Here is a 144,179-nt window from a genome sequence, read left to right as displayed (position 1 = left end):
GCTCTGGTTACGGATAGTATTTCCTTGCACATAGTGATGAGAGAATGGCATAAAACCTGATAAATTTCCTCTCAAGATGGCGCTTAAAATGTTTTTTACAAGTAACGACTGAAAGTAACTAGATGCAACACACTATGTCTCAGTAACTTAGCCATTATTTATTTGTAACAGCCAAGGTACCAGTGATAAAGTAATTTGGAACTATTACAGTAGTTGCATTGCATCTAAACAAAGTAACTAGTTACAAGTCATGGTATTACATGTGCATTGCTCGCAACTAACTGCTTCCAGGCACTTTAAATAACACACAAAGTATTATGGGTTGGACTTCTGTGAATGGAAGGGAGTTTGATGAAGCACAGGCAGTAAAGACTTTCACAACGGATGTTGGATCATTTTAGTCAATTCCCTTTCCACCTACAAGACTACGTGTCACTTCTCAATCTTCGACCCTGTTCTGGAGGGTGTCGGTCTCTAAACTGGGCAGCTACATCTAAGATTGCTCCTCTCTTTAAATAGGGCCCCATTCATTGGACTCAGGATCTCGCCAAAACCTGCAAATTGATAGCATACCCATTCTTCAAGTACAGTTGCTTATGTAGATAAAATACCACCATCTAAATGTTTGCAGAAAAAAAGAGCAGATATTCTCTTAAAACTCTAAAATGGTGGTGGTTAGGCCTCAGGATACGATAATGAGACCTGAGTAAGTTTTGTGGGCACAGAATACTGACTGACAGTGAAGAAGGGGAAATGGGAGGTAAAAGGGCGGGGGGCGGCGGAGAGAGAACAGAATGGAGTATACTAGCAAAAGTCTGGATGCCCAAACATGAGCAGTCCCCACTACAAAAATTTCGTTGAAGGTCTCATTGATCTATTTTCTATATTGTACATTTTACTTGTTTACAGACATAAAATGATTATTTCATTTATAGAATACATTTCTTGTTCTATATCGTGCCACTGCAGGGGTGGCCGATTGTAGAACTCCAAGGGCCGATTCTAAAACTCTAGAACACACTCACCTCTGGTCACTAGAGGGCGTGAGGGTGCTTTTCCAGGAAATATTTTTTAAAAAGCTGTATCCTGCCCTCTAGTGGTCACATTATTGTTATTTTTTTAAAAGGTAGTTATAATTCAAGAAGGCATAGATACATGCGGGGAGGCAAAGACATGGCAAACTGGCCTCACATTCCACAGGGAATATTATCAGTCTTATTTTTTTTAAAATGCAATTAGAGGGATGTTGAGGGGCGGGTGTGCTGGGATCTGCTTCAAGGCCCTGTGGCAAATGTCACACCCCTCGTTCTTTGTTCCTCATTCTCTCATGCAGTGTCTTCAGCTTTAATTATGAAGGTGAAGCCATAAAACTAAAGGTGGTTCTTTTGACTTCCAGGAAGTCCCTCCATCAATTATAAAGCAGAATTCCTGCTGTAAAGCTGGCGAAGGTCCCAGTTTTTTGCATCTGTAATAAGACAGCTGAATGTTCCCAAGGGACTACAGAGGAAAGAAATAAAAGTTAACCTTCAGGCAATGATAGCAGTTGCCCCCACCAAAAACTGTTGAAAAAAATTAAAATTAAATAAATATACCACTAGAAAATGGACTGAACCAACTCTGGAACTACAGTGCCCATGGGGATGTTTCAAAGGGTGGAAAGTTGCATTGCACTATGGTAGTGTAACTGACATGGCTATTGCGCATAACTATCACACATGGAAATCACTAGATGGGCAATACCGAAATCAGATTGATTATATTCTCTGCAGTCAAAGATGGAGAAGCTCTGTACAGTCAGCAAAAACAAGACCTGGAGTTTGGACTGCAAGGAGAACAAACCTATCAGTTCTGAAGGAAATCAACCCTGAGTGCTCACTGGGAGGAGGGATCCCTGAAACTGAGGCTCCAGTACTTTGGTCATTTCATGAGAAAAGAAATCTCCCTGGAAAAAAACCCTGATGTTGGGAAAGTGTGAGGGCAAGAGGAGAAGGGGACAACAGAGGACGGGATGGATGGACAGGGTCACCGAAGCCACCAACATGAATTTGACCCAACTCTAGGAGGCAGTGGAAGACAGGAGGGTCTGGCATGCTCTGGTCCATGGGGTCACAAAGAGTCGGACACAACTAAATGACTAAACAACAACAACAATCACACAATAGCTGAAATCCAGTAATAGGTTCCAACTAGAGTAGGCCCTTTGAATCCATTGGGATTTGGTGAGTCAGCTCATCCAGTAGTCCCATTTATTCAATGGGCTTACTCTACTTGTGAATTCCTTCTGAATTTCAACCAAGGAGTTTGCCTGTGTGCATTTTTTAAAAAAGCAACCAAAGTTTGGTTATATATTCTGCCCCATAGTGCTTTAAGCACCTTCTAAGAAGGATGGAAGGTTGAGTCAACCTCAAGCCGGCTGCCAGGATCCACTGGGATCGGACACTATCCATGAGCGGAGTTTTGACTGCAATACTGTAGTTTAACCACTGTGCCAAATCCGTGGCCCTGATCCTTTGGGCTGTGTGGTCACACAAGCCATTTTCCAGATTTTCATTTGCTTTTCCAGACACGCCCTGATTGTGTGGCCAGTCACATGACTGAGAGCAGGACAGACGGCTAGCAAAATGAGAGAGAGAGAGAGAAAGACCTTGCCGGATTCCCCTTCCATGTGTTTAAACCCAACTGGATTTGGGGCAAATACATTTAGGGTTCTGGGGTGGATGTTCCCTTCCCAGTTGCCAGCCCTGATCTGGAAATGTCAGATATTTGAAATGAAATTGTCACATTATGTTAGGGATATGTGTTGGCTTGCTTTGTCATTATGATTGACGAGCGATTTCATGTGGGTTAATGTGAAGCCATTCTTCTCCTTTATACAACACTAGATAGTAGAGCAGTTATAATAAAGGATGATTGCTATATTTCATTCCTTTACTTCATCCAAATAATGCAGAAACCAACATACGGAATTTCAAAACAAAATAAATCAATATTTCCTTTTCATTGCGGTCTAATAGTTTCCTTGAACTATTCAAACAGTAATAAAAATGGAAAATAGCTGCAGCAGACAAAAAAACACCCCAAAAGCAACGGAATCAGACATGGATCAAACATCTGCTTGTACAAAACAAAAGCCTGTCTAACTCTTTAAAACATCTTGATTAGAGATGGGAGCAGAAATTCTGGGGAACCCCCAATTTAAGACTGCTTCTCCATTGCAAAATCCAAGACGGTATCCAACACAAATTTTAAAATAATCACATCTAAAAGCCCAACATAAATTACAACGTACAAAACTTTAGTAGCTCAGTTATCACATTAATACCAACACAGAATTAAAACACTTTAACAGCCACAAAAGGGAATAAGAAAACACCTACCACTAAAAACAGAAATTATACAGTCACCTTCCTCCACAGAAAATCAGTGGCCAAAGGTCTATCTAAATAAACATGTAGTTTTTTGCCTGCTGGTGGAAGGAAGGGGGCGGCTGAGTTTCCCTTGGAAGAGAGTTTCATAGTTGTTGTAGGTTTTTTGGGCTCTTTGGCTGGGTTCTGAAGGTTGTTCTTCCTAACGTTTTGCCAGTCTCTGTGGCCGGCATCTTCAGAGGACTGGAGTCAGAACTCTGTCTGTTCTCTGGTGCAGTCTGTGGGATTATGGGATCAGCTTTTTGTCCTTTTCAGGAGATTGGGTGATTATGGTGATCAGCGTGTTTTTTTTGTTGTGGGTATATTGTTGTGATAAGGGGAGGAGATGATATGTCACTGTGATTGATGGGTGTCGTTAGCTTTTATGTGTAGTGATCACCGGTCCTTGTGGCAGGCTGTATTTTTCAGTGCTGGGAGTCAGGCTTTCAGGGCTGGGACCCAGTGACAAGGACCAGTATAGCTTGGGAGCAGCCACTAAGAAGGAGGCCCTGTCTCGTTCACCAAACTAGCATGTGAGTTGGTGGGAGGCAAAGTAAAGCCCCTCCTAAGGATTTTGTGACCTGGGCAATCTTTCAAGCTAAATATGTTGAGAAAGTGGAATTTCTGATGAATTCTTAAAAATCAGCTTGAAATAAAATTCTCCTTCCTTCGTAGCGGACAAGGAGAGAACCATCTTGTATTTTATTAACATAAAAGATGAGAAATCTGGAGAAGGTAGATTTTATTCAACATGGTTGAATATGCAGGGTTTCAAACCCAGACTCCTAAGAGCCAAACTCCCAAAATCCCTTGTCCTGAAAGGATGGATCTCTTATTTTTGGTTTACCCCATACTCAATTTGTAAAATCTCACATTATTTTCATATTCAAGATATTTACAAATTTTGTTAAATTCTTACAGAGGAAAACTGAAATGAAATTTCTCACCCATCCATGATCTGTAAAACAAACTGTTGGGTTCAAAAGTAGAGACAGGAAAGTTAGCCTTATTTTGGGTTTAGTTATTGATGCCTCTTCTAGACCAATGCTGACACCTTGGACTACTAGCAATAGCAACAGAGGCTGGATTCTCTCCTAGCCCCGCCTGGAGGATCTTGGGCTTCTTTCGTGATCTTGCCTCCCAATACTGACCAGGCCTGATCCTGCTTAGCTTCTGAAGTCAGGCAAAATCAAGAGTACAGTAGGAACCCCATATCCATGGAGGATCAGATCTAAGCCCTGCCCATGGATGCTGAAAAATGCAGATTATTGCAAACAGTATTATAATAGTGAACACCATTCATAACATAGACTCTGGCTCCCTCTAGTGCCCAGTTCTGTTAATGTCACAATTAAAATTTATGTACAGTGGTGCCACACATAGCGAGGTTAATCCGTTCCGGATTAACCTTCGCTATGGGGAAACATCGCTAAATGGAATGGAAAAGCCCATTGGAACGCATTAAACATCATTTAATGCGTTCCAAATGGGCCCAAAACTCACCGTTCTGCGATGTTTCCCCATGTTCTGGTGGCCATTTTGGGTGTTCCGGTGGCCATTTTGGGTGTTCCAGTGGCCATTTTGGGTGTTCCGGTGGCCATTTTGGAACCGCCAAACAGCTGTTTCCCCATCCAATGCGATAAAACATCGGCATGCGATCGCATTAGTGATCGCAAAATCCGCATCGCTATGCGGATTCATCGTTAAACGGTGCGCTCGTTATGCGAGGCACCACTGTACTTGGGGGATTTTTCTTTTAATACTTTTAATATTTTCAGACCTTGGATAAGTGAATCAGTGGATACTGATCCCGTGGATAAGGTGATCCTACTGCATTCAGCATGGTTTAATAACAAGAAAAGTAACATGATCACTCTTGAGGATCTCCCATCTGCAGTAGGCAGTAAACATCCACCTTCAATCCTATCCCTGTCTCTAAGGAGAAAAATGGGACACTATGTTATCCTTTATCTCAGGCAGCAAAATATCTTAGGCAGATCTACACACATCTAAGTTGGAAGCTTTGCAATATCCCTTGGAGAAATATATTTTTCTCTGTTCCCTCTCAATTTTATTAAACAAACTGTTCCTGCAAATGTGTTTATAGTTGTCTTTGGGAAACAAATTGGTGGTGATTTAAGGAATTATGGCTCACCTTTTTCATGTAGTTCAATTGTTTGCCGGTCTCAAGAGCCCAGACATTGTTCAACAGAACTATCATGAATGGTATTGATCGGTAACTCCCTATAACGAGCTTTGCCCCTCTTGGTAATTTGTACATTAACTCATTGCCCATAAATGGGGAAAGGGGGAGGGAGAGATAAGAGGTTATTAAAAACAAAGTTGTCAGAAAAACATTGGCTGATGTGCAATTTCTTAGCAAAACCCTATGTTTAACCACCGATCAAGATGAAAGGGCAGAAAACTTATATATATTTTTGTGAGTGCTTTTTCCATTCCAGACAGACAATTCTATTACCTCAGAAAATGGCTTCTACTTCGACATTATTGGACGGTGTGACACTTGAAATAAACAGTTCATCTTTGTTAGTAGTGGGAGAAGGAAACAATGCTTAATGGGGGAGGGGCTTTTGAAACTAGTATAAAGGTAAGGTAAAGGTTCCCCTTGACATTTAGTCCAGTCGTGTCCGACTTGAGGGCGCGGTGCTCATTCCTGTTTCCAAGCCGTAGAGCCAGCGTTTGTCCGAAGACAGTTTCCGTGGTCACGTGGCCAGTGCAACTTAGACACAGAACGCTGTATAAAGGAGCAAATGTTAATTCTTCTCCCATTTAGAGGAGTTATTATTGTGGACTACAATTCCAAGTCTCCCCACAGCCCGGTGTGCCAGTATTAAAAGAGCTGGTCTTTGAGTTGGTGACACTGGCGTGTGCTGGTTTATTTGTTTGGGAACGTCCCCCTTCTGAGGTCTAAACAGCATTTTCGAACATTACAACAGCTTGCAGGAGTTGTCCTCCCCCCCAAATTACTTTTTACACCCAAGATATGGGATCAGTTCAAAGCCCATCCCTCATGGAGGGTTCCCTCTAGTGGCCAGTTATGCTAATGCCTCTTGGAAACACATATTTCAGGGGGATGATATTTAATATTTTTCAGGCAGTAGATAAGTGAAACGGTGCGTAAAGATCCCACGGATACAGCAGTCCTACTATACTCTTAAGAAACAGGCCTGGCAGAGACATCTGCTATGATTTGGGGGATTTTTCTCCCCCTGTATTATCCACAATATATTGGTGCACAACCTAGTGGTCTAAGAAAAGGATGCCTGCCTTTCCTTTCATATAAAGACCACATGCCTGTCTTTCTTTCTTTGTCCATTATCTGTATTCCGATCTAATCATGAAGGCCCTGTAGGAATACAACAGTTGTATAATCTCACTCTTATGTCTGAGGAAGTGGGCAATCCATAAAAGCGCTATTAAGGTAAAGGTAAAGGTAAAGATTCCCCTTGACCATTTTTGTTCAGTCGTGTTCGACTCTAGGGGGCGGTGCTCATCCCCATTTCCAAGCCATAGAGCCAGCGTTTTGTCTGAAGACAATCTTCCGTGGTCACATGGCCAGTGCGATTTAGACACGGAACGCTGTTACCTTCCCACCGAGGTGGTCCCTATTTATCTACTCGCATTTGCATGCTTTTGCACTGCTAGGTTGGCAGGAGCTGGGACAAGCAACGGGTGCTCACTCCGTTGTGTGGATTCGATCTTACAACTGCTTGGTCTTCTGACCCTGCAGCACAGGCTTCTGCGGTTTAGCCCGCAGTGCCACCACGTCCCTTTTAAAGAATAACATTTAGTCTTTAATGTGTCACAACCTATTTGTCTCTTGTTTTTGTTTTGTCTTGTCTGAAATGCTTGCACAGACTAACACCGGGTCTTCCCCCAAAAGCACGACCAGTCAATTCAGCCATATATTGAGACACACTGTTTCATTTTCAGTGTGGATAGAAGCACACGGAAATAGGGCCAACTTCGTATCAGAGAAGTTGGGATAAAATTCACTTCGACACGCTAGTTAAGTCAATTGCATCCAAATTAACAATACAGTAGGACCGCGATATCTTCAACGGATCGGTTCCAAGCCTCCCACAGATGCTGAAAAATGCAGAAGTATTAAACCCCTAAAATTTACATGGTCTGTGGTTACCACTATTGGCAAATTCTGGTAAATATACCCCGGATATACTCATCAACATATACTGTATTTCTGGGATTTTTATTTAGTCGTTTCAGGCCGCGGATAAGTGAATCAGCAGATACTGTTCCTGCAAATGGGGGGGGGGGTTCCTGCTGTATTACCTACTGGCTTGGGGGTGCATTCTCACTTGGGTGATATTAAAAGTCCATATTTGATTCAGGCCATGATTTTGGCTTTTTTTCTCTGCAGTGCCGAGCCTGATAAAGAGTCAAAAGGTAGCCGAAATTTGTGATTTTCAGAAGTGGTCTAAGAAAGGTATCACTCCACCTTGTTTTTTTGGATTCTGTATAAGGACCATAATGTTTTTTTCCTTTTTCTTCTTATTTCTGCCTCCCAACTCTTGATCTATATGAATTAATGCTTGTAGAATTTCATTGTTGTTTAGTCATTGAGCCGTGTCCGACTCTTCGTGAACCCATGGACCAGAGCACCCCAGGCCCTCCTTGTCCTCCACTGCCTCCCGGAGTTTGGTCAAATTCATGTTGGTCGCTTCAATGACACTGTCCAACCATCTCATTCTCTGTCGTCCCCTTCTCCTCTTGCCCTCACACTTTCCCAACATCAGGGTCTTTTCCAGGGAGTCTTCTCTTCTCATGAGATGGCCAAAGGATTGGAGCCTCAGCTTCAGGATCTGTCCTTCCAGTGAGCACTCGGGGTTGATTTCCTGCAAGATGGATAGGTTTGTTCTCCTTGCAGTCCAGGGAGACTCTCAAGAGTCTCATCTAGAACCACAATTCTAGAGCATCAATTCTTCAGCGTTCAGCCTTCTTTGGTCCAGCTCATGGTGGACATCAAAGCATCAAAAATCACACCGAAGAGACCTTTGGGTAGTGTGGGCGGCATATAAGTTAAATAAATAAATAAGTGCCACAGATTATACCTTGATCCACACACCAGGCCATATCCTGATGTGCAGCTCCTCCAACACAAGAGGACTAAGGACACTGGCCACAGAGAAGATCTTACCTCTTCATCCTGAAATTGTGCAAGTGACTCATCATTGCTTCCACACTGCTTTGCTTCCAGGAAATGTGCTTCCTTTTGGACTGGCAGTGCAGATGGAACGCTTGGCACATTCCCATTGACTACAAAGGGATCTGACACAACAGATTGTAAAATGTGCTCGAGATGTATTGTTTACCATCACTTTTTCCTGTTCAGGCACACATTACAGCTCTTCTAAATGTGCATGCTGGCATAGTTTTGAGTGCACCTTTAGGTGACAGAACGAACTAGGCTTGCACTATCACACCCAGAAATGTGCTAAGAGTTCCTATCTTGATGATTCTTCAGTGATGCACACTCCATCTGGTGACGCTTAGGCAGAGCAGTATACACTAGGATTGCCCTCAGGAGGCCGAGGCTAAAGACTCTAAACCCAGCCTAAGATGACTGCATAGCTTGTTAAATTTGCTTTTCTTCAAGATCAGATTAGAAATTGGCAGATTGAACAAGCCCCTTTCCACAAACTTCCTTCCAGGGCTTTTCAGTGTTCTGAATTACACACCCAGAATCCCCCAGTCAAATATTTGAAAGGCTGTCATACAAAGGAGGGGCAAGATCTGTTCTCGATCATCCCAAAGTGCAGGACACACAACAATGGGCTCAAGTTAAATGAAGCCAGATTTCAGTTGAATATCAAGAAAAAAATTCCTAACTGTACGACAGTGGAATCGATTACCTCAGGAGCTGGTGAGTGGTCCGACACTGGAGGCATTCAAGAAAACCTTAAGAACATGGCCAAACAGCCCAGAAAACCTACAACAACCATTGGATCCTGTCCGTGAAAGCCTTCGAGAATACATTCAAGAAAAACTTAGATAATCACCTGGCAGACATGCTTTGATTGTATTCCTGCATTGAACTGTGGGTTGGACTTGATGGCCTTGTAGGGCCCTTCCAACTTCACTTTTATATGATTCTATGATTCTACGTGGTTTACCATTTCCTTCTTCTGGGGGCGCCCTGGGACTGCGCAACCTGTCCAAGGCTACACTGGCTCTATTTTCCAGGAGGCACATTCTCCAGTTTTTCTGATTGATGGTGACTCTTTTCAGGGTTTCCTAGGTAGAGAGGGCTCATTCCCTTCTTCTGAGGGCATCATGGAACCATGTAGCTTGCCCAAGGCCACACAAGTTGACTCTTCCAGAAATGCACAGTGGGGGAATCGAACTCCCATCCTCTGGCTCCGCAGCCAGATACCCAAACCACTGAGCTGTCCAGTCTAGCTATGACGTGTCTATTAATCCTCATGATAATACATTGATCATCTCATGACACACCTTGCCATTGTGTACTGCCAGAGGCTATTTGGAGAAGAGAATAACGGTTCATCCAAGAAACCAGCTGGAAATGATGAGGGGTGAGAAAGCCAATGCTGGGTGAGGATATGACACCAACACAAAGGATGACAAATGTTCTGTTGTGTTATTAACTGCAGAATCATGAATAAAACAGATGCAATTAGCCGCTCTCCTTGGTGCTGAATCCGATCAGCCTGGGATGTTAAGTGCTGTTCTCCGTTTGTGCACTTGGCTTTATCTAAGGGAAAAAGGGGAGTGCAGAAGTTTGAGAAATAAATTAGTGAATAAAAACTAATCTAAAGCATGGACATCATTTACAGGAGAGGAAAAGCACATTTCCACTGAGCTGCAGACCAGCGAGAGAAGCAGGAGAGTTTTTTTTTTTTTTAAAAAAAACAAAGCCAGTGATTTATGGAGAACAAAAAGCAATTATTTCTCTCAGGGGAACAGTAGTAAGATTTGTCACCTCTGGGGCTAAAGTGCTTTTCCCCTGAATGTAGAGCAGCAGGAATTCTAACTATAATAATAAAAATGCATGGGAAGTTCCTTTTATGGAATATAAAGATCCAAATCCCCAGGCCAGGATGGGTCATGGCTGGCAGAATCTGGGAGTTGTGGTCTAAGATCAGGATCCACTGTAGCCACTTCACATACACAACAGCTACAGTGGGGTCTTGACTTGAGAACTTAATCCGTATTGGAAGGCGGTTCTCAAGTCAAAAAGTTCTCAGGTCAAATCTGCATTTCCCATAGGAATGCATTGAGAACCATTTGATCCGTATCTGCTCTTTTCCGTCCATAGAAACTAATGGGAAGCTGCTATTCCGTCTTCGACCACTAGAGGGAGATATTTTGTTTCTTTTTTTCTTAGGTCAAGAAAGGTTCAGGGAAGGCAGGGAAAATACAGTCCAGGCAGTACAGTACCAGGCAGGCCGAAGACTGTCTCCCAATCCACTCTCTAAATGCTGGGAGGAGTGAGGAAGCAGACAGGCACCCTTTTCACTGGCCAACAGTTAACTGAAAGTTCACATTTTGCACTTTCCCTGCCTCCCACGTGGTTTTTTTTCAGTTCTTAACTCAAATCTAAGTATGTAAGTCAAGTCAATATTTTCCTATGAGAGTGGTTCTTAAGTCAAAATGTTCTTAACTCAAGACGTTCTTAAGTCAAGACCCCACTGTACCTGTTCAGTTGAAGGTTTTGCAAGGAGATATTCAGTTCCATCTTGCACAAGAAGCCACACTTTATGAAGAACGACACAAGTGGGTTGTTCCACTGTGCTACTGCAAATACAGTAGGGTTCCAAGCCCTCCCTGCGAATTTTGAAAAATATGGATTATAGTGAATGCTATTTTAACAGTGAATGCTATACATAGCATTGTCTCCAGCTTCCTCTAGTGGCCAGTTCTTGTACTGACATCATGGAAATATATTTCTCTAGGTAAAGGTAAAGGTTCCCCTTGACATTTAGTCCAGTCATGTCTGACTCTAGGGCGCGGTGCTCATCCCCATTTTCAAGCCGTAGAGCCAGCGTTTGTCCATAGAGAGTTTCCATGGTCATGTGGCCAGCATGACTATACACAGAATGCTGTTACCTTTCCACCATGGTGGTACCTATTTATCTACTCACATTTTTACATGTTTTCGAACGGCTAGGTTGGCAGGAGCTGGGACAAGCGACGGGAGCTCCCTCCGTCGCGTGGATTCAATCTTATGATGGCTGGTCGTCTGACCTTGCAGCACAGAGATTTCTGTGGTTTAACCGACAATGCCACCAATGTTATACATAGCATGGTCTCTGGCTCCCACTAGACGCCAGTTCTGGTAGTTTCATCTTTAAAAATCTATATTTCTACGATTTTTCTTTTAATATTTTCAGACTGTGGATAAATGAATCAGTAGATACTGTTCTCGTAGATATGGAAGGGTCCTACTGTGCAACACTAGGCCATATAAGTAATATTCCCAAGCATAATCAGTAGTAGTAGTAGTAGTAGTAGAAGCAGCAGCAGCAGTGGTAGTGGTGGTGGTGGTGGTGGTAGTAGTAGTAGTAGTAGTAGTAGTAGCAACAGCAACAGCAACAGCAACAGCAACAGCAACAACAACAACAACAACAACAACAACAACAACAACAACAACAACAACAACAACAATAATAATAATAATAATAATAATAATAATAATAATAATAATAATAATAATAATAATAATAATAATAATAATAATAGGAGGAGGAGGAGGAGGAGGAGGAGGAGGAGGAGGAAAAGGAAAAATAAGAGGTAAATGGGAAAGGGAAATAAAAATATAATACGCTGCATTTAGAAAGCTAGAATGCTAGGGAAAAGGCTGGGCTGGGATTCATCTAGATTACACAATAGCTCTCTATGTGCAGGGTTTATTTTTAAATGGAGAAGCCACCATGTGGTTCTTTTTCTGCATTCTGAAATAGTGCATGACAGGCTGAGATTTACCAGCTGGTAGCTGGGCCTAAGGCTACCCCGTGCCAACGAGATGAGCATTTTTTCAACATCATGTCCTCCTTGTAGAAATCCCCTGTCTAGAGTGGACTGCTTGGTTAGATCCTTGGGCAATCGGTGAGACCTGACTATAGTCAAACTGCACTCTGCTCAGTTCCAAAGGAACTCAGTATTTCTAAGTTTCTTCCAAGTCAGAAAAGCTTGTGTTTTTTTTTTCTCTCCAAAGTTATTAGGGGTTGTGGGCTGAGGAACATTTTCACAATCACTCCAGCCCAGCCACAAATGGTAGCATTCATTTGGTCTCTTCCTAAAACAACATTCCTGGAAAGAGGTCCAGCCCCACCATCAGGTAGAGTGAGGCAGGGAGCAAGAATGAGCTACTGGAAGACAGAGCTTTGTATGTTTGCCCTGTACCCTCGATCCTGGTTGGCTGCCTTCAGGTACAATGGAGGGTGCTATCCTCTCACCATTGCTGAAATAACATTCATAGAATCATAGAGCAATTGAGTTGGAAGGGGCCTATAAGACCATTGAGTCCAACCCCCTGCTCAAGGCAGGGAATCCAAATTAAAGCAAATCTGACAGAGGGTTGCCCCATTTTCTCTTAAATGCCTTCAGCGTTGGAGCACTCACCACCTCCCAAGGTCATGGCTTCCATTGTTGTGCTGCTCTAACAGTTCCCCCCACTTGATTTTTAACCAAAAGCTGGCTTCTTGTTAATTGAGCCTATTACAGAATCATAAAATCATAGACTAATTGAGTTGGAATGCCTCGAACACTGGGGTGCTCACCACCTCCTGAGGTAATTGGTTCCATTGTCATACTGCTCTAACAGTTATGACATTTTCAGCCTAAATCTGGCTTCGTATAGCTTCATCCCATTATTATGTATCTTGTGCTCTGGGTTGATCGAGAACTGATTTATTTTTATTTTATTTATTTATTTATTTGATTTATACCCTGCCTATCTGGACCGATGTACCACTCTAGGCGGCTGATCCAGTCCCTGCTCTGTATGATTATCTTTCAAGTATTTGAAAAGTGTTATCGCATCTCCCCTCAGTCTTCTTTTCTCAAGGTGACACATGCCGGTTCTTTCTTCTGTCAGTCTGGTCTACTTGCATTTGTGGAATATTGAGGAGTGTGGATCCTTTGTTGTCTCATCCCTCTTGGAACAAAAAAGTTGGGGTGGCTCCATACCAGAAAATAGAGGTTAGATCTCAAGCGAGGGAAGAAAAAAAAAACCTGCAGAAAATACAGCCTGCAGAAGGTCAACGAACTCTACCCAGCCACAAGGACCAGGGATCATCGCACAAAAGAGACCAGCTAAAGACGCCCATCAACCACAATGACAGATAATCTCTCCCCCTTATCACAACAATACATCCACAACCAAAACACACGGATCACTCTATCTCCTGAAAAGGACAAAAGCTGTTCCCACAGCTATAAATACTCAACTATCCAACAAACAGCAACGGAGCATGGACAGAGTTCCGACTCCAGTCCTCTGATGATGCCGGCCACAGAGACTGGCGAAACATCAGGAAGAACAACTTTCAGGACACGGCCAAAGAGCCCGAAAAACCCACAACAACCATCAGATCCCAGCCTTGAAAGCCTTTGAGAATACAAAACACAAAACAAAACACAATTGCAATCCAGAAGCAATCAATGCAAAAAAAGACAATTCATCAACCAATGGGTGACTTGATCCTGTAGTTTCCCAGCAACCAATGAGTTTCAACAAACAGCTCGGACTCATTACCTACAAAGCATCCTGAACATTTAGCACGCATGTGCAAAATTTTGTTTCTCGCTGCAAGCCAAAGGGGAAAAAATCTTGGGAAATAAAGTTTCGGTTGATAACACATCCGAGCCTTGCAGGCTGTGCTTCATTTATATTCTGAATAGGCTAATTACCATGTGCAGCAACACTTAGAGAAAACAACTCTTTTTTAGAAGATGCCTTTTATCCAGTGGTACTGACGTTTATTTTACCCTGGCTTTTTAGATACTGTTCAACTGCGAAGACTTGCTGCCGGGCTTTTTGTTTGCATCTTTATTTCTTAAAAATCGTGGCATCCTGCTATTTTGCGCTGCCAAGGGAACCCATAATAAGTAGATACGGCACCTGAATGGAAAGCAAGAAATGCCAGATTCAATTAGAGGAGTGCTTTTCTCCAAGAAGCCCAGCTACTGAAAATTCGCTGACCGGCAGGTCGTTAAATATGAAATAACCTCTTAGATCAGATGGTAATGCGTTGTTTAACCTGAGTGATCAGGAATGATGGAAACCCCCTTGGGTCGGGTTGCTCATACAAGATCGAGCTGTCTCAGAATACTGTGCATTACGACAGCGTCAGACTGCAACAGAATACAGAGTCATAAAATCATAGACTAATTGAGTTCAAATGCCTCCAGTGTTGGAGCGCTCAGCACCTCCTGAGGTAATTGGTTCCCTTGCTCTAACAGTTATATTTTCAGCCTAAATCTGGCTTCTTATAACTTGAGCCCATTATGACGTGTCCTGTACTCTGGGACGATCCAAAACAGATCCTGCCCCTCCTTTTTATGACTACCTTTCAGGTATTTCAAACATGCTATCAGATCTCCCCTCAGTTTTCTTTTCAAAGGCTAAACATGCCCAGTTCTTTCAGCCTGTCCTCATAGGGCTTAGTTTCCAGTCCCCTGATCATCCATGTTACCCTCCTCTGAACTTGCTCCAGTTTGTTAGCATCCTTCTTAAAGTGTGGTGTCCAGAACTGGACAAGAGTACTCTAGAGTACTCTAGATGAGGTATAAGCAATAGAGGGGGACTAGTTCCTTGTAGGATCAGGAGACTATACTTCTGTTCATCCTTAAATTGCATCTGCCTTTTCTGCAGCTACATCACACTGTTGGCTCATCATCTGGTCATGATCTACACCAGGCTTGTCCAACCTGCAGCGCGAGGGCTGCATGCGGCCCAGGTCAGCTCGTAATGCGGCCCAGTGCAATTTTTTATTTTTAAAGAAATTCCAAAGTTTTAAGTTACACTGCCAGCGCTTGCGGCCAGAATGTGGCCGGGGCATGTCAAAACAGTAGAGGGGGAGAGAGGGAAGGAAGGAAGGAGTGGGAGGGGAGCGGACAGGGGGACTGCGTGACTGTATTGTGCCATCCCTGTCAATAGGTGGACCCCCTCCTGGCCCCATAAAGCCACCGGAGTCGAAGCTGGCAGCCTCTGCTGTCTGCCAGTAAGCGCGCTTGGAGCGGGGCTGCGGAGGCTGGCTAGGGCTGCCCCCCCATGTGGCCCAAACCAAATTTTCATCTTCTAATATGGTCCAGGGAAGGTGAAAGGTTGGACACCCCTGATCTACATCAATTCCAAGGTCCTGCTCACTCATAGTGTTACTGAGCCAAGTATCCCCCCATCTTGTAACTGTGCATTTAGATTTTTTTGCTTTGTCTTGTTATTGTTACGAAAGCCCCTTCTACTCCTCAGGGAGGATCACAGCCACATTCAGAGGGAATGTGAAAGCTGGAGGAGAGGGTATGTCGTCATCCTCATGCTAATGAAAAAAAGTGGCCCAGTATTTGACCCTGCTTGTAGCTTGGTTGTGCTCCAGCTCTGTTTTTCACACTCCAATGGAACATCAGTGTAGAAATATCTATAGAGACAAACCACTCACGCCCAAGAAGCCTGTGTTTCATATGAGGCTCGATACAGATGTAGAGGGACGTTCCCATGGAATCTTCCCAGTGGACGTTTGTAGGGCACCCAAAGTTGACATGTTTGAGGTTGCCGCTTGTAGTTTCGGGGAATTCCTCTGCCTCCAGGTTTCTAGGCAGGGAGGCAAATCTCAGGCTGAGCAGTACTGGAAGAGGAGGGATTCTAATTTTTGTGTGTGAGGGGGCTTTAAAGGCTAGGGAACCCTTCTCCAACCATCATCAACTCGTGGCAGGACCCACGGGTTCAGCACAAGGATGTGCTTGGGCAAAGATGGCTCGTCAAGACACCAGGGGGTGGGGAAGAGATCATGGAGAGAGGGAAATCATGGACATAGAGACTTGGGAACATTTAGTGCTCACTGGAAGGACAGATTGTGAAGTGGAGGCTCCAATACGTTGGCCATCTCATGAGAAGAGAAGACTCCCTGGAAAAGACCTTGATGTTGAGAAAGTGTGAAGGCAGGAGGAGAAGGGGACAACAGAGGATGAGATGGCTGGACAGGTTCACTGAAGCGACTAACATGAATTTGACCCAACTCCAGGAGGCAATGGAAGACAGGAGGGCCTGACCTGCTCTGGTCCATGGGGTCACAAAGAGTCGGGCACGACTTAACGAGTAAACAACAACAACAATATTAATGGGATGGAACATAAAATAAAATAAAATGAAATGAAATGAAATAACTAACAAATATTTTGCACTGCCAAGGGAACCTATAATAAGCAGATACGGTACCTGCATGGAAAGCAAGAAATGCCAGATTCAATTAGAGGAGTGCTTTTCCCCTGGCCAAATTTTGAGGGGACTTCAGTCCTTTTTCTCCTCCCTTGTAGCTTCTGGGCTAACAACGAGTTCTGACAGAAAGACTGCATCATTTGTGAATTTGCAGTTGATCTTAATAAAGGTGCTGCCCATTTGAGCGTTCTCATTTTGTACATATTTCTTGAAGGAAGATAAATGATCGGCCGAAGGCAGACCCAGGAGTTGCTGCTTGCTAATTTCCTCTCTGTGAGTTCCTAGCAACGTGCTCACTCTTCTCTTCTGGAAAGCCTCCAGGAACAATGGGTTTGGAATAAAAAGAGGAGTTGCAGGCTTACGAAAATAAATAAATAAGGAAGGAAGTAAATAAATAAATAAATAAATAAATAAATAGCACAGCACTAGCAGAAAATAGACACTTGAGTTCATCTGGAGTTCAGAGGAAAGCCAAAGGAAATATACAGTGGCATTTCACTCTAATTCAGCTTCCAGAATATGAAACAAATGCATGAATTTTGCCCAGTTCTTTTGCTGCTAAAAATGGGGCTGCTTTCAGGTTCGTTTTATAAATGGCAATGACTGTGCAGCCTGGAGGGATCCAAAATGTTTATGTAAAGCCTTGCATTTTAAAACAGGCCATTTTTTTTAAAAAAGCCAGCACTATAAGTTACAATTCCTATTTGGATTAACATACAAACTTTATAGAACCTGTTCAAGAGGTGAGACTCTGTCCACCCAAGAGGCTCAACATCTTGCTTTAGCTCCTTTAAAGTTTGGACAAAAAACCTGAGGGGATTCATTGCATTGCCCGCCTGCTCCCATTCCACTGGTAACATTAATCTACACATAAGTGTGCTCTGTGTGTCTGATGAAGTGGATTTAATTCACAAAACTCCTGCTATTATAAATGTTAGTCCTGAAAATACAACAACATTCTTTCGTGTTTTGCTGCAGCAGAATAACACAGTTGCCCCTTTGAAAGGCACTTATCGTGATTTCAGGACGAGTTCTTCAGCGTTTTTAAGAGGGCCACCCCATGTGTGCATCATAATGTCAGGATTTGTTCCTTTAAGTGAACGAAGGGTTAAATGTAATATTGTAGTAAAGAATGCAACGTCATGCCTGTAACGTCAAGTCAGTGGATGACTGATAGAATACAGATGGGACAAGCTTAGGTAATACTTGTCAACCACGTTGAGCTGCTATGTGTGCAGTGATAGGCTGCTCTCACTATTTAAGCAAGAGAGTGAGAGCAGCACTTTGCCACTCATTTGTGAGTCTGGTGGCCATTACTTCTGTGAATGTCATGTTGCTCTGAGATATCTATGCCTATGTATATATTGCCAGGTATATATGTCTGACCAAGTCTAATATAAGTCTTATGAGAACTCTCTCCTTGTATATTTTCTTATATGTCCGCGTCTTTGCTCTGCTTATTAAGGGGAGGATTTGAAGCTACCAGATAAGAGACTCTGTGTAACTTGTTATCTTGGGCTCCAAGGTTTGTTTTTCCCTACCAGAGTGCTCTTATCAAGCCTCTGGAGTTGGACCCACGCTAACACATAATGCCACCAGGCAATATAAGATTCCATTGATCACAAACACATTTCTAATTCCAAATACTTTACTTTTCATGGCAGTAGTAAAAAAAATATAATAACAACTTTAAAACTTGTGGCGCTATAGGTGCAGAGCATATGTTTTTTTTAAAATTCCCCCTGGCAGTTGTTAAATTGCAGTAATGCAGTTAAACCTCTTCTCATGAGTTCAATCCCAACGGGTTCAAGCTATCGTCTTGTGGAGGTGGCAGTTGCTGGTTTCAAGGAAGTCTCCATTGTGAACAGGACAGGAAACCTTGACCTTTGGCAAGACTGGGCCAGGGCCCCCTCTCAACCATGCACGGACATCAAAGAAACAGGGAGTGCTTCACTTATTCGCTATTTTCGGCATCCGCAGGGGGCTTGGAAACAATCTGTGGATAGCGCAATCCTGCTGTATTTTCCTAACATTACAGCACCTGTAATTGCGGTGTGGTGCTGGAGAAGACTCTTGAGAGTCCCCTGGACTGCAAGGAGAACAAACCTATCCGTTCTCAAGGAAATCAACCCTGAATGCTCACTGGAAGGACAGATCCTGAAGCTGAGGCTCCAATACTTTGGCCATCTCATGAGAAGATTCCCTAGAAAAGACCCTCATGTTGGGAAAATGTGAAGGCAAGAGGAGAAGGGGACGACAGAGGATGAGATGGATGGACAGTGTCATCGAAGCGACCAGCATGAATTTGACTCAACTCCAGGAGGCAGTGGAAGACAGGAGGGCCTGGCGTGCTCTGGTCCATGGAGCCACGAAGAGTCGAACATGACTAAACAACAACAACTCCCCTCCCTCCCCCATACTACAGCCACACTCCAGACTGAAGCCTGTTGCTTCCTTCCGAGTAAATAGCACAAAGCAGGAAATTATGTGCTGTCATGATATGCAAGCAAGTGGATCGGCTGCTTACCAGGAGTCTGCCCTTCCTTTGCCTGCAGTCTCACAAAACCTTAGGCCTACCTTTCACATTTATGTGTCTCAGCCTTCTGCAGATTTTTGACAGGGTCATGTGAACTTCCGAGTTAAACTGTCTCATAAATGTTGGCATATTCTGTGCTTTTATCAGATGTTTACATTCTCCAAGGTTTTCAAAAATCACAAATTGTGGGGGTTTTTTTAATGCAGCATTTTACAGTTTCTAACTCTCCCGATGTTTTAAACACCAAGATTCAAAATTCCGACTACTGACTGTGCAGAGTCTTTTAGATGTTTAAGCCCACATTATGTCAAACCAAAGGTTTCATTGGTCTTGGTAGCTATCAGAACACTTCACTCTCAAATCTGGCACACATCCCACCCACACCTTCCACAAAAACTGCCCTCCCTCAAAAATGGTTTCTCCATTTCATGCTTCTGTCAGAGACATCAGGCCACCAGTGCATTTCCATTAAGCTACCTGTATATAACATTTTGACCCAACTCCGGAAGGCAGTGGAAGACAGGAGGGCCTGGCGTGCTCTGGTCCATGGGGTCACGAAGAGTTGGACACGACTAAATGACTAAACAACATATAGCATAGTCTCTGGTTCCATCTAGTGGTTAGTTCTGGTATTACATATTGGGAATGTGTAATTCTGGTTTTTTGTTTTTCCTCCACTAGCGGATAAGTGAAACCACAAGTACTGATCCCATGGATATGGCAGTTCTACTGTATACAGCAAAGCTTCCCAGTCTTGTTCATACTTTCTTTTTATGTGAAAACAGTTACTTTCTCCTTCTTCTGTGATCTTCTGTCCCACCTTCTTGGTGGAGCGGCTGTACCGATGTCTCAAGAAAGAACGGGTGGAACTTGGTTCCATTTGGTCCCCAGTACCAACATTTCTAGTTACAGCTCTGCTGGAAAGGGAATGCCAAATTAATTTTATAGTCATTATCTGCCTTTTGGAGAGGTGTGGGTGATGCCACATGAAAGACAATTTGAAAATCCAGACTGTGTGTGTCTGCACAGGCAGGCATTTCTCTTTAAACAAAATCCCAGGTCTTATTTCATTAAGAAAGAGATGTGAGTCCCACCTGCCAGCATATAGGTTTGTAAACATGAGCATAACAATACCAAAGTAGATCAAGTCCACTGTAAATGCCTCTAGGCTACAAAGTTGTGGCAGAGAGAATGGAGAGTGCCTTCAAGGCACTGTAGTGTTGTTATACCCAGTGTTGTTATACCCATAACAGCGTTGAAAGAACAAGGGTAAATGTATTCGCGAATGCTTTCATGGTCCAGATCTATTGTTTGTTGTGGGGTTTTCAGGCTCTTTGGCCGTGTTCTGAAGGCTGTTCTTCCTGACATTTCGCCAGTCTCTGTGGCCGGCATCTTCAGAGGACAGCACTCTGTGCTCCGGTGTAGTTTGCTTGAGAGTGGCGTATTTATGGCTGTGAGACAGGCTTTTGTCCTTTTCACACTAATCACCCATCTCCTGAAAAGGACAAAAGCCTATCTCACAGCCATAAATACGCCACTCCCAAGCAAACTACACCAGAGCACAGAGTGCTGTCCTGTGAAGATGCCGGCCACAAAGACTGGCGAAACATTAGGAAGAACAACCTTCAGAACACGGCCAAAGAGCCCGAAAAAACCACAACAACCAACAAGGGTAAAGCTACGTGGGTCTCCAAATAGGTCCCATTTAAAATGCCTGAAGGGAGAAGGAGGAAGAGATAGAACAGAACTAGAAATGTTGGTACTCAGGACCAAATGGAACCAAGTACAACAATACTACAGTGTAGCCCAGTGCTACAGTGTAGTTGAGGATAATGGTAAGATAGCTGGCTGGATAGCTCAGTGGTTTATGCATCTGGCTGCAGAGCCAGAAGTTGGGAGTTTGATGCCTCTCAGGAGAAGAGCCAGCCTGTGTGGCCTTGGGCAGGCTGCACCGTCCCAGGGCACCCCAGGAAGAAGGGAATCGCAAACCATCTGTGAAACTTCTCTCTCTGGAAAACCTGAAGAGAGTCACCATAACTTGGAATTGACTTAGTAGCATATGATTATTATTAGGGCCCGTCTCCTGTGACATCAATCAAGGAAAAGGAAAACGTTGACTTGGCAACTGTAAGTGGGCCTCGTGACATTGTGGCCGGGGCCAGGCAGTAGGCTGACAATGAAATCATCAAGGGCTACTTGGAAAAAACTAATAGAGAAAAGACTATTATTCATCCATCCTCCAAACATTCCCTTGCGAAATAAGGCTTCAGTTTCTGAAAACAGAGTTCTTTATTGGTTGGATGGTTAGCAAGAAACAATCATAAATACCATAAATTATACATTTCAAGCATTTCTGAATTAAACAAACCAGTGAATCTGCCTTTTCTAGTTGTTGTGCATTAGGCAAAAAAATGAGATCCCGCAATAAAACTATAAAACATAGATCTATTAGTCTCCTTTGACCATTAGAAACTGTGCATAACAAATCGGATATGAATAGTTTATGATGGGGATAAGGAACATATGGCCTTCTGGATGATGTTGAGCTGCCAATTCCATCAGCCCTCATGAGTGGAGTCAATGATGAGGGATGATGGGGTTTTGTAGTCCCCCAAATAGCCAAAGGAACACTTTGGCTAATGTCAATATGCCTCCAAAATATCATGAATAACACGAGCGACAGCACCTTTTTACCTGGCTCAAGACACTCTAAGCTCTTTGTTTAATGAGGGGTTGGTTTTTATATAGTTCTGTTTGTATATTCATGTCATTTTTGGGGAAGCTGCCCAGAGTAGTAGCTTGTCCACTAAATGAGCGGGGGTCTAAGTTTAAACAAACAAACAAACAAAATACACATTATTTCAACTAAGGAAAGGTGATTGTTAAAAGTGAATGGTACCCTATGTAGAAATGAATGGAAAGAAGGAACATTTCATGGAAAGGATGGGAAAATACTTGTAAACTCAAATATCTGTGACAGTTTAAATCATCTGCTGGTGGGCTCATGTCAAGCACTTTTATACTCTGCTGAACAAAATGGAGAATTAAGGCTCTATTGATATGCACATTTTAATGGTGAAACTCAAACCATGTTTTAGGGGCAAGCAACAGGGACGTGGTGGCGCTGTGGGCTAAACCGCAGAAGCCTGTGCTGCAGGGTCAGAAGACCAAGCAGTCATAAGATCGAATCCACGTGACGGAGTGAGCGCCCATCGCTTGTCCCAGCTCCTGCCAACCTAGCAGTTCGAAAGCATGCAAATGCGAGTAGATTACCTTTACCTTTACCTAACCATAGAGCCCCACAGACATGTCTGTCAGGTGGCACAAACCCAGAAATGACAGCAAAAGTCCTGCATGAAAAGGGGAAAAAATTACAAGATCCTTTTGTCCTGTTCAGAATTCTTTCCTCAAATATTCCTTTTGTTCTTGACGTCTGCTAAATTGCAGTCTGGGGTTGAAGAAGAGTTCCAGGGAGGGATTGTCAACTGGGGAATAGCCTAGTTGGTGAAACCGCTGGCGGTCTGGATGGAGGAAGGGGGGGGCTCATAGCCCTCTTCCATGAAAGAAAAACGCTGTGGGAAATCTCAGAGGTGGGACTGAAAAAAGGCCCATGAGGCCAGGAGATGCCCGAACCTCCCAAACAATTTATTTTGTGTTATTCGCCAAAAGAAGCAGGAGAGCTATTGTTGCGTGCCAAAAGCGCTGCTGAATCACGGACGGTATCCCTTCAAGAATTCACGTCAGCTTGACATTACATCCAGCTACATACATTATACATGAGAAGATAAATATTGAGTGGAAGAGGACTGCAGGCTTCAAAACTACCCTGTCTCTCAAAGGCAGAACGGATATCAAGCAACTGAAGACTTCAAAATAAACAACCACAAATATTCAGACTCGGCTGGTGACTCAGAACCTACGCACCCCTCCATTTTTTTTCTGGGAGGAAAAAGCTTGCTTTTAATAGGGACTCAGGCTCAAGACTTGGATCAAAGAATTTCCAACATCCTTGGATATTATATCTTCTTAATGTATTTCAATGGCTCAGAATACACACCATATTTTCAGGGATCACAACTGTGTGGGTCAAAATGGGTGCTCTTGAACCAGGATGACCTTGGTCTGAAAATTCCTGCTGCTAGCTAGAAGATTTGAGAGGTCTTAAAAAGTAACTGCGTCAAACTCTCTTTGTGTAGGAATTGCACAAATTTTATGTTGATTGTTTTTTTACATTTTGATGCTTTCTTTATTAATATTATTTTTAAATGTTTGGTATCATGATTTTATGTTAGCTACTTTCATCCACAATCCAGATTTCTTTATTTATTTGAGGGGCGGCATTAAAAAGCTGTAAATAATAAATAATTGGGGAGAACACAATTTGGGTAAAACTCTCTCCCGTTTTATTTTCATCCTGGATTTGCTAATGTAGGCCTATGGACATAAATGGGATTTAAGTGTTCTCTCTCCCCTCCCTCCCCAATACAACAGCCACAATCCAGATTGAAGGCTGTTAGTTCCTTCTGGAGTAAAAAGCACAATGGAGGCAATTATGTGCTGTGATTATTTGCAAGCAAGTGGATCAGCTTTTTACTGCCCTTCCTTTGCCTGCAGTCTCACAAAACCTTAACCCTACCTTTCACATTCATGCGTCTCAGCCTTCTGCAGATTTTTGACAGGGTCATGTGAACTTCTGAGTTAAATTGTCTCATAAATGTTGGCGAATTCTGTGCTTTTATCAGATGTTCTTGTTCTCCAAGGTTTTTGCAAATCACAAATTGTGGGTTATTTTTTTTAATGCAGTGTTTTACAGCTTCTAGCTCTCCCGATGTTTTAAACACCAAGATTCAGAAATTCCGACTACTGACTGTCCGGAGTCCTTTAGACGTTTAAGCCCACATTATGTCGAACCAGAGGTTTCATTGGTCTTGGTACCTGTCCGAGCACGTCTCTCTCAGATCTGGCACACATCTCACCCACACCTTCCAATCTCTGGTACTGCGGGTGGCTACCCCAAGGGAGTGTCTTGAGTCCTCTAAGAACTGGGCCTTCTCAATGCTGGCCACCTTGTTATGGAATACATTACAGGTGGAGGTGAATCTGTCCACCACCCTCCTAATGCTTAAACATTGCTCTTTGGGCAGGCTTTTCAGAATCTTTCCCCTATTTAATGGTTTGATTGTTTAATTTTTAGTTCCCCTAGTTTATGTTATTGTCATTATCACCTTGGGATGTGTGTATGTTTGTTTATATGAGCGGGTTTCAATGCAGGAATCCAAATCGAAGCAGATCTGATGTTCTAAGCCAGTGAACGTTTTTGAGCCCGAGTACCCAAACTGCAACACAAAATCAGGTCATTATTTCAAAGTCTGAACACTGCAATTAAAACCCAAATACTCAGGTTTTAAGTTTAGAAAAAAACACAACTGCTCCTGCACTGCAAGGGTTAAATGCTTGTGTTTCGCCTCCCCCCCATGGGTGGTAAAAAGGTAAAGGTAAAGGTTCCCCTTGACAATTTTTGTCCAGTCGTGTTTGACTCTAGGGGGTGGTGCTCATCCCTGTTTCCAAGCCATAGAGCCAGCGTTTTGTCCGAAGACAATCTTCCGTGGTCACATGGCCAGTACGACTTAGACACGGAACGCTGTTACCTTCCCACCGAGGTGGTACCTATTTATCTACTCGCATATGCATGCTTTCGAACCGCTAGGTTGGCGGGTGCTGGGACAAGTGATGGGAGCTCACTCCGTCGCATGGATTCGATCTTACGACTGCTGGTCTTCTGACCCTGCAGCACAGGCTTCTGCGTTTTAGCCCACAGCGCCGCCACGTCCCTGCCATGGGTGGTGTTAACAAATACTCACCAGTCCTCCAATCCCCCATTGGGCTAGACCAGTAATGGTCACCATTGCACCCCTCTGCTGGACCACTGCACCAGCGGAGGGGAGTGACAAAATCCAGGATCAGAGGACGGGTAAGTATTTCTCGATGACGATGTATGGCTCGTGTGCCCACAGAAAAGGCTCTGTGTGCCAGCTGCGGCACGCATGCCATAGGTTCGCCATTGCTGTTCTAAGCTGTCTGGAAGGCTCATTCATTCCCACAGATAATCCCCATTATCTGTGGCTCCTGAGAGTTCTCAGTTTGCCCCCCTCTGGCTTCTGCATGTTTGGTAAAGTCTGGAGCATCTAACCTTCCTGAAATACAGTTTCTGTAAAAAAAAAACTGTTGAGAAATTGTAATATTTTGCTATGGAGCTGCAGTGGATTTGGAGGAACATGGTTTACCAGTGGAACTCCCACCATGATGGCGTACGGCAGTGGTTCCCAACCTTGGGTCCCATGGATGTTCTTGGACTAAAACTTCCAAAAGCTTTCCCCACTTGCTGTGCTGGCCAGTATTTCTGGGAGTTGCCATCAAAATGACAAGAAACTATCTTTAGGGGAATTACATTTGAACTTCAGACTCCAGGAATCATTGGGAGGGAGCCATGCTACTTAAAGCTGGGTCAGAGTGCCGTAACGGTGTAATGAAGATGCTCAAAAGAGTGTGTGTAACAGAGGCATTGTTAAAATTTCATATAACACTGTAGCAAATTTAGGATTCCTCTTTCAAGTGACATTTGAAGGCGTTTCAGGAGCAGCCACCCCGACAACGACACACCAAAATTTGGATGGAGGGGAACATATGGCCCTTCCAGGGATCAGCCCCCCCCCCGTAAGACAGTGGTTCCCCACTTTGGTTAACCCAGGTGTTCCTGAACTGCAATTCCCAGAAGCTTTCAGCACTACCTGTGCTGACCAGGGCTTCTGGGAATTGCACTCCAAGGACACCTGGGTTACTTAAGGTTGGGAACAACTGCTGTAAATCATAGCCTGCTTGATAAACCATAAGATACAATGCTGGTAGAGCATGGAAGAGCTAGTTTTTTGGACAACGGCTTCCAGAAACCCCTATTGGTCTGGCTGTCTGGGGGATTCTTGGTGCTGGAGTCCAAAAAATAACTTTCTCAAGGCGTTTGCTCATGCGGAAGTGAAGGGCTGAAGGTTTCCTACCTCCCCCCTTGAGCTTAAACAGGAGGCAAGTTCCTGCTGGGATAAGCCGTCCGAGAAATTCTAAGAGCAGCCAACAGAAATGACATTTGTATGCAGCCATAACTGCATACAAATGTCAAATTGAGGGATGTGTTGGCGCTGCGGGTTATACCGCAGAAGCCTCTGTGTTACAAGGTCAAAAGACCAGCAGTCGTAAGATTGAATCCACACGATGGAGTGAGCTCCCGGCGCTTTGTCCCAGCTCCTGCCAACCTAGCAGTTCGAAAGCATGCAAATGAGAGTAGATAAATAGGTACCACCTCGGTGGGAAGGTAACAGCGTTCCGTGCCTAAGTTGCACTGGCCACGTGACCATGGAAGATTGTCTTCGGACAACTGCTGGCTCTGCGGCTTGGAAACGGGGATGAGCACTGCCCCCTAGAGTCGAACACGACTGGACAAAAATTGTCAAGGGGAACCTTTACCTTTACCTATAACTGCACAGAAACCCAGATTTTGGCAAGGAAATCCCATCTGTCTGTGATATTTTTGTGGATGGAAGTAAGAAGGAAGATGGACAGGCATTTAATGAAAACAGAATGATAGGAAAAGAGGTTCACATTTTCTAAGCTTGCCCTCTCCTTTGTTACCGTCATAAAGTCCAGAGAACAACACTCACAACTTGAATGCAATAACATTATAATTGCATGCAATTTTATACATTAGTCATTCACATGCTATATTCAGCAGCCTTTGTACTCTGACTTTTTCTCTCATATTGTGTCATCCTTTGGCACTTTTTATAATGTTTATCCATTTATTTCTATCAGGGCCAATTCTAACACAGTTGATTCCTCACAGTTCTTAGGAGTTTGGGAAAGTGGGTTCCCCCCCCCCCAATAACTTCCCCCATATCCTCTAGCCACCAGGACTGCACAGGGTATATCCGCAGGGGAAATCTGGCGGTCAGAATCAATCCACTAGCAATGTGGGATTATGCAAAACTGATGCTACAATACGTGATCCTGAGGGCAGACAAAGCAGATTCAGTCCACGTTCCCAAGTTTATTAAAGGTTCAGTAGGATTCTCTAACACTTAATTAGTTAATACTTTAGCTAAAAAAAGTAATTAATACCTATGGGGGAAATCTAGCCAGGGAGATATCTCAGAGTAACTTCTAATTATTAATGCTGACAGCCAAGAATTCAAATCAAATCAGCACAGCCTCCATTTTTGTTTCTGAAATTCCTTATGCGCCATCTCCAGAGAAGAGACAGCAATGAAATTTCCTGCAACATCTTGCTCTTCTGTATATTTTAAAAAAATTAAATCCTTTATTTTATCGGATAATTCACATTTAAATCACTCATAAGATTTTCTGTTCCATTTGCAACATCTACTGATTCAGCTTATACCGTAGGACCCTCGTATCTATGGGGGACTGGTTCTAAGCCCTCCTCCGACAGATGCTGGAAAATGCAGATTATGGTGAAGGCCATTTTAATAACAAGCCCTATACAGTGGTGACTCGCATAACGAGCGCATCGTTTAACGACGAATCTGCATAGCGATCTATTTTTTATCGCTAATGCGATCGCATTGCAATGTTTTAATAGCCTAAACATCGCATTGCAATGATCGGTAAGCATTTCGCGATGTTTGCGGAACAGCTGATCGGCAGTTCCAAAATGGCCGCTGGGTGCCCAAAAGGGTCACCGCAACCATTTTCGCGCAATTTCGCTTACCGACGCGGCGAAAATGGCTGCGCTATGGAGGAACTTTGCATAACGGTGAGTTTTCACCCCATAGGAACACATTAAACAAAGTTTAATGCGTTTCTATAGGATTTCCCCCCCCCGCATTGCGATGTTTCCGGATAGCGACGATTAATCCAGAATGGATTAACGTCGCTATGTGGGGCACCACTGTACATAGCATGGTCTCTGGCTTCCTCTAGTGGCCAGTTCTGTTAACTTCATCTTTAGAAATATATATATATATATATTTTCTAGGAATTTTAAGAAAATATTTTTCATATTTTCAGACTGTGGATAAGTGAATCAGCGGATACTGATTCTACAGATGCGGGGGTCCTACTGTATCACAATTCTGCCTACACTAGGAAGAGTTGTATTTGGCCTGATTCTGGAGTAGTGATGCAAATCTATGCACGGTCCTGGACTTCTGGAACAATCTTAATCAATTGATCTTACTGCTTCCCCATCTGTTAGATGGAGGCACTCATCATTCATATCATAAAAGTGTTGTCAGTAGAAAAAAGGACAAGCAATAAAAAAAGAAATACTATATTATTAATATTAATGTAATGCAACCTTTTGGGAAGTTTTTTTTACAAGGCCCATTGAATAAGTTCACATTTAATAAAGGTCAGGCACATCCAAACATTATGAAATTGACTCAGAAAAAAAGACCCTTACACTAAAAGCAAGTTGGCTCAGTAAAAGTTAATAATAATAATAATAAAAATAAAAAATTTAAATTTAGGCTACAGTCTGGTACAGTTCCTTGGAGGAACAGAATTTCTGATGCAAGTATGGAGTCATGTTTGCAGTGGCTGTCCCATTAATTTCTATGGGAGGGAGCTGTATGTTAAGACCCGTACAAACACATATAATCTCTGGCTTTGCTCCAGGATTCTTTGAATTTCAGTTTCTTTTCCTGAAGGTACAGAGTGCCTTGATGTTATGAGAAGCATGAGTTGAGTGTATTAATAAATGCACTTTTTTCACACCGAATTGAATGGGCATGGCTGCAAAACTAGAAACTCAACCTGTGTGTAACAGTGAGCATGGAAACTTGAAGTATGAAAGCAGGAACACAATAGTTGTAGGCCAGAAGTATAACAGAACTGTAATTTCATTTAGTCCTGATTTTGCTACAGTACCCCTGGATGTACCTCCATTAACTCTTCCTCCTTTGGTCAAGAAAGTGGTCATCAAAATTTCCATAATGGGTTGATTCTAGGCCAGCTCTGCTACTAGTGGGGATGACTGAAATCAGCTTTCCAGGCCCAGTTGGACTAGGCCTTTGAAGTCAATGGGAACTTGGCCAGTCAACCAAATGGCCAATTACAGTGGTGCCTCGCTAGACGATTGCCTCGCGGGACGAAAAACCTGCAGGACGATTGTTTTTTGTGATCACTATGGTGCCTCGCAAGACTTTTTTTCCATGACCGTGCTTCGCAAGATGGTTTTTTAAGACCGATGCTTCACAAGACATTTTTTTAGACCAATGCTTCACAAGACTTTTTTTTTGAGACCGATGCATAGAGAACCTTGCAAGATGATTTTTTTCACAAGATGACGATTTTCGTGGAATGAATTAAAATCGTCTTGCGAGGCACCACTGTACAATTGGAGTTCCAGCCCAAGGCAACAAGAACTTGTCTGGTTGCAAAAGACACCCATAACTGTTACATCCTTTAGGAGAGAGAGTGGAAAAGACGAAGGCTTTGATCCATGGGTGTTCTAGAGCAGCAGTTTCCAACCCAGAAACCCTGGACAGCATTGCCAGTGGTGGAAGCTTCCGGAAATTGCAGTCGAAGAACCCCTGGATTACCCGAAGTTGGCAATCACTGTTCGAGAGAGATCCAATTACTGATTCAGCACAGAAAATGAAATAATAATTTCATCACTAACAGCACCACTTCAAGGCAAATTCTTATGTAATTTGTTGATTTCGAAGAGAGTAGAGACATTATGTACGCCTCTAACATTTTTCTCTCCCTCCCACTCACAATTTTAATATTTCTCTTGCTTTGTAATATTTAAGAGCAATCCTCAACGATTTTGTTAGTGGTTTTTTAAAGAATGTACTGGGCTCAGGAGATTCAAGAAAGAAGGGTGGCAATTGAGAAAGAAAGAATATTGAAAACTCCGATGAAAAATACAGATTCTCAAGGAAAGGGAAGATGGCAAAAACTTCCTAAAAGCAATGATTTTGGCTAACTGTGGGGCATTATCCAATACATAATCCATGTCCCAGTCTGTGCTGCATTATGGAATAATCTACACCACAGAAAATGGCTACCAGTTTCACACAACACTTTAAAAATCTGATGATGACTTCCCTTCCATATTTTAAATCATTTCTACTGTTCTGTGGCACTGTGACATCATCTTGATTTGTGACGTAAAACTATGATGTCCCATCATCTCCCATTTTCTCCATCCTGGGCCAGTAAAATCTGAAAAGATCAAGGGTATGTGGAAATTATGGATTAGATCATAAGATTCCTTTCCCACAAATTTCTTTTAACAAAAGGAGTCTTCTGTCCTCGAAATGATTCCCTTCACTAAAGGAAGCTTGTCTCTTCATGCAAGAAAGTGGGATGTAAATCTTTGCTGCCGTTCTTCTGACATGTGATAGCGAGCAATTTCAACAGTTAAATCCCCACTGTGAAAGATTACAATAATTTATGTGCATATTTTGCATTTCAAGATTTTTTTTCACAAAAATTGCACAAATGGAGGGATTGCACAAAACTTTGCATTTTATGCAAAAAGTATTTTCTACAAAAACTTTGCACACAAGGACATATTTTGCACAAAACAGGGTGTGATTTTGTTTTGCTAACACTACCCTTGGGGGGGGGGAAAGGGAGCAGAGCTTTTCATTCTGTTTAGGAGTAAATAATTAAACAGCATTCGTCAATTTTCCATTTGGAATACCTCAATGTGTCAAGACACCATTTGTTTCTTTGACAACGGGAAAATTTTTCAAATGTTGACCACATCCTTAGTCTACAGCCTCCATTTCTATACCCTTCTTATGTGTGGCTATCAGTCAGGTTCACTTAGTATTAGGTCAAGATGGATTTTCACTGTACTCGAGTATGCCTACTCAAAGATGAAACTCATCTGGATGCAGGGGGACATGGAAGGACCCCCCCCCAAAGAATGCAAGGATGGTGAACACATTTGGGGATCTCCTGGCACTTTTGGTTGATCCTTCCACACCAGGAGCACTTCCTGGGTTGATTCCGATATGTACAACGAAGAAGAAGAATCCGGATGCACTAGCAAATGTGAAAATCCCGAAGTGTTTACTTCATTTTTAAAAACCTGGAAAAATTTAAAAGACCTTGCAACATTGTTATCTATTTTTTATATTTATATGCTGCTTACCTGATTTTGACAGCCCTTTTTATGTGCCCTTCCAGCATAGCTATGCCCCTCTAACTGCATGTTCTTACGCAGACTATGCACATTATGATATCTTGATGTCATATTATAAACCAATCACAAAGCCGATTCAGAATGAGGATGTGGCTTCTTGCCGTCATTCTGAAATGGCTTTGTGATGGCGTCACAAGATTTCTAGATATAGCCATGTGATGATGTCAAGAAGTCAAAGGAAAAAAAACAGAAAGTGCCGGTGAGACATCCATACTGTAAGCACCTTTGGACATGTTTTCTGGAGGCAAAAAATGGGAGGAGTTAAGTCCATCATCTTTTGGACAGATACTAGGAAAAAGATGACAAGGAGCTTAGAGGTAAAAAAGTGACTGCAGATATTTTAAACCCAACCAGCAGTATCCTGCTGTGAAATGCATATCATAACTGCTCTGTGGAGCTACCTGCCTGTCGGCGCTGCTCCATCTGCACATGGGCAAGCTAAACATCACACTACTACTTATAGCAACAAGGTTTCTGCATGCATGATGATATCAGGAATGCCTCCTTGTAGGAAAGGAGGACACCTGCAGCAGACACATGTGGGGGAAACCAACAGGATTCTCCTCTATATTTCCTATTAAGAGTCAAAATCCTTCTGGGACGATTCATTGCAATCTATCTCAGCCAGTGGTAAAAACTCCCATTGGCACAGTAAAAAGCTACACAACAGGATACCGGTCACTCTAAAAACACACACTCACTTTCTGAACCTACCAGCAGCCAACTACTGCAAACTCTCAGACATAAAAAAAACAAATCTCAATGGATATCAAGCACAAATAAACTTTGAAGTGCAATATTTAATTAACAGGTCAGACTAAACTAATTTTTAATTGACTAAGAAGGCATCCCTGAATAAACTGGTCAACACACTGTAAAAACACATAGAATGTTCATTATTTCATTAATATAAGTACTTATAAAAATTGAAGCTAGATTGCCTCCAAGTAGACTCATTTTCCCTAAACGTCGGAGTTTCCTTAAACACATCGGAGGCAACATTGCTTCCAAGATGGCACTTCCAAGATGGCACATTAGTGCCATAAAACAACAACTTTTGGGAGAATTGGTTATTTATAAGCAAACTTGCATGATTTAATCAATTAATCAAATAAAGCTCCAGAAATCAGAGCAATTAACCCAGTTAGGTTTAATTGGTTAAATCTGCAAACATCTGCATATAAATAAAACAGCCAGTTACAAAAAAGATGGAAATGTATTTGTTTTTATTTAGGAGGAGTAACCACCGTAAGAGAATATTCATCAAATATTTAAACATCCAAAGAATATGTGGGGACTTTTCAAATATCCAAGGAGAAACTGGAGAACAATTTTCAGCAGATTTTTCTCTCTCTTTAGTTTGATGCTTATGTCATTGTGGGGAAAAACTCTTGGCACTGCTTTGTCCTTGGCTGAATAATTTTTCCTGCCCAAGCTCTGCTGAAAACTCCTTAACCAGGCCTCATAAGCAAACACTGCACATGGTCTTACTGGCAAGCTTCTTTCCCCAAACTCTGTTCCAGCTGCTCTTTCCTGCAATTCACAGGGCAGCCCGTGGTCTTGTGAGGGAGACACTTCACCTCAAAGTGGACAGGGGAGCCCCTCCAGGCTGCAAATATCACCACAAGTAAATCGTCACTCTTGCCCTAGAGCATCTCAGCAAATTGACTATGTTCAGACCTCTTGTTTAAAATGAATGGATAATCCCTGTGCTCTCGGCAGAGGGAGAGATAGGACAAATGGATCATGTTAGATTTCAGCAGAAATGGCTCAAAATCAGACTGCGGTGACCTGGACCAAGGACAATTACAATGATAAATGGAGGTTTGGGGAGATGAAGCTGTTTTACATTAAGCCAACGGACTAATCCATCTAGCCCAGTGTAGCCTAATTTTCTTGGCAGATGCTTTTCAGGGACTGAAACAAAGAGGTCTTTCCCAGCCTTTTAACAGGAGATACCAGGAACAGAATACGGAGCCATGCACATGCAAAACATGCTCTCTACCACTGACCTACAGCTCCACATGCACTCTACCACTGACATATATCTCCTTCCCCAAAATAAGAGTATCAGCTTTCACCAGAGCTTGGAAGTAACTCGTTCCAATATAAATAACAAGTTACTTGTAGTTAAACTCTTTTTTTCAATCACTATGAACATCTAAGTTCTAACTATAGGGCAATGGCCAGAATCCTGTTAGTTAGATGGTGTACATTCCAGCAGTGGGTTGCCATTAGTTTCTTGTTCCCTTCATTGCACGTTAGCAGATGCAACTGCCAGGAGTTGAGGATACACATAGTGATTCATTAACTAGCAGTAATTTAATGTTGCTGTTTCCACCACTACACTTACACCAGCACAACTAAGTCATCGGATTCTGGCCATAAAAGTTAACCTAACCTCTTTTGTGGCGTAAGCGAAATAGTTTTAGTTAATTCTACAGTTACAGGGAACGTGGTCTGACTACTTACATGAGTTTTCTATCACAAGTTAGCAGTTAGTATCATTCTGAAGTTTAAAACTACTAAACAGTGTGTATTTCGGTAACTTCGGAAAGCAAGAAAGATCCTTGATTCTAGTGGCAATTACGTTTTTGGCTACCCTGGAATGGCACCTTTAACTAGTTCGTTTTAAAAAGTAACTTTCCAAGTTCAACTGTAAGTACAATGCATGGCCTTTGCGGTGTGTACCCTGGAATGTAAAAAAAAAATGTAGGATGAAACAGAAACAAACCTTCCAAAACATCACAAAACTGGCTCAGGTTAGCTCTACAAAACGCAGGACTGATCCTCTATCTTGTTTTAGGATCGAGCGAGGACGTGTCATTTTGATATCGTGAGACCAGCTCAGAACTGTGGTTAGTTCAATACAAGCACGAGAGGGTGGGGCCAGTTTTACGACCAGGAGCAAGCTTGATGACCCCAACAGTCACTGTTCTTTACCTCAATCAACCTACATGGAAACAAAACGGGCAACTTATTTTTTTTCTTGTAAAAAATAAATATTTTGCTAAAAAAACATTCACATCTCTTTTTTTAAAAAAACACATTCCCCAATTTCTGACTACAAGCACTGCTACTTGTTTGGTTTTGTTTCCTTTGAAGGACAGAAAATTGGCACAGTTTGACTATTTTTTCAATGCTTCTTGGGAAAAAATAATAATAATAAAAGAAAAGAATGGTTACTTGAGGCACCTTACAAGATCCAGCTTTGGAAACGAACGAACAAACACACAGTCCAAAGAAATAAATTTCCAGTTGCGTGGATGTCAGTCTTAAATCTGAACAACATGGAATATTCAGTACGATCACTGAAAGCCCTTTAGAACCCCAACCCTGTAATGCCCTGGAATGACACCCTTGGCAACGCCTGGCTGAGTTTTGCCATTTCGCTGAACAGCCTTCGCCAAGGACCACACAGAATGCTGCGCATAAGGACTTCCATTCTCCCATCCACCTCCAAGTTGTCAATGGTGCCTTTATTACTGGAGCAGTCCATGCAAATCCGTTAACAGATTGGATATGGGCCTTTGTTCTTCCCGTCTGTTCATTCTGCGGAACGTGAAATGGGGTCACCTCTCTTCAGACCTTTCCCAAGGTCTTTCCTCAAACAGCAGAGTGAAACATGGAGTCCTCACAATGTTCCAGCTGCATCCGCAACACGCCTCTTTTGTGAAGAAACCACAGCTGCAGGAATTCCTCCGGCATGGCATGGAATCCGGAATCTGGCAAGACGTTGTCATAATAATGATGACTGATGAACTTTCCATGCAGGTCCACGGAAAAAGGCCAGAAGCCATAAATCGTGACTTCTTCACACAAACCTAGGGCTGCGCTGACCAAGAAGAGGCCGGTTGACAGTCGCTTCCCATGAATCCCTTTGCTTTTCCAGAACTTTCCAATGTCACGCAGGAAGTTTGGGTTGGCAAAGATCACTGTCTGCCTAGCACCGACATCCGCTAGGGTGTAGTAAACCCGAAGAGAGGGTTCTGTCCCTGCTTTCATGGAGAAGGCTGGCATGTAGATGTAGCTCTGGTTGTAGACTTTGACACTATCCACAAAGGCTTTTCGAGACCAAAGAAGGTTCTGGAATCTGTTCAGGAACAGGAGAGGACAAGAAAACAAGTTAATGACTTGCCATCAATTCACCAATACTGGCAGCCATGGCATTTCAAGATCAAAGAATCTACAGCCTGTTCAAAGCTAGAATAAAAACAAGCAAATGTACTGCCTTAAATTTGAAACCTTCATTTAGAAGCTTCAACATATTGATAATTACAGCTATATCATTCCTGTTTCACCGATTTTGTTCTCTTGCTCTCTTTTTCTTCCTTCCTCCCTCCCTTCCTCAGTGTTCTTCTTTTGATTGCTAGTTTGGTTTTAGCTTCCTCTTCTCCTTTCTCTGACTTTGTCTGACCTCATTTCACAAGAAAGGGAGTGCTCAGGTTTTCACAAATTTTTGTATTTTTATTAATAAACTCGAGTAACAGTTTTCATCAAATTGGAAATATGTCTTGTTTTCTGCAAAGTGTGTGGAGAGCTGATCCTCCTAATTCCCTTGTCTTTCTGTTGATTCTGGTAAGCTGAGTGACTGCCAATGGACTGCCATGGATCCCTGGCCTCTACCTCTTTAATTCCTTTGTCAACCTGGTGACTGAATCTCCACAGATACCACGGAAACAAAAGGAGCTAGAAGTGCCAATGTGTCAGTAAATTCTGACATGCTGGTAAACAAATTCCAAGAAAACAGTTTTTCAGCAAGCACTAACCTCAGTTCAACAGAAGGGCATAAGAATAAGAAGTTAAGAAGTGAGAAAATGATGGCCCATAAGCAGCTAAGAACCTACATTGCACCTACGTGGTTTTAGACAAAAAATGTAGAAGTGAGTAAGAAAAATTACTTCACTCTTCCCAACTACAGTGGACCCTCTACTTAAGGAATTAATCCGTATTGGAATGGTGGCTGCAAGTCGAAAAGTCTGTAAGTCGAATCTCCATTGACCTACAATGCACTGAAAACCGATTAATCCCATAACCAGTGGTTTTTATTCTATTTTTATTCCATTTTGGTTTTTTTTCTGGTCTGTAAGTCGATTCTCTGGCTGCAAGTCGAATCTAAATTTTGCAGCCAGAGAAAGTCTGTAACTCGAAAAGTCTGTAAGTCGAGGGTCCACTGTACAGTAAAGACCACAGGGTCAATGATTTGAAGATCAACTTAGTAACCTTAACTGTTACCATAAAAATGGAGTGCATACGTGAATGGAAATTTCCAAGGATCCAGAAATAACGATTCACAAAGAGACACCAAGAAGGGGAAAGCCCCAGAAGCCTGATTCCTTTTTTCATCAGTTAACCACTTTTCACCTAAACACAAATGAATTGTTAAGGCTGTATTTCAACTAGAGAACATGCTAGTAAGTATAAGAGGGTATCTTGTGTAGACCATTTTGACTGCTGGCATCAGTGTCACCAAGATCCCGGTTGCCCTTTCCCTATATAAAGTTTTGGCATCCTTTTTCCTGGTAGCACAACATTCAATACCAGCTCCACATCTCTGAACCTATCAATCAGGACTCAAATGAATATTTAATTCTTTCCAGGCCAAACAAGGTTTTGTGCTTGCAAAGGAATTCTGTATCTGGCGGTAAAAAAAATACTTTAAAAGATGTTTAAAAGAGAAAAGAGAACAAATGTTCAGAATCTCACTTTTTAAAGCTGCGACATTACTGTTCTTTTGCTTTGTGACTGGGGATACTCTTACTCAATGTTGCAGAACTTGGGTGCATATCCTACCATAGTCTCAACCATTCCACCTCAACCATTGTCACTATACAGTTGTTTGTTAATTTTTTTAAAAAAAGCCAAAGATGTTACATGCTGTCGAGTCACTTCTGATGTGTGGTGCCTATATGAGTTACTGACTTCCAAAAAGTCCTGTCATTAGCAGCTCTGCTTAGATCTTGCAAGCCAAAACCTGGCTTTCTTTATTGAGTCTCATGTTAAGTTATACTGTCTTCCTACTAACCCTCTCCCATCAATATTGCCTTCTTCAGTAAGTTCTGCTCTGCTCTTGCAAATTAACAGCTGTGGCTATCTTTATTGAGACAATCTATTTCATGTTAGGTCTTCCTCTCTTCCTACTCTCCTTCCCCTACTTTCCCCAGCACTATTGTCTTTTCTGGTCAGTTCTCTATTCTCATTATATGTACATGGTAGAATAACCTCAAGTTTAGGCAGCCATAGTTTGCTTCCAGATTCTTTCCCATCACCCTATTTGTCCTGCATTAACATCTCCTTAACAATCTGGAATGCTGAACCTGTGACTTTCTGATCATGCAAAATCAAGAAGTGTCATAAGCAAAGGATAAGAATTTTCCAGGAAGAGATTAGTGAAGCAGCATTGCTGTTATGAATCAAATTTAGAAACACAGCTGGTTGGATGGTATGACTAAGAATGAATCTGTATAATGACTGGAAGTAACAAATGGATAATAAGAGGATTTGTGTGCAGGTGGGTGTGATGCATGGCTTCTTTGAAGCAATGTGCTTTTATACTTAAACTGTCTTCTATTTAAATGCAAATATTTACTGTGAGTTTTGTATCCATCCAGAGATTGGAGATGTTACACTTTGGGATTATATCCCCCCCTAAATCTACAACCAGTATGGCTGTACTGCAGATTCCTAGGAATTGTAGTTCATTTTTTTTGAGCTCTGGATCAGACAAAAAGCTCATCAAATGCAGAATGGTACCTGGCCCATCTGACAGACTGTCGTTTTGCTATTGCTTTCTTCTTCTTCAGAAACGGAAGAAGAAAGCAACAGCAAAATTCGGCGTAGTGGTTTTGAACGAGGAGATTCTCTTCTGCTGCCATACGATAGACTCTTCTCCCTTTAAAAGAATGAGAAGACAACTGAGATTTGGAGCGACATATATGGAGGACCTAGAAGAGATCCTTAAGAGTAAGAATGTGACAGTGGAGAGTAACAAGACCACCATCATGGCATTCTTGATGACTAGGTTAGAGCCGGACAATAAAGAAAGCTGAAACATCACTTGAAATGTGGTGTTGGAGGTCTTTACAGGCTGCTGGAAAGACAAGTAAGTGGACTGTAGATCAAATCAACCCTAGAAGCAAAAATCACTAAACTGAGCTATCGTACTTTGGACACATTATAAGAGTCAAGACTCAGTGGAGAAGACAACAGTGCTACAAAAACTTTGCAAGCAACAGAAAATGAGGAAGAACTAATATGAGATGGTTTGACTCAATAAACGAAGCCACTGCCTTTAGTTTGCAAGAGTTGTGCAGGCCTGTTAATGATAGGACCTTTGGAAGGTCACTAATTTTTAGAGTCACCGTAAATCGGATGCAGCTTCAGTGCTTAGCAACAACAGAACCTTCATCCAGTCCAATTCATAGGATCAATTTCAGGAGGTACCCAGTCTATGCTCATGGAAAAAAATAGACTGCTATGCCTGTCCCTATTGTAGTCAATCTTTGCTTGTAGATTAGCTGATTCAAAAGCAGTTGGATTGTTTCTTCATTTTTAGGATTCAAGGGAAACAGCACTTGTCCAGGCGACCCAAATTAAAGTAAGTTAGGAAACTATCAAAATATTGCACGTGGATGCTAAAGTTTCTACCGCATGGGGACTATGATTCTTACAAATTTTCCTACCCTAGGATTTTCCACTGACACCACCTTTTCCTGCAGACTCTGAACATGTTAAGCGTATGCAGTGCAGAAGCCAGACTGACTGGAGAGTCATCACAGAGTACAATCCATTTTGGAGTGCTCAGCAATTCTTTTCTTTTGAAAAGGTGACCTCAAACCGTTTGGGCCAGGGGAAAAAAGAACAACGAGCTATTAAGCTGCAGCGATCAGCATCCACCAGACAAAGTTGCCAGAACGGTGACGGAGTTTAAACTCCATTCTGTTTTCTCTGTAGGCCTCCATCCTTTTACATTATTCCCACACCGCTAAGCTGATTCCTCAGACTTGCACTCAGGAAAGGCGACTGATTTTTAAGGAAATATGTGATATATTTGGAAAAGAGCGTGAATTCAATTCTAAAATTGCTTTGTTGTCAATTTTTGAGAAGACAGAATTGATTATTGCTCAAAGGAATTGATTTTCAGTTTTATGACAAGTGCTAGAATATTAATAGCTAGATTCTGGGAAGATAAAAATGGTATTAAATTAGAAGATTGGTATAATGAAGTATGGGACATTAATCAGCGGTCCCCAACCTTGGGCCTCCAGATGTTCTTAGACTTCAACTCCCAGAAATCCTGGCCACCAGAGGTGGTGGTGAGGGCTTCTGGGAGTTGTATTCCAAGAACATCTGGAGGCCCAAGGTTGGGGACCACTGCATTAAATGATAAATTGACTGCTGAACTGAAGATGAAAAGAGGGGAAATAAGTTCAAATATTATTTTATAATATTTGGGGTAGATTTATTGGATTTGTACGAGTGAAAGGAAAGGGGAAAACCTCTAAACAATAATCAATACAATTTTGGAAAAGGGGTTCGTATTAAAAGTATTGTTCCAAAGGGTCCCATGGGTATGGGGGTGCACTCTGGTTTAGATTGTATTAGCAAGTATTTTGTATTCTTGTATTTGTTTTTGAAATTTAAACATAAATTTAAAAAAGGAAAGGTGACAATTCAATCATTGTAGTATGTGAGGTTCTGGGAAACCAGGAAGTTAGAATCTTGGTATTTTGGGTACACCAGGGAGGTATCCTGGTGACAGAAAAATTCTGGCGTGTAAAATACTGTCGCTCCCTGATATCTCCCCACAGAGCTCAGCAAAGCTCCTGCTTTAAACCAAGAGAATCACAGCCAATCAATATAAATAATATTCCTCTGGATGGTGAGATTGTCTATCTTGGGATAACGCAGCTTTCTGTGACGGTGCTACGACGATAACTGGCTTATCTGCCATCAAATGGGACTTCCCACCAAGCTTCTATTCTGTTACCATGGCTGTACGTGGTTTCTTTCATGCCTGTTGGCTTCCTTGCAGGTTAAATAGCTTCGAAAGGGGAAATAACTTATTGACTTAATGAAGCTGTGGACTCCTAGAAGTTTGCTTCTTAAGAAGGCATTTCTGAAGCCTCATAGCAACTGTAACGGTCATTAGTCCTCAAAACCAAAACAGGAAGCATTACCTAATGGTTTAGGACCTCGATATCTGGCAGAGCGCCTTCTCCCACCCAGTTCTGCCAGAGTTGCTCGTTCCAGCCAGGCTGGGTGGCTGAAAGGGTCTAACGTCGAGGGAGGTCCAGAAGGAAAGAACGAGGAACAGGGCCTTCACGGCAGTGGCCCCTCACCTTTGGAACAACTTGCCAGTGGAGATTCGCCTGGCTCCCTCTCTGGGTGTTTTCAAGAATAAACTTAAAACCTGGCTATTTGGGTAGGCTTTCCCTCCTGCCCTATCTTAATTTCTTACGCTTTGCCATCTTGGACCTATAATATATGTTTTGGTGTTATTGTTTTTAAATTTGTAAACCACCCAGAGTAGACCTTTGGTCTAGATGGGCGGGATAGAAAACCAATCAATCAATCAATACCTGAAGATTTTCTGTCCAGCTCTTTTCTTGTTCTGTGCTTTAGATTTAGTTCCCAACTTGGAAACCCAAGTGTTCACGGACTGCAATTTCCAGACACCTTCAGCACCAGCCGTGCTGGCCAAAGTTTCTGGGAGCTGCAGTCAACACCTGGGTTAACCAAGGTTGGGAACCACTGCTTTAGAGATGAGAACTATGCTGGTACTTCTGCTCTTCCATGTGGCACTACATTCATTCGCTGGCTGCAGAGAGGGCCAAGGAAATCCCTTAGCTAGCTCAATTTTCTCCAGCAAAATTAGAGAGGAGAGTTTCTGTGATTCTCTCTTTATTTTGACACACAGTCGTATGACGACCACAGCCACCTAGAGTGGTCGTTCGACTAGATACAGTGGTGCCCCGCATAATGACGATAATTCGTTCCCCTGAAATCGCTGTACAGCGAAATCATTGTCATGCGAAAACAGTTTCCCCATTGGAATGCATTGAAAACCGGTTAATGTGTTCCAATGGGGAAAATACCTCGTCGTCCAGCGAAGATCCTGCATAGGGCAGCCATTTTGCGAGCACCTATCATCTGTTTTTAATTGCTGTCTTCCGAAGCATGGATCTGGAAAACAGCGGGAAGCCATTTTGTGAAGCCAACGATCAGCTGTAAATATCGTTGTCATGCGAATAAACGGTCCGCAAAGCACAGACCAAATCGTCGTGAAGCGGAATTCCCCCATTGAAATGCCTGTTTTGCGAATTACTATAGTGATCGCAAAAAGTCATCGTCCTGTGGTTTCATCGTTTAGCGGGGTCGTCGTCATGCGGGGCACCACTGTACAATAAATAAATATGTTTTCCTCCAGTGAGCTGAAGGTAATGTATGCTTGTCTCCCCATTTTATTTTTATAACACAACAAGTGGTCCCAGACCACGCAGGAAATTTCACTGGCCCAGTGGAAACTGTCCAGCAACTCCACTTTGGATATTAGTCCCACTTTCTCACTACAATGCCATGCTAGCTCTCTAAGTGCAAAAGCAGAGAAGGAAAAATCTTGATAGAGAAGGAGTTTCAAGGCATGGCCATTTCATCCTGTCATGAAAATTGGTAGAAACTGACAATGAATGAGATTTGCCTCTCCAGCATGAACTGGAGCATAGAGTGATCTTCCCTCTATAAAACAGCAGAGTTAACCTTGAATCCATGCTACATCTTCTGTGGACCTCTCTCTCCCCCTTCTTCCTTCCCTCCTTCTATTTTCAGCCATTTTGGAACCTGAATAAGGTAAATCTATGAGGAAGGGAATGCTGATTGGGTAGCTCAGTGACTCAGGTATCTGGTGCAGAACCAGAAGTTGGGAGTTCAATTCCCCACTCTTCCCAGAAGAGCCAACCTATGTGGCCTTGGGCAAGCTGCACAGTCCCAGGTTGCCCCCAGAAGAAGGGAATGGTCAACCACTTCTATGTATTCTCTACTTGGAACACTTTGAAAAGGGTCACCATGAGTCAGAATGGAGTCGACACATGATTATAATTATTGCAAGGAAGGGAACGGTTAGCCCCACTTCCTTTACCATAATTCCCATCGCTCTTCACAGATTAGCAAGTCATGGTCTGAGCAAGGCGAGTACCTCACCTCTCCAATTTCATGACAAGCTGCCCCCCACATCTATCTGTAGACTTTCCAGCATTCTTAAGCACACAGAGAACCTCTAACAACACAGGGGGCTCTCCATATGTAGGGGATGATGGGACAGGGAACAGAGGGCGATGGTACTATGACACACACCTCCTGCTTATATACCTACATTCTTCCATTTTCAAAACATCTGAATAGCGATTCCATGTGTCCCTCTGTACCATTTATTCAGTGCCTTTCGAGTGAATACTCTCACAGCTGTTTATGTAAATAAATTAAGAAACACACTTAAGCAACGCGAAGCATAAATGCTGACCAATCAAAAACTAATTGGGATAAAACCAATAATTTCACAAGAAGCAAGAGCCTCACTGCATAATCAGTGGCTGAGAGATTTTTGGAAACCAATTCATAAATGTTCGAAAGAGTAAAGCCATGAGTGAAAAGTAAAGTTTAAAATGCAGTAGAACAGACTAGTGAATTTTAAATGCTAAGCAAACAAAAAAATGCTAAGCAAACAAAAAAATGCTAAGCAAACAAAAAAAAGAGCTCAAAATTAGGTAGGTAAAAGTAAATTAAGTAAAAGTAATGTAGTTACCTGCAATTAGTTCTTTCTTTCTTTATATCACAGTGTTGCACAATTTAAAATTAATAACTTGCGGTTTACAGAGGTATATCTCTAATAATTACAAATCTACATTCAGCTATAATGAGTAACCCAGTTACTTTCAAATGTTACTTTTTAATGGGATCCTGTCGGATATTTTGTTATTCGTACAGAGATTTTTCAGGGTTTGTGCTAGAGATGAGCACAACTTAATTTGTGCCACTTTGTACAAATCTGTGCCACTTTGTACAAAGTCTGGCCCATTCAACAACCATCGCATTCCCCAGGGTTCCCGTTCTCTGGCGGTGCTCCAGTCCAGGCAGTCGAAGCTCAGACGGCCCATCCCTGCCTCCTCTGGCAGCTGACAACTCCGACAAGGAGGTGGGACAGAGATTCTCTCTGTGCAGCCAATGAGTGGTCGGCTGCCAGAGGAGGTGGGGAAGGTCAGTTCGAGCTCCTGCCCGGACTGGAGTGCCGCCGGAGAAGGAGGATCTTGGCGGCATGCAATGGATGGTGAAGGGTCCACTTCATATGAAGTGGCACGAATTAATCTGTGCCCATCTCTAGTTAGTGCCATTTCCATACCCCTCTGTAATGGCAAGGGAAATATTCTTCGGTTTTGCCTTTTTATAAAATCTTCAAACATAACAATATCATTATCAGCCAGTGTAAATCAAAAAGATTTACTTATATTTTTTCCACCTTATTGGCAACATAGAGGTGATAACGATTAACACGATGCTTTACTTTTGCCATCAGAGAGCAGTAACCACGAAGTAATACGTAGCTCCAAATGTTCCTATTAAAATATAATGTCCAAAGCGCTCAGAAATTCTTTGTATCAGAAAATGTGGCAGGGCTGTTCAGTGTTTGTTTTTCTTTGTGGTTAAACTAAAGCATGTAAGTAAACACAAACACGATTTAATCTGTTTAATCCACCCACTTCTCCACTTCAGGCTCCCCCAGCTGCTCTGCCTAAGGCTATTATCATGGAACATTCCTTTATTTCAGAAGCAGGTGACACCCTGCTATGCATGTTGATTTCTGCTTGTTTAATTTAACAGGAAAAACTCTTCCACACAAACCACCTCTCCCCGATCTGTGTTTTAGCATGCAGAGTCCTGTTTCTACCCCCCTTGCCTCTCTTCACAGGGGAGAACCCTGCATTAATGTTGCAGTACCCCATGACATGAAGCTTCCTTCCACCACTGTGTGATTTTGTGATGGTGTTTTGGGCTGCCATTCCCACTCCTTCCTAAAACCTGTATCCTTGCTCAGTTTTTCTTTTATAGAACTGCAGAGCTACAAGGAACCTAAGGTAAAGGTAAGGGTTCCCCTTGACAATTTTTGTCCAGTCATGTCCGACTCTAGGGGGCGGTGCTCATCCCCGTTTCCAAGCCATAGAGCCAACGTTTTGTCCGAAGACAATCTTCCGTGGTCACATGGCCAGTGCGACTTAGACACGGAATGCTGTTACCTTCCCACCGAAGTGGTCCCTATTTACGTATCTACTTGCATTTGCATGCTTTCGAACCACTAGGTTGTCGGGAGCTGGGACAAGCGACGGGAGCTCACTCCGTTGCGTGGATTCAATCTTACGACTGCTTGGTCTTCTGACCCTGCAGCACAGGCTTCTCGGTTTAGCCCGCAGTGCCACCATGTCCCCTCTAGGGACCTAGAGGTCATCAAGTCCAGCCCCTGTCAAGAAGGCATAGTGGGGAATCAAACTCTCAATCTCTGGCTCCACAGCCGGATGCCGAAACCACTGTTACCAGTTTTATGCATTCTATTGTCTTTTAGTATTGATCCATTTTACTATAATAGTTGTTTAATTTTTTTTTTAAAAAAGTTTGTATACTTCCTGTTTTAGCTTTCAGGTAGTGTTTTAATTATGTAAGCCACCTTGGGTCCTTTTGGGGAGAAAGGTGGCATAGAGATATTTTAAATTAATAAATGCACAATCTGAACCACAACCTGAACCAGCCCAAGGACATAGCTATCGGTTAGACAAAGGTGAGGGTGGCCCTAAGAAACTTTCAGTGTCCCCAGGCTGCATTCTGCCAAGTGTCATCCGCCTAATGTCAGCGCAACTGACACATCTTGGCTAGTTAGTTGGTGCTCAGAGTCCCAAGAACTCCCAGGGAAGAGACTGAAGTTAGTGTGCATCACAAGTATTTTGTTTACTGATGCAGGTGCTCTTGAGCAATAACTATGATTCCACAGGGTTTTTAACACATACACAGTCTGCTTTTCAGTTGCTGTTCTGCACCGTCAAGTCAATTCTGACTTATAGCAACCCGTTTCAGGGTTTTCTACAAATCCTCCTTGTTGTATGAAAACCCTTTTGTGCTTAGCTCATGGAACATCATCTCGTTATTTGATGAGCCGAGTCATAATAGAAGCGAGGCGCTCTCACAGAGGAAAGCTTGAATTTGTCATGATGAGGCAAGCTACCTTTGACTGCTGTTATTATGTGTAGGGGGTAAGGGAGCGCAAGGCACAAATGTTCAACATGTGCTGAAGGAATCATAGAAGAGAAGGCAGATTATTTTTCACACTGTGTGTGGGCGTCTCCACAACACTTCATTACCTTGTTATATGTCACTCTTTTCAGAATATCACCTGCAAAGATGTAAGCTATGGCACTTTAGAAAGATGTCATACAGCTTTCTAAGGAGCCTTGTCTTTTCTTTTTTTTCTTACTCTAGAGCAAGGACTGCAAGGAGAACAAACCGATCCATTTTGAAGGAAATCAACCCTGAGTGCTCACTGGAAAGACAGATCCTGAAGCTGAGGCTCCAGTCATTTTGGCCATCTCATGAGAAGAGGAGACTCCCTGGAAAAGATCCTGATGTTGGGAAAGCGTGAAGGCAAGAGGAGAAGGGGACGACAGAGGATGAGATGGTTGGACAGTGTCATCGAAGCTACCAACATGAATTTGACCCAAATGCGGGAGGCTGTGGAAGACCCTCCGCAGAAGCAGCAGCAACCAACTCAGGCATGTCCCTGGAATATCAACAAGCCAGCAAAGCACATAAAGCACCCCCAGGAAAATGTTCTCTGCATTGATCAGCACAGAGTTTCCTGGTTGTTTGGTTTACTTCAGAGTGGGAGCACGAATGGGTCATGATTATTTGGAGAGCTGGTTCTACAATACCACAGGTACTCCCCTGCACAAAAACTGGCTACTTCATCACCAATCAATTAACATCAATGCGATGCACCAGTCTGACTAGCTACAGTGCCAAGAAGAGGAAGTACTGCAAATGGGCAAAGGAGAGGAGCAAGGGCTAGCATTCAGCTTAGGCTACACTCTCATTGTTCTCATTATGGCTCGTGGGGAAACATTTTGTTTGCCAGCGCATGGAGGAAAGGAATGGATGTGGAAAATATGCAAAGGGGCTGAAGCTGAAACAAATCCATCCATCCATCCATCCACCCACCCACCCACCCACCCATCCATCCATCCATCCATCCATCCATCCATCCATCCATCCATCCATCCATCCATCCATCCATCCATCCATCCATCCATCCATCCATCCATCCATCCATCTACCCATTCTCCCTGCTCACAATTATACACAGAAGCAAACTCTCTGTGGGCTTGTCCCACCTTCTGCAGATTGCATTTAGCTGGCTTTGAGCCTTGTAGAGGTTTCCTCACCCCTTTCCCTCTCCATTGCTTGGCCTGAGGACGTGATTCTCACTGGCAGTTTTGAAGTGGCATAGTGATAGATCGATGCAGCAGTAAAACAGAAAGAAAGCTGGGGAAAGGACAAGTTTGGACTGCAGGATATCATGCTGTCCAATATGGACAAACGCTACAGACACAATTTAGTCTGACACAGGTATTCACAGGCAAAACAATCCAAAATAAATTATACTCATAATCAAGCTAAAATGACCCCAGCCCCCAACAAGATAGCAACTATCAGGCAGAATGCTGATGTTTTTTTCTGTTTCAAAATTCGTAACTTCTTCCAGGCACATATTGACTGGAGATTAATTAATGAGTACCCATGCCTTTGTTTTATGAACAATACATGTACAAGATAATCTCTCTTTTTTCAAAAAACAGTCAGAGGCATAATGAATCAATTAAACCTAATCATGCACCTGTTACAATGCCGTATGGATTATTAATCAAGAATGATTAAACACTAATGATTTCAGGTCTTAAACAATTGAAAAGACACACATATTTTTTGTAACCCACAAGAAACAAAAGGAAACTCATTGACTGGAAGAAATTGGTCACAAATGTACTACAGGAAATTTATTGCAAAATCCCAGAAAGCCAAGAAGTTTTGTTCTTCCTGAAAGAAAGAAATACTGTATAAGGCTATCAAAATGACAGGGAAATTGCAAAAGCACATCAACGCTAGTGGCATTCAAGAGAAAACTGGATAACCCTTTGTCAGATCGGCTTTGATATGGATTCTTGCCTTGAGCAGAGGGTTGAACTCGGTGGCCTTATAGGATCCCTTCCAGCTCAATGATGCTATGATTCTATGAAAAGGCTCTAAACAGACTTTCCCCAAATAACATTTTGTAATAAGTAAGAAATGTATTTAGCTTATAAGGAAGCCACAATCCTTAGTTTGTAAGTCCTGAGCACAGCAGTCAATGCAAGAGGTTTCTGGAAGTCTCTAAGTCATAGGGTTGGCAGAAAGTAGCAACAGTTATTAACAATAATATAATAATTCCCTTTACCCTGAAAAAATACTAAAACACCCTGGCCATGTTGGAAAAACTGGAGACAAAACTGCTCAAATGATAAATAAGGGAGGTGGAAGAGAATACAAGCTTTTGCAGTGAAATGGGAGTGGAGAAATTAAAAAGCTGGGAAGTAATATAATAATCATCTTTTTGAAACTATAAATGACAATAGAATGTAATGTTCAAACAATCTCCTAACTGTGATTTAGTGCAGAGGTAAGACTGAACTCCCTGGAGGCCACAGTTTCAATTCTGTTTCTTCTTTCTTCATCCTTTCCTTAATTTTATTTAACTATGCCAACATTTTTATTTAAAATATTTTTACCCAGCCTTTCTCCTTAAATGGCCATCCTAATGCTACAGAGATACTAATTTCAGGTCAAAATTATTCAGATTCCTCTTTAAACAGGTCTTCAACCCCTTTTCAAACTCGGCCATCAATTTAAAAAAAAACCTTGGGATAATATAATTTCACCACGGCTACTGTTTTGTGCAGCTGTAATCCGAAACCATAAATAAGGTAATCGAGAGAAGAGGAGGGGGTGATGCACCAGGCATCGGAGGATTAAGACAAAGAGAACTCATATGATTTGAGGTTGCTTCCTGATTGGCCAAGCCTAGTTTACAAGGAGCCAATAAGCTGTCTGGATTCGAACAAAGGGAAAGAAGAATGGCTTGCCTCATTCAGATTGGCTCTTTGTTATCAAAAGGGGCACTATTCAAAATCTCATAGTGACAACTTTCTAAATTCTGAAACAGTCTGTTAAAGAAACATGGAATACAGAGCATTATTTATGCTTTCACAAAATATAGCCAGGAGAGTTTAGCCCCTGATTGATTTCGACCTTTATATAGCCCTCTGGGGAGAGAAAACCAACATCTTTGTGAATTGCATCTTTATATGAGCCTCTGGGGAGAGAAAACCAACATCTTTGTGAATTACATCTTTATATGAGCCTTGAAATGTCTGGCAAAATAAATTACCAATGAGAAGTAGAAGTCTGCTATTGTAAATCAAGTGTTACTCTTAACTCTTGACTATGAATACGCAGGTGATCTCCAAAAGAAATCTTATTATTACCATTTCACATTTCTTGCACAGTAGGTGGTGCTGTGAAAATGAGAGCCAGCCTAAGAAATATTTATGCCTAAGGCAGTGTAAGAAATGGCAACTATCTCCTGTGGAGAAACCAGCTGTGCTGGCAGGAGGATGATGTTTTCTATGACACTTGGAGCACCAAGCCATAGAAAGGAACAACCGTTCCTCCCACAGAAAAGGACAACCAAGAGCCTGCCATGGCTGTCCCACGGAATATGCTGCCTGAAGCAAAGGTTCTGCTTAGTCTATAGGCTGAGCCAGCCCTATTGGTTTTCAAGTCACTTTGGTTCTAGCCCAAGGTCCTTAGAAAAGGAAGCCGCTACAGGAGCGTCCTTGGGTGAACCAAGACTTTTAGAGATGATTCTAGGCAGCTGAGGAAATTAGGTGAAAAGGAAGTAGTGAGGGAGAAAAGAGAGCAAGTGGAGAGGAAGAGAGAGAATGTGGAATATGGAAGTGTCCATAATTAGGCATCAGAGCGGATCCAGTAAGTTTATATTCACTGGGTCAGGTCGTAGAAAGGTGTTATAATAGATAAAACATTTCCTGATCACATAGTCAAAACAGTCTAACAGATAAAGCTTTGCTGTAGTTGCTTTTAAGTAGGGTTTTTAAAATGCATTCCTGCACATTCTTAGTTGTTACTTTGGAACTTTCCACTTGGAGCTATAAAAGAGTAATCTGTTTTGTTATTTGGAGAGACCTGCTATACATATATACTGCATGTGTTAGTCATTCCCACCCTTTCAAAAGCAGTAATTGTTATACTGCTGTGTTCTGTTTTCTTACATCCCCCCCCTCCGTGAGCAATCTGGGGCTAGCCTTCCCTAACAGTAGCATCTGCAACAACATAAATTATTAATAATCTATACGAGGAGGACACGGCCTTCGGTGTTTTGAGACCAGTAAACACAGTCAGGCGTTTCTGTTAATTTAGCCAAGATGAACTGTTGCCTAGCTTAGTGGGTTAGGTCTTTGTCTGCGGAGCCAGATATTGTTTTTTTGGGGGGGGAGAGTACCTCTGCATAGCTTAGCATTCCCTGGAGCATGCTGATATTCCCCTGCTCACTTCTTGTTTCTCCATGTTCCTGGTTTGGCCAAATACTAGCTGGCACAAGCTGCTATGTTCCCCAGTACAGCAGTGATTATTTCCTGCATGTCTAGCAAAAAACCAACAACGTAAGTGGAAGAAAAAATGTGTCATGGTTTGGTGATGCATGGGGAGAACCCATTCTAAAGTGTCAGCTGTCCAGGGGGCTTCCTGCAAGTCCCTCACAAGGACTTACAAAGGGTAATGAAGGCATGAGGACTCCTATGCACATGGCTTCTAGAAGGACAGCAGTTTGACACAGGCCTACAATGATGGTGATGTAGTGGAGCTGGGGCGTGAAGGGTCTAAGCACCGAGATGTTCTCATTAACAGGGTCAGTGACATTATGCAGCATTTCCTTCCAATTTCACAATCTTTCTGGTTTAGCTGTAATCCAGACAGTAGCTAAGGTTAGAGATATGGACTCTTCAGGAATAACGTATCGTTATGAGGATCCATCTGTTCCTGAGCTGCCCCTTTTATATGTGCTTTGGGTAGGTCTAACAGTTCTTACAGCTCTTAATTGCTTATTACTCTCAACTAGGCAAATAAGAGCTGTAAGCTCTACAGAAGACCTACCCCTGATGGATATTTAAACAGACTTGCTAGAAATGGAATGAATCACCACAGCTTGTCTCCATTTTGGACTCTCATTTTGGTGATGGTTGTTTGGTGGGCTATCATGGCGAGTACCCATGCTACAAAATTTGCCATTCTACCACTGGCGAAAACATCAGTAGCTCCGGCTGGGCACTGCATTCCATTCACCAGATGTGAACCTAGCTAGTGTGGAATTAACACAAGCACAGCTGTGCCCCCCATCTTGAGATTTGCTATGTAACCTCCTTTCCTCATTCTTTCATGCATTCAGAAAATTACTTCTCTGGTTTCCATCCAAAATTTCATTTTTGGATGAGAACTTCCTGGGGCATTAAAAAGTCCTTTCCAGGTTACAGCTGCCAGAATTTGCCAGCCAGTGTGGCCTCTGGGAGATGCTAGGAGCATTAATTTAAAACAAAGCAACTCTTCCCAGCAGTAGTTCTCCCACAATGGAACTGGAAGCTGGCTGTTCAAACTGCTGCTGGGGGAGAAAATCTACAACCAGCCATAAATTGTGTCGTGGGTGGCTCCTTCGGTGATGCTTTCTTCCCCCTTTCCATCAGCATGGTTGAAAGTGGATAAGAAATGGAACAGAGTTTTTATAGAAGCAAACGAGGATCACTGAATAAATATAAAGCATTTGTTCTCCTGGAAAATGAGCTCTTTTTAATGGCTTATTCAGAGGCTTTAATTATAGATTTTGAAAAATGTGGTAACATGTCAAAAGGGCAATTTTCAACCTTCAGAAACCTGAAAATGCAAGTGGCACAGTTATTCTCTTGCTAAGAACTCTTTCTCACTAAATATGCTCCAGTAAAAATAGGTACTAATAGATTCTCCCTGGAGTTTATCTGAACCAAACGCAGATCCTCGAAGAGAAACAGACATGTAGACAACTTCAATAAGAGCCTCTCTCAAATTACTAAATTATACCTCTGTGCAGCACTCAGTGGTAAAGAGTTTTTCACTGTAAAGTATCTAAGTAAAGCGAAAAGATTGCATATTTGAACACATGACTTTCAGCTTAGATTCCCAAATAAGAGGGAAATATGTGTATCTAGTCTCAACTAGAGCAGACTCCCCAACCCAGTCAGATTTCCATACACTCTGATTTACTATTTAGCAATTAATTCTATGGAAGTGAAAAAGAAAAGTTCCTGCAGCAGAGATGGGCATGAGTTGCTTCCTGCCACGTCATCTAAAGTTGTTGATCTGCCTAGAGTGGTCGCAATGACTAGATAGGTGGGGTATAAAAGGAATAAATAAAAATAATAATAAATAAAAATTGATGCGGCACCACAGGTGCCACACATTCACTGTCCCCATCCTTGGTGGGCTCCCCCACTTACTACCCAGTGTGTGCTGCTCTTTTCCTTCTCTTCGTGCGATCTTCCAGTTCCAGCAGGAACACAGACTTCCCTCCTCTGCCTCCTCCAGCAGCCGCCCACTCAGATAAGGAGGCAGGGCAGGAATTCCTGCAGCTCAGCCCTTGAGTGGGTGGCTACTGGAGGAGGCAGAGGAGGGAAGTCTGTGATCCTGCCAGGAGTGGGGGAGCCGGCTGGGGGGTGGAGGCAGGGAACTTGTGACACCTGTGGTGCCGCACCAAAGACTTTAGATGACCTGACACAAAGCAATTTGTGCACATCTCTACTCAGCAGTAAATTCACCTCTAGATTTTGATCCTTTGGGGGAAAGCCTCAATTGCTCCACTGTAGCTATAGGCGTGCAACGTTCAAGTCCTTGATGAAACTCACTGGTGACTTTGGGCCAGTTGCATTATCTCTCTCTGTCTCTCAGCTTCAGCCACCTCATATGTTTGTTGCGAGGATCAAGTGGGATAAACCAGAGCCATGCACACCACCAGCCCGCTGGCGGAAAGGTGGGCTTTGAGTGTAAGAAAATTTAAAACTGTTCCCTTCTTTGCCTGTCATAGTGGAAAACAAAAATTGGGATGTGCCAGCTGTGGAAAATCACATCCAAGCAGTTTATATAATCTTTTAAGATATCAACACAAAATATCCCACAGTCATAATGAAAGTGAGACAAAACGCTTTCATCTTAGCTGGGGCAGACGCCAACCAAAGCAAAAACTGTCAAAAAGCAAAGCTACTCGCATACTAAAGGTAAACTATGAGTTCACTGCCTAGACAAAACCTATACTTATCCTTGCTAACCACTTCTTAGGAAAATGCATTTAAAAAAAAAGAAATAACAGCAGATGTGTACAAATTGCAACTTTTGTGTGAAATTCACCCCACTGAGTGTTCCAAGTCATTCAACTCCACTTCATTTCCATTCTCCTGGTTTTCTTCCCTCTGCCTATCCCACTGCTGAAGACTTTGAAGGGATCCTGTAGAATGTAGATATTCAAGTCCAGCCCCTGCTGGAGAAGACTCTTGAGAGTCCCCTGGACTGCAAGGAGAACAAACCTATCCATTCTGAAGGAAATCAACCCGGAGTGCTCACTGGAAGGACAGATCCTGAAGCTGAGGCTCCAATACTTTGGCCATCTCATGAGAAGAGAAGACTCCCTGTTGGGAAGACCCTGATGTTGGGAAAGAATTAAGGCAAGAGGAGAAAGAGATGACAGAGGATGAGATGGTTGGACAGTGTCATTGAAGCTATCAACATGAATTTGACCAAACTCCGAGAGGCAGTGGAAGACAAGAAGGTCTGGCATGCTCTGGCCCATGGGGACACGAAGAGTTGGACACGATTTAAGGACTAAACAACAACAACAACAACAAAAATCTTGTGAAAACAAGCAAAGTAACTTATGGCTTTAGATAGCCGAGTTTCTCAGCATGTGTGCCAGAGAAAACAGTTGTTCACAAACTTAAACCCTTCAGCTCAAAAGATAGTGAAGCTAGCAGATGGAAAGTCAGCATCTGTAATTGGAACAGGTTCTTACGTAAACTGTTTAAAGCAAACTCTTTAAAATGTCTTCTGTGTGCCAAGCTTAGAGAATAATTTATTAAGTGTATCAAGTCTAGATAAAGATGGCTACACAATAAAATTTGAGAAATGCAAACGTAAAGTAATGAAAAATGGTATACAGATGGCAAATGGTTATTTAAAGGATCATCTATATGTGATGAATCAGAGCCAAATGTATGAAGCCATAAATGTGGTTAATAACTTAGAATCACATGAAAAGTGTATACATAGCCTACATAGAAAGTTAGGTTATGTAAGTTTTGGAGTTTTAAACAAAACTAAAGAAGTTGTGTCTGATCTAAATATTAAAAACTGTGAGAAATATTTAGATTGTAACATATATAAATTAACCAAGTCAAAGGCTTTTCCTGTGAGCAAGAAAAGCAAGAGTCAGTGACAAGATTTTTCAATTGGTTCATCTTGATTTTGTGGGACCACTGCAGCCCACAAAGGTGGTAATAGCTTCTGTTTAACTATAACAGACAATTACTCACATTATAGGTATGTCTATGTAATGAAACATAAGAGTGAAACTTTGCAAAGATTTAAAGATTTTGGTGCCATGGTAGAAAAAAGATTTAGTACTCCCATAATGTCTGCTCAGACAGATCGAGGAGGAGAGTTTTAGCACATTATTTTGTAGATTAGCTTAAGAAAAACGGCATTCATCACAGGTGTACAAATGTAGTCACACCTGTGAGAATGGAGTTGCAGAAAGAAGAAATTAAGTTTTGCAAACAGTGTTAGACTCATTACTTGCTGATGCCAAGTTACCCAGAAGTTTTTGGGATAAAGCCATAAAATATGCTAATTATATTTTGAACAGTGTGTGAAACTCTGCAGTAGAAAATACACCCTGTTTTCTATTACATGGGAGACAACCTTGTGTGAAACATATGAATATTTTTGGTTGTCATGCTTGGGTTCATATACCCAAAACATGCAGGAAAAAAAAAAGGTAGCCCTAAGGCAAGAAAGTTGGTTTTCTTAGGCTATCAAACAGGAAGCAAAAGTTATAGATTTTGTGATCAGTATGGAAATGTAATAATTAGCAGGTCAGCTAATTTTTGTGAAAATGAGAATTGGTCACAAATTCATGCAAATAGTGAAATACTTTTGCCATTGTCTAAAGCAGTGGTTCTTAACCTTGGGTTACTCAAGTGTTTTTGGACTGCAACACCCAGAAGCCTTCACCTCCAGCTGTGCTGGCTGGGGTTTCTGGGAGTTGCAGTTCAAAAACACCTGAGTAACCCAAGGTTAAGAACCACTGGTCTAAAGATAGACAAGAGAGGTATGAAAATGAGGAAGAACAAAGTAAGGCATATGAAGAAGGAAGTTAAGCTGTAGGAGGGAAACATGAGACATGTAGTGAGGCTGAGGAAATTGTTCCAAGATTCTCACAGAGGTCTAATTTTGGGTTTCACCTGAAAGGTTTACAGCATCATATGTAAATAAGGTAATGTCTGAACCTGAAAGTTATGAACAGATGTTAAAATTGCCTGATGCCCAACAAGAAAAATGGAAAGAAGTAATGTTAATGGAATATGAGTCTTTGCAGGAACATAAAGTATTTTCACCAGTAAAGTTGCCTGAAAATGAAAATACAGTTGGTTGCAGATGGGTATACAAGTTCAAAAAATTGCCTGATAATACTCTGCAATACAAGGCACATCTGGTGGCTCAAGGTTTTACACAAAGGAGATTCTAACACTATGATCAAGTATTTGCTCCAACCGCTAAAAGTGAAAAATTTAGATTAGCTTTAACTGTTGCATCAACACTCAAATACGTAGTGTATCACATAGACATTACAACAGCTTATTTGCATGCAGATCTTCAAGAACAGATCTTTATGAGGCAAATACCAGGATTTGAATTAAAAGACTCAAGACTTGTACTAAAGTTACATACGTCTTTGTACGGGCTGAAACAAAGTGCAAAAAATCGGAACTTTTGTTTAAACGAGAAAGTAGAACAATTGGGTTTTAAAAAGAACCTGGCTGGCCCATGTCTATAAGTTTAAAAAGGGTGTGTAATTAATGTTGTTAATTTTTGTTAATGACTTATGTTTAATGGTTCCAGATGAATCATGTCTAAGACTGGAAAAGAGTTTAAATTGAAGCATTTGGGTGAAATTAAAAACTATCTTGGCGTAGAAATAGAAGAAGATAGTGAAGGAAATTTCTTGTTTAGTCAAAGTAGCAAGATAAGAAATTTGCTAAAAGAAAGTGGAATGGAAAATTTTAATTCTGTAAAAACACCCATGCTAACAAACTTTCATAAAGAACATGAAAATGAGGAATTCTTAGACAAAGAATTGTATCAGTCTAGAATAGGATCTCTGCTGTATTTGTCATCCTGGACTAGATCTAATATTGCAGCAACAGTAAACATTTTAAGTCATAGTGCTGCAAAACCCTTGCAAAAGCACGGGAATTGTGTCAAAAGAGTGCTGAGATATTTAAAGGGAACCATAGATTGCAAGTTGAAGTTGAATGCATCTAGCAATCTGAAATTAGAGTGCTATGCAGATTCAGATTGGGATTCATGTGAAACTGATAGAAAGTCAATTTCTGGAATGGCTATCAGTCTAGGTGAAGCTTTAATAGGCTGGAAGTCTAGAAAGCAAGGTTTAGTTGCCACAAGCATAGCGGAAGCTGAGTATGCTTCATTAAGTGATTTATGTGGAGAAGTCACATGGTTTGTGCAGTTACTGAAAGATGTAAATATGCAAATTGATTTACAGGTAAATCAAATTGCATAGTGACAGCACCACGTGCATTCAGTTGGCAACCGAGAGTCAAATGAAGAATAGAAGCAAGCATATTTCCATAAAGTATTGCAATGTAAAGAGTGCTGTGGATCAGAAGCTGATAGATTTACAATATTGTCCAAGTGAAAATAGTATTGCAGACATTTTCACGAAGCCATTGCCAGTGCAGAAGCATGTTTATCTATGCAGTAGGCTTAGTCTATGCAACAATTAAATTTAAGGAGGGGTGCTGAGATTTTGATATGAAAATGTATTAAATATTAATGTTGTACAGTTAAATGTGAAATGGCCGATTTTACCTGAGTCACTGTACTGATTGTATTCAGGTGTGGGTATCCAGGATTAAGACTTAATGTTGTACAGTTGTGTACATGATGAAACTTTGTGTAACAGAAAATGGTGTAATGTATTTTCTGATGGGTCACAGAACTGTACAAAAGTCATGTGTAAAATGAACGTCTATCTGCTGAAAGTCAGATCACTTTTTCCTATGCCGTATGTTGCTTCATGCCATGTTATGCTGCCAGAGAAATGTCTATTCTCTATGTATATATGTAAATAGACTAAGTTGTTGGTTTTAGTGTCATAATGTCATAAGTATCTCTGCTAACCAATATCTCATTACTCTGCAGATGTTATGAGAATACACATTATAATCAAAATTCTCAACACCTTTCAAGGACTTGAAAAGTGCTATCCTATCTCCCCCCCAAGTCTTCTTCTCTCAAGGCTAAACATGCCCAGTTCTTTCAGTATTTCTTCACAGGGTTTGGTTTCTAGTCCCCTCTTCATCCTTGTTGCCTTCCTCGGAACTTGTTCCAGTTTGTCGGCATCCTTCTTCAAGTGTGGTGTCCAGAATTGGACATAGGACTCATGATGAGGCCTAAGCACTGCCGAATAGAGAGGAATGAATACTTTATGGGATTTGGGGACTATATATTCATTATTGCAACCTGAGATAGCATTTGCCTATTTTGCAGCTGCATCACACTGTTGGCTCATATTCAGCTCAGGGCTTACAATAATTCCAAGATCCTTCTTACATGTGGTGGAATTTGCTCCCTGAAAGTTTGCAATTTGTTTATTAGTGGTCCAATAAAAGCTATCACTCAGCATCTGTGTAATCTTGGGGACCACATGACCTTTTCCTTGTTCTTACATGTAGAATCAAGGAGCCAAGTATCCCCACCTTATAACTGTACATTGGGTTTCCCCCCAGGTGTAGAATTTGTTAAATTTCATTCTGTTGTTTTCAGCCCAGTGCTCAAGCTTATCAGTGGAACCAATTACTTTGAGAGGTGGTGAGTAGTGCAACACTGGACGCATTCAAGAGAAATTCAGACAACCACCTGGTTTTGATTTGTATTCCTGCGTTGAGTAGAAGGTTGGACTCAATGGCCTTATAGGCCCCTTCCAACTTCATTATTCTATGATTCCATGCCTGTATGATAAAGATCTTTTTGAAATTTATTTACGTCCTCCAGGGTATTATCTATGCCAACTGACACATAATTTCATGAGGCTTCTTCATTTAAATGATGAGCACTAAGCAGAAAATTGTGGAGTGCCCAGAGAGAAAAATAAACTGTGACAAATTTCACAGTGAGGCTTATTGGAGAATTTTAAAAGTTAGGAAAAAGAAAACACTTCAGTAAGATTAAAGCCATCATTAAATGAGTTAAAGACATGCAGTGAGAAGATGACACGAGGTCATAGAGAGCTGATCTAAAAGCCCAAGGATCGAGCTGGCTGAGAAACAAGGTCAACATTAATCTAATTAGCCGTACATGTAGACATTTAATGGCTGCATTAAAAGTGGTTTGTATGTGCAGGCTAGAAATTCAGCCAGCCAAGGAAGATGGCTAATGGGTAACCACATTTCTGAGAAGAGGTGGCCTGCCACCAGGGAAGGAGAGTACCTTTCTCAAACCTGGGATTGAGGTATCCTCCCATTAGGAGCCATCCCTGTTTCTAATTAATTAAAAATAAGCAGCTAGCAAGGTATAAATGGGACTTAGGTAAAGGTTCCCCTTGATATTTAGTCCAGTTGTGTCCGTCTCCAAGCCATAGAGCCAGCGTTTGTCTGTAGGAGCTGGGACAAGTGCCCGGAGCTCACTCCGTCACGTGGATTCGATCTTACGATGGCTGGTCTTCTGACCTTGCAGCACAGAGGCTTCTGCAATTTAACCCGCAGCATCACCACTTTATAAATGGGACTTCCTTGAAGCCTTAAATGAGGAACTCCAGTCAAGAGCCTTTGCCATGCTAGGCAAAAAGGCATATCCACACAGCACAGAGGTAGCAGTTTGATACCACTCTAAAGTGTGATGCTTCCATCCTAAGGCACCCTGGGATGTGTAGTTCGCGGAGATGCTTAGAATTCTTGGCTTCGGTTCCAAGGACTGCTCTATTTCTAACAGAGAATGAAAAAGTCATCACTAACTAGAAATCCCAGATTCCTGAGGAGGAGGCCATGACAGTTGAAGAGGTATCAAACACATCTGAGGAGGCCCTCCTCTTGGTCCCTTTGCTCTTGTGGGCATGGTTGATGGGGACACAAGGTAGGGCCTTCTCTGTGGCTGCTCCCAGGTGATGAAATTCTCTCCCTCGGATCGGCTCCTTTCCTTTTATCCTTCCGCCAACAGTGAAGACCCACTGTTCCGAGCAGACTTTAAACAACCGTGACTGAGTCCCTGAACGTCAATTTTTAAATTAAATTAAATTTTAAAATCAAATTAGTTCTCAAAGTTGTATCAGTTTTTAATTATTCAACAGTCTTTTAATCAGTCTCGTAGTTTGATTGTTTTAAGGTATATTCATTAGGGACGTGGTGGCGCTGCAGGTTAAACCGCAGAAGCCTCTGTGCTGCAAGGTCAGAAGACCAGCCATCGTAAGATCGAATCCATGCGACGGAGTGAGCTCCTGTCGCTTGTCCCAGCTCCTGCCAACCTAGCAGTTCGAAAGCTTATAAATGCGAGTAGATAAATAAGTACCACCTCGGTGGGAAGGTAACAGCGTTCCATGTCTAGTTGTGCCGGCCACGTGACCACAGAAACAGTCTTCGGACAAACGCTGGCTCTATGGCTTGGAAATGAGGATGAACACCGTGCCCTAGGGTCGGACACGACTGGACTAAATGTCAAGGGGAACCTTTAACTATATGCATTATAAAATAATAGTTTGAATAATAAATTTTAAGTGTATTATGTATTATAATTTAGTTATAATAAAATAAAATAATAAATAAACATATTACAGATATGCTTGAGTCATATCTGTCTTCTCCCAGTAATCAGGATCTATGCAAGAAACTACACCATATAGTTTTCTTTCGTTTTTTAAAAGGGGGAGGTTGATTCAATCTCTCCAGTTGCACTGCCTTCTAAATATGTATATCCAGTATACTGTCCTCATGAAAGAGAGCTGGCATGTTTTCACACAGAATAAGCTAAACATATTTCATCTCTCTTGTTAATTTGAAACGCGGCTCCTGCTGAGACGCATAATTTTATTCATAGAGAGCGCTTGTCAGCCACAGTAGAAACAATAATTATCCTGCACGGAAAATAACACTCTATCACAGTGATACAATGGAGATACTGAATTTGAAATTCCAAAATGTGTATATTTCTCCAGGTAACTTTAAAGAAACTATTATTTTAAAAAAACCTGGGAGAAATAATAGATCAGTAGTGGAGCATCGGCTTATCTGAACTCAGGATCATTCGCTTGCTGAAACAGTTCTAGTACTGCTGGAATGACAATGTGTGTTATCTGTCATCAAGTTGGATCTGACTTATTGTGACCCTAATAGGGCTCTCATGGTAAACAAAATATTTTAAGAAGTGGTTTTACCCATGCTACTTCACCCAGTGAATTTCCATGGCTGAGTGGGGATTTGAACTCAGACCTCCAGAATTGTAGTCCACCCAGTTGTGCATTACACCACAAGGGCAGAAAACTTGCTTTTTCAGGCTGCCGTTCCCAAAATTCTCCAGTCAACAGGGTCCACATATTTAGTAAGTTGTCACCCTCTCCCCCCCAGTTTCCATTCTCAGCGACCATGATGCTGTTTGCTAGGGGATTCTGGGAGCTGTGGTCCACATATTACTTTTCCAGGAACTGAAAAGACATGTTTCCAGAATCTCAAAGTTACAAAAGTGTGTGTGGGGGTTTGACATTAATTGAAGTTTTGTTGTTTAGTCATTTAGTCGTGTCCGACTTTTTGTGACCTCATGGACCAGAGCACGCCAGGCGTTCGTGTCCTCCACTGCCTCATGGAGTTGTTTCAAATTCATGTTGGTTGCTTCGATGACACTGTCCTATCATCTCGTCCTCTGTCGTCCCCTTCTCCTCTTGCCTTCACTCTTTCCCAACATCAGGATCTTATCCAAGGAGTCTTCTCATGAGATGGCCAAAGTATTGGAGCCTCAGCTTCAGGATCTGTCCTTCCAGTGAACACCCGGGGATGATTTCCTTCAAAATGGATAGGTTTGTTCTCCTTGCAGTCCAGGGGACCCTCAAGAGTCTCCTCCAGCACCACAATTCAAAAGCGTCAATTCTTTGGCAGTCAGCCTTCTTTATGTTCCAGCTTTCACATCCATATGTTGCTACTGGAAAAACCATAGCTTTGACTATGCGGACCTTTGTCGGCAAGGTGATGTCTCTGCTTTTTAAGATGCTGTCTAGGTTTGTCATCGCTCTCCTCCCAAGAAGCAGGCGTCTTTTAATTTTGTGGCTGCTGTCACCATCTGCAGTGATCATGGAGCCCAAGAAAGTAAACTCTCTCACTGCCTTCAAAATGACTTAAGTTAGGGACTTTTAAAATGCTTTTAAAAGTGTTTTTAATGGTGGGTTTCAAGACTGTTATGTGTTCGGTTTTTTAAAATGTTTTGTTTTGTTCTGAAAAGTGAATATTGTTTTTTAAATGATTGAGAACCGCCTAGATTCCCCTAATGTAGAGAAAGGCAGCATATAAAATAAGGGTAATATTGGGTTAGACAGTTTAACCCATGTCACAAGCCAGTATGTAAGAGTGCTCCACATATTTAGTGCTTCATCCTGTATGACCCTGTTCAAATGCTCAGACTCTACCCCAGTCCAACAAGGCTGGTTAATTTTTACAGCTAAAAATCCTTTTGAGTTCTGCTCCACTATGCAGAAAATATTCCTGTAGGAAAACCACTATGTAGGAGCACTAGATGTGTATCACCAGTGGAGAGGAACTGTAGAATCAACCTCCGAACGTCTGGCGCCACAACCAGCTACCTAAACCACCAAGCTATCCAGCAGCTCTGTTAATTAAGGTTGATTATATGGGAAGAGAATACATCACTTTGTATTTTTAGCTGGCACAGAAGAATAATGATCAGGATCCTCAGATGGTCCTGCCCTGAAAAAGACAAATGACATCTAAAAGGGGAAATTTCTGATTTTCAGTTTGGGGAAAGGACAGGGTCCCTCATTGTGTAGAAAAATATCATGAATGTAGTTCCTTATGGTAAAAAGATCTTGGCACTTATGTGAGATATAATTTCATGAGAACTAGGGGAGAAACCTAGACAGCATCTTAAAAAGCAGAGACATCATTTTACTGACAAAGGTCCGCATAATCAAAGCCATGGTCTTTCCAGTAGCGATGTATGGAAGTGAGAGCTGGACCATAAAGAAGGCTGACCGCCGAAGAATTGATGCTTTTGAATTGTGGTGCTGGAGGAGACTCTTGAAAGTCCCCTGGACTGCAAGGAGAACAAACCTATCCGTTCTGAAGGAAATCAACCCCGAGTGCTCCCTGGAAGGACAGATCCTGAAGCTGAGGCTCTAATACTTTGGCCATCTCATGAGAAGAGAAATCTCCCTGGAAAAGACCCTGATGTTGGGAAAATGTGAAGGCAAGAGGAGAAGAAGATGACAGAGGATGAGATGGTTGGACACTGTCACTGAAGCGACCAACAGGAATTTGACCCAACTCCGGGAGGCAGTGGAGGACAGGAGCGCCTGGCGTGCTCTGGTCCATGAGGTCACGAAGAGTCGGACATGACTAAACGACTAAACAACAACAACAGGGAATAACATGAGCCAGGTTATGTCTTCCTCATGTGTGTCGAACTCTTTCTTCAAACTCTAAGCAGCTTTCAAGGTACATGACTTACCTGAAGAGAACCAAGTGGAACCTTAAGTCCATGCTTCCTCAGTCTTGCCGCATCACAGTTTCTATCACAGTTGAGTGGTTTTAAAATCAAGTGACAAACTGAGTCAAACTGGTGTGTGTTTAAAAAGAGGGCTTTTCCCTGGATGGAGGAGAGACACATATCTTTGGCAATAGCCCCTTTGGGAACGTCCCACAGTCTTTGATCCTCAAACCCTCTGGTGTCAGGATATAACTGGGCAGGCCCCAGAGGCCATAGAAATGCATTTTTGCAACTGGAGCACAGTTGCCAGATACCCTCCAGAATGAATTGAAACAAAAACCACAATAATCTCTGAGCTGTGTGAGAATATTCTGGGATGTATAAGGAAAACCATAGGCTTAGCCAGAGCAGAAGACTAAACTTTGGTTCACAATAAAGCAGACACTTGTCAACAGCACCATCCAGAAAGTTGGTTTTTGCTGATGTTGAAAAAGTGATTTAGGAAGGAAGAGAGTTGACAAGCAGGAAAAAAATGTTTTGTGCTTAAAGGTATTTTTAGATACTTGATGCTGGTCTCATAATAAGTCAGCAGAAAAATGAGGAACTATAGAACTACCGAACGCACAAATAAGTCTGCATCAAGCCTATAGAAAGAGTATTTCTATATGTATTGGGGGAGGGCGTTTGATACGGTCTTGTTGGGATCCTGTTGCACTGTGCTACTCTTATTTGTTTTAGAGTCTTCAATTTCCTAACAGATTTGGTAAAACAATGAACGTCCTAATTTTTTCCAACAGCTGCTAAGAGGAACACAGAGACCTTCAGTTTTCTTTGAGAAGTCCTAACACAAACCAGCTGGAAAAAACTGTCCCTCATATTTCTAATAAACAGCCACCTAGCTGGCTTTTAGAGTCATTGCTTAGTTTTTAAAGCACGCTGACTTTTGATTTTTTAAAAAAAATCTGCATATTTTAAAATATCACTCAGGTTGCAATGTTTATCTGTTTTTAAGGGATTTTTTTCATGCATTTTTCATGCATTCCAGATTCTCACGGAATGAAAGCAATAAATAAATACTATAAACAAATAAAATTCCCCCCTCAATGTGAGATTGAATTTGGCTTTCCTTGGCGTCTGAAATTACCACAGAAAATCTAATCAATGCTGAGCAGTCATGAATGGTTATGGAGAAAATCTGTCTCTATGGCCTTGCTAATAGTTACTACAGTTATACCTCCATTCTTTCACAGAGAGCAATTTATTAACAAAGGCAAAACAATCTGCTGGAATATTGTGTAAGCTATTTATTTTCCTGAGAAGGGAAAGAGAACAATTTATTTTCTGGGGGGGAAGGAAAGAAGGAGTCCATTCCTCCCCACCCCACCCCCTTGAAGCATAGCCAGTCCTAACATTAGGTTAATATGAGACCACAGGAGGTTAAAAGGGGTAAAAGTTGTGAATTGTGCAACCTGCCCTATGTCCCTTAATATGGTGCCCTCAGAAGTTGCAGAGGATATTGTGCTATTATTACCACTGTTCAGGACTGACTTCTTGTAGGTGGGGCAGAGGTGTGATCTTGATCTCCAGCAGGGTTTTTAAGGAGACTTATGAAGATCTCTGCAAGGATATCTGCAAGCGGGATCTGAAGGCCTTAGGAATGGACCTCAACAGATGGGAAACCATGACCTCTGAGTATTCAGCCTGGAGGCAGGCGTTGCATCACGGCCTCTCCCAATTTGAAGAGACCCTTGTCCAGCAGGCCGAGGCAAAGAGGCAGCCATGAAAGCAGCAAAATCAGGGAGCTGTACAGGGGACAAATTGTATTTGTCTTCAGTGTGAAAGGGATTGTCACTCTCGAATTGGCCTTCTCAACCACACTAGATGCTGTTCCAAGTCCTCCATACAGAGCACAATACCATCGTCCAGTGGTGGCAAACCTTTTTCAGCTCGAGTGCCCAAAATGGGGGGGGGGGGAAGAAACCAGTGGCTGCCGTGCTGCCCGGAAGACCAGCACCAGAACCGGAAGTGGCAGTTTCAGGGGGAATTCATGGCGACGGACCCAGAACAGGAAGTGAAAGAGGGGGAAAACATGGCGACGGACCCAGAACAGGAAGTGGAAGAGGGGAAAACATGGCGACGGACCCAGAACAGGAAGTGGAAGTGGGGAAAACATGGCGACAGACCCAGAAGAGGAAGAGGAAGGGGGAATCCAGCTGCAGCCACTTCAAAATGTTTCTTTCCACAAGGGTGGGTGGGTGGATCACTCACTCACGTGCCAGAAGAAAGGGCTTCGCATGCCATAAGTTCGCCATCACTGCCATAGTCCCTCAAGAATGAAGGACGCGTAATCTGAATCTGATAAAGATCTGGCTTGGTTGATTGCCTTGTGGGCTACGGAGCAAAGTCCCTTCTAGAACAGTTGATAAGGTTAGCAAAAAGTCAACATCATATTTACCAATCAGGCAGAGCACAGATATTTGCGACTTCAGATACCATTTCATTCAAAATAGGCCTGACCTCTACATTTTTTCCTAGAGATAAGAATGCAAAGCAACTAACAACAATGATGAGACACTCTCTTTCAATATAGGAAAACAATTAAAAGAAGACAGCAGACAAGGACCAGAGGACAAGTTGTCTTAAGAGGACAAAATGTTCGGGGTTGGGGGTGGGTGGGTAGGGAATACAAAGCACAGTTCAATTCCAGGCAGGTCTATTCAGAAGGAACCCCAGCTTAACTTTTTTCTGTTGTGCAAAGCATAGACTATTTCCACACTTCCACTTCCCCGCCTCCAAACTTTTGATACAACAGCTTTTCATCTTGCAAAGTATATATCAATTCCATTTTTAACAAATTAGGCTGTATAACCAACACATAAACAAGGATCCAGAAAGTTTCATGGCAACAGATTTACTGCAGTATGAACTTCTATGCGTCAGCTTTCCAGCCTCCCAGGATAGCCCAGTTCCACGTAGGATAATCAAGTCCAGGATATTTAACAGTTGCAAGCCTTTTAAATACTCTCTTATCTTTGATAACTGATTAGAGACAATATGTGGAAAAAAGTTAATGGCCTAAGTGGGGAACCTTTCAGGCCACATCCAAGTAATGGGGAAAAGGTTGCTCATTGAGAACATAAAGGAAACGGCAAGGTAATTTGGGGTTATTTCTATGCAATAGATCCCTGCTTTGTGATCCATCAAAGCTGATGAAGCACAAAGCACAAAGCTGCCCCACAAGAACCAACAAAGCACGAATTTATTCATTGATTCATTTGCGGCAACCCTTCTCATGGTTTTCTAGGTGCAAAATATTCACCATTCTTCCAGGGTTGCTCCGGGACGCTGCAGCTCACTCAAGGCTACACAAGCTAGCTCTTGTTTTAGGAGACACTGTTGGGAACTGACACCTGGCTCTAAAAGCCAGGTGCTCCAACTTATGGAGCTGTCCAGTCAGCATAGTAGGGAGCAGGTGCCAACTCCTCAATGACTGATTATCTATCTATCTATCTATCTATCTATCTATCTATCTATCTATCTATCTATCTATCTATCTATCTATCTATCTATCTATCTATCTATCTATCTATCTATCTATCTATCTATCTATCTATCTATCTATCTATCTATCATTCTATCAATCAGTCAGTCAGTCTGTCTGTCTGTCATAATTTGCAGTGTAAGAACTTCTAAGCATTAGGCAAACAACCACCATAGGCAGGTAGCTAAGCAGAGGGATGTTTCTCATTAAGGAACTGCTCCAACTCCCTATCACATATGACAGTTTAGGATTGATTTAATCTTGTTTTCATAGGGTAAAGTGCGTGAAACTCCATTTTTGTGTACAATGAATTCAGAAGCAGCAACGTAGAAGAAGAAAGACAGGTCTGCTTTACAGGCACTGCCTGGGTGTGCTTTTGGATTCATCTCTGAGCCAGGTTGCCCAGGTCTCAGTGGTGGCCAGAAGTACATTTGCACAGTTAAACCAAGTGTGCCAGCTGGGCCCATTCCTGCAAAGGTTTGATCTGGCCACGGTGACACATGCCTTAGTTATGGCCCAGCTGGATTACTGTAATGCGCTATACGAGGGGCTGCCTTGGGAAAGTGTTCAGAAACTTCAAAGGGTCCAAAACGTTGCAGTCAGACTGTTAACTGGGCTTGGTTACAGGGATTATATAGCACCCGCTTTATGAGCATCTCCCTTTATGAGCCTGCCTGGGTGTTGTTATCATCAGGAGAGGCCTTTCTCTCGGTCTCACTTCCCTTACAGTTGACTTGGTAGGGGAAAAGGAAACAGCCTTCTCTGTGGTAAAAAGGTAAAGGTAAAGGTTCCCCTTGACAATTTTTGTCCAGTCGTGTTCGACTCTAGGGGGCGGTGCTCATCCCCGTTTCCAAGCCATAGAGCCAGCGTTTGTCCGAAGACAATCTTCCATGGTCACGTGGCCAGTGCGACTTAGACACGGAACGCTGTTACCTTCCCACCGAGGTGGTCCCTATTTATCTACTTGCATTTTGCATGCTTTCGAACCGCTAGGTTGGCGGGAGCTGGGACAAGCGACGGGAGCTCACTCCATCGCGTGGATTCGATCTTACGACTGCTTGGTCTTCTGACCCTGCAGCACAGGCTTCTGCGGTTTAGCCTGCAGCGCCACCACGTCCCTTCTCTGTGGCTGCTCCCAAATTCAGGAACTCCCTCCCATGGGAGGCCAAGCTGGCCCCATCTTTGCTGTCCTTCCCCAACCAGACTCATAGGCCTTCCCTTAGTGACTGCCTGGTTTTTTTTAATGGATTGATTGTATTGTTAGTATTGTTTTTATTTATCATTTTCAATCTAATATTGGTTTAATTCTTTTTAAAGTATTTGTATACTTACTGTTTGAGCTTTCAGATGCTCTTTTAATGATGTAAGATGCCAGGTCCCGTCTAAGGGGAAAGGTGGGGTGAAAATATTCAAGTAAAATAAAGAAACAAACAAACTTGGTTCCCCTGGCCACAATAACATTTTATTTTTGTGATTATGGGTTTGAGCTGGTGGCAGCGGGAACAAACCCCCTGCTTATCCTGTCAATCCAGATGACTCATTCTCTGTAGTCTGAAGGTAAATACAAGGTAGCACTGGAAAAGTGTCTTTTTAGGGCTAATTTCTCCTGTCTGCCTGCTGCTCCAAGTATCCCTTCTCAAGGCGTTCATTAAATGAGTCAGATAACCTCACGGACAATGGGCCAGGGCTTTGAAAAGCTTAGATCTCTTAACACTGTGAGTGAATTTGCATATGGTGGAGACGCAAATGGGAGAGTGGTTGATAATACCTTTAACTGGAAGACTTTTAAAAAGCAAACAAATCGCAAGCTTTCGTGCAGAAGATTCCACTTCATCAGGCTAAGCTCCACCACTTCATGGATAGAGCAAAAAATTGTAGAGGAGATTCCATGGAACATGTCTGTGCCAAGTCTGTTTTGAGATATGATTTTAGATTCAGGTTGCCAACATCATCTGGAGTGTGTGATCTCAAGGACCATTTCCTACAGCATGGCTGGAATTTTACACTATGCTCTGAAGACAGCAAGATCTGCTAATTTACTCTGTGATTGCCCCTTCTCTTCCCCCCCCCCATCCACTTTGCCTGCTTCTGAAACACAAAGTTTTCCTTTTTGGCTGCGGAATAAGCAACACAAAGACATAGCAGCCTCTCTAGCACAAGGCTGGGGCTATAATATGGTTTATTTCCCAGGTTGTTGTTCTTGTTTAGTCGATAAGTTGTGTCCGGCTCTTTGTGACCCCATAGACCAGAGCACACCAGGCCCTCCTATCTTCCACTGCCTCCCAGAGTTGGGTCAAATTCATGTTGGTTGCTTCGCAGACACTGTCCAGCCATCTCATCCTCAGTCATCCCCTTCTCCTCTTGCTGTCACACCTTCCTAACATCAAGGTTTTTTTCAAGGACTCTTTTCTTCTCATGAAATGGCCAAAGTATTGGAGCCTCAGCTTCAGGATCTGTCCTTCCAGTGAGCACTCAGAGTTGATTTACTTCAGAATTGATAGGTTTGTTCTCCTTGCAGTCCAGGGGACTCTCAAGGGTCTCCTCCAGCACCGCAATACAAAAGTATCAATTCTTTGGCAATCAGCCTTCTTTATGGTCCATCTCTCACTTCCATACATCGCTAGTGGAAAAACCATTGCTTTGACTATGCTGACTTTTGTCAGCAAAGTGATGTCTCTGCTTTTTAAGATGCTGTCTAGGTTTGTCATCGCTTTCTTCCCAAGAAGCAGGCGTCTTTTAATTTTGTGGCTGCTGTCACCATTTGCAGTGATCATGGAGCCCAAGAAAGTAAAATGAGTCATTGCCTCTGTTACATACAGCACTGATGTTACCTGTCTGTCATGGGTTTGGAGGGAAAGTTCCATCCTATGGGGAGTGGAAGGCGGGACATCAGGAGGAGGGGCTGTACTGTATAAATATGTGATGCCTGTGTGGTGAAGTTTAGAAGATGCTGAGAGACTGAGTGACACTGGGATGTGACGAAGCAGCAGCTGGGAAGAAGAAGCTGTTGTGGAAGTCTGTGTGTCAGACAGGGTACTTCTGTGTGTCAGAGTACCAACCTGATAGGTTCAGGTGTCTGTTGGTTAGCCAGAACTGATAGGTTCAGGGTCTGTGCTTCAAGTTAAGGGTTCTGGGTGAACCAAACTGTATGCTTGTATGAGTGAGAATAAGCCACGTTACTTTATCCTATTCACCTGATTGTTTATTTTTCCCTGTGTGTATTTAAAATAAACCTTATTCTTTTATTTGTTTAAAAATCCATCCCTGGTCTGTGTGACTTCTTAAAGGGAATGGTTGGTGGCAGCTTAGTGTAACTGTGTGGCAGATCACAGTAGGTCTGGGTTTGTCACATTGATTGGTGTCCAGCGTGTGGGATACGACTGGTCCAGTTGTCCAGTGGTCCAGCAAAGCCTTGGCAAGTGTACCCAGAGCAAGGGGGGTCTAGTCAGGGACAGTCTGAGGCGCGTAGGTAATCTTCTAGGTGTACCTCACGGGGAGGTGCGCTAGTAGAAGAACGTGCCAACTGGGGAGACTTAGATTAAGGTGCTCTGAGGCAGCCTAGTTTTGGCGGGAAAAAGCTGAGGCAAAACTGCGTAGTAACAGTGAGCTAGCTTGCCAGCTGAGAGGCCCAGCAGAGGGGGGTAGGCCCTGACTCGCTACTGTTGCAAGTTAGTGCTGAAGAACAGCAGCAATCTCTAGGGAGAGCTGGTTCTGAGGCAAAAAGGAAAAAAGTGGTCGTTTTATTTTGAGGCTTGACTTTTAAAACAGCCTGTTCTGAGGGGGGATTATGCCCTTGACTCGAAGCCAGATGGCAGAAATGAGTGAAGTGAAAGACCCCCAGATTGACCAAGGTTCTGAGGATGAATTTGGCTCAGTGCAAGGTGACAGCACAGGAGAGCAGAACCCAGAACTTAGAAAAATACTCATAGCCCAACAGCATGAACTGAGGGTGAGGGAAATGGAGGAAAGGGAAAGAGAGAAACAGCGGCAATTTGAATTAGAGAGAGAGAGAGAGAGAATGGAGAGGGAGGAAAGATTGGAGAGAGAGAAAATGGCGTTTGAATTAAAAAAATTGGAACTGATGAATCAGAACAATAATAATAATAGGGATTCTGAGGGAGGCCAATTGTCTAAAGCTGACCTGAAGAAATTCCCTGTGTACCACAAGGGAGATTGTCCTGAGGTGTTCTTTTCCTTAGTGGAAAGAGCGTTTGTGGACTTCTCAGTGAGGGAAACTGAGAAGATGACCATCATGCGGTCTTTAATCAGTGGTAGCCTGGCTGAGGTCTATGCCGAGATGCCTGAGGAACTGATGAAAGATTTTGCAGAGTTTAAAAAACTGGTGTTTGCCAGACATGGGATAAATGCGGAGCAGCTGAGACAGAGATTCAGGTCCCTCACCAAGAAACCAGAACAGACTTTTACCCAAGTGGGGGCCCAATTGGTGAGGCTGCTTGAGAAATGGCTATCGCAGGAAGGGACAGAGACCTATGAGCAGCTTAAAGATTTGATAGCGCTGGAACAGTTCTATTCAGTCCTGCATGGGGAATTGAAATTCCAGGTGAGGGAAAGGAAACCGAAATCTGTGGCAGCAGCCGCAGAGATCGCAGATTTTATTTCCCAAATAAGAAAGCCCTTGGGTGAGGGGAAATCTGTAGGTAAACCCAAAGAAACCTACAGCAAGTACTCTCAGGGACCAGGGAAAAGCCAGCAAGGGGGAGGGGCCCATGGTGAAGGGAAGCCCTCAGACATGAAACAAAGACCTCAGATTTTGGAGGGAAAACCAAAACAAGATGAGAGAGAATCAAAATACACCAGAAAATGTTATTTCTGTCAGGGAAAGGGTCATCTAATCTCAGAGTGTGAGAAATTAAAGCAGCTAAAAGGAATGGTGCCTCAGAATTCTAGTGGGACCAAGCCAAAAGCTGTGTTCTGTGTCCAGAAAGAGCAAGGCTCAGTGTCACTGAGGGAGCCTGTTGCCATGGCTACTCAGTCTGGGACAGCTACCTCTGCTGATCAGGCTGAGGAGAATGGTCCTCTTGTGGAGGTAAAGCGCTGCTTGCTGATAAAAACAGATTCTCAGTTGTTTGAGACAGCAGGGGTGGACGTAGGAATACTTGACCGTCAGTATAGGGGGCTGCGGGACACTTGTTCCCAGGTAACCCTGTGCCATCCAGATATTATTCCTAGGGAGTTTATAATCCCAAATGAGAGCATGAAGGTGGCAGGGATTGAGGGGCAGGTAATCTCTCTGCCAGTAGCAGAGGTACCTGTCAACTTTCAAGGCTGGAGGGGCGTTTGGCGGCTAGCGATTTCATCGACTCTGCCAGCAGCCGTACTCGTGGGAAATGACCTGGCTGAACATGTGAAAAGGGTGCTAGTGATTACACGCTCACAAGCCACCACGGGGACAGTTCAGGGGGGTAATGATGAGCCAGAGACGGAAGCAGAGGGGAATTCAGAAGCTGTGGTGGAAACCTTAACCACAGACAGCAGATTTGGAGAGGAGCAAAAGGCAGACGCCACTCTCCAAAAGTGTTTTGAACAGGTGACTGACGCCCAGCTAACACCTGAAACCCCAGTGAGATTTCTGGAGAAAAAGGGGATTTTATATAGAGAAACCCTGAGGAATATCTCAAAAGGGGGAGATGGGATCAGGAGTCAGCTAGTGGTACCTGAAAAGTATCGCCCCATGATCTTACAAAGGGGGCACTCTGACATGTTTGCTGCGCACTTAGGAGTGAACAAAACACAGCAGAGAATCACACAGAATTTCTACTGGCCTGACATAGGGAAGCAGATCAGGGAGTTCTGTAAACAATGTGATGTGTGTCAAAGGCAGGGGAATAACCGCGACAGGACCAAAGCAAAGTTGTGCCCTTTGCCTGTGATTGACACTCCGTTCAAATGCATAGGGGTGGATATTGTGGGACCTTTGCCCAAGGCCACAAAGAGGGGGAACAGGTTCATTCTAACAATTGTGGACCATGCCACAAGGTATCCTGAAGCCATACCCTTGACTAACATTGAAACTAACACAGTGGCCGATGCTTTGGTAGGGTATATGTCCAGGATGGGATTTGCCTCAGAGATAATCACAGATTTGGGCGCATCGTTCACATCAAAGCTCATGAAACGCTTATGGCAAATCTGTGGAATTAAGCACAAGGAAACCACTGCCTATCATCCGGAAAGTAATGGGTTAACTGAGAAGTTCAATGGGACTCTAATGCGCATGATTAGGGCTTACTTGGCAGAGAATCCAAACAATTGGGACCAGAAGCTGCAATCCCTTTTGTTTGCTTATCGATCAGTGCCACAAGCCAGCACCGGGTTCAGTCCATTTGAACTTTTATTTGGGAGAAGGGTGAAAGGGCCCCTTGATTTGATCAAACAAAATTGGGAGCAGATCACCCAGGATGACCCACAAGATGTTGTGACATACATAGACACCTTGATGAATGACCTAAAGAGAAATCTAGAGCTGGCAGCAGAAAACCTGCAAGCTCAGAAGGTCAAACAGAAAACATGGTATGACCACAAAGCTAGAGAGAGGCACTTTGACCCAGGGGAGGAAGTGCTTTGGCTTAGGCCCTGCAGAGAGAACAAACTGCAGCTCAAATGGGCAGGACCATATAGGGTCATTTCCAAGATGTCAGACCTGAACTACCTAATAGAGCAGGAGGAGAACCAAGCAAGGAGGGTGGTTCATGTGAATGCCCTAAAACCCTACTACAGAGGGGAACAGAGGGTTTTATTCGCGATAAAAGCAGCTGAGAGTGAGGAAGCTGAATTACCCTTCTGGGAGGGTAGAGGGGAAGTAAGATACAACCCAGAGGAGGTAAAGATCAGTCCTGCACTCACCCAAGACCAGCAGCAAGAACTAAAAATGCTGCTTAGTAAATATCAACAGGTGTTTTCCAACAAGCCGGGGATAGTGAAGGGAGTGATGCATCGGATCCACACAGGGGATGCACCCCCGCAGGCAGTATCCCCATACCGAGTAACGGGACCCTATAGGGACAAGGTGCGGAAGGAGCTGGACGAGATGCTTAGGGAGAACATAATCGTCCCCTCTTCTAGTCCTTGGTCCTCTCCGATAGTCCTTGTGGACAAGCCTGATGGGAGCATTAGGTTTTGTGTCGATTACAGGAAATTAAACCGTGTAACCACTCCTGATGCCTACCCAATGCCCAGGCTAGACAACCTGATTGAAACCATAGGGGGTTGTCGGTTCATCTCATCATTGGACCTGGTAAAGGGATATTGGCAATTAAGAATTGATCCCAGGGATCAAGAAAAGACTGCCTTTTGCAGCCCTTTTGGTCTCTATGAGTTTCGAGTCCTGAGCTTTGGTCTCAGAAATGCACCAGCCACATTCCAAAGGCTGATGGACCAGACCTTGGCAGGGCTCAGTGACTTTACAGTGGCCTACATTGACGACATAGGGATCTTCAGTAATACCTGGGAAGATCACCTGATACACCTGGAGTTAGTGCTGCAGAGGTTAAGTGCAGCAGGGCTAACAGTAAAGGCCAGCAAGTGTCAGCTGGGTAGCCCAGAAATAAAATACTTGGGTCACATGGTAGGGGGAGGAATGATAAAACCCCTGGAGGCCAAAATAGAAGCTGTTCGTGATTGGCCTAGACCCAACACCAAGAAAAAAGTCAAATCATTTCTTGGGTTGGTGGGCTACTACAGAAAGTTCATCCCGAGGTTTAGCGAGATTGCGGCTCCGCTGACCGATCTGACGAGGAAGAAGGCTGATGACCGCATCCCGTGGACCAGCGACTGTGAGGCGGCGTTCCAGAGGTTGAAGGAGGCGTTAATCAACTATCCTGTCCTGCGTGCTCCAGACTTCGACCGGGAGTTCATCATCTACACCGATGCGTCTAACAGCGGGGTAGGAGCAGTTCTGTGCCAGGAGGATGAGAATGGTGACCCGCATCCAGTGTCCTACCTGAGTAGGAAACTTCAAAAAGGTGAGAGACATTTGGCAACCGTGGAGAAGGAGTGTTTGGCCATAGTCTACGCGATCCAGAAGGCCAAGCCTTACATCTGGGGAAGACATTTTATTCTGTGTACTGACCATTCACCATTGCAATGGTTAAAGACAATGAAAACCCACAATAGCAAACTTATGAGGTGGGCTTTAAACCTACAGGACTATGACTTTGAAGTGAAGGTGGTCAGAGGGTCAGTGAACTGTGTTGCTGACGCCTTATCAAGAAGACCTGAAGAATGAAGACGGCGAAAGAACATGGACTATGTGTATATAATGATGACAAAAAGTAAAATGTACCTGGTTTTGAACTTGGGTTGTATGAATAAAGGTAAATGGATGTAATGTATATGGTAAATGTTTAAAATGCCTAATTGCTATGGTTTAACTTAGAATGTAAGTATGAGTAAGTATAATATGGTATGTATAACTGTTGTTGTGTATTTTACCTAGGTTGTTTTTTGGTGAAAAGCACGTTAGCTTTCCCCCTACAAAACAACTTTTAAAGAGGGGAGGTGTTACATACAGCACTGATGTTACCTGTCTGTCATGGGTTTGGAGGGAAAGTTCCATCCTATGGGGAGTGGAAGGCGGGACATCAGGAGGAGGGGCTGTACTGTATAAATATGTGATGCCTGTGTGGTGAAGTTTAGAAGATGCTGAGAGACTGAGTGACACTGGGATGTGACGAAGCAGCAGCTGGGAAGAAGAAGCTGTTGTGGAAGTCTGTGTGTCAGACAGGGTACTTCTGTGTGTCAGAGTACCAACCTGATAGGTTCAGGTGTCTGTTGGTTAGCCAGAACTGATAGGTTCAGGGTCTGTGCTTCAAGTTAAGGGTTCTGGGTGAACCAAACTGTATGCTTGTATGAGTGAGAATAAGCCACGTTACTTTATCCTATTCACCTGATTGTTTATTTTTCCCTGTGTGTATTTAAAATAAACCTTATTCTTTTATTTGTTTAAAAATCCATCCCTGGTCTGTGTGACTTCTTAAAGGGAATGGTTGGTGGCAGCTTAGTGTAACTGTGTGGCAGATCACAGTAGGTCTGGGTTTGTCACAGCCTCCTTATCTTCCCCTTCTATTTGCCAGGAGGTTATGAGACCACTGGCCATGATCTTAGTGGGGTTTTTTTTTTTGATGTTTTTTAATTTACCAGGTACAAGAAGCCAGTTAAAACCAAATTAAAGGAACAACATTAGTTTAACCTTAATTGACTGTCAATTTATTAATTCAAAAATGGAAGTTGCACTGGAGCAACTTCCCTTTTCAACAGAAAGTTAGGCCTATGCCATGGCATGCCGGCTAGGCCTTTCACTAGGTGAGTGAAATTGAGGTGCCTGTAGGTGTGGGTCTGTCAGGTAAAACTCTCAGGATAGAGAATTGCAGGACATGTAGTGCAAAATATCCAAATGGCACATCCCTAGTGGCAGTCTGCCTGCTCATTTGCTGGCAAGGAAGCAGAAATAATAAAAAGGAGTATTAGCCTCTGACAATTGTAGCTGTAAGAGGGTAAGTGGAATGTGGAAGGCCTGTGGAGAGTGTTTTACCTCAAAGTCCTCCAAAACATTAAGCCAGCACTGCCTGGGTCCTTTCACCCACAATCCCTCTCTGTACTGTAAACTATATAGGCCAGAATCTTACTGGTGTTTAGATCACTTGCCACAACTAACTGTGGGTAATTGACAAGATCCTGAGGCATGCCTTTGCTCTCTGCTTGGTCTTATGAACACCCAACTGGGCAACTGAGATGTGCCCTAACATCTCTCAATTAGCTTTAACTGGCTGAACCAAGCTGCACAAGCCGTATATGAACACCAACAGATTCCAGTCATGATAAATGTAGGGAAACCACCTGGGTAGCAATAAAGTACTAGAGAACACCACAAAGCTACAGGCCAGCATTATATTGCATTGCATGTTATTGACCTTCCTTCCAATGACTTCAAGATGGTTTGCTCAGCTCTGCTCCCCCTCCCGAATCTATAACAATTCGGCAAGGCAAATCAGGTGTAGAGAATGCCTGACAGGTCCAAAATCACTCAGCGAGTTCTATAGCTCAGTGGGTACTTGAGCTGAAATCCCTCAAGCTCCATCCATCATTCTAACCACTACATCACCCTGATTCTCTTTATTGATGCAATATTAATATGAATGTCCTGACAAAGCCACTACTGTGTATATGGTCACATTGCCTTTAATTACATATTGGAAAAGTTTGGAAAGAAATGACCAAAATAATGTTGCATATTTATGCCAATAGAAGGGCAGTGGTACAGTGCAGAGGGGTAAATTGCAAGTAATTAACAAGTCCTCACTTGAATTACTCATGACACATCCCCGGGGTGACTTGGTATGTGACTAGGAATCCAAGCAGCAAATCATCACCACTGCCTTTCCAGCAGCATACCTTTGCAACTAGATGTTTATCAATCTTTTCAAAGGAAGGAAGGAAGGAAGGAAGGAAGGGGTAGCTTATTTTCATTTAACTCAGAACTCAGCTGGATAGTCTATGCTTGCACCCATCTCTGTGGTTAAAAAGAGGACTGAGGGATTGCTAGTACTCCTGTGTGTATGGTGGGCACTAGATAGAACATCTCAGAAGTTTCTTGAAGCGCTGGGTCAGAGAAACTGAGAGAGGAGTCTCTCTCTCTCTGTGTGTGTGTGTGTGAGAGAGAGAGGGGGGGGAGAGAGAGAGAGAGAGGGAGAGAGAGGGAGGGAGGGAGAGAGGGAGAATGAATTTGTTCAGAATCTCACCGCCAGCAATAATTCACAGCAGGAAACCAGCACTCTGAGTGATTAAAATTATGACCAGTCTAAATTAGCCTCCACTAATTAAGTGAAATGCCTGTAAATTAATTAAATTCTCTTATTTGTCTGCCTCACACTTCCTCCTCATTCAACCAGGCATTTGGTTTGCACCCTGGGCTTCCGAAATATACACAGAGAGCCTGAGCATGCTGTTACTATCAGAGTAATTTACAAAATGGCTGTCACTGTTGCTGTGTGCTGTCAAGTCACTTCCAAATTACAACAAGCCTGTGAACCGATCACTCCCAAATGCTCCTGTCATTAACAGCCCTGCTTAGGTTGCGGAAAATCAAGGCCATGGCTTCAATCCATCAGAAAATGGAGAGTTAGTTGTAGCAAAACACTAAGAAGGATAGTAATTGCACCAGGGCAGTGGGCTGATGTTAGATTTATTGACAGAAGCTGTTTCTAAAGCTTAGATTGAATGGGGCAAGAGGCTGTGGTCTAAAAAAGTAACTTTTGTAAGCTCTGGTTGTAGATAAATCTTCAGTTTTGCACATAATTCTCAGCAGCAATCTTAGAGAAAGAGATACACAAAAATTATAAACCAAAAGCAAGGTTACCTTTAATCAGATCACCGCTTGACTTTGGATTGTGTACATGGACCATATGGCTTTTTTGTTTCTTGTTGTTGGGTGGAAATATAATTAACAGTGCATTAGTCAGAAAATGGTAAGGGTGATGCTCAGAAATGATAGGAAGGATTTTACAGCAAGGAGAACGAATTACTGGCTTGTCTTTCACTTTCAAGGCACACACGTGCACAGACACACATAAAAACGAAGTTCTATTGCTTTTTTTGCTTTGTTTGTGATGAAAGTTTAATGTCTGGATTCTAAACATCTGTGCTGGCTTATCTGTCTTGAACACTACTAGCATGCGATCCTGCGACACAGACGATGACTCATCACCAGATGGAAAAATATACTAGAATTCTGAGGACAAGTGACAAGTAAGGGTTTTTTGGGGGGAGGGAGGGAATCATCACCACCACCATCATCAGATTTAGCTGCAGCTCAAAATAAAACAGAAGCAAAGAAAATGGACTGCAGGTTATCAAGAGGGGTCTAAGCTTTCTTTTCTCTTTTTCAGGTTACAATCTGAAGTTTAGAAATGTAATGGAAAACAGGCAAGAGGGGAAAGGAAGGACATTGCGGATATTAGCAGAAAAGGATGCTGGAGTTGGTCAGAAGAGGGTTTCCTCGAGTAAAGTGCAAAAGGAATTCTGTCCACAGCGGCCCACCAGATGCCTCTAGGTAGCCATTGGGATTGACGTCAAGGGAACGCTCTTGTTCCCAGAGTTCTTTAGGTTGCCTATGGCCATGACAACTTGCAGCCAATGAAAACCTACACAAATTCTTGTAGGAGTAAGCCTCCATCTTGGCAATGAATAAACTGAAATTGCCAAAGATGTTGTATAACTTTTTGCTTTCAGTGATCCATCCGAATGGAGACCGCAGCTAAGAAATCAGCAGGAGACCAAAACTTGGAAGGTCATCAATGAAGGAACTATAAAAGATCGTCAAATGTAAAGATGTGTGACTAGAGACCAAGACTGCCCATAACTTTGTATTCCTGATCACCATGTATGAGTGTGAAAGCTGGATTGTAAAGAAAGCTGACGGAGGGAAAATACTTTGAAATATGGTACTGGAGGAAAGTTTTGTGGACACCGTGGATTGCCAGAAAGACAAACGAGAGGGCCCTAGATGAAATCGAGCCTGAATCCTCTCTCAGGAAACCAAAAGGACAAAACTGAAGCTGTTGTATTTTGGGTACATCATGAGAAGGCAAGACCCAGTGGAAAAGGCAATAATGTTAGGAAATGTTGAAGACAGCAGGAGAAGAGGAAGACCAAATATGAGATGGATTGGCTCCACCGCCTTGAGTTTACAAGAGTTTACAAGAGCTGAGCAAGGCTGTGGAGCACAGCATGTTTGGGAGGTGACTCGTTTATAGGGTCACCATACATCAGAGACAATTTGACAGCTTATAACAGCAACAAGCCCTGTGGAATAGTGGACTTTTCCTTGGAAAAAGATTAGTAGCTATTGATGACCTTAACCTCCATGGATCTATCCAATCCACTTTTAAAGATACCCATCTTGACAGTAATCACTGCATCTTGTGGCAGTGAATTCCACAGCCTTGCTATGTGTTGTGGGAATAAGTACCTCCTTTCACCTATCCTGAATAAAATCTCTTGATAGACGGCTTAATATATTTTAGAAGCGTGGTCGTCTCTTCCTTAACCGCTTTCCTCCGAATGAATCTGGTGCTGTGTAAATTGAGCACCCTTTCTGCGGACAGGTCGATCACATGCGGCTGGTTACACGAGCACGGAAATGTTCGCAGGAGTGCTAAATTTAGCCATTTAAAAGCAGTACAAAAGAAATCCAAGAGGCTCTTCATTTGGACTAAAATACCTTGTTCAAGGACAAGCATCAAAGCCAAGAGACAATGGAATGGGGTATTTGTTCCTTGATGGGGAAAGGCCACTAAATAGATTAATTGGAAAGCAACCTGGCGAGATTGTGAGACGGGAATGGGCGAATTCAATTCATTGTGAGCCCAAGGGAGAAATTTAACACTGCAATTGAGATTTATTGAAACCCAGCTATCTTTGGTCAAATCAAATAATTGCATGGAGTTTGTGTGTGTCATGTGTTTAAGGTCAGATTCAGCCAAAAGGTGGTTGTTGTTTTTCAACTGATGTTACAAGACTTCACTTGAACGAACAAATGAATGAACGAACAAAGGAAGGAATGACAACAACTGTATGCCATCCAATCAATTCTGACTTTTCAGGGTTTTCCAGGTATAGAATACTCAGAAATAGTTTACCCTTCCCTTCTTCTGGGGGGGGGTGGGTGCCCTGGGACTGTGCAGCATGCCCAAGGCCACCCAGGCTGGCTCTACTTACAGGAGGCATGGTGGGGAATGGAACTCCCTCCTCCAACTCTGTAGCCAGATGTCTAAATCGAAAGAGAATTGAAATTCACCTCCATTTGGTTCAAAGGAGCTTGATTTGTGCAGTTTTCTGGATTTTTAGCAAACAGAAAAATTAAATAGTCCCCACCTGCCTAAGACTCATGCTTCAAACTGAGTGTGTTACTTAAGCATTTTCATTCTCTAAAGGCTTTGTGGAATAAGGGCAAAACCTGTTCTCGGTTTTAATATCACTATCATTTTGAGAAACAGAAAGAGCACACAGATTTCCTATTATTTCTTCCCCTAATTTCTGATGGAAAACATTTGTCAAGATTTTGCAGTTACACTATATGCCATGTGACAAAGCAGGGGCGAGAGACAAATTCACATAGTTATAGCACAGATGTGAAAAAATCTATGCTTCGCTATGTATTTTGGACAACACCTTCCACAGGTCTTTATCCGTGGTGGCCATGTTGTCTAGAACTGAAGTCTGTAACATCTGGAGGGACAAGATGTCTTCTGAAAAAAGACAAAAGCTGTTCCCACAGCTTTAAATACTCAACTATCCAATAAACAGCAGCAGAGCACAGAATTCTGACTCCTGTCCTCTGAAGATCCCGGCCACAGAGACTGGCGAAACGTTAGGAAGAACAACCTTCAGAACATGGTCAAAGAGCCCAAAAAACCCACAACAACCAACTTCTAATTCTCTCTCTCTCTCTCTCTCTCTCTCTCTCTCTCTCTCTCTCTCTCTCTCTCTCTCTCTCTCTCTCTCTGCTTGCACAAATGAGGCAGTCTTGCACATGTCCACTCAAAAGTGTGTTCCTCTCAGTTTAGCAGACTTACTCCCAGGTCAGTGGGTGTGGGATCACAACTTAAAACCATTTTACTCATATGGATGCATTGCAATAAAGAAAGAAGCCATTTTACCATACTAGCTAAGCGGCAAACAACATATTACACACACAGTTTTTTGCTCCTGAGAACCCCGTTTTTCTTTCCTGAATGTACTTGAGGGTAGGGGAGGTGGTGCAGGATCAAGGCATGGGAAGGAGGGAATCCTAAGCCCCGATTCATAATTGAAGTGGGGGCAGCTGCTTTTGCACAGGGAGAGAACTCTCTCTTCCACACCTTTGGAATCATTATTTGCATCTGCTAAAATTCTATAAACACGCAGGTTTATAAAATTCAGGGGTCACAGAGGGTCGCCTTGCCCAAAGAGCTGTTCCAAACTGCTACACCCTCTTGTCCTGAAAATATGAGATGCCTCCTCCCACAGAGAACCACACTCAACTGGTTGATCATCATCACCTTAGAACTTCAGAGCTGGAAGAGAGGCTATGGATCATCAAACCCAGTCCCTCTCAGGGAGGCCCAGTGGGGAATTGAACTCTCAAACTCTGGTTCCACAGACAGAGACCTAAATCACTGAGCTAACCTGCAGGTGTTTTTTTTTAATTTAACTATGCATCCCCTCCCCCCATTCTTCTTCTTCTTCTTCTTCTTCTTCATCATCATCATCATCATCATCATCATCATCATCATCATCATCATCATCATGTGCCATCAAGTCAATTCTGACTGATGACAACCCTTTCCAGGGTTTTCCAGGTAGAGAGTAGACAGAAGTGGTTTTCCCTTCCCTTCTTCGGAGAGCACCCTAGGATGGTGCACTTTGCCCAAGGCTACACAGGTTGGCTCTTCTTGCAAGAGGCACGGTGGAGAATCCAAACTCCCAACCTCTGGCTCCACAGCCACCTATCCAGCAGGATGAGAATCTCAAAGTGCAATTTTTTTTAAAAAAACAAAAAACCCGCAGAAAAACTACATTAAAAATCCACAGATTGTGTGCATTTCTGCTGGCTGAGAAAAGGCAACTTCTTTTTAGCTATATTTCACTGAGGTTTAGGCTTAGATTCTACCCCCATCCCAACCCCACTATTATGCTTTTATTAACTTTGGATCTTTTTTAAAAAAAAATTTTTTTTTTGTTCTGGGGAAAGACTTCTATGACACTTCACACTTTCTCTGCAAACGATATTTGCAGAGAAAGTGTGAAGTGTCATAGAAGTCTTTCCCCAGAACAAAATTTGGACAGCTTCTCCACAAGCAAGTTGAAACATGTTTATGAGTCATCTGGCCTTTCTCAGCTGATTACTCCTAAACATGTCGAACCCACTTGTAAGTTCAAACATAAGCTGCAGGAAAAAATATGACATGTCATCGAACTCTTCCCTCTATGAATGACCCATAAATCAGTCCCTTACAGACAATAAATAAATAAGCAAATAAATAAACACCCTGCTGCTTACCTTTTCTTAATTATGCTAGGATTTGCTGTTACCAGCTGAGTTTTGGCCCCGACATCCTTGCTGTATTCGCTGGTGAGAGGAGGCAGGTTGCACCTGAAAGGAACACAACCAATGCAAGACATTTTAACTTCTTTGTCTGTATGCATTTTGTTCACTTTTGCATCATTTTTAAAAGAAAACCAAATCACAGTTCATACATTCAACGTCCCTGGCCAGCAACAAAGACCAAGGCAGCCAAATAGTTACTAGAAGATGCCAACTTAGGGTGTGATCCTATAGAAATAAATTATCATTTGGTTCACTCGTGTAGTGGTCCAGTGTGATGTATTTCCCAAGTACCACGTTCGTTCGTTTAGTCGTTTAGTCATGTCCGACTCTTCGTGACCCATGGACCAGAGCACGCCAGGCCCTCCTATCTTCCACTGCCTCCCAGAGTTGTGTCAAATTCATGTTGGTTGCTTCGCAGACACTGTCCAGCCATCTCATCCTCGGTCGTCCCCTTCTCCTCTTGCCCTCACACTTTCCTAACATCAAGGTTTTTTCCCAAGTACCACAACTTGTGGGAAATATTGGAAGGGACAATAATGGTAGGAAAAGTTGAAGGCAGCAGTAAAAGATTGTAAAATATGAGATTGACTGATTCCACAAAGGAAGCCACTGCCTTGAGTTTACAAGAGCTAAGCAGCACTGGTAATGACAGGAAATTCTGGAGGTTGCTCATTGATAGGGTCATCTATGAAGCTGGAGATGACTTGACTATACATAGCAACAACACAAAACCTCACAAATAACAACAGATAGGATCCAATGGATCATAAAGAAGGCTGACCACCAAAGAATTGATGCTTTTGAATTGTGGTGCTGGAGGAGACTCTTGAGGGTCCCCTGGACTGCAAGGAAATCAAGCCTGAGTGCTCATTGGAAGGACAGATCCTGAAGCTGAGGCTCCAATACTTGGGCCATCTCACAAGAAGGGAAAACTCCCAGGAAAAGACCCTGATGTTGGGAAAGTGTGAAGGCAAGAGGAGAAGGGGATGACAGAGGAGAAGATGGTTGGACAGTGTCATCGAAGTGACCAACATGAATTTGACCAAACTCCGGGAGGCAGTGGAAGACAGGAAGGCCTGTTGTGCTCTGGTCCATGGGGTCACGAAGAGTCGGACACAACTTAATGACTAAACAACAACAACAAGGATCCAATGGGCCATTCTCAGACCTTGGGAACAGTTGTTTTGGACTAACAACTCCCAGAATCTCATTGCTGGGATCCAGAGAAAGGCCTCTCCTGAAGATTTAAAAAACTGAGCAGGCTCAGAAAGGGAGAGGTGTTCCTTGAGATTACTTGAACCCAACTCATTTAGGGCTTTAGGGATTAGAGCTAGCACTCTGAATTGTGCCATAAACAGATTGGCAACCAGTGGGGCTGTTGTAATGGTGGGGGGGTTATCCCTGTGACCAGTCCCGGTCAGCAATCTGGCTGTAGCATTTTGGGCCTGCTGAAGTTTCCTGGCACTTTCCAGACACGAGCGAGAAAGGCCAGGAGGGGACAGAACTGTGATAATAAAATGCTTCAAATAAAGTAAATAAATGACCTGCCTTTTCAGGAGGCATGTAGCCATGTCAGTATTGATGGACCACAACTGCTAGCAACCCTCGCTACCATCTGTCATTGAGGGGGACTTCAAATCTACCAATCTGACAGTCAACGTATTCCCCATCCCCTTATCTGAACGAAGGTCTTTCCTCCCTTTGAAACATTTAATTACTGGTCTTGAAATATAGTTTTTCAAGGAATGCAAGTATTATTTCCTCCCACTTAAGGAGGAGTTGTGTTTTGTTTTTCTCCCTAAGAAGCCTCTCCGTGCAACAAAAGCAGAGTGAGAAGAAATTGACTCAGCAAACAGATGGCAGCTCGGCAAGAAACCAGTTGCTCAGCCAAGACCCTTGGCTTCGAGACAAGGAAGCAGGAACAACATGGTGACATGCAGCGCCCATATGTATAGCACTGAACACAAGAAGCCCTTCTGTTGGTCTCTGAAGACGGAGAAATCAGATTTGGAAGCAGGGGAAACAGGACGTCCCCATGTCTATCATTTGCAGTCACAAGGTGCCAACCAGCAGCCCCTATATGTATGTACGTAGACACACAAATAATACACCTTTTCTATCTGTCCAACCCACAAGCTCTGCTCAGGAGAGGCAAAGAAGCAAACAGAGGTGGGCTGCTGTCCTGGAAAGCTCAGGAACAGCAGGGCCTAGTGGTTCCAGTTTCATAGGAATTCGCTGTGGCTTTTTGTTCAGACTTGACTATATGTTGTGTGTCCCACAGATTCAGCACCTTGGACACCTTCTGCAAAAAGCAGACTAAAACCTAGCTTTGCCTCCCTTTGAAACCTGAGTGACTGGCCTCCACCCGCTGTCCATTGACTCAGTTCAAAGGACTGATTTCCCAGGATCCCAAGTCACACAAAAGGGCACCTATGGATAACCCAGATTCATCATGCTCTATGTGTAAGGAGGGTGATGAAACCAGAAATCAAAGGGAGCAGGACTAGAGCACTCTGGTCTACCAATAATGCATAAAGCAGGGAGTCCTGATGCCTGAACAGACCTCGTCGCATTTAGTCTCGACTGTCTCCTGCTCCTTCTAAAGAGATATATAATGAGAAAATAGGAGACAGGACCTTCACTGTTTTTCTCTACACCTATAAATCATTGTGAAAAAGAAAAGAGAAATAGCTACACTTGGTTAATCACAAACAAGAAAAAAAAACCACTAAGATGCCTTGAAAAGCCACATGTCTCAAAAAGTCTCCTCTTACCGCATGACAAAGTCGGCTTGGTCTATTTGTCTCCCACAGTGGCTCTTCTTCAGAATCCCACCGTTTCCTACCACAGAGCATTTCCTCAACGGCAGCTGGAATGGGGTTGCCTGGGAACAGAAAAGAAGGATCGCTTTGAACATGAGTCACGAGGGAGCATCACTAGGAGAACGGCTGCCCTTTGGAATTTGGGGTGAAATGCTCAGATAGCGCAACGGAGCAAGCGGATGGGGGTGGGTTGGGGAGAGAGTTGGGCTACTACCTAGGACTAAAAGACTTAAGTCCTTTCTGTTCTCTATAAAGTCAGGTGGTACAATGAAGATGATCGACTAAGACTCTGGAGAATAGGGTTCGAATCCCCGCTCAGCCATGGAAACTCACTGGGGGAGCAGAACTGGTAAAAACCACTCCTTAAATATCTCACTTACCTTGAAAGCCGTTAGGGTCACTATAAGTCAGTTCTAACTTGACACAACAATAAAATCAGTTAGCTTGTTTATATTTTCCTATCTAAAAATCAGGTGGCATCCAGATCACCATCATTGTTTCAATTCAATTTCAATTTATTGTCATTGAACGTATATACACTGTATACACATACAATGAAATTCTCAAAGAACACTCAGAGGCCAGACCAAAAAAGACACACACACACCCTCGTAACAAACCCTAAGTCCCAAAACCCCACCCAAGAACTCATATTATCCACACAACATACAACACAACAGACCAAGTAATAGTAATACAGTCCAACAACTCACTGCTGATGATTCTTAAGTTCCTTATTAAGTGCAATTACAGCTCTAAGATTATAGCAATAAGCTCTATAGTGATGATGTGTCTTCGCGCCAACCCTGTTTGGGATCTTTTTTGCTGTCATGCTGAAGCGCACCTTTGGAACTGCAACAGAAGGTGTCTATCTCTGGACTAGATTTTTAGCATGTACATTACTGAAACAGTGACGTCTACGTTGGCTTGGGCATGTCGTGATGGTTGGATTCCAAAAGATCTCCTGTATGAAGAATTAGTGCAGGGAAATCACCCCAGAGGGAGATCACAGCTGCGATACAAGGACATCTGCAAGCAGGATCTGAAGGCCTTAGGAATGGACCTCAACAGATTGGGAAACCCTGACATCTGAGCGTTCAGCCTGGAGGCAGGTATTGCATCACGGCCTCTCCCAATTTGAAGAGACACTTGTCCAGCAGGCTGAGGCAAAGAGGCACTCCCGAAAGCAACAAAATCAGGGAGCTAGACGGGGTACAGATTGTATTGGTCTTCAGTGTGGAAGAGATTGTCACTCTTGAATTGGTCTTCTCAGCCACACTAGATGCTGTTCCAAGCCCTCCATACAGAGCACGTTGTCATAGTCTCTCGAGACTGAAGGATGCCTAATCTTGCTCTAAGATTAAAACTGTTCAAAAAGCGTGTCATCCAAGTTTTAATCGCTCTGTTTCTTTTGCCAGAAGGCAACATCACCACCACCACCAGAATAATTCACGGTTACTTTTCTACTGCAAATAGTATTTTGTCTGTCCATGATTTGAATTCTCTGTTTAATTCCATTCCAGTAAATTGTGTTGGGAGAAAATAATAGCTCACCTGGAAACTCACCCACCCCAATGATATTCCTTAATAGCATTTATGTTTGAACACATTATCTCAATAAGACTTACCATGACCCACTGTCACTGTATTTTGTTCGATATAGGAGACACTACATTGACCAATGAAGTCTAAAATTCAAATTCCCTATAAGGATGCGGCTAGTGAATCTCTCCCTCTCTCTCTCTTTCTCTCTCTCTCTCTCTCTCTCTCTCTCTCTGTGTATAGAGGAGTGTCAACAAATTTGATGTGAGTTTCAGTCCGAACCTGAAAGGACCTACCTAAGGAGCTGAACTTATTTGGGAGATGGGGATGGTTTCTGTAAAGTTCACACTAAAACCCAGAGTGGATTCCCTGCCCCTGTAAATTCAGAGCTTCCCCTGACAACTTTATTGAAGGGGGGAAGGTTACAAAAACGTTATTATTTCCATACCGCAAGTGGGGAGTGTGGCTTCGAGAAGAAAGGCTTCATCGAAATTCACCTCATTCATATGTAGCTATGATGGGAATGGAAGTTTCCTTAATTTGCACTCAAGCTTAACAGTGACACACCATTTAACAGCCTGTAGCAAACCTGCATTTTCACTTAACAAATGTTTCCTTTGGAACTAGACAATATTGTATGGAAAATGGAAAAAAATGTTTATGCTTTTACAACAAAGTCTGTTTAACATCCGAGATGCTTCCTTGCCTTGGATGGTTTAAAATTCTATCTGGCATCAGAGAATATAAATATGCTCTGAGTTATTTAGCAAGCAGCTTCCTTTAGAAAATGTTACGACAGTGACTAAGATGCTAACCTATTCTTTCTCGGCTGGTAAATGATCATCAGAACACATCTACATCTATGCAATAATCAGGATAATGAGTAATAATATCCATGTGTTGTTAATTTAACTTATGGTGACCCTTTTTTTCTGGGTTTTCCAGACAGAGAATATTTCTGAAGTTTAATGCGTTCCAAATCAGCTGAAAACTCACTGTTTAGCGAAGTCTTCCCATAGCCGGCAGCCATTTTCGCGCCCTCGGTAAGCGAGGGGAGGGCGCGAAAACGCTGCGCGCGGCCATTTCGGCTGTTCCGGCAGCCATTTTGGACCTGCCAAACAGCTGATCCACGGGTCGCAAAGCGAAGGTCGGTAAGCGAAACGCTTACCGACCTTCGTTATGCGAGTTTCGCCCATTGGAGCCATCAGTAAGCAATCGCATTAGCGATTGCGGAAACCACATCGCTATGCGATTTCGTCGTTATACGGTGCGCTCGTTAAGCGAGGCACCACTGTAGGACTAACAATCTAGTCAAAGCAATAATGCGTAACCATCTATCTAAAAAATCACAGGCAGGTAGCAAGTTGATTGCGGGAAGGCCTGTCTGAAGAAAGAGGTATTTTCCTGCTTGTAGAAGGACAGCAAAGATGGGGCCAGTCTGGCCTCTAGTAGGAGGGAGTTCCAGAGTCTGGAGAGCAGCAACAGAGAAGGCTCTCTCCTGTGTACCCACCAGACGTGCCAATGAAGGTGGTGGGAGAGAAAGGCCTCTTCTATCATCTTAACAGCCGAGCAGGCTCATAATGAAAGATTAAAGGAATTAAGAGGGCAAACAACATTTTTACCTGCATACTACGTATCAAGGCAATATCTGGCTTCGACCCCATCTGTAAGATCTCAGGTCCATCTGTCCTAGCATTATCCCTTCTGACTGGCACAGTTCTTACTTCTGCATGCAAAGACATGACTCCTCCTACATCTTGGAAAACTTGTTTTGGACCATAATTCCCATAACCTTAGCCTTGCTGCTCGGGGATTATGGAACTGTAATCTAAAAGCCAAAATTTTCCTAACCCTCTTTGAAGCTGCAAGGTGGATTGAACCAGGGAATGTCAGCATACGCAGCTTATGCCCAATCCATCACTCAGCCTTGGTCACTACATGGTGACATAACAGTCACTCATTAAACTGCCTTCCCTTGGGAGCTATCGGGTACAACTCAGAGGGCTGGACCACCTAGCTGCAAAGTCAGGGGCTAGAAGTTTGAATCCCCACTGTGCCCCATGTTGGGGATACCTGGTGGGCACACCTGTCCTGCTCTACCTACCTTGCCATCAGTACCACCATGGGCAAGCTGTATGGTTCCAGAGTGCCACTAGAAGAAGGCAACGGGAAACTATTTCCAAATACCTTATACTAAACACCCCCTGGGAAGGAGCACTATAACTACCCCATTGGGCAAAATCCCATCAAAAATGTGATAGAAGATAGCTTCATTTTAAACTTTACTTCCCCCTATCACTATTGGCGCACGGGAGAACAGCAATATATTGCACTGACAGCACAAGTCAGCATTCCGTAAACCAACTAAAAAAATAGGGGTCCCCCAAGCAAAATTTTATAACTATGAAGCTGGACCTCAGATCAGCACAAAATATGGATGCATGTATCAGAAAGTCTGCTTTTGCTCTGTGTCAAATTTGAAGATGTTTGGGCAAAGTGTTTTTGAGTTATGATTTTTAAAAAAGGTAACACTGTTTTACCCCCGATGCAGCGTGATCTTTAGCTCCCGCCAATTTAAAAGAGATCAAATACAATTATAAGAACAAACCTGCATACCTTAAAATCTTGCTCACTACCATTCACACTTGTTGAAACACAGCCTTGACAATTGCTTTCTCTTTGGGTGAGAAGTGGTGAGAAAAGGAGTTAGCTTCTGGGATTTTCCCTTGTGGTGTAATGCTGTGAACAGTAGTGAGCATCCCATCTTGACTGCTGTCACTGGTGTCAACATTCAGGCTGCCCTCTGCTATGCAAGCTTGGCACCCTTTTTCCTGCTGGCAATGGACATATATTGGACAATGGACAATATTGTGCAGCAATACTGGGCTACATCCTGGTTTTTTGAATCATGAGTACAGAAACAAAATAGCCCACATTCATAAACCAGAGGGTGTTTTTTTTTAAAGAAATGAATTTTTAAATAATTCTAGACAAGTCAACTAACTAATCGAGAAGCCACTGTTTTTTGTTTTGTTTGCTTGCCTTGGAGACAGCTTCTTAGCAGGGAGAGAGAGATTTCCTACCTCTCCTTTATAACCCACCCACCCCCATTGGCTTGTCCACGGTCCCAGAAAATTCAATAGCTGTTTGTGTGTGTTTTTACCATAACCTGACGAAATGACCCAACTTCACCTTCCTGCTGCAGTGTTATATATAAAACATATGCATGCAGCAACCTTTTCTGTATGCAGGCAGGTAAAGCCGTGGACATTAAGTGAGGAATCATAAAACACACACCCGCACAGTAGGCAGGGGGCCAGCTTTCTCTGTAACAGCCTGAAGTCGCTGCAGTTCAGCACCTCTGCGGCGCATAGCATTCTTCATTTGAAAGCCTACAGAGTTCATTTTAAGGTTCTATAGCCCGTCCCTGCAGTAAATCATTGGTAAATGCAGCTGCTCAGAAGGAAACCCATGGTGACAGCATGGCATGTCACAACACCAATTCCTGTGCACAGAACATTATTCTAGCGCACTCATTTTTCCGAGGTTGCCAGGTTTCAGAGGTTGCTACAGCAGAGGAAGCAGCTTGGAAGGGCAGGGACATTAATCCCCAACTCCTATCACCAAGTCTCATCCCCACTATTGGTTCATTAGATTTATCTCCTGCCTGGTGGTTTATGAGGTTTCTGGCTACGGAGCCAGAGGTTGAGAGTTCAATTCCAGACTGTGCCTCCTTAAGAGTAGAGGGAAATGCACACTCCCATGATCTCTATGGGAAAGCCAATGGTGAAGGAAAATGAGAGCTGGTGTCAAAAAGAATCTATACGTCCACCAGTTCCAAGAAGCTCAAGAAGGTGAATGAAGCATTGAGGCTTAGTGAGACTCATTTTCGGAAGGTGGGGTTCAGTTTGAACCCTTCAGGAGCTCTCCAAGGTGCTGGACCCTATCCCAAAATATGTTTAACAACAACAACAACAACACTGTGCTGTCAAGTCAATTATGACCACTATTTTCAGGGTTTTCTAGGTAGAGAGTACTCAGAAGTGGTTAACCATGCCCTGGAATGGTACAATTTGCCCAAGGCAACACAGGCTGGTTCTTCTCCCAAGAGACACATTTTCCAGTTTTTGCACTACGAAAACCCTGACCAATAGGTTCGGCTGAGGTTGACATAAGGAGCACATAATCATCCGATCGTGTTTTATATCCAAGTGGGGATCTGAACCTGGGTCATATAAATCCGAGTTTGACATTGTCAAATACAAAGCTGCTTAAAGAATCAGGTAGCCAGACCACAGAACATTCTCTGTCAGAAATCTTGGCAAACGGTTGCCAGTCAGACCAGCTGGGGCTTTAAACCAGGGACGTTGGAGCACAGCCCCTACTGTAGCTTGCCTCTGTCCAAAATGGCTAGGACTAGTGGAAGTTGTAGGCCTCAAAATCGGGAGAGCCGATAGTTTTCATCCACACTTTATTAAAGCTCAGTAAAAGGAACTTCAAACTGGTATCCAAAATGGATACGGGTCCCAAGGAGGCTGGCTATTACCACCAAGTCTTTTTCTGCATCTACCCTCCACCCATACCTCATACATTATAAGGATGGACCAATACCTATGTCAATGACAAAACTGAGATGGCCAACATAACACGGTGTTCCACAAAGAGGAGAGGATGGACCACAGTGAGTAGAGAAGTTGCTTGTCAGTCAGGTCCTACTTCTAGTGTACAAGGGGAAACTGGACAAAAGGCCTGTGGACATATGGACTGAACTAGCCTACAGATATATGGCCTACGGAATGGTTTACTGACCAGTGGAATGGCACCCATAGAAATCTGGTTTGTTTCATAAATATCACCGTCAATGGCTTCCTGTTGGCAAAAAGGGCTGAGGATTCCTTACAGCCTGGACTTTGGCATGATGGAGTGAGGGTGGGGGGGAGACAGACATAGAATTTTCGTGGCAACAAGCTGGAAGACAATGCACCAGCAGGGACAGGCTACAAAGTTGGATACTTTCAATGGCACTAGGCCTGATAAGTCACATTAAGTGCCACGGGACAAAGGGATGCTACAGTCACATTAAGTGCCACGGGACAAAGGGAGGACTTAGTCTCTGGGAAGAAAGAAAGGTGGTACAATGCACTTTTCTACCCAACGTGTCTTCTACCAACACAGAACTGGATTTCAGGGTGGAGGTAAAGAAGCCACTTGGAAGGCAGGAACATTAGAGATGTCAGGCGAACAGAAAGCAAGCGCTGCCTGGCAGAAGATGACTCAAGAGTCACACTCATTCACACACACACACACACATAGGCTTTGGGTCCACTTTTTCTCAGGTAGTTTTTGCTTTTGCAGATTTTTACTGCCCTGAGGCCTTTGGGCCTCTCTTTGTCTTGATTCTGAGAGAAGCTTCAGGGTTTGCAATGGGTTAGATTGCTCCTTCTTCTGAGAGATTCTACACCTCTCTTAATACCTTCTTTATTTATTCCTTTTACACCCACACCCACGCACCCCGAGAGCTTCAACAAGAGGGCGGGTGGAAGATGAGGGGCAACTATATTGTTTCGTAAAGGGTTAACTGTGGCTGATTTTGCATAACTATAATTTCATCTGATACTTTGTGGGTGATCACGGAACAAAGGAAGGCTAATTGCCTTAGAGAAAGTACAAAGGAGTCGACAACATGGATGTCCGAGCCAGCGGAGCCTAAAGGCAATGCCCTGAGCGCTCCCTTTATTGACTTAGCAGGAGTTACACAGAATGTTGTGAGAATTCAGACAGGATACTAGTTACCTAATCGCAACTAGGATTGGCTGAAATAACTCTTTGATCTTATGTCTACCTCTAAGCGAAAGGGCAGAATGAGGGGTTACCCTGCCCGCTGGCAGCTGCCACTTCCTGCCAGGAGTGTGCGCACATCGCTGGAACAGAACGCAGCTACAACCTTTAGGCAGAAGTTTCCTACAATACTTAAATCCAAATTGTTCTGCTTTACACATTTCATTTCAGCACCACCTTGTACTGTGCCAAAAAATGCATTGATTTTCCTTTGGTTTCTTTACTATTGCACTTTCATTCCATGGATCTTATTCCCTCTTTATCTGCTGTGATGTAAATACATCTTCAAATTAATTACACCTGTGAATAGCTTCAGATCATCTCTGGTGACACCTTTTATTCAATGGGGCAGATAAAGGACCTCATTTTCACAGCTTTACATGGAACCCCAGCATCTCCAGGGAGTGTTAAGGAAGATTCCAACTTGCAACTTTGGAGACCCATTGATGGCAGTCAGAGGTTCATAACGCTGGGCGAGCAATGGTCTAAATCAGTATAAGACAACTTCCTACATTTCCCAGTCACCAGATCCAGATTCGGCTTGCACTTAGATGAAAATTTGTTGCAGTGTTAGTGGTACTGTTGGTTGCAACTGTGATTAACTTTATTGGGTCCCACTACAATTATATAATGAGGACCAGATGTTTAACGGGGGGGCTGCCTCATTAAGACTTGCAAGAAGGACGCAGTCACAATAAAAGGATTTATATTTGCAGATAAAAATAATAATTAATAACTGTGTGCTATCAAGTTGATTCTGACCTATGGCAAGCCTTCCAAGGGGTTTGCTAGGTAGCAAACATGCAGAAGTGGTTTCCGGTTCCCTTCTTCTGGAGGTTCCCAGGGACGATGTAGCTTTCCCACGGCTACACAGGCTGGCTCTTCTCCCTGAAGGAATTAAACTCCCAAACTCTGGCTCCACAGATGCCTAAACCCATGAGTTATCCAGCCAAACCACTTTTTTAATTTCCTTGACTCCAAGTACACAATTCACAGAGCACGGGTTTTCAAAGTCGTTTTGCACCGGACAAATGAGTGTTAATGGCCATAAAACCTTGTAGTCTGCAACTAAGTGAAATAATGATGGAAGAAATCGTGGTTACTATTTCATTATCATGAAAAGGAGAAACGGGTTCCCTACCATGATGCACGCACTGCAAAAATAAAATGATTTTACAGCACTGAAGCATGCTGTAGCTAAATGCCTGAAGAGTATTTGTGTGGTGGCAGAATATATCGATTCTCTGATTCTCCCTGTTTAACAATTCTGAAACTGGTCCAGCATACGCTTTGCGTTGTGATAAGAGATTTGTGGCCTCTAAAATGAGAGCTTATTTACACATGATGACAGTAAAAAAGGAAGCTCCAAGAAACAGCTGCGGCCTTGCTGATGCGCCGCACATCAGCTCTCAGACAGAGGTTATTCACTGCTATTCATCCAAACAAGTGGGACTTGTGAGGGAAAGCAACAGAATTCCAATAAGCAAACCATACCCTGCTTCCACGCTATTTCACTCCATTTCATAACCAGACTGTGAACATCTGGATTTACTTGGGCAGTCACTGTTGGCAATGTTGCAGAGTGCTGGATTCCTGGTAAAATTCCCTTTCACCATGCATCGGAAGTACAGAGATGCACAGAGGAGAGTAGCTGCAAGTTCCCCAGATAGTCCACCCCCTTTCTCATTAACGGGCACTTACGGTCTCAAGGGAAGACTCCTCTCATGAGAAGAGAAGACTCCTTGGAAAAGACCTTGATGTTAGGAAAGTGTGAGGGCAAGAGGAGAAGGGGACAACAGAGGATGAGATGGTTGGACAGTGTCATCGAAGCTACCAACATGAATCTGACCCAACTCCAGGAGGCAGTGGAAGACAGGAGGGCCTGGCGTGCTCTGGTCCATGGGGTCACGAAGAGCTGGACACGACTAAACGACTAAACGATGAAGGTCTCAATAACTCGTTCTGAGACATTTGTAGTAGAAAAGAGTAATAATGTTTCTTTACCTGCAGCTGCTTGAAATTACAAGCTTGTGTATACTTCTTTCTTGACTGCACATAGACTTAGCAACCAACTGAACAGATCAACAGCAAAAAAACAACAACTGTTACCAACAGACCAAAGAGAGGGAAAAGGCACTCAGCAGAGAGGCAGGCCTCTCTTTGAATTCAGGCTAGTTGCTAAGCCTCATCTTACATGCTAATGATGAATTCACACATCACCATCCATGCACAAGGGAAAGGTTTGAGAGATAACTCTACAGAATCATACATTTATAAAGCTTGAAGGTACACCGAGAGTCCTCTGGTCTATCTATTCTAAATCGGATGGTTGTTGTAGGTTTTTCATCCTAACATTTTGTCAGTCTCTGTGGCCAGCATCTTCAGAGGACAGGAGTTAGAACTCCAGAAAACAGACAGAGTATTAACTTTATTGTGCATGAGAAGTTATGCTGAAGTTTTCTTGACTGGATTCCACCCTAAATGGCAATCCATAAAAGTTTGAAATTACTAAAACAACTTCTTCCTTATCTTTTATTTAACGTGCTCTCTTAGGATCAACACTCCCTTATTAATTTGAGGAAGGACATGAACACCCTCCTACCCCTCTCTGCCATTTAAAAATGTTTTGATGAAATGAGTTCTTGAAAGCTTTAACGGCTGGGATCTGATGGTTGTTGTGGGTTTTTCGGGCTGTTTGGCCGTGTCCTGGAGGCTTTTCTTCATAATGTTTCGTCAGTCTGTGTGGCCGGCATCTTCAGAGGACAGGAGCTAGAAATCTGTCAGCCGGCTACAGGTGCTGCCTGATAGGTGTTACATTGCAGTGGTCTATGCACTGGCCTCTAAAAGTGCTCAACCTGCTTTATTGGTCGCGAGTTCAGGATGTGATCGCTGCACTACCAACTGATTCTAACAGTGCATAACATAATAGTAACAGTGTCCCCATTTCTTTTAAGCACAGTGCAACTGGCAAGGGGAGAAAAATGGTACATACATATGCACAGATGGAACAAGATCTGCCTCCAGGCAGCGTGAGTTAGACCCCGACCTGTCACCTGCCAATCACTGCTGGACACCTGAAGCTAGAGAGTCTGCCGTTAAGGAACCTTCGTGACCTCCTTGTCCTTTGTTCTTGCTAGATCTAAGCCCCTGCCAGCTGCAGCTCAAGAATCAAAAGCACTCTCTCCAGGCGTGAGATGATACGAAATCCAACCCACAACTTGGAAAACCGTGCCAAACAAAGAAGGAAAAAGCATCTGTGGAGCTTCTGAAACAACTGACCATAGAAAAGTTTGCAAAAGGTTTCAGCGCACCTTGGAGGGGTCTCTGGTTTTTGGGCTACTATAGCTCAGTGGTTTATAGCCCTGGCTGTGGAGCCAGAGGTTGGGAGTTCAATTCCCCAACTGGTCCTCCTGAAGGTACAGCCAGCCTGTGTGGCCCTGGGCAAGCTGCACAGTCACAAAGTGCCTTCAGAAGAAGGAAATGGTTAATCACTTCTTCTAAGTCCAGCCTAACTAGAAAACCCTGATAAGTTTTCCTGTGACTTGACTTTACAGGATTATTAATATTGGATATGTTCTGTGCCGTCAAGTTGGAACCAACTTACAGCAACCATAATAGAGCTTTCGAGGTAAGATATTTAAGGTATTTTGCACAACAACAACAACAACAACAACAACAATAACAACAACAATAACAACCACCACCATCATCTCTTTCTCTCTCTCTCTCTCTCTCTCCTTTGGCATGTGGAAGTTTTCTTCCCACCCACTTTTCTTCATTAAATTCAACATTTTCCAAGTAAATTGAGCCTGCTTAAGGATTATGAACATCTTCCTCTTCCTAAAGCATTCCTCATTCCACAGACTTTAAAAAATTTACAGCAATAAAAGTGACTTCTTTCTGCACCTCACATTACCAAAGAAATTCCCTGGCATGACATACATTGTTTGGGGGCAATGGGACACATCTATTTTGTAACTTTCCAACCACCCTTCACCCCTTCCCCTACTTAGGAACACGTATCTTTTTTAAGCTACTTCTACAGAAACAGAAACATCCCATGCCCTATATGCGTCATTAGCCCCAAAACAGGATGTTATGTTGCCAGTGCAGATAAAAGCTATTGTTAGATTTTTCCTGTCCCCATTACTTGACTTAAGTATTTCCATACCCAGCTTGCACTGTGTCGTAGGAAACATCTGTGGAAAGGTAACGCTCCAAACAAAATGGCTGAAAAGGATTTTTGATATATTTATGTTAAGAGTTTGAGCCAGCAAGAGTCATTTCTGTCTTTGTGGCCTCAAAGAGAGATTACTGTAATTGTATCATTGAGGGGTGCCCTTAATGATTATTCAGAAACGTCTGCTATATGCTGGACGGTCTCTTGAAATGAGACCCACAGAGACACAGGGGAAGTGTCTATTTCTTGGTTCTTACTGTTTTATGGCTTAGATAAGCCGACAAGATTTGGGGTTATTCTTAAATATGTTGTCCGAGTTGGATTTTTTAAAAAATTATTTTATTTTTTAGCTTTCTTCTTGCTGTTTGTATGCTGGTTAACATCATTCTGAAATTGGTTTTAGGCTACTTAAACTAGTCTTTCGTCTCTGTTGCAGGCATGGGAAGGTCTGTCACATTGTGAACAGCTTGGGAGAAGGACTATTTTTAGGGCTAGAAAACAGGATACGCTTTTTATATTTATAAAATTAATATAAGATTGACTGATTTCTGCCCATGAAGTTCAGCTATGCTGTCGTTGACTGCAGGATTCTTCTAGGACAAGAGTGAGCAAACCCCAGTTCTCCCAAATATTGTTGGGAGGGACATTTTCATTCAGCCTTACCTACCTCACAAGGCTGATGTTATGATAAAGCAGGAAGCAGCTATTTAATTAAGTCACCATAATCTTATGGGAGAAAAAGTGACACATAAATACAATAAATAGATAAGTACAATTGAGTTCCCTAAAGCTGCCTTGAATCCCTAGAAGAAATGTCGCCTATAAATAAGACACATAAGTAAATACACAATAAACCGGGGGGGGGGAATCATCCCCTTTACAACTAGGAAAGCTTGAGGATTTCACAAACTACAAATGCATCCATATATCAGGGAGAAAAAGAGAACTATTCACCCAGAAGAAAATATTGCTCTGATTAGATCAACTGAGACACAATCTTTGGTTTTTAAGTCTTGCCATAAATCTGCCAAGCATTTCAAAGTACATCTTATTTTCAGAAATAGTTACAAAGCTTTTGAATATATTCTGAAAAAGGGGTGTTTTGTCTTCTCAAATCCTCACCCACTGTTGGGGTGTGTGGCCATAACATGTATCATTCTTTGGTGCAGAGTTTTGAAGTGCTTAATATTTGAAAAAATTATGAAATCAGAAGAGAACCATGGATTTACAGCAGATAAAACTGTGAAGGCATTTTAGGATCAGCGGGGTTGCATCTGATACAAATGTTATGAAATTCTGCTGCAGTAAAACACAGGTGGATCTTTTTAAAAAGACGTGTTTATTTTTTTAAGCCACCCTATGAGTGCACAGATCTCAAAGACCTCACCTGGCAATACATATAACAGTACAACAATTAAAAGGGAAAAGAGAAAACAAGAAAAGAAAAATAGAGTATTAATAAGAACAGCATGCAAAACGTGGAGGGTGAAAGTTGCTTTTTGCAACCAAAATGTACTCGTAGGGGGAAAGGAGGAATCGCTTTCCCCCTCCATATTCTTTGCAAAAACGTGGAGGAGTATAGCAGGGATCAAAGCGCTTTGATCCCTCCCCCTCTCCTTACTTCCATGTATAAAATGACCCTCAGCTTTTTCCTTTAATTATTTTAGGGGAAAGTATCATGTTATACATGGAAAAATATGGTACCTATTATGCAAAGCATGATCTCTATGGTGAAAAACTTGACCTTTCTCCATGTGGAAGCTATTTGTTTGTTTGTTTGTTTGTCTCACAAACAATAGTTGTGTAAGCAAGGATATTTCACATTATGAGGCTGGCGGGATTTTCCACTCAGTGGAAACTCAATAGGATGCTGACTTTTCCCTCCCTCCCTCCCTCCCTCCCTCCCTCCCTTCCTTCCTTCCTTCCTTCCTTCCTTCCTTCCTTCCTTCCTTCCTTCCTTCCTTCCTTCCTTCCTTCCTTCCTTCCTTCCTTCCTTGCCTTTCTCTCTGAGACAACTCAAGGTGGCTTACATCATTAAAACAGCATTTAAAAGCTAAAAACAGTAAATATACAAATATTAAAAAATAATTAAGCAAGCATTATATTAAAATGGAAAGCAAGATCAATACTAGTAGCCATCCTTCAGTCTCAAGGGACTATGGTAACGTGCTTTGAATAGAGGTCTTGGAACAGTATCTAGTGTGGCTGAGGAGGCTAATTTGAGTACAATCTGTCCCCTGTCCAGCTTCCTGATATGGCTGGTTTCGGGACTGCCCCTTTGCCTCGGCCTGCTGAACAAGGGTCTCTTCAAATTGGGAGAGACCATGCTGCACCGCTGAGATGTCAAGGTTTCCCATCTGTTGAGGTCCATTCCTAGGGCCTTCAAATCCCATTTGCAGTGAGATCAATATTAAAATACATTTACCCCAGATTTTGTCTTTAAACTAGACAACCCTTTCCAACAGAAGACAATCTTCATAAAGTAAGACACATGGCTTCTGTGAAGAGATTACTTAGGCTTTCAGATATTATTTGCACTTTCTAAGCAAAGTGGGAAAATGGACTGATAATTCCCCTGAAACAGATCGAAAGAGGGAAGGTTTCATTGGGACTTCCCCAGGACTTCTAAGGCAATTCGAATTGATTTCTGTTCAGCCATTTTAAAAATAAGGTCCAAGTTACGTGGTATTCAAACTGGTGGCTGCATTCACATGCCCTGAATGGAAATCAGTTTATTTTTGGCGACTTAAAACAGGTTTTGGCTTCTACACTGCTGAAATCTGCTAATTTCCATAGATCCACATTGAACTGAATCGATTCTAGAAGCATTTTTTAAAAAAACCTTGTTGGCCAGGTGAAAAAACATACCTGGCTATGTAGCCCATATAAACTGATTGCACCTTTGTGTTGTGTCAATGACAACATCCAAACTGATTCAAATGACACTTAAATGTGGTTCTTATGGCCAATGTGACTGCAACCTAAGTAAGATAGAATCTAACTTAGCAGTTGTGTTTTGCCTTCTCACCCTGCAGTTTGTTATTTCAAAGCAAGATCACACTATCGTGTGTGATCTAAAGTTGCTATACTTGTTTGTTCCTGGTTCAGGCACCTTGTGTCAAAAGGGCTGCCCTCAGGTTATGCTAAGTGAGGTGCTTAGAGCTCTGGAGGCTGGCTATTGTTACCCTTGCTTCTTTAGTCCCTGTGGACTTCAAAGGAGTGTTAGGAGCTATGAGGGCTATGATTTGTCTTACTTTGTCTCTCTAAAGGAAAAGCAAGGGGATTGAGTCCATCTTCTCTCCAGGGAAGAGACGGGACTTTGGGTGAAGAATGAGGTTAGAGTAACTCAGTAAGAGATATGGAGAAATCTATTTTTCATATCTATGAAATACCTGTATATCGAAGACACTGTTATCACAGTGTTTAACACCCATGTACCTTCTTACCAACCAACCATGATCTCCGTATTTTGATATCTATACCTTGTTGCCACATATAAATATATGCCATGTTATATCTCCTTCTCTTATGCCAGAGGAGGCGGACAAATTCACAAAAGCTCGCATTAAAAAAAATTAAGACTCTAAAGTGCCATCACATTTTTGTCTTTTGTCTTTTTTTTACTTTTTACTTTTATTTTGTGTTCACCTACAGTCTTTTTTTTTTACCATAAAGAAGTCTGACGGCCAAAGAATTGATGCTTTTGAATTGTGGTGCTGGAGGAGACTCTTGAGAGTCCCCTGGACTACAAGGAGAACAAACCTATCCATTCTAAAGGAAATCAACCCTGAGTTTGGAAGGATAGATCCTGAAGCTGAGGCTCCAATACTTTGGCCATCTCATGAGAAGAGAAGATTCCCTGGAAAAGACCCTGATGTTGGGAAAGTGTGAAGGCAGGAGGAGAAGGGGACGCCAGAGGACGAGATGGATGGACAGGGTCACTGAAGCTACCAACATGAATTTGACTGAACTCAGGGAGGCAGTGGAAGACGGGAGGGCCTGGCGTGCTCTGGTCCAAGGGGTCACAAAGAGTCGGACACGACTTAACGACTAAACAACAACAACAACTTAATTGATCTTAATTGGTCTTAATTGACTAGATAGGCGGGATATAAAATAAATAAATAAATAAATAATCTGTATCCACCTTTATGCTTTGGAGGTTCCCCCCCCCCTTTTCTCCAATATCCCTTTTGTTCCCATATTTTTCCTTTATATGTTTCGTTTTAATAAGTTTGGTCTGCAAGTTGAATGTGACAGGTATGAGAATGAGCTGCCTTGGGTACTTTTAGGGAGAAAGATGGGGTAAAAAATATTTCAAATGACTAAATCATGAGCACAATAACTTCTATCCAGTTCTTTTGCACTGGTCATGTAATTTTGGGACACATTTTTGAGTCGTCTTCTCTTGGAGTGGCGGCACCACATGAAACAGCCAATTCTGAAGTCTTCCAAAATCTGTACCCATCTTGAGTTCATGGTTATTTATCTCTAGACAAAAACCTTCCACTGGGAAACACCACAGCTCTTTAGGTTAAAGCCGCTCTGAGTTCAATAGTCCTATTCCTTAATAAGTGCAAAGCCTCTGTAGATTTCTGTAAAACTGGGATTTACAACTTTTTTTACATCTTACATCCCACCGATCAACCTGTCAAAGAACCAAGTCCCACCCATGATGGAAACGGAAAGCCTGTTATGGTCTAACATGGATATTTATATGCTTTCTAGGCATTCTATTATGTTTACCATGCACAGAAAGCTTTTAATGTTTTTACAGTCAGTCTGTCCATGATGCTATCCCAATTCCAGTAGAAGAGCAATGAGCCAAAGATGTGAAATTTAAGACCATTAAAAACTGCAATAGTACTCGATACAGAAATCAGATGGAGGTCATGATCATGATGACCAGTCAACCTCCACGAATTTCTGTAATTCTTTTTTATCCCAAAAGTCCTCTAAGCTGATATCCACCATGACACCCCCTTAAAGCATATTCTGTAAGTTGATGGTGCATCATATAGAAAAGGGCAATCTTCTGTCACTTTTTGGTATGATCTCGTTAGCACGACAGTCCCTTCCGACATCCAATTTCTCCAATAACCATCCCAAATTGAAACATACTTCTCACACTTATCCAAAGGGACTGACAGTCATCACCAATGGCCAGGATCCACATACCTACAGGGACCTACTCGCAACCCATTGAGCCAGTTGGCCAGTGGATTCTGGTGATTCCAATTTCAAACGGGCAGTGAACGGCTCCAACTTTTCACCCACACTTTATCTATTATTTGCTGATATTTTATTTTATTTACTTTATGATGTTATTATATCAATTTATTGTGATGATGATCATTGTGTTTTCCTCTTGCTCTACACCACCCAGCGTGGCCACCGGCCAGATGGTGTGGTATAAAAGTGTAATAAACAAACAAACAAAGAAAACAGCCACAGTTAACAGGGCCAATAGTTAGGGATTACGGGATTTAATCTCACAACCCCTGGGGGGGCCACAGATTCCCTCCCCTGCCTGAACAGTGTCACTTGACACGCATTAAAGGCAACAACATTTGTTGATAACAAGCCTCATATTCATAAAAGGCTCCCCCCTCCCTTTCTCAGCAGGTGCTATTCAGCTGCTCAGGAAAGAAGGCAGTGGAAATGGGTTTATCTCATTTTGCCATGTTGGGTTTTGTCACGTTCCTTCTCCTCTGGGCATTTGCCACTACTGGGAGCTTCATTCATTCAGCCAAAACCAGCCGCTTTGGCTGAACACCAGTGGCGTCACGTAGTGAAAATAACAGAAGGCATGGCTTAGCCACCAGTGCTAGGAGCCTACGCCAGTTTAACTTGAGAGAAGACCTAGCTGATCACAAGGGGGACATATGCAAGACAGGTGCTTGTAGAAGTTACTTTTTTGGACAACAATACTCAGAATCCCCAGCCAATGGCACCCAACTCTGGTGTCCATCCATCCTTCCTGCTGCAAAATCCTTCTTCCACACGACAGAGAGAGAGCTGAGCAGAAAAATAATCTCTCGAATGTGGTTAATCCTATTTCCTACCCTTGAAATAATGCACTTTCCTACAATGGATTCCTTCTGCTTACTCTAGTTGGGATTGGCCATTGGACTCTAGTTTTCATTACCATTGTCGTCCATCATCACCATCATCTTAGCTGAAAAATCAGGACATCTCTAGTTTGAATCTCACCTCCGCCACACACTCATTTTGTGATATGTCTTGGGAATGGCACAAGTTTGCCTTCTTCTTCCAACTGTTTATCCATTGGGAAATCTTGGCATAATAATACTTTTCCTTACAGGGATACTGTAAGGAAGTGACTGAGATGACACTCGGATTTTGCCCAAAATAACCTCAGTTGCTTAACTCAGGCCATCGTCTTTTTTCGTTATGTGCTATCTTTCACAAAGCTATTGTTTTCACTCCTCCAGCTGCTTTGGGTTGAATGAATAGGGCTTACACTACGGAAAACAACGATGAACGGAAAAACACGTCAGAACCTACAACAGCAAACTGAAGCAATTGTTCCAGAGAGTGTCTCCTCCTCCTCTCTCTCAGTCAGGAAATAAGAGATACTCAACAAGAGGCGTGCAAGAGCAGGCATCGACTTCCAATGCAAAAGAGGGGGAGCCGTTGTTGAAAAGATGTCTGTGGGCATTGTGGCCATGGAGTAGCATCTGTTTCAGTAATGGCATCCAGAATGTCAGTCGACTGCAGTTCCATGAAGGTGGCTCACCTCCTTCCCCACAGCTAAAAGCAGTGGTAGTGGGTGTACACTATGGGGAGTGGGCTGAAAAGCAAAGCAAAGGTGGGTGGGGGCCAGGGGTAAATTTAGGTGTCCAGGCACCACACACCTTTCTCTCTCTCTCTCTCTCTCTCTCTCTCTCTCTCACTCTCACTCACACACACACACACACACACACACACACACACACACACACACACACACAGAGAGAGAGAGAGAGAGAGAGAGAGAGAGAGAGAGAGAGAGAGACACTTCCTCCACTGAGCAGGCCGGCCAGCCTGAGATGACTTGCGAAAGTTTGAGGTGGAACTTTTGGTCCGAGTTCCACATCTGAGTCCAAGCCTTTGGTACCAAGTGCCAAGTGCCAAGCCCCAAGTCTGAGGGCCCTATTAAAATTGAGATTTTTCTCCCAGAAAAACTGGAGGGGGTGGGCAGGTTCCACGTCCGGATTATCAAGTCCAAGTCACTGAGAAGAATAAAACCCTAATCGAATCTGAGTCAAGGCATCGGTGTGACTTACTTACTTACTTACTTACTTACTTACTTACTTACTTACTTACTTACTTACTTACTTACTTACTTACTTACTTACTTACTTACATGCCACCCACACTACCCAAAGGTCTCTGGGCTGCTTACAACAATATAAATGCAATAAAAAGATAAAACAATTAAAATACAATGTTCTAAAAATTGCCATCAGGACCCACAGTTGATATTATTTGAATTAAAAATCTGAAACAGGAAAGTTTTGACCTGGATGCCGAAAGGTCATCAGCGTCGGCGCCAGACAAATCTTAGTCAGGAGGGCGTTCCATAGTCTGGGGGGAACTGTCGAAAAGGCCTTTTGTCTACAAGCCGTCCCTCTTACCTCCTTGAGGGACGGCTCTTTCAAAAGGGCCCCCTGGCTAGATCTTAACTGCCAGGTAGGTTTATATGGAAGGAGGTGGTCCTTCAGGTATCCAGGGTCCAAGCCGTTTAGGGATTTCTACATCAAAACAAGCACTCTGAATTGGGCCCAGGCAGTGACTGGTAGCCAATCACCCTCCAGCCTGTCCGGAAAAGCACCCACTAACAGCACTTCCATCTTGTCTTAATTGAGTTTCAATTTATTAACCCTCATCCAGTCCATTATCAGGTCCAGACACGAGTTCAACACAGAAACTGCCTCACCTGGATTGGTGGAAAACAAGAGGTAGAGCTGAGTATCGTCAGCATTTTGCTGACCCCTCAGCCCAAACCTCCTGATGACCTCTCCCAGCGGTTTCATGTAGATGTTAAACAGCATGGCGGACAGATTTGAGCCCCGAGGAACCCCATGACATGAATGCCATGGGACAGAGCAACTGTCCCCCAGCATCACCTTCTGAACACGGTCAGCCAGGAAGGAGCAGAACAACCGTAAAGTGGTGCCCCCGACTCTCAACCCAGCCAGCCTATCCAGAAGGACACCATGGTCGATGGTGTTGAAAGCCACTGAGAAGTCCAGGAGTATCAACAGGGTCACCCTCCCTCAGACTCTCTCCCAGCAAAGGTCATCATACAGGGCGACCAAGGCAGTCTCTGTACCAAAACCTGGCCTGAAACCCGATTGAAATGGATCCAGAAAATCCATTTCATCCAGCAGTGCCTGGAGTTGCCCGGCCACAACCTGCTCCAACACCTTGTCCAAATAAGGGTGGTTTGCCACTGGTCAGTAGTTAACCACGACTCAGGTCCCTATCCCAACCAAGGAATATTTTGGAGGCACAGAGAAAGACCCTGAGAGAGTTACAGCCAGAAGTAAAATGCAATTGTACAAAAAAAAGGCCTCTTGGAATTTTCCACCCTGTTTATAACAGAGAAGTGGAAGGAGATGGGGTCAACAGCAGGAAGAGAAATTATCCAGCAGTTTCTTAGATGTGCAGCTCAGTATTTGTACTGGTGGAAGACCAACTTCTTTCCCCCTCCTTAATATTAATTTCTTTCTAACCACAAGTACCAACTGCCTTCACCATTCACATCTCCCACTATTTACTCCTTACTCTTACATTCCACTGCATTGCACTACAATTTTCTTGTACTCAAAGTTGTTTTTTGATTACAACGCCTAGAACACACTCACATATTCGGGGATTTTAGGAGCTGCAAAACAGGAATTTTTCCAAACTCTGCCTCGACCTAATATGTACCCCAAAATGGGGCTGCGGTTGGGAAAGTATGGGTCATGCCAGCCCTATAAACGAGCCCAATGCTATCACACACATTTTACATGGAACAAAAGTCTATGGAAACTCTGCACTATCGTCTACTGTGATTTACTGGTCTCCTGGAATGTTGCTGTTTTTCAAGACAGAGGACCAGCTGTGAAATTGATTGTAACAGCAGTGCAATTAATTAAGACTTGGAACTGAAAGACTCACCAGCTCACAAGAAATCACTGTTCAAGTGCCAAATCAGCTGTCTTAAACCCATGGTTCCCAGTTTTGTGTCCCCAGATGTTCTTAGACCAAAACTCCCCAGGTGGCCAGGATTTCTGGGAGTTGTAGTCCAAGAACATCTGGAGACACAAGGGTGAGGGCCACTGGTTTAAATGACAAGTTACCAATGCCTACAGAAGGACAGACCCAATATACAGTAATAAAATTCTTCAGAGGTAGAAATGGGGGTATTCATAATTGTATACGAATATCCCCATGCAGCTGGACAATGAGGGGTCAGACTCCTGTGGCTGGCCCGTTCACTCACATGCCTGCCGGCAGCAGCCTCACTCATCCTTCCCATCGCTCCCAGGGCTCTGATCTCTTCCTGCTGGCCTGGCCACTCCAGGCAGTGGGAGGGAGGATGAGTCTCCTTGCATGGCTATCAAGTGGCTACCCATGGGAAAAGAGCAAAGCTCTGGAAGCCATTGATAACCAGGTATCAGATCTATACAAATGCTAAACCCTGTTCTTTTAATGTAGACATCTAAAGACATGTTCCTTACTAGAAAAGTCTTTACACATGCTACATTTAGTTATGTAGGAAATTAGAGGATTTCACACTAGAGCAGAACAACTTTGTTACAAACCTTCGGGAAAAGCGAGAAGGTCTCATTGTCGATCGTGAAGGAGTACAGAAATTCGCCATCGTACCAGAGATTCTTTCCCACCGGAGAGTTCTCTTTGGTCATGGCAAAGAGCTGGCTTGGGTCACAACAATCTTTCAGTAGTTTTCTAAAAGAAAGGAGGCAGGAAAAGAAAGATAACTGAGTTGGATGCATTGACAGGCAGCAATTGCAAACTTTGTGAAGGGAATGTGCATAAAAAAGATAAATAAGAGAGAAGAAGGAAGGAAGGAAGGAAGGAAGGAAGGAAGGAAGGAAGGAAGGAAGGAAGGAAGGAAGGAAGGAAGGAAGGAAGGAAGGAAGGAAGGAAGGAAGGAAGGAAGGAAGGAAGGAAGGAAGGAGAGCTTGCAATAAAATGTTGCAGAGAGTGGATTCCAGAGGGTCCAATGAGGGCTAATAAGTGGCCATGGAATATTGGCTGCATGTTCAGAAGAAAACAAAAAAACAGGGAGCTGATGAGGATGATATGGTCAGTCCTGGGGAGAGATTTACAGGACATCACAGATATACTCATTTGTGCCAACAGTGCTTCCACTTGTATAAGGACACCCTACATAGTTCCTTATGCAAGTTCTGTTAATTCTTGAACTGCTTGCACCACGCATGAGCAGAAGGAGGAAGGAGGGTTCTGTTAGTAGTTCTGCAACTCTACATGCGTCCTCAGCAGTGGCCCTCGCCATAAGTCCCAACTGCATCCCAATTGAGGCTGGTGACTCCAACTTTTGATGGGATAAATCTGCTTCCTGAAGAGCCAGTGTGGTGTGGTGGAGTGAACAGAGCGCCGGGCTAGGATTCAGGAGGCCCGGGTTCAAATCCCCGCTTGGCCATGGAAACTCACAGGGAGGTGAAACTGGTAGAACCACTCCTTAAATATCTCAAATGCCACAAAAACCCTTTTAGGGTTGCCTTAGAGTATCAGATGCAGCCTGACAGCCCATGAAAACAGCACCATCAAAAACAAGAACAACAACAACTCAGCTACAGCATGAGTTTGAGTTTAAAGGAGCTATTTTGGAGTTATGGTTCAGCACCATGGACAGCAGTTGAAAAGTTCATTCAGGACTTGGAGCTGATTTGTTCCTGTGAAACTGGAGTCGCCTGCTTTGTTTCAAAAGCTAAAGAGGGCTCTCTTTTTTTGTTCATTCTGCTTTAGACTAAATTGGCTTTTTCACGGCCACACGCTAGCAACCCTGAGCCACCTTGCTGAGAAGCTCAGCTGCCACTGAACTTTTTCCGTTCCTGCCATCTGCTACTGGGTTCGCTGGAGGATGTCCCCCACTCAGCCTCTCCTGAAGTTCTCTCCAGGACTTTTCCTTTGCCATCTCATTCCTAGCCCTTTGAAACAACCCTCCTGCAAGCAACATTAATTATTTCATCCTGTAACAAATATTAGTGAGTCTCTCTTCCCTTCCCCTTCTAGCTTGCAGGCTTCCTACCGCCGAGCTAATCATTTTTAATATTTCGTAAAATGTGATTTCATTTCAAAGCACCTGGAGCTGAATATAAGATACACCGCAGCGGAAAACACAACAGTAGAAACGTTGTGCTTTTCAGCAATTTGCTTACGGGAATGAAGGACATTCATACAAAATGGCAGTTAATTGTAATGGTGCAGAAAAGAATTACTGCTGAGTATTATGCAATACTGAATCTACAGAATCCCATGCATGTCTATCGAAACACTTGACCCACGGACTACAGTAGGGCTTGCTGTTCTTATGGGTTATCAAGCTGAAACTGACTAACAGCAACCCTAAAAGAGTTTTCGAGGTAAATGAGATATTTAAAAAGTGGCTTTACTGGTTCCACACCCCTAGTGACTTTCCCTCACAGAGCAGAAACTTGAACCCAAGCCAGCTGAGTCCTAGTTCATCACTCAAATCACTACACCACACTGGGTATACCTGCAGTAGGGCTTACTGTTAGGTAAATGGACACTGGATTTCACCCAAATGGGCACAAAAATAACGCAGTGCCCCACCTCCTCATCCTCTGGTTCTTCCCCAGCAAGGAAAGAAAGAAAAAACAGGGGAAAAGCCCTGAAAAAGGCATCAGCTACCAAATGCCCCTGCTGTGGTTTTATAAACCTAGGCCATATTCTTTGCTGAGCCAAGAATGACCAGTTATCAGATAACCAAAAAGATTCCAGGAAAAGCCCACTGCCAGTGAGCTTATCTGATCATGTAATTAATCACCCAATCAATCTCCAGTTAATAATTCAGCCCTTAGAATTCGATAGTTTTTAATCATCTTGGCCATGAAGTGATCAGTTGCTTAACTGCCCATCCTGTTGCTTAATCTTTACCATCTCTCAACTGAACATTTCTAAAACAAAAAGCATCTCTCATAGGCTAGATCCTCCCCAACGGTGAACTTATGAACTCATGAGGCAGAGGCAGCCATGCAAAATCTAAAAAAAAAATCTAAAATTTAAATCAGGGCACATAAGAGATGGGTGATTATGGTGATCAGTGTGTTTCTGTTGTGGGTGTATTGCTGTGACACACTGATCACCATAATCACCCATCTCCTGAAAAGGACAAAAGCTGATCCCACAGCTATAAATACTCAACTCCCAAACAAACTGCACCAGAGCACAGAGTGCTACTCCTGTCCTCTGAAGATGTCGGCCACAGAGACTGGCGAAACATTAGGAAGAACAACCTTCAAAGAGCCCGGAAAACCCACAACAACCATAAGTTTCCATCCACTTTGACAAGCAGGACCCGTAGCTGCACAATGGGCCACGACAATGCTGCAATGTCCATGCTGTTACATTTATGCCCAGTTGGGGGCAGCATTTAGGAACCTAGTGACAATGCCCATCTTCAGGAGAGGAGCATGATCATGGGGGGAAGGGGTGCCGGCTTCATTGCTTGTGGATTGCTGCTGACCTTCTTCTGCTGATCTTTGTTCCCCTTTGGTGGAGGCAACTGAAGCTTCTGCTGGATAATACATTTTGGGGGGAAAACCTGTTGTACAACTTTGCACCCCGTGTAACCTGAATCAGGTGTCAGAAACACTTAATTTAAATTTATTTATTTATTTATTTATTTATTTATTTATTTATTTATTTATTTATTTATTTATTTATTTATTTATTTATTTATTTATACCCCACCCATCTGGCCTATAAGACCACTCTAGGCGGCTTCCTGCCCCTGCATCCCATTTTCTGAGAATCCTTAGGGCTCCCTTTTGGGAACCTCAGGAATGGAGAGGCGAAGCCTTTGACTTCACTGTCAAATTAGGAGCATTGCTCCCCATCGCAGCAATGCAAATCCATTGGTGATTTTTAAAAAACTTTTAAAGCAACCCCTCCCCCCCTTCTGGGGCTCCCAAAGGCTTCCCAGGGCAAAAGGAGGCGCTACGGACCTTTGAAACCTAAATCAGGAGGATAGGAAGTTTTCAAAACCGTGTTGCTTGTAAATGTGGTTTCAGTATTGACTTTACTCACTATTTTTAATAGAATATTTGTTTAGTTCTTTTTAAATATCCGCACAGTTACTGTTTCTAGCCTTTAAACATTGTCTTTTTAATGATGTAAGCTGCTTTGAGCCCTTTTGAGCAGAAAGGTGGGGTAAAACTATATTAATTAGGGGGTAAAACTATATTAATTAGAAAGATGGGGTAAAACTATATTTAAAACTATATTAATTAATTAAAATCAAATATTTCCTCAGCCTGATCCAGGTTACATTGGGTGCAAATTCATGCAGCAGAATTTTGCCCTTTTTCACATACACTCCCCCTCAGATGTTAAAAGCTTAGATCGCATAGGGTATGGCACTCTGCATTCACAATTCTGCAATTCTGTGTTTTTTAGATCGCATAGGGTATGAATCTAACCACTTTATAAGACATCATAAGTAGGCCAAAGGGACGTGATGGCGCTGCAGGTTAAACTGCAGAAGCCTCTGTGCTGCAAGGTCAGAAGACCAGCCATTGTAAGATCGAATCCATGCAACAGAGGAAGCTCCTGTCGCTTGTCCCAGTTCTTGCCAACCTAGCCGTTCGAAAGCACGTAAAAATGCGAGTAGATAAATAGGTACCACCTCAGTGGGAAGGTAACGGCATTCCGTGTCTAGTCGCGCTGGCCACATGAACACAGAAACTGTCCTCGGACAAACTCTGGCTCCATGGCTTGCAAACGGGGATGAACACCGCCCCCTGGAGTCAGACACGACTGGACTAAATTTCAAGGTGAACTTTTACCTAAGTAGGCCAAACAGAACAATTCGATATACTACCTAATGAAGTATTCAAGCTTGATGGGGTGGAAAGTACCCAAAACATCAGAAAAAAAATCTTAAACTGTTCTTTTCAACATAGGCCTTCTCAAATTTCACATTTCCACTCAGTTCTACCTTGAAATGGTGCTGAGGTGACTTGGAACCTTTTGTATACAAAACATACGTTCTATCTTTGAGTCATCACCTCTGTCCCAAATGCTGATACTATATAAAATGAAGCAAATTGGGTTAATCCCTTAAGCAAATTTCATCTCGGAAACACTGTTGTCTGCTTCAGCATCTTAAAAACATCCTTCGCCGAAGCTGAAACACAAGCCGGAAGTCTGGTGGAAAACCAAAAGCACTTTTAGGTCTGAGTGACTCCGGCAATTGGCAAGCCCAACGGCAGATTTACCTTCAAATGCGCTGCCAGAGTAATCCCCATTACATAACTGCCAGGGAAGGCATCAGACTAAAGAGAAACTGACAGATGGAGCTGCAGAAATCTCTCTGGCTCAGACTTGTCACTGACGTTGGTACTGCAAGATTTAAAGAGACAAATCTATTTGCATAACACGGTATATATGGGTGCCAAGAAGTATGCATCTGTGAACATATGTGAGCATGCAGACATATAAGGAATGCAAGCCTCTGTACGTCTGCCATTCTCTATCAAATGTGCAGCCGTATCTTTATATAGAGAAAAACATGACTATTCAATTATTTGAAAAACCTACAGTTTATGAATGTGGGATGTTGTGCTTCTGTACCCCGGAATCAAAAAGAAAAGAAATGGCTAAGGGCAGCTTGGATGTTGTCAACACCAATAGGAGCAGTCAAGATGGGCTACAGGATCCCCTCTTGTGCTCATTACCATTCACAATGTAACACCAAGCAAGGGAAAATCCCAGGGGCCGACTCCTTTTTTCCATCATACAACCACTTCTCACCAAGACCCAAAGCAATTGGCGGAGCTGTTTCTCAACAAGTGTGAATGGTGGTGAGCACCATAGCTGGTCTCTCTTCTTTATTTAAAACATCTTTTCAGATATTTTTACAACCAGACACAGAATCCCTTTCCCAGCACCAACACCTATTTGGCCAGAAAGGAGTTTAAAAGTTGAGTCAACTAAGTGGGTCCTGACTTGACAGGGTCAAAAGTTGATTGCCCCAGACTTGGAGCTGATCTCCCCTATCCTGCAGGGACTGCGGCTGCACCTGTTAACAGATGCATTCAACAGCACAAGCTACTTGATTTTGCCTGTAAGACAAACTTCCCAGGTGAAGCTGCTTCTGGAGATGCTGATCCCAGGGAACTCCACAAGACTAGACATATCTGTCCCTTTAAACCTGTCCCATTTCCCCAGGGTCCCCTGGGGGGGAACAATGGGGGGAAGGGGATAATATAGTTTTGTGATTGAGAGCTCTACCTGCCTATCAGAAAAGCTCTTTATTGATACTATTCTCTTTTTAAAAAACACACAATCTTATCCCAGTTATTTATGTAAGGGCATCTAGACAGTGTGTGTTATTTTCATACACATCAGTGTTTTTCTTTAGAAAGCGGAAAAGAAGCAAACCCTTTCCACTAGACCTATCGCTTACTCAGTCTTGCAAAGAGACTTAAATATTCCCAGCCTGCGGACTTCCTAAAACAGTGACCTAATTGTACAGGCAACAATATGAGAGAGAAAATGATTGGCAGTCACCTGAATAAAGGCCTGATTAAAGACAGCTGCACTTACGTTGTGTGCTGTCAAGTCAGAACCGACTTACAGTGACCCTAATAGGGTTTTTAAGGTAAGTGAGATATTTGAGGAGGGCTTCCAGATCCCCAGTGAGCTCCTATGGGATAACTGGGGAATTGAACCCAGATCTCCTGAGTCCTAATCCATCACTCTAACCACTACACTGTATTCCTGCATTGAGCAAGGGGTTGGACTCCAGGGCCTTATAGGCTTCTTCCAACTTCATGATTCTATGATTCTACACCAGACCTCGGGCAAAGTGCAGCCTGAATAATGAATTAAACAACTTTTTAAAAAAGTTTCTGAAAGGTGAGGGTGGATCATCACCGATTTGGCCCATTTTCACATTAGTGGATAATTATTCAGGCTATTCCGTATCCCTCTGACCCGACGCCAGGAGGCAGTGGAAGACAGGAGGGCCTGGTGTGCTCTGGTCCATGGGGTCACGAAGAGTTGGGCATGACTTAATGACTAAACAACAACAACAAAATTCCATATCACAACAGGTAAGTGCAACAAAAAATATGGGTTATGAGAGAGTACTTGTCTCCTATCTTAACCAATGGTGTAGTACTGCTCACCAGATCCAAACTCTGTTTTTTTCTGCAGTGTGGGGACTACGACCCCACTGCTCCAACCTTACCTGTAGTCCAAATACCTTACCTACCACAGCACATTTTGAACGCTATCTCAACAGGATCCAAGCAGACTGAGAACCCCTGCTTCAGATGGAGCCTTCTCATATTTGCCCTATCAGAACTTCACCCCCATCATCTAAGACCCTCCTCTCGGTGCCCTCACCAAATGACGCCGTCTACAAGAACGCCTGGCTCCATGATGGCACCCCATTCTGCAGAAAGCCTTCTCTCTTGACCTCACCTGTCACCTATATATCGTGGTCTTTTCAACACAGCAATAACATGCCTTTTATTCTCCTCTACCAGTGGTTCCCAACCTTGGGGCCCCAGATGTTCTTGAACTACAACTCCCAGAAATCCTGACCAGGCCAGCTAGTGCTGAAGAGATTTCTGGGAATTTTAGTCCAAGAACATCGAAGGACCAACAGTTAGGAACCACTGTCCTATACATTTTAAGAACTCCCCGTCCCCCGAGATGTAGTTGTGTTAAGTCTGTTTCAGTAATGAAGCAAAACAGAGAGTTTTCATGGACCACACTCCACTCCTTCTTCCATCAGATATATCTTAAGAAGGGGACTATAATGCTTGACGGCAAAATAAATTTGTTACTCTTAAAGCTGCCACAATACTTCTGTCCCATTTTGTTTTGTTTCTGTGGCACAAGGTCTTAGCTTAGTCTACTGTTTTACTTCTGGTTTTTTGTGCCATCATTTTTTTCCATTTATCCTACTCATTTTGTCTTCACTTCATTACATGCTGTCCCCTTCAACATTGTTTATGATTCCTGCCTTCTATTTTTCATGCTTTTTACACTACCGAGAGGGCATTTATTACCAGACAGAGTCAACCAACAAATCAATCACAAGTTTTAGTGGATAAATTCCTGGAATCCACATGGCAGTCGGGCTCATTGTTTTAACAAGGCCACACTAACTTTTAAACGTACGATGTTGCAAAACTGGGAAACAAAGAAAACGAGAACTGCTGACTTTGGATGCCCGCGAATATCGACGATTACAGACTGGAAAAAGAGACAAAAATCCAACTAATATGGGGACCTTGTTCTTGACTGTATTTGGAATAACACGAAACATACCGTAATAAGGCTGGGCAACTGATGGACTTCTCAATCTTATGGGTATACAAATCCCATCATCCCTGACAATCAGCTTTACAGGCCAAGAGCGATGGGACCTGGAGTCCGTCAACTTTGGGGAGGCCGACCATTTGCCCATTCCTGTGCTACCAACCCCAGTGTGGGCCTGCAAAGAAATATATACAACATTGACTCTTCCCCTTTTCTAAGCTTCCCTGTTTTTAACTCAATTTTGTTTTTCCTTTCTTTATTGTTAATTTATCTAGGACATGGTACACTTTCTAACAGCATGTCCTCTGTACGTAGATCTGAGGGACCCATATCTAAAGCCCTTAACAGCCAGGATCAAGAACACTTCTCCTCTATGTGCAGTCTGACTCCTGCTAGCTGGCACAAACTATTATATATCCTATAGGACTGCTAAATTTGTTAAACGAGCCATGGAAAGGTGGAACTTACTGCCTGTTTCATGAATTCTTCAAGTTACCATTTTTCCATGTATAAGACACCCCCATGTATAAGATGCCCCCCACTCTTCTAATCCAAAATTAAGAAAAATAAGTGGGGCGTAGCAAGTGTAGGAGGAAAGGGATCAAAGCGCTGTAGGATCGCTTTGATCCCTGCTTTCCCCTCCACTTGTTTTTGTTCTCTCCTCAACTTACTTCCGTGTATAAGATGCGCCTCAGTTTTTAGTCTAAAGATTTAAGACAAAAGTATAATCTTATACATGGAAAAATACAGTAATCCCACACCTTGATTTTTTCTTCTTTTTTCAGAATGCTATTACATTTTACTAGTATTATTTTATCATTTTATGCTTTTTGTGTTTGCTTGTATGTACCTGCATGAATGAGATGCCAAATCCTATTTCAGGATTGGTTTAATCTATGTTCTTGCCTATAGCCTGATCAGATACAAAGCAATAAAGTATTCATCTTCGTTAATTTATCGCCAGTGTCCTGTTGCAGACACTGGATGTGCAGGAGCCATTGCCTAAGAGGTATCTGCTCTTTTGCAAGGCTACCCATCACATGCTTGGTCGTGTTCTGGTTTCCACAAATGAACACACAACCAATCACACACACAGTCAGGCTCCAGAGAGCCTGCAAACAGAGGAAATTGCATGTAAGATTGACCTTACCTTACATGCACAGTAAAATCCAACAAGATCCTAGTCTGTATGTTCAACTCTTGCTCATGTCTCTTTTTCATATTCAGGATATCCTTACTTTCTAATATCATCTAAAGCACTGGTTCTTAACCTTTGTTACTCAGATGTTTTCGGACTGCAAATCCCAGAAGCCTTCACCATCAGCTCTGCTGGCTGGGGTTTCTGGGATTTGCAGTTCAAAAACACCTGAGTAAAAAGGTTAAGAACCACTGATCTAAAGGATCCTTCTGTACAACCCCTTAATGAAGCAGGAAATCTTCAGCCAAAGCATCCCTGGCAGAGGGTCAACCAGCCAATGTTTAGAAAACCGCAGTGAAGGGAGTCCATAATCTTCCGAGGGAACCTGTTCCAGTTGTATAAAGCTTTTATGATCAGGAAGTCAACCTCCCTATATTTATGCATCTGATTCTATGCCCGCTCCCCCTATGTAGATAATACATATTACTCTGTAGAAACTCATTTTATTTTGGCCCCATCCTCCCTTATGTTTAAGTTCCATTTGAATTCTGATTCTGCCTTCTATGCTGTTAGCTACCCTTTCAAGTTTAGTGACGTCTGAAAATATGAGGAGCATCTACTCCGCACCCTCATTCAACTCCTGTATCAAAGGGCTGAACAAGTGGAAGCCTGGGAGACAACTCTGCCCTGCCCTGACAGTCTCTTTTCTCCAGGATGATAAAGTGAGCATCCCCCGGGCACAGCCTGTCCATCAGCCACAAGTCCACTAGACAGTTGCATCATCTAGCCAGCCGTTTTACCAGCTTCATCAGAGGAATAAACAGCGCTCGTTCTCTCTTGAGTCTGTGTATGGTCAAACCTCATGCTTGCTTTTACAAGAGTGTTTTAACACTCCCAGATTTCTTATATCTGGCTCCCATTACTGACCAATGGATAATCGCCTGGACCTTCATCTCTCCCTCCCTGCTCTTTTTGAAGATGGGGAACACACCTGACTGCCTCTAGTCTACAAGCACATCACCTGTTCTCCAAGAGTTCTCAGAGACAGACGTCGGTACAACGTCTGAACCCGCAGTCTTGAGTTCAGTTCCTGTACCACACTTCTCCCTAATTTAGGCAGCAATCCTCTGGCTGCCTCCCTTTATTCTCCTTGCTTGAGCACTGCTCGTATTTCAGGAGAAGACAGAGGCAAAGAAGCTGTTCTGCAGGCTTGTATTTGCTCTCTCGCATTCCTTTATATTTCTCCACCTTCTCCATGCAATGGGTAGTGGTGACATTTCCTTGTGCTTTCCTCTCGATCCAAGCACAGCTGCTGTTATTTAACCTCTGCCAAAACTGAGCTCATTTTGAGCTTTAGCTTTCCTGACCTTCTCCCTACAAGGATCTGCTGCTTCTTCATCTACTTCTTATATATAATCTAAGAATCTTAGTCTTAGAACTGCACCGCTGGAAGGGAAACATCCGGGTCCAGCTTCTGTCAGGGAGGCACAGTGGGGAATCGAACTCCCAACTTTTGGATCTGCAGCCAGATGCGTGAGCCAGCCATTCTCAGGCTGGTGTTGGCCACAGCCATGAACACAGTACGAAAGGAATACAGTTTGAACGAGAATTGTATAAATTGCATAATGACCCTCATAAGGTGGGGTAAGAAGAACTGTTTCCAGTCTGTGGCTCCCTTATAAATGTGCCAGGGGGCCCCAGGGGGGCCATATGGGCCCTGCTGAGAATAGCTGGCCTAAACCACATCCCTTTTAAATCTCAACTCATCTGAAAGCTCTTTAGGCGGCCATCTTGGATTCTTTAAATGTCTCCCATTTTGCTTTTGTTTGCGGCGGTGCCTTCACTGGGCCACCTTTGGGAAACTCAAATCCTTTAAACTCTTGGCTCACTTCCACCGATGGAACCACAACCCAGTATTCCCTTAGGCTTACTCAGATCAGCTTTCTTAAAAGTCCAGATTTTTTATTCCTCAGAATTAAAAAAAAAATCTCAAAAGGGCCTGGTCACTTCCACCAAACATTTCTCGCTGTTTCTATTTCACTGACCAGTTCTTCCATATGGGTAAGAGCCACATCTGGAATAGTTTATCCCTCCACGTGATTTCCCTGCCTTCTGGAAAGTGAAGTTATCTGTAAGCAACAAACTTGTCGTATCTCGTATTTTTGCCCGAGTTAGATTTTCAGGGAGCTGAGTGAAGCTTCTTTTTACCACTATATTCATCTTTTCTGAATCCTTGCTAATCTGGTGTGGGAGGATATAATACAAACCTTTTCTCTGACAAGGAGATTTATAGCCAATCCCCACAGCAATATCCTCCATATTCTTTCCATCAGTGCTTTCTGTTCCAATTCTTGGATCTCCTGGTACTTGTATATAACCCTGAAGACATAATGCTACTCTTCTGAACATGTTTAATATATTCCTTTTGAAGGAGTCATATCCTTCAATCACTACTTTTCAGTCAACGGGTTTCATTCCACCAACTTGCTGTAATGGCCATTGCACCACATTTGTCTTCCAAAGTCAAGAGATAAAGCTTATCTTGTTCATTTCCCCTGCTTTGTGCACTGGCTTAGAGACACTTGAAACTATGAATCACTCTTTCCAGCTGCATCCTTATTGTCTTCTACCATCCACCGATGGATTCTTGTTCCACTATTCGAGTGTTCGGTGCATTGTGGACATTCACATCCAATATTCTTGTCTCTCTTCCTGAACCATGGCCTTTTTTTGGGGGGGGACGGAGGGAGGAGGAGGAGGAGGAGGAGGAGGAGGAGGAGGAGAAGGAGGAGAAGGAGGAGGAGGAGAAGAAGAAGAAGGAGGAGGAGGAGGAGGAGGAGGAGGAGGAGGAGGAGGTATTGAAAAAAAAAAACATCTGTCTTCTACGGTCCTTCATCTTCCTACCAAGAACCTCCTTGCTACTTGTAATATGGTGAAGGCCATGTCTGGTAGCATCATTTATTCCCATGTGGATCAAAAGGAAGGGATGGTGGTTAGTGGACCTGATGTGTCTCAGGAAACAATCTACCACGTCCTGCCTCTTTGCACCAGGAGGACACGGTATGTTTCAAGATGCTCTCTCAGTTCCCTAAACTGCGACCTCTGTCCCCATCAAGAAGTCACCTATCTCCACCACATATTTCCTCCTGTTCTAGGAAGTTCTAAGAATCCTTCTGCCAATGTATGCTATGGTATATGGTGTGCTATTCCAGTGCTATGGTATATACCTCTGTTAACTAATTCTCAAAAATAGGATACTGGATAGGAGGGAAAAATACAGTGAGAGGTAAGCCAAACAATTAAGCCTCAAGATCAAATCCCTGGCTTCCTTGTTTGCAGGATCACTTTTCTGTTTAGGTAAGATAGCAGATCAGGAAGGAGCAGGAAATGATCTCTAGAGATGGAAGCCTAAGAGTATCAATCTCCATAAATATCTAGAAACGACAAGAAGGGGAAACCATATTTGGGATATTTATCTGCCTAACCCACCCGCCCCTGGATGTTGTTGTTTATGACATTTCTACCCTATTTTCCACTACTATGTAGCACTCAAGGCAACTCACAATCATCACAAAATGTAACAACATAAACATAATAAAAATATATAACAAAGACAGCAGTAGAAGTAAATTCAAGCACAGACTCATTAGCCAAACTCCAACAGAAGTTTTCCATGCATGCAAGGGCACCCCTCGAAGTGCTTTGGGAATTTTTCAGGCTGCATGTCATATGATTCATCACAGGACTGATGACACAGCACATGATGGAGAGAGGAGTAAACAACACATGTTGATGGCATGACCGTCCTTATGCCACTGCTTAAGCAAACGGGATGCTGGCCATGAAAGTGAAATGAAATTAAGATCGCTTTAAAAACCATTAGAATCCGTCATGTCTACAAACAGCTAAAATCAAGACAGTATATTAAACAATATCATATGCCAAACTAAAGAAGTCTTTTCAGCCCACCTGCTATTCTATTTCCCTGAAAATAAGCCCTCGTATGATTTTTCAGGATGCTCGTAATATAAGCCCTACCCCCAAAATAAGCCCCAGTTAAGCGAAACCCTGCATCTCCATTGTGCATCTCCATCCAGTTATTGTTATTTTCATTTTTTAGTTCCATCATTGCTCGGGCGCCCTCTGTTCCATTGCCTAGGTGTTTAGATTCTTATATTGCTTGTATTATACTACTTTATTTTGATTGTTGTGTATTTTATTGTAAACTACCCAGAGTAGTGCTTCCGCACGAATGGAAGTGATATACAAATTAAGGAAACAAATAAATAAATAGTTGTGGTTTTGGGCAACAGCTCTCAGAATTCCCAACACAGCTGGCGCACCTCTGATTGTTACACTTCACAGCTTCGATACTTAAAAAAAGGAAGGAAGCCGCCAGGCCTCTTCCTCCTTCAGCACCACCGCAGATTTCTCCCTTTCTAACAAACGCTTGATCCACCCTGGCCAACATCTCCCAGGCAATGAAAGGAGGGCTGTTTCAGAATTCTGGCAAATAATTGCCTCCAGCTTGTAGCCTGAAGCCACGCGGGGCTGCGTTTCACTCTAAATGAATGCACTCGTTTCTTAGGCTCCAACTTGTAAACTGGTCCCAAGGAGGAAAAGAATGAGAGAAAGCCACCAGCATCTCTTCATTCCCTGAGATGCTGGATCAGTCCTTCTCTGTAGTCCCCACAAACGGCCATTAATCTGTTCATTTCTTCAGCCTTCCTACAAAGGCCCCTTTATTTGTGGCTTCTTTATTTCATAATATACGTTATTCATCTCATGCGCCTTTCAAATGCCACTCTCCGACTAGAATTAAGCATAATGAGGAAGGACCAGTCTATAATTTCCTCTGGCACATATTTAGAGCCATGTGTTTTCCTCCACAGTTTGTGCCGAAGTTCTGGGAAGTGGGGGTGGAGGGTGGACTGAGGCCACGTCTTCTTATCTTAAAGCCACTCAACAAGTTTGTCACTCAAGCCAGTTTTGAACTGGAGGTTTTGTGGCTTTTCTCTTCTCTCTCTCTCTCTCTTTTTGGCCCTTAGGCTAAACACCATAATCAGAGAACTGGCCACAGTCGCACGGCTTGGAGATGCTCCAAAGCCGGAGAGCTTAAGCATGTGAGAAGACTACCACTCAGCAGTAAGGCCAGAGCTTGGAAAAGTTACTGTCCTGGCCTACAACTCCCAGAATCCCTCAGCCACCATACCTATCCTGGCTGAAGGACACTGGAAGCTGAAACGCCCCCAAAAAAGGTAACTTTTTCAAACCTTACAACCCACAAGAATGGAAATCTGTAAGCAAACTCTTTTTTAAAAGTCTCTTTACAGTTCATCGCCCCAAGCACCACCTGATAAATCTGACCAGAGGATGACCAGAATACTTCCATTATCAAAACTGAGATTTTGGGGGGGGGGGGGGGGGAATTAACAGTAACAAAATTGGTTTAATTCCACCAGCTGCACAGCAAAAGTGTGGGCTTTCAGAGAGCAGAATAGTTTCAGGTTCTCCAGAGTCAGTCCACCCCCTTTAACTCAACAACTGCCATGTACAGTCTCAATAACTTACTCTAAGACGTTAGTAAGAGAAAGAATAAAAGGTGTTTCATTTACTTACAATTAAACACAAACTGAAGAAACATGACTGATTGCTTTCAGCAGCAGGCCTCAACAGACTAACTGCTTCCAACAGATTTACAGAGAAAGGGAAGAGCAGAGAAGAGAGATTCTCTTAGAATTCAGAGGCAGAAGGGAATGATTGGTTACTACTGGACAGATTGCTAGTCATTCCACCCAGAAAGATCCCTCCCAGCCACAGCTACAAAAGGCAGCATGCGAGGTTGCAATAACTCCAACATTAAGTTTATGAAGCATTTATTACACATTGTCATATACACTGGCCCAAAATCCCACTATGTTTTTATCCCAGCATTCTGCAATCTGTGAAAATCTCAGCAACAAATTGTTGTAATTTTTCAAAACATCACCATAGGAATCTGCTCTTGGGAGCTCAGTCACATGACTTTTCTTTAACTTGTAGCAATTTGCTGCTAAGATTTCAGCAGATTCAGCTATGCCAGGAGCTGTAACTACAGTAATAGAATTTCGGCCACAAATACTTCAATTAATTAATTAATTAATTAATTAATTAATCAATCAATCAATCAATCAATCAATCTATTTATTTATTTATTTATTTATTTATACCTTGCCTATCTGGACCACTGGGCCACTCTACATTTACATTTATGCTTAAATGTTAAGCACAACCTGATTCTGAAAACGAGTTGTCCACATTTCATCAGAAACATTACAGCTGAGCTCCCTCTTGAGTTGATTTAGCTAAGGGTTAAAATTGGATGTGAAATCAATTTAGAGATGTCTGGGAGGGAGGGAGGTGAATCCCCAGTTCGAATCACTGGGAGCACTCCCCAAATCTTGGTACCGAAATTTAAGAAGTAATTTATCTCTATTGTTCATCACCATGTTTAACAATGTAAAGTTGTACGGTTTAGTTACAGTTGTTACATTTTGCATGTTGTCATACCTCAAGACAAGAGCCTCGTGGTGCAGTGGTTAAAACGCTGTACTGCAGCTAAAACTGTGCTCACGGCCTGGGGTTCAAATCCCAGGTAGCCGGCTCAAGGTTGACTCAGCCTTCCATCCTTCCGAGGTCGGTAAAATGAGTACCCAGCTCATTTGGTGTGGGGGGGAATGTGTAGCCTGTATAATGAAATTGTAAACCGCCCGGAGAGTGCTTGTAGCGCTATGGGGCGGTATATAAGTCCAATAAATAAATAAAATAAGACTGAAATGAGAATTGGCGTAAAAATAACGGGGGAAAGATCCTACCTAAAATGCTTCTAAAATCACGCCAAATGCACTTTAACCATACTTTTCAAAAAGAACTAAGACTCCAAATTTCATGAAGTCACTTCATTTTCATTCTTAGTACTGCTTTCAAAAATAAAATGTCATTGCACCCTTCCTGCAAAAAGAAAAAAAAGAGTCGCTCCTCACAGGAAAAATGTTACTTGAAGCAACCTTTCCAAGCACTGGAATTTCCTCAAGAAAAATTCCAGCTGTAAGGTCTACCTCAGGGCGGCATGGTGGATTAAAAAAATCAATTATTTTTGGAATCAAAGTGATTTAGATCACAAGTTAAATTGTGATTTAAGTTTTAAAATCATTTTTTAAAATTTAAAGCATAAAAAAATCCGGTTTTTAAAAACATTTAAATCTTGATTGAAATCAATTTCAGTCATATTCACCCTGAACTTCTTCCTCAGAAGCAAAAGCTGAGCTCCCTTTTGGGTTCATTTAGCTAAGCGTGAATTTGACTGCATTTAAAAAACATTTTAAAAACATTTAAATCTTGATTGAAATCAATTCCAGTCAAATTCACCCTGCAGAGAGGAAGGGAAAAGTTTAAACTACCTATATACTGTATATCCTTTCATCTCAGAAACGATCAGGAGCCCATCCTGTTAATATCATTTGCTCTGATATTTCCCTAGAGTACAGTGGGGTCTTGACTTGAGAACTTAATCCGTATTGGAAGGCGGTTCTCAAGTCAAAAAGTTCTCAGGTCAAATCTGCATTTCCCATAGGAATGCATTGAAAACCATTTGATCCGTATCTGCTCTTTTCCGTCCATAGAAACTAATGGGAAGCTGCTATTCCGCCTTCGACCACTAGAGGGGGATATTTTGTTTCTTTTTTTCTTAGGTCAAGAAAGGTTCAGGGAAGGCAGGGAAAATACAGTCCAGGCAGTCCAGTACCAGGCAGTCCGAAGACTGTCTCCCAATCCACTCTCTAAACGCTGGGAGGAGTGAGGAAGCAGACAGGCACCCTTTTCACTGGCCAACAGTTAACTGAAAGTTCACTTTTTGCACTTTCCCTGTCTCCCACGTGTTTTTTTTTCAGTTCTTAACTCAAATCTAAGTATGTAAGTCAAGTCAATATTTTCCTATGAGAGTGGTTCTTAAGTCAAAATGTTCTTAACTCAAGCCGTTCTTAAGTCAAGACCCCACTGTATAGCCACACAATAAACTGGCTCCTCTGGAAATGTTCCAGATTTTATCCTTCTATATTTCCCAGTCTTCATTAAAAACTCAAACATCTAGCCTTTTTTTTTTCATGTGGAGACAACTCTACAAGCAGCCATTTCTCTCAGCTGCTCGCTAAGCACTCAAGCAATTCCTTATTTTTTAAAGCACACCGGCCAGAATCCTGCGGATAGTCCCATAATAAGATTTGCAAAACACATTATGGCTAATAGCAGTCAATTGAGATGCCAGGGCATTTATTTCAGCAGCACAGCCGGATGGATTATCAGGCATGCCATCAACACATGCCCTGGCATCTCCCTCAACTACCCTTAGCCATGGCATGTTATGCAAATCTTACGGAAACATCTGTAGGATTCTGGTCAGTTTAAAAGCATTTCCCACCACTGGCTATGCAAGACAGGGCTAATAAGCGCTAGGGTCTAATGGCATCTGGAGCAGTGAATGCTGTTCACCTTGACCTATTGGGCAAACAGATATTTTCTGGGAACCTATGAGCATTCTTTGGAGGTAATAATCATCTTGTGGTCATGCTCTCTCCATAACTGACATTTAGAAGTAATCCAGGTTTTTACTCCAGATGAGAACTCGTAAGCCTATGAATCGATCATCTGTACTCAGTTATAGGAGTCTGATACCAGTTCAACCAGTATGGCTCCACCGGGTGGAATTCTGGGATTTGTAGTCTAGTTGTGAGGGACTTGGAATATTCCACTTACCCCAGACTACAAAGCCCATGATTCTTTAACCCTAGCACTTAAAGTGGTATCAAAGTGCTTTAACTTTAACTCAGCGCTCTGAGACGCATCAAGACTTTTTCTCCCGGTGTTCCTTTTTAAAAAAATAAAAGCATCCGGCTTTTTACTTGCTACACCCCACCCGCAAAAGACACTCAGAAGCAGCTCAGAACAATATACAATATTGGATAAAAGCAAACCCATAGGATGCATTAAAGAACAACAGAAATCTGTGGCAAAAAAACAAATTGAAAGCTGAGGTCACAAAACCCAGCAGGTCATAAAATCTTGAAGCCCAAAGCAGAGGCAGGAAGGAACTCAGGCTCAAGAAACTCGTGGAGAGAAGAGAGATGTTTTTCAGCTGCAAAACAAAACCTTAGCTGGAACAAATAAGTTTCATCCAAACATCTGGAAGTCATACAGTGTCATCGTCGTGGTTTAGTCATTTAGTCGTGTCCGACTCTTCATGACCTCATGGACCAGAGCACGCCAGGCCCTCCTGTCTTCCACTGCCTCCTGGAGTTGTGTCAAATTCATCTTGGTCGCTTTGATGACACTGTCCAGCCATCTCGTCCTCTGTCATCCTCTTCTCCTCTTGCCTTCACACTTTCCCAACATCAAGGTCTTTTCCAGGGAGTCTTCTCTTCTCATGAGATGGCCAAAGTACTGGAGCCTCAGCTTCAGGATCTGTCCTTCCAGTCAGCACTCAGGGTTGATTTCCTTCAGAACGGATAGATCTGTTCTCCTTGCGGTCGAGGGGACTCTCAAGAGTCTCCTCCAGCACCACAATTCAAAGGCATCAATTCTTCGCGGTCAGCTTTCTTTATGGTCCAGCTCAGGTACTGCTAAATCTCAAAAGGGGACATGGGTGAAGGCCCACCACAGGAATATGCCCGTAGGCCATGTTGCTACCTGACCCATCTCAGATAGCTGAGAAGCTTCTCTAAACTAGCCACCTATGTTGTAACTTAAATTCCCACCACCTTGTGCTCTCCAGCTTTACCAGAATGCCTCCCTTTAGGCCTGTCCCCAACAGCTGCGTTGCTACTGGTTACAAATTACAGGAGAAACAATTCGTTGTTTTAGCTTTCACTCACAGAATTGCTCTAAAACCTTGATCATCCTGGGTGCTTTTTCATTTATGGCCAGCAAGGTAGACCTCAGTGGAGGAACGGTAGGAATGCAAAAATATCAAACAAAATAACAACAGCTTAATCTATCCTGTCAATTCAAAAATGGATTCCTTCAGAAGGTGGCGCTGGAGGAGAATTTATGGATGCTGTGGATGCCAGAAAGACAAATAAGGAGACTTGATTGCTAGATCCAATCAAGCCGAAACTCTTACAAGAAGCTAAAAGAGGTATCGCGTGAAGGAGAGTCAGCACATCATGAGAAGACAAGACTCACTGGAGAAGAAAATAATGCTGTAAAGAGTGGGAAACAGCAGGAAAGGAGAAAGACTAAATATGAGATGGGTTGACTCGGTATATGAAGCCACAGCATTGAGGTTGCAAGAACTGAGCAAGGCTGTTAATGACAGGACCTTCTAGAGGTCTTGAACGCACAGGGTCTCCTGGAAGCAACTTGATGGCACAGAAGAAGGAGGAGGAGAAGGAAGAGAAGGAGAAGCTTCGTGGCGCAGTGGTTAAACCGCTGTACTGCAGCCAAAACTGTGCTCACGACCCGGGGTTCAATCCCAGGTAGCCGGCTCAAGGTTGAGTCAGCCTTCTATCCTTCCGAGGTTGGTAAAACGAGTACCCAGCTGCATAATTAACTTGTATAGCCTGCAAAATTAACTTGTAAACCACCCAGAGAGTGCTTGAAGCACTTTGGGGCGGTATATAAGCAGCACGCTTTGCTTTTGCTTTGAGAAGGAGGAGGAGAAGGAGGAGGAGGAGGAGAAGGAGGAGGAGGAGGAGAAGGAGGAGGAGGAGGGGAAGGAGAAGGAGGAGGAGGAGGGGAAGGAGAAGGAGGAGGAGGAAGAGAAGGAGGAGGAGGAGGAGAAAGAAGAGAAGGAGGACAAGGAGAAGGAGGAGGAGAAGGTGGAGGAGGAGAAGGAGAAGGAGGAGGAGAAGGAAGAGAAGGAGGACAAGGAGGAGAAGGAAGAGGAGAATGTGGAGGAGGAGGAGAAGGAGGAGAAGGAGGACAAGGAGAAGGGGGAGGAGGAGAAGGAAGAGAAGGAGGACAAGGAGGACAAGGAGAAGGAGAAGAAGGAAGAGAAGGAGGACAAGGAGAAGGAGGAGAAGGAAGAGGAGAAGGTGGAGGAGGAGGAGGAGGAGGAGGAGAAGGAGGAGTAAGAAGGAGGAGGAGAAGGAGGACGAGGAGAAGGGGAGGAGGAGGAGAAGGAGGACAAGGAGAAGGAGGAGAAGGAAGAGGAGAAGGTGGAGGAGGAGGAGGAGGAGGAGAAGGAGGAGGAGGAGGAGGAGGAGAAGGAGGAGGAGGAGGAGGAGAAGGAGGAGGAGGAGGAGGAGAAGGAAGAGGAGAAGGTGGAGGAGGAGGAGGAGAAGGAGGAGGAGGAGGAGTAAGAAGGAGGAGGAGAAGGAGGACGAGGAGAAGGGGGAGAAGGAGGAGAAGGAGGGGAAGGAGAAGGAGGAGGAGGAGGAGAAAAAGAAGGAGGAGGAGGAAGAGAAGGAGGAGGAGAAGGAGGAGGAGGAGGAGAAGGAGGACAAGGAGAAGGAGGAGGAGGAGAAAGAAGAGAAGGAGGACAAGGAGAAGGAGGAGGAGAAGGTGGAGGAGGAGAAGGAGAAGGAGGAGGAGAAGGAAGAGAAGGAGGACAAGGAGGAGAAGGAAGAGGAGAATGTGGAGGAGGAGGAGAAGGAGGAGAAGGAGGACAAGGAGAAGGGGAGGAGGAGGAGGAGAAGGAAGAGAAGGAGGACAAGGAGGACAAGGAGAAGGAGAAGAAGGAAGAGAAGGAGGACAAGGAGAAGGAGGAGAAGGAAGAGGAGAAGGTGGAGGAGGAGGAGGAGGAGGAGGAGTAAGAAGGAGGAGGAGAAGGAGGACGAGGAGAAGGGGAGGAGGAGGAGGAGAAGGAGGACAAGGAGAAGGAGGAGAAGGAAGAGGAGAAGGTGGAGGAGGAGGAGGAGAAGGAGGAGGAGGAGGAGGAGGAGGAGAAGGAGGAGGAGGAGAAGGAGGAGGAGAGGAGGAGGAGAAAAAGAAGGAGGAGGAGGAAGAGAAGGAGGAGGAGAAGGAGGAGGAGGAGGAGGAGGAGGAGGAGAAGGAGGAAGAGGAGGAGAAGGAGGACAAGGAGAAGGAGGAGGAGAAGGTGGAGGAGGAGGAGAAGGAGGAGGAGGAGGAAGAGAAGGAGGACAAGGAGGAGAAGGAAGAGGAGAATGTGGAGGAGGAGGAGAAGGAGGAGAAGGAGGACGAGGAGAAGGGGGAGGAGGAGGAGGAGAAGGAGTAGAAGGAGGACAAGGAGGACAAGGAGAAGGAGAAGAAGGAAGAGAAGGAGGACAAGGAGAAGGAGGAGGAGGAGAATGTGGAGGAGGAGGAGAAGGAGGACGAGGAGAAGGGGGAGGAGGAGGAGAAGGAGGACAAGGAGGACAAGGAGGACAAGGAGAAGGAGAAGAAGGAAGAGAAGGAGGACAAGGAGAAGGAGGAGGAGGAGGAGAAGGTGGAGGAGTAAGAAGGAGAAGGGGGAGGAGGAGGAGGGGAAGGAGAAGAAGGAAGACAAGGAGAAGGAGAAGGAAGAGGAGAAGATGGAGGAGGAGGAGGAAGAGAAGGAGGAGGAGGACGAGGAGAAGGGGGAGGAGGAGGAGGGGAAAGAGAAGAAGGAAGAGCAGGAGGACAAGAAGGACATGGAGGACATGGAGAAGGAGAAGGAAGAGGACAAGATGGAGGAGGAGGAGGAAGAGAAGGAGGAGGAGAGCAGCAGCAAGAACAACACTTTCTAAGCTGTTCAGAGAAGTTAGAGCAGTAGAGCAATGGATACAATTACCTGGAGAGGTGGTGAGTGCTCCAACACTGGAGGCACTCCAGAGAAATTCAGAGAAACATCTGGCAAGTATCCTTTGATTTGGATCCCTGCCCTGAGCAAAGGGTTGGACTCGATGGCCTTATAGGTCCCTGTCAACTTCATGATTCTGTGATTCTGTGAACTTTGTGGAGGGGCTGGGTTTTCAAAAGATAAAACTGAATTAAAACATGGGGGATATAAAAGGAACCTCCCCGAAGAGTGGGAAAGTGTTGCGAGAACACTTGGGCGTCCCCCGAGCCGCGGTGCGCAGCCCGCAAAAGTCCTTCATGGCCAGAAGCTCTGTCCTGTAATACATCCATGATTTTAAAATGTGCAACACTCCCATATGAATAAAATAAGAATAATAAAGTCAAAGTTCAGAGTCACCAAACTACCTGCTGTGCTTATCAGTTACCAGGGTGTCCATGCATCACATGATTTCCTGTTAGAAAATGTCATCTGCATTTTCAAAAAGTATGAAATATGAGCCGCCCTTAGGAACAAGGGCTTCATTTATGTGTTCGTGTCTGTCCAGTTTCATTGTTCATAGCCAATGACCATGAGAACATTAATCACAGAACACCGGCTCTAATATAATATAAACAATTAAGCCAGGCAAACTGACATATAAAATTGCAGAGCTGCGAATCGCCAATGCGAAACCAAGCAAAGCAAAACGCCTGTTTTGTTTCGGTTGCCAAACCACCACGACCGGTGGGTAACACAATGGCTTGGAAAAGTTCCTTTTGTGGAATACCACTCTCAGAGACCCTAGCAACCTACGAGTAGAAGCAGGATTTTATAAATAAATAAATAAATAAATAAATAAATAAATAAATAAATAAATAAATAAATAAATAAATAAATAAATAAATAAATAAATAAATAACGGCCCCCATGCTCTAGTATTGTTTTGCATTGGGAAAAAATGCCCCTGAAATTTCTTGCCCATGGAGTAGGTGCCATAGTGACGACTTTGTCTCCATCCTCCAGCCTGTTTTCTAATCTTCGGAGTCCTCTGGCTGTCCAAAACATGTGCAGGAAAAGAAAAGAAACTATTTTCTTGGCAGCGACTACCCAAAGGCAAGGCCAAATCGAGTGCAAAACATCTTCACTGTGGCCTGACCCACATACACAAAAAATAATAATGAGTGGCTTGTTTAATAAAAAGATATGCCAGACAGATAGTGTCCAGACAGACAGAGGGGGCATCCTTTGGACTTTGATCTAGGTCTAAAAAAAAACTAAAAGGGAAAGAACCTTGTCCTGATGAGGACTACAAAGCCAAAGAAGTACCTATTATGGGATGGTGGGATGTACTAATTTGAGTTTGTAGTCCTCATTGAGATTAGGTTTTAGGGTTTTTTACTTAGGTCAAATTCCAATACAGTGGTGCCTCGCACAGCAAGGTTAATCTGTCCCGGATTAACCCTCGCTGTGTGAAACATCGCTGAGCGGGGCTGAAAAGCCCATTGGAACGCATTAAACAGTGTTTAATGCGTTCCAATCGGCTGCTGTACTCACCGTTCAGCGATGTTTCTCCGATGGCCGGCAGCCATTTTCGCGCCCTCCCCTTGCTGAACGAGGGCGCAAAAATGGCTGCGATCAGCTGTCCGGCGGGTCCAAAATGGCCGCCCGAACAGCCGAAATGGCTGGCCGCAGCGTTTTCGTGCCCTTGGTAAGCGAGGGGAGGGCGCGAAAACACTGCGCGCAGCCATTTCGGCTGTTCCGGCAGCGTTTTCCGCGCACTCCCCTTGCTTACCAAGGGGGCGAAAACGCTGCGCCCGGCCCTTTCGGCTGTTCCGGCGGCCATTTTGAAGCCGCGGAACAGCTGATCGGTGGGTCGCAAAGCGAAGGTCGGTAAGCGAACCGCTTACCGACCTTCGCTCTGCGATTTTCGCCCACTGGGGGCATCGCTCTGCAATCGCATTAGCTATCGCAAAAGCGTCACCGTAGAGCGAAATCATCGCTCTACGGGGCGCTCGTTGTATGAGGCACCACTGTACGTGCATACTATGTGATTGTGGGGGATGGAATGGATAGAGGTTTAGCTACCTGGCTGCAGAGCCAGAGGTTGAGAGTTCAAATCCGCCCGGGGCCTCTAGGGAAAAGAGCCAGCCTGTGTGGCCTTGGGCAAGCTGCACAATCCCAGGATGCCCTGCTCCCCCCCCCCCCCAGAAGGGAACGGGAAACCACTTCTGAGTATTCTCTCACTGGAAACCCCTGGAAAAGGTTGCCATAAATCAGAACTGACTTACTGGCACATGATGGTTCCTTTATGGAGCGGAAAAATTCACACTCTGGATTTGAAATCATACTTTCTACACAGCTAAGCTCTTCCTTATAATTAAAGACACAAAATACCTTCCAGAACACGGGTGGCCAAGGCTTTAACAAATCACCCATCCCTTCCTCCACCCCCCACAAGCACAATAAAAATATGGCTATGAAGGAAGAGCACAGCCTTGCGAACGGCAGGAAGAGAATGCAGAGAAATCGAGAAATCTGACCTCTAAACCCAAATCTCTGTAGCAAGTTTAGGGCAGGCCCACATCTTGGCATGGACGCACTGGAAGTAGTTTAAAAAAAAAAAAAAACATGTGATGGACTCCAAGGTGGTTTGGCCTCTGCTCAACTTTATCTGGTACAGTTGACAAAAGCATTTTCATTTTAACCATTTCAATGTCCACAATGCTCCACTTTGACCTTAATCGAAGTTTAAGGAGACCGCCTCAGACCATGAAAAGATTATGGTCGTAGTTTCCAAAAAGATTTTTGCTAGATATCCAAAGTCTTTTCTTGCCAAAAACCCAAATTTACCTTGTGTCCCTGAAAAGAGACGTGTGTGTATTGGGTTCGGGTCTTTAGGAACCTGGTTCTTTCCCATCTCTTAAAACTGCATTACCCACAATTGCAGTCATTTCCGTGGTCAAAATCTTGTTGTTTAGCAAGGTAAATTCCACTAGAGTAGGCCCACTGAATCAACAGGGATTTGGTGAGTTTCATTTCTCTATAACTTCCATTGGATCAAATGGGTTTCCTCTAGTTGGCCTTTATCTTACCACAGTCTATTGCAGTTAGAGCAGTCTCATTTGAATTGATGGAGCTCGCAGAGAAGCTGATTCACCAAATCCCAATTAATTCAATGGGTCTAGTGGGTTTTTTTAAATCAAGATCCAGGTCTATAGAGCCTGTGTCCTGAGCACACTCCTGTACTGCAGTGAGTTCTGGACCCTTTGTGCACGGCAGGAGAGGAAGCTGAACACGTTCCATATGTGTTGCCTCCGACGCATTTTTTGTGTCACCTGGCAGGACAAAAGTTTGAAACAGAGTAGTCCTAGAATGAGCTGGAATTTTGAACATGTATACATGACTGAAACAGCGATGTCTACATTGGCTTGGGCATGTTGTAAGAATGGCTGATGGTCAGATTCCAAAAGATCTCCTGTATGGAGAATTAGTGCAGGGAAAGCGCCCCAGAGGGAGACCACAGCTGTGATACAAGGACATCTGCAAGTGGGATCTGAAGGCCTTAGGAATGGACCTCAACAGATGGGAAACCCTGATATCTGAGCATTCAGCCTGAAGGCAGGCGTTGCATCACAACCTCTCCCAATTTGAAGAGATCCTTGTCCAGCAGGCCGAGGCAAAGAGGCAGTCCCGAAAGCAGCCAAATCAGGGAGCTGGACAGGGGACAGATTGCATTTGTCTTCAGTGTGGAAGGGATGGTCACTCTCGAATTGGCCTTCTCAGCCACACCAGACGCTGTTCTAAGACCTCCACACAGAGCACGTTACCATTGTCTCTCGAGACTGAAGGATGCCTTTAAAAAGTGGGTTTTTGCTTTGGTCTTTTTGAAAGGTTGGAGATTACGTGAACTTGGAGTACACGACTGAATACAAAGCAGGGAGGAGGCCGTGGGGGGAAGAGGACAGGTATGAAACAGGTGGAGCAGGATCTGGGAGATCCAAGCCTGAGCCGCCAGCTTCTCTATCGTTGTGCTCCTTTTGGGTAGCTTTCTCTTTCCCCGGAATACCAGTTGTGTTAAAAAGATAAAGTGGAGAGGAAAGGAGCCACCTATGCTGTCATGGGTTCCCTGCAGGAAAAGCAGGGTGGAAATGTAACGAATAAATTCAAATTAAATTAAAATCCTACGTTCTGCTGACTTTTTCCTCACATGATGCTTATCACCAGGATCCCAATACTTCTCTCTGCACCTTGGATGTTCAGAAACCATTTTCGTTCTGTGCTACCAAGTTACTTTCGTCCTATGGCAATCGTAACAGAGTTTTTACTGGATGTTCGATATAGCTGATCATTGGCACCCATGTCCCAAATGAGTTTCCGTTGTTGATCAGGATTTGAACTCAGGTCTCCTCACTCCTAGTTCAGCTCTCAGCTATACCACAGTGTACATACAATCAGCATGCAACCCTACAGGATCAGACCCCCCCAGGGAACATACTGGGATTCATGGAAATCACAGTTATTTCATCTACAACTTGGCCATGTTTGAGTCTCTCTTGCTATGGCAAAACCTTTGTATTTTAGCAGAATAAAGGGGAAACCACTGCAGAGTGCCGGACTGGGATTCCGGAGACCTGGATTCAAATCCTCGTTTAGTCACGGAAACTCAAAATTGCAGAGACTGCAATGATTAGATGCTCCTGGAGCGTACCTTAAAGCTGCTATTATAGGGTCACCATGAGCTGAGCGTGATTTGAAGTCACGTAAGAACACGCAGCAGAGTTTTGAGGAAGGCACTGGGAGATTGTACACTGTACCTTACCTGGTTGTGAAAAATCAGCGTCCTCTTAAACTTGAGGAGAAACTTTGCAGACCAACCCTGGCTGTCAGTGGGGGGGGGGGGGGAAGCCCTCAAATCCCCGACTGTAAATTCTTTTATAAGGCGACTCGCAAGAAGAGGCCAACGTGAAAGCCCCCCCCAAAGTGGGTGCGCACTTCCGAGATCTCCAGATCTCTTTGTCCGGCAAAGCACTGCAGAGGCTGCAGGGGTGAGAAAAGAGGGGACCGAAGCATCCCTCCATCATCCTCAACCAGATGCTGAAAGCTGCAGGCGCTGTAGTTCAAGGGAGGACATGCCAGGGAAGAAGGAGTCCTGCCAGACTCCAGTGCTGGCTCGTCTTGGTGATTTTGGGGGGGCTTTCACCTGACTTAACCCCAGCGTGTTCCTTTGCTTATAGGGGCTCGTTGAGGGGGTGTTTTGGTTTTTTTTTAATTATTATCTGCAAATGGGGCACCTGCCTATCCATCCTCTTCTTCTCCTTTTGTTTTTCAGTCGAGATGCCTCCCCATCCCCCGCCCCCACCCCAAATCCAGGGGATCAAACTGAGGACAGGATGCTCCTAGCAGCCAACAATGCCCCGGGGGGGCCCGAGCGAGGGGGTCGTTCATGAGGACTAGCCGCGAGAGGGCTTTGGATGGAGGAGGCATCTCGGGGAAGGGGGGGGGTGTCAGGCGATTGTCCCTGGCTGCCCTTGATGGCGAGAGGGAGAAGGGAGAGAGGGGGGAGGAGGAAGAGGAAGAGGAAGAAGAAGCGCAGGATGGCGAGAGGCCATCCTTCGGGGTCCCTCCCGGAGCCCCCCCGCCCCGCTCACCTGAAGGCGGCGACGGCGCTGAGGTTCCTCCGCCAGGCTCGGCCCTGCTGCAGGAGGACCCCCTGGACGATCTCCTTCTCGTCCGGCAGCCGGTAGACCGGGAAGATGTAGAGCCAGCAGAGGACGAAGAAGCAGCAGCCCAAGGCGCTGGCCCCCACCGGCACCCGGGTGCGCGGGCCTTTGCAGGGCAGGAGGAGCCCGGCCATCCTGCGGCGCGGCCGGGAGTGGGAGTGGGAGTGGGGGGGGGAGTGGGGGGGGGTCCCGATCCCGACCTCCTCCTCCTCCTCCTCCTCCCCCGGAGGGGTCCCTCTCCCTCGGGACCTGGGCGGCGCGCAAGGCAAGGCAAGGCGGGCGAAGTGGGGAGGGAAGGAGGCAGGCAGGCAGGCAGGGAGGGAAGGAAGGAGCGAGCCTTGCCTTCCCGCTCGGCTGGCCGGCCCGGGCGAGGCGACCTCCGCCTCCCGGGGGCCCGCGGCGGCGACCGTGGTGGGGCTGCTCAGGCAGGCGCGCCTGGCCGGTCCCCCCATGCAAGGTGGCCCCGCGGGGCTCCTGCGGCGGAGAGGCGCGCTCGCCTTCCTCCTCCTCCTCCTCTTCCTCCTCCCGGGGGGGCGCCGGCGGGGAAGCGGAGCCGGGAGAGCCTCAGGCCGCCCGCCCGGGACCCGCATGGCTCCGCCGGACGGACGGCCTCCCAGACTGCCCCCCCCCCTCCTCGCCTTGCCTATGCCGGACCCGCGGGAAAGAAAGGGACCCGGGCCTGCACGGAGGGGAAGGGAAGCAAAACCACCCCGCAAGGGAGACCCTCGGGCGAGGCGAGGCGCTGGCCAAGCTTTCCCCCCGGCGGGGCTTCTGCCTCGGCGGCTGGGCTCTATCCTGCCTTGCCCGCCCCTCGGCCGGCCTCCATCCTCGCTCGCTGCGGCAGCGCCTCCTCGCCCGGCGGAGGCTTTGGAGAGGATCGGGGGAGGGGGGCGCAGCGCCGGCAAGGAGGAGGAGGGTCGGCGGAGGGGGTGTGGCCGCGCCCCCTCCTCCTCTTCCTCAGCCCCCCCCCGCGCGCCCCTCCTCCGCTTCTTGCCTTCCCCCTTTCCAGGAACACGCGCGAGCGCGCACGGATGCGCCCGATCCCGAGCCGGCCCGGCTCTTCCCCTTGGACTTCCTGCCGCGGCGCCGGCGAGACAAAGGAGGACGCGGGGGACAAAGGGGAAGCGAGGCGGAGAGGGGCCGGGGATCCGGATTTGCCGCCAGGGCGAAAGAGGAGCGGGGAAAATATGCAAGAGACACACACACAGAGAGAGAGGACGTGAAGCATCTCTTTTGCTTTCGAGGTTTTTTTTTGTTGAAATATAATATATCCCCATATGGCAATATTTGGATCGACGACCCCATGATCCCCCCGATCTGGGGCGGTGGGGTGGGGTCGGGGTGCAAGTGGGGTGGGAATAGGAGATGCTGGGCTTCCCTGCCTCTCGGCTGTGATTAAAACCAGGGCCACCCACAGACTCAAAAGACCAAGCGTTCTTAGAAAGTTTTATAGTGCTTTGAGGACTTTTGAGTGTCCTAGTTTTGGCCATGACCGGTGGGTGTAAAAGACGGAGAGTAAGGAGAGAGGATCCCACCCACCCCACAAAAATCGTTATCTGATACATGGTTCTGGAGGAGAACTTTTCAGATGCCACCATCAGAAAGACAAATTGGTGCATGGTAGATCAAAGCAGGGAGCCAGTGGGACTCAGCATAATTGGGTTGAAAGCTGGGCTCAGTCGTGGAACCTCACTGAGGTGTGTGTTGTAACAGTAAAACCACTCATTAACTATCCCAGGTCCATTGAATACCCTCTTAGGATCTCCGTAACTTGGATGTCACTTGACAGCGCATAGCAAATCCACACACAACTAAAGCAAGTTTGAATTCTGTACGAAAACAAACATGACTAAATGGAGGCTGTCGTAAGTCGGACATATCATGAGAAGACAAGACTTCCTTGCAAAAGACAGTAATGCGAGGAAAATCTGAAGGTCATAGGGAAAGAGGAAGGCTGAGTATGAGATGGAGCAACTCAATAAACGAAGCCAAGCCTTTCCTTTTGCAAGACCCGAGCAGGGGTATTAATGATAAGATATTTTGGAGGTTACTAATTCATCAGATCTCCATGAATCAGAAGTGATGTTAGGTTTAGTCATGTCCGACTCGTGACCCCATGGACCAGAGCACGCCAGGCCCGCTTGTCTTCCCCTGCCTCGTGCAGTTGGGTCAAATTGATGTTGGTCGCTTTGATGACACTGTCCAACCATCTCGTCCTCTGTCATTGCCTTCTCCTCCTGACTTCACACTTTCCCATGATGTTAGGTACATAATGGCAACAACTTCACTTGAATCTTACTCTCCCCCTGTTCCCTATTTGCTTCAGACTTCTGATGAGCAGTAAGAAGAGGCAAAATCCGTGTGATGCAGTGGTAGGGCTTGTATAGCAGTAATCTGAGTTAATAGGGTCAGTTGGATTAGGGGTTCCACGGAAGGGTGGAGAGACTGGCATGTGAGTTAGCATGTCCGGAGGGACTTGCTGAGAGGCGGACAGAGTGGGGGAGCAGTTTGGAATGGGAGAGGTGTGAGCCAGTTGTTCTTTAGGACAGTGGTCCCCAACCTTGGGCCTCCAGATGTTCTTGGACTTCACGTCCCAGAAATCCTGGCCAGCAGAGGTGGTGGTGAAGGCTTCTGGGAGGTATAGTCCAAGAACATCTGGAGGCCCAAGGTTGGGGACCACTGCTTTAGGATGATATTATGTAAAATAAAGAGTATCAGTGGACTATTAAGAACACCTGTGTTTATTTGCAATGGGAGGAGCAGGTATAGGGTGAATGTATAGGCAGTGGTTTGGGGATAAACTGGAAGCACAGGTGTTCATCATGACAGTCTCCATAGCCATAGAAGGAGAATTCAAAGATGCAGAAAGCAGGATGGGTCTGTAGCAACGGCAGAGTTCTGGCAGCTTTTATTTCTGCCCAGAGCAGGTCGTTTGTGAAGCTAATGTCTTTTAATCACCCATCTGAGACTGAAATGCCATCCAGCACTTTGCATGCAACAGAGAGAGCTCACAGCAGCATCCTGGTGCTAAGAAAATCAGCATCTTCTACTGCAAGGATTGCAACAAAGCTCAGGGAAGCCTGGAAAGGGGGGGGGTGGCAGTCTCTGTTAATGAGAAAGTCCATGAGCTCTGTCTCTGCTATATCTTGGGTTAAGGCAGAGAGGTAAGTGGATTTTCTTTAGAGTAACACCAGGAAAGGACCTGAAGTGTGTCTTTAACAGGAAAAGTCCTGTGATTGACCTAAGAGAAAAGGGAGTGGCCTGATTATTGCTGAGATAAAAAAGCAGAGACATCACCTTCCCGACAAAGGTCCGCATAGTCAAAGCAATGGTTTTTCCACTAGCGATGTATGGAAGTGAGAGCTGGACCATACAGAAGGCTAATTGCTGGCTGAAGAATTGATGCTTTTGAATTGTGGTGCTGGAGGAGACTCTTGAGAGTCCCCTGGACTGCAAGGAGAACAAGCCTATCCATTCTGAAGGAAATCAACCCTGAGTGCTCACTGGAAGGACAGATCCTGAAGCTGAGGCTCCAATCCTTTGGCCATCTCACGAGAAGAGAAGACTCCCTGGAAAAGACCCTGATGTTGGGAAAGTGTGAAGGCAATTGGAGAAGGGGACGACAGAGGACGAGATGGCTGGACAGGGTCATCGAAGCGACCAACATGACTTTGACCCAACTCTGGGAGGGAGTGGAAGACAGGAGGGCCTGGCATGCTCTGGTCCATGGAGTCACAAAGAGTCAGACACAACCTAGAGACTAAACAACAAATAAGTAGTAGCTGTGAGTTCTGGGAGGGCCTCTTGATTCCTGACTCCAAGCAGAGCACAGCTGACCAACAAAGCTCAAGGCAGATCCAGGGAGCTCGTTAACTTTGAGCTCACGACCAGGAGAGCAAACAGGGAGTTTGCTCGGGGAGGTCCTTGACAAAGTTTTTGTTTCTTTCCTTTGCGTACAACTATATTTAAACTAGCAAAACAAGAGGGACAGGTATCCTTAAAAAAAGTTGAAAGTATAAAAGCTAGAAGGGATGATTGAGGGGGAAGACAACTCCTTTGCGGTTAGCTGCAAAGTTTGTGCTACGTTTATCTTTCTTCTTGAGTGTAAAATGCTATATGCATGTAACAACTGTAAAAGTGTGGCACATTAGAAGAGAAAGCCAGAGACCCTGGAGCAGTGAGTAGCCACGCTCAAGGCTATAAGGGAAGATGAAGCCTGCATTGATAGAACTCTTGAGCAGCAGCAGCTGGCAGAGAGGGGAACGGCTGATGGGGTTAAAAACCAAAACATCGCAGTGGAGGAAAATGCTGTAGAGGCTACGAACATAGTGGAGGAACCACCATGGACAAGAATCACCGTTAGGAGCAAAAGAAGAAGACATTTTTTCCTGGTGGAACTACAAAACCTCTTTCAGTTACCTGAAGAAGAACCTGTCGGACAGCATGCAGAGGAGACCCCACAGGAGGACATGAGTAGGGCTGAAGCACAGCAGAATGCCGTTGCTGAACCTACACCCTACAAAAAGAAGAAGAGGACAGTAGTTGTAGCAGCGGACTCCCTGCTACATGGAGTTAGGACCGAAATACAGTGGTGCCTCACTTAACGATTACCTCATTAAACGACGAAACCGCTTGACGATGAGGTTTTTGCAATCGCTTTTGCAATCACAAAACAATGTTTTAATGGTAAAAATTCGCTTAACGATGATTGGTTCCCTGCTTCGGGAACCGATTTTTTGCTAAATGACGATTTTGAAACAGCTGATCGGCGGCTCTAAAATGGCTGCCCTCTGTGCAAAATGGCTCCTCACTGTGTTTTCAGGACAGATTCCTCGCTTTACAGGCACCAAAAATGGCTACAAAAAGTGGAGAAAGAAACTAGAGAATTTGCTGTCCTTGACTTGGTCCTGGCCAACAGAGATTACTTGGTGGGGGAAGTGGAAGTAAAGGGAACTCTAGGTGAGAGTGATCATGTCCTTCTAGAATCTTTGATTTCAAAGGAAACCAAAGCAATGTGTAGTCACACATATCTGCTGGATTTTAAAAAAGCCAATTTTAATAATCCCAGAACAAGGATGAGTAAGGTTCCATGGCAGGAAATCCTAACAAGAAAAGGAGTCCAAGAAGGGTGGGAGCTTCTAAAAGAAGAAGTTCTAAAGGCACAACTCCAAACAATTCCAACAATAAAATAAGGAGGTGGGGGGGAAAGGCCAGTGTGGCTTCATAAAAAGCTTGGGGAGGACCTAGAAGCAAAAAAAGACATGTACAGGGCGTGGAAGGAAAGCCAGGCCACCAAGGAGGAGTACAGACAAGTAGAAAGGAAATGCAGGGATGACATTAGGAGAGCAAAGGCTGAGAATGAGCTGAGGTTAGCTAGGGACACTAAAAGCAATAAAAAAGCATTCTTCGGGTATGTGAGTAGCAAAAGACAAACAAAAGACATAGGGGCACAGCTCCGCAATGGAGATGGAAAAATGAGAACAAAGGACAAAGAAAAGGCAGAGGTGCTCAATTCCTATTTTAGTTCAGTCTTTTCCCATAAGGCAGACTCTGAACTTCCAAGCAAATTGGAAGTGCAAGTGTTTGGGGGGGGGGACAGGATTGCAGCTGGAGATGGATAAACAAATAGTCAAGGAATACCTTACTGCCTGGAATGGGTTCAGATCTCCAGGGCCGGATGAACTGCATCAGAAAGTACTAAAGCAACTGGCTGAAGAACTTTCAGGACCGCTATCCATTCTTTTCGTGAAATCAAGGGAAATGGGGGAGGTGGCAGAGGATTGGAGGAGGGCCAAAGTTGTATCTTCCTTCAAAAAGGGCAAAAAAGAGGAACCTGGGAACTACAGGGCAGTCAGCCTGACATCAATCCCAGGCAAAATTCTGGAACAGATCATAAAGCAGTCACAATGCAGTAATAACTAGAAGCCAACATGGAACAAATCCTGCCAAACTAAGTTGATGTCATTTTTTGATCAGGTCATCTCCCTGATAGAGGGAATTCTGTAGACGTATAGTATATCTTGACTTCAGTAAAGCTTTTGACAAGGCACTCCATGATATCCTGATTAGCAAGCTAACTAGGTGTAGGCTGGATAGATCAAGTGTCAGGTGGACACACAGTTGGTTACAGAATCATACTCAAAGGGTGAGGATTAATGGGTCCTTCTCTAACTGGGAAGAGGTAACAAGTGGGGTACGCCAAGGCTCAGTTCTTGGCCTGGTGCTCTTCAACATTTTTATTAATGACTTGGATGAGAGAGTGCAGGGAATGCTTGTAAGATTTGCAGATGATACCAAATTGGGCGGAATAGTTAATATCCTAGAACAGCAGTCCCCAAACTTTTTAGCCCCCGCGGATTGGCTGGGGAAGGCAGGGCACCCCCTGCACTCGTGCACGAATGAGTGTGTGCGCTCGTGTGCATGTGCAAAGGAGTGGGGTGCTCATCCGGGTGCGCACACACTCATGTGCATGTGCAAAGGGCAGTGCAGCACTCATGTAGGTGTGCACTCATGCACATGTGCAAAGGGTGGCACGGCATTCAGGGGGCACTTGTGCGCATGCACGAAGGGGTGGGGGAGTGCTCACATGGGCGAAAGCGTAAACGGTCTGTGGGGGGGAGTGTGTGGTGGGGCGGGAAGGTCTGTCTCCCCAGCCCGGCCCAGCCCAGGCCACAAACCGGCACTGGGCCGCAGACTGGGGTTTGGGGACCTCCGCCCTAGAAGACAGAAACAAAATTCAAAATGACCTTGACAGGATGAAGTACTGGGCTGAAAGCAACAGAAGGAAATTCAACAGGGAGAAGTGCAAAGTCCTGCACCTCGGGAAAAGAAACCAATTACACAGTTACAAGATGGGGGATACCTGACTCAGTAAAACTACGACTGAGAAGGATCTTGGAATTGTCATAGATCACAAGCTAAATAGGAGCCAACAGTGTGATGTGGCTACAAAAAAGGCAAATGCTATTTTAGGCTGCATTAATAGAAGTATAGTTTCCAAATTCCACAAGGTGCTAGTCCCCCTCTATTCAGCACTTGTTAGGCCTCACCTTGAGTATTGTGTCCAGTTCTGGACACCACACTTCAAGGAGGATGTTAAAAAATTGGAACAAGTTCAGAGGAGGGTGACAAGGATGATCAGGGGACTGGAAATGAAACCTTATGAGGAAAGGGCGAAAGAATTGGGCATGTTTAGCCTTGAGAAAAGAAGACTGAGGGGAGATAGAGTAGCAATTTTTAAAATATTTGAAAAGTAGACCTACAGAGGAGGGGCAGGATCTGTTCTCCACCATCCCAGAGTGCAGGGCACGCAATAATGGACTCAAGCCACAGGAAGCCAGACTGAAGCTGAATATTGGGAAAAACTTAACTGTTAGAACAACATCCCAGAGTGATGATCGAGAACACACAACAATGGGCTCAAGTTAAAGGAAGCCAGATTTCAGTTGAATATCAGGAAAAACTTCCTAACAGAGCAGTACGACAGTGGAACCGTCTACCTCAGGAATTGGTGAGTGCTCCAACACTGGAGGCATTAAAGAAAACCTTAAGAACATGGCCAAACAGCCCGAAACACCTACAACAACCATTGGATCCTGGCCATGAAAGCCTTCGAGAATACATTCAAGAAAAACTTAGATAATCACCTAAGTGTGGGCCCCTTCCAACTTCACTTTTCTATGATTCCATGGTTCTAAGACAGGTGAAAGGCATATTCCTCAGCCCAGATTTTTCATTGTACTTAAGTAGTATAGAATAACTAAAAGAATATGTTGCTGATGCAAATATAGGTCAAATTGTTGTTGGTCTGCTCTTGACCCTTAGGGTTGTCCTACTTTATTTTTACCCCTTCTTTCTCCATAAAAGGACTCAAGGTGGCTTAACTTCATTTTTTTAAAAAGAGAGCTAAAAACAATAAATGATTCAAGTATTAAGTTACATAGTGACTTTTCTAATGTAATTGTATACAATCATTGAATTCATTAGTTGCATTTGTATCTTTTGCTTTTCTCCAGTAAGCGCAAGGTGGATTGTCATTCCCCCGCTGCTCCTTCCACATCCTTAATCTTTGTTTATACAGTATTTGATTTCTAAGATCCTATCAAAAACATCCCTTGCTTTTCTCTTCTGTTTCTTTGCCCAGATTATTGTAATAATTTTCTCTGTGCCTACATTCATGCCTCTGAAAAGTTGCATCTGCTACCTTTTACCTTTGCTTCTTATTTGAAGAGTTGCATTCACCCTGGATTATAGTTCTGACCTCAGTTCATAGTTCTACTGATTCATGGATGACTGAGTTTAGTAATGCAGATTTGTTCTTTACATGGTCTTTAAATTCCACAGGCCATTTCTGGTCTTATTTTTGCAGACAGAATAGAGCTTCTCCATCTCCTGCTTCCAATTATATAAACAGAGAAACAGAATTAATTTCTATATTGGTGATGTCTGTAAGGTCAATTGTCTGTATTCTGTGGCCTTGTACCATTGAAGGAAAATGTTTGAAAACTATTGCTCAGAGGAGTAGAAAGAATATTAATGTTTATTCTTGAAGGAGAAAGAAATAGAGTGTAAGAGTAAGGACAAGGACTATCAAGGTAGAGTCTGGGCATGGGGAGAAGCTAAGTCTTGGAAATTAGACAGAATAAAGAGGAGGGAGCTTTACTATCAAAGGGGAATTTCATGAACTTTTGAGTTTTATTCATTTTGGGTACAAATATGTGGCAGTAGGACACACACACACAACACAGCATCTTGGCATTCAGCACATCACTGTGGATCCATGCAGCCTTGGCAGCAGGCTTCAGAGAATAACAATCATTGTAGATTTTTCTCCACATACATTAATAACAAGGCTGGCTGAGCTTTTTACAAATATTTTTCTGCGTGTTTCTAGATTTGCTAATAGGCTGAATAATGTGTTTTCTTTAACTACTTGGGAATGTTACTTTTCCATCATCCAAGCTCTGGAACTCTTTACATCTGTCTAAGCAGAGTTTTGAAAATAACCCACCCATCCACCCCTTTTTCAAATGCAACTCCCAGAATCTCCCAGTAAAAGTATGACAGTAGAAGTTTTCCAAACTGGATTTTCTTTTACTCATTTCAGCACAGCATGAAAATTAACTCTCTCTCTCTCTCTCTCTCTCTCTCTCTTCATTTAGTGGCTACACTGGATAGGGGCATATGGGTATTATAGTCATTAATACTACTAATAATGTGCCATCAAGTTAATTCTGACTTACGGTGACCCTTTTTCAAGGTTTTCCAGGTAGAGAATACTCAGAAGTGGTTTACTATTCCTATCTTTTGGGGGCGCTCTGTGACTGTGCAGCCTGCCCAAGGCTACACAGGCTGGCTCTGCTCACAGGAGGCACAGTGGGGAATCGAACTCCCAACCAAACCACCAAAACTATTCAGCCAGCTATTCTAGTCCCCCCAAATAGTTTTCCAAGTTCCTCATCTCCATTGTGTTGGTAGAGACTTACCAAACTTCTCTCCTTCCCCAACCCCCCAGGATTGTGGCCACTTACATAGTTTGAAACCAGAAGGTACATGTCGTCAACAAGGGAAGACAAAAGGACGATAGCAATTTCTATCATTTATGGCTTATGCGTAAAGATGTCTTTTAAAAAAGGAAACAGAATTACAGTATCAACAGTGGATCAATTCCAAGCCCGCCTGCCCCCCCCCACAAATACTATGCATAGCATGATCTCTGCCTCCCTCTACTGGCCAGTTCTAATAACTTCATCTTTAAAAATATTTTTTCCTAGGATGTTTCTTTTAATATTTTTAATACTTTCAGACTGTGGATAAGTGAATCAGCAGGTGCTGATCCTGCGGATAACGGAGTCCTATTGTACAGTATATCACATTCAAATAAGATGGAGTGAGGCCAGGTAACTCAAATGCCTGTTGAATCTGCTGTCCAGGGACAGCTCATTGCAGATGGGCAACTTCCAGATCCCTGATCTGCCCGCTTATGTTCCCCCCCCCCGGGAGACTGCCCTTCTGAGGGAAGGCCATGTCTACCATCCTCTGGGGCAATGGTCCCCAACCTTGGGCCTCCAGATGTTCTTGGACTTCAACTCCCAGAAATCCTGGGCAACAGAGGTGGTGGTGTAGGCTTCTGGGAGTTGTAGTCCAAGAACATGTGGACCCCCAAGGTTGGGGACCACTGCTCTGGGGGACCTTCAAATAATGCACCATCCTCTCTGTAGAAGGGGATACATGACCACC

At 43.7% G+C, this 144,179-nt stretch overlaps 1 protein-coding gene across 1 annotated transcript; it reads right to left on the bottom strand.

The window, feature by feature from the left end:
* Positions 1-31,453: 31,453 nt before the first annotated feature.
* On the bottom strand, positions 31,454-135,073 carry ST8SIA1 (ST8 alpha-N-acetyl-neuraminide alpha-2,8-sialyltransferase 1). The gene is made up of 5 exons (XM_072999698.2): positions 133,869-135,073; positions 106,612-106,756; positions 85,186-85,295; positions 82,364-82,456; positions 31,454-35,700 (listed from the first exon to the last, which is right to left on the bottom strand). Exons 1-5 carry the CDS (start codon positions 134,528-134,530, stop codon positions 35,214-35,216), a joined length of 1,497 nt encoding a protein of 498 aa, XP_072855799.2. The 5' UTR covers positions 134,531-135,073; the 3' UTR covers positions 31,454-35,213.
* Positions 135,074-144,179: the final 9,106 nt, after the last annotated feature.

This window comes from Pogona vitticeps, chromosome 5, assembly GCF_051106095.1.
Source record: "Pogona vitticeps strain Pit_001003342236 chromosome 5, PviZW2.1, whole genome shotgun sequence".
Lineage (NCBI taxonomy): Eukaryota > Metazoa > Chordata > Lepidosauria > Squamata > Agamidae > Pogona > Pogona vitticeps.
The sequence above is the reverse complement of the archived record's forward strand: the minus strand, read 5'-3'. Positions and strand labels throughout refer to the sequence as shown.

Coding starts and splice junctions, on each gene's coding strand:
- ST8SIA1 (XM_072999698.2), bottom strand. CDS start 134,530: ATGCGGGTCCCGGGCGGGCGGCCTGAGGCTCTCCCGGCTCCGCTTCCC. Junction 106,757..133,868: donor AGCGCCGTCGCCGCCTTCAG/GTGAGCGGGGCG, acceptor CCTTTCTTTTAG/AAAACTACTGAAAGATTGTT. Junction 82,457..85,185: donor CAAGCCGACTTTGTCATGCG/GTAAGAGGAGAC, acceptor TGTTCCTTTCAG/GTGCAACCTGCCTCCTCTCA.